We start from the raw sequence: 144,179 nt of genomic DNA, 5'->3' as shown, positions 1-144,179 counted from the left end.
TAATACTTTCAGTGAAACAGAAACTATGGAAGCCTGAATAAGCTACTAAGCATGGTTGAGAGAAAAAGGAAACCACTGCTAGAAATAACACAGCAGTCACAGGCCTACTTAAAGATACCATAGAATAGAAAATTGAATTTACCCCAGCATAGCTGAATAACAAGTGTTCAGTACATGGAAATGACATACATTGAGTCTCAAACACCATTTTTTCCTCCTTCTTATGTAAATCTCATTTGTTTAAAAGACCTCTGAAGAACAGGCGAATCTCAACATAACATTGCATCACAGTCGGGATCATTTCACGAGTTCACACTTACAAATAAGTCAGGTAAATAAATTGGTAAACGTATTTGGCGTGCTGTCCGGGGAGAGGGCTCCGAGCTCGGTAATCGGCCCGAACACAGAGTACCCCCCCCCCCACATCCGGTGTGCGACCCCCTTAAAATGCTGTTGCTCAGTAATGATGGAAATCCATTTTGTCCAGTAATGCAGCGAGATGGAAACAGGGGCTCACCGACTGATTCTAATGGTCCAGTCGTGGCAGCATTGAGATTCTTCCTCTGTTGGCAATGGTTGGCATTTGCCACATGTGCACCACCACGTCTCGTTAGATCTTGTCTGCCCAATGCTTGAGAGGTGTGTGTCGCCTTAGCAGTCTCTTCCATCTGCCTAATTTCTTCCTCTGTGTATTCCGGTTCAAAAATTTAGGGCAGGGTGAAAAACTCATCTTCTTGCAGTGGTTCAACCTTAATTTTATAAAGCGATGAGAATAAAAATAACAACTTTATTTAACAATATCTTCTTTTCTGTGTCATTCTCTTACGCTGTTTACGTCCAGTGGTTCCAGGTTCTATGTCAGAATGCTGACTCATTATTGGCCAGCTCCTGTGTCAGCATCACATGCATGTGTCGTGCTGCTCATGTGTACGGCATCTGCCAATACTTTCAAACAGACTCTCAATACTGAGAATCTGTTTAAAAGCAGCAGAAAGCCACCTTATGCAACGCACATAAGGTAAACCCAAGTGTTGTTTACTCAGCTGCACATAATAGCACCAAATTAATAAAAAAAACACAATATACCAGAGTTCTGTTTTCTATCATGTGCCGAGCATGTTTCTGATGACATAAGATGAACACAAATGCACCAGGGGTTCAATAGAATCAAGTTAAGTTTGAAACCAAACCAACACTGCAGGGGGCACCGGGAACAATCGCGGTCAGACTCAGATCACAGCAAACGTGCCATGTGTGAAAGCCTCTTGCCTGAGGTAAATGTCACAGCTACGTGAGATATTATTCTCAAGCTGTTTTATTGATGTCTTTCTGCAGTTGAAACACTGGTTGAGAGATTACACATAAACATTTCAATGCATAGATCATCTGTTCTTCTTCTTCTGTGCTTTTTCCTGTTGTGGTGGTTAGCAACAGTGTTGCATTACAGCATGCTCCCCCTTCTGGATTGTAGTGTGGATCGTACTGTATTTGTCATTTGACGTCATCTGTGTACACTGAACCATGACGTTCGTACTGTATACATATATATATATATATATATATATATATATATATATATATATATATATATATAAATTCTTAGTAAAAAGTAGGACTTTTCTTAGAGTAGGAGATTTGTATAAAGAAGCTAAAAGCAACTTTTAATAAAGTCTGACTGATTCTTAAATGCTGACTTAAGTGTTGTGAACTAAGAACTACAATGATGTCAACTCAAATGGCCACCCTCAACCTCTGAATCAGCCAGTAGTGAGTCTGCAAGGGTGAAGTCACAGCAGCACAACACCAATAATTTAATGTTATAATAAAACAATAAGAAATAAAAAAGACACTGAAACATTTTCATGTTTACATTTATTTTTAAAAATAGCTTTGCATTGTGCAAAAACAAATTAGTATTGACTGTGTGGAATCTTTTTCTATTGATATATGTCTCCTCATTTACAATTGGAGCAATGATGTGTCATGAGTTCCATCAACGTCTCCAACAACTGCAGGCCCACAGTCAACCTAAAAGTGGCTTGCTTTTGCCGCATGGTTTGATGGTCTGCTGGATAGTCAATCAACTGCCATATTGTAGTGGCCAAATGTGATGTCCAGCCATATGAAAATTGACATCTTCAATTGTGTGTGTTTCCTCTTCTTTGCTGCCATCTTGTTACTCCTAACTAGGTTAGGAGAACTCTCCAGCTCCTCTAAATAATTTAGGAGCTGAGACCTAGTCTTGACACTTAGGAACCTTTATGAATCATACTTATTGGAAAAAGAGTAAAATTACACCATTCTTAGAATTCTGACACACTTAAGAGTACAATTTTACTCTGAGTGGCTTTATACATATAGCCCCTGGTCAGTTAAGTACCAGAGGGGGTTGTTAAACAGTTTCAGCTGCTTTGGTGTTCATGAAATTAACAACAGGTGCACTAGATGGGCAACAATGAGATGACCCCCAAAACAGGAATGGTTTTACAGGTAGAGGCCACTGTCATTTTTTCCCTATTCATATTTTCTGACTGTTTTTCACTAGTTTTGCATTTGGCTAGGGTTAGTGCACAGGCAGTCCATCTCTTCCAGGATGGCACATCAATACGTGCCATTGCCAGAAGGTTTGCTGTGTCTCCCAGCACAGTCTCAGGAGCATGGAGAAGATTCTAGGAGACAGGAGCTGGACAGGGCCTTAGAAGGCCCTTAACCCATCAGCAGGACCGGTATCTGCTCCTTTGTGCAAGGAGGAACAGGATGGACATCTGTTCTGGACAACAGCACTGCCAGAGCCCTACAAAATGTCCTCCAGCAGGCCTGTGAATGTCTCTGACAAAACAATTGCCATTGAACACCAGAATTAGCAAGTCCGCCACTGGCACCGTGTGCTTTTCACAGATGAGAGCAGGTTCACCCTGAGAACATGACAGACATGAAAGGGTCTGAAGAAGCAGTGGAGAACGTCATGCTGCCGTTAACATCGTACAGCATGACGAGTTTGGTGGTGGGTCAGTGATGGTCTAAGGAGGCATATCCATGGAGAGACGCACAGACCTCTATAGGCTAGGCAATGGCACCCTGACTGCCATTAGGTATCGGGATGAAATCCTTGGACCCACTATCAGAACCTACGCTGGTGCAGTGGGTCCTAGGTTCCTGGTGCCGTTCAATGCCCAGCCTCATGTGGCGAGAGTATGCAGGCAGCTCCTGGAGAATAAAGGAACTGATACCACTGAATGGCCCCCACGCTCGCCTGACCTAAATCCAATAGAACACCTCTGGGACATTATGGTTCGGTCCATCCGACACCATCAGGTTGCACCTCAGACTGTCCGGGAGCTCAGTAATGCCCTCTTCCAGATCTGGGAGAAAATACCCCTGGACACCAACCATCGTCTCATTAGGAGCATGCCCCGACGTTGTCAAGCATGCATACAAGCATGTGGGGGCCGTACAAACTACTGAGAACCATTTCAGCAAAATGGACTAGCCTGCTGCATCATTTTTTCACTTTGATTTTTGTTACACTTTTTCCGTAAGTTGAATAGGGAAGACGTAGTGTTAGCTTTTTGAACTGCTTGAGTTTTACACTTTCTTCATAAGTAGAATGAAGGCGGTCTGACGGAAGGCTTCTGGCGGAAGCTAGATATTTTACTTCATAACTTGTTAAATATGGATTTTTTTTTACACAAAGCATCGTTTCACTTCCAAAGGCCTTTATTAACCCCCCAGAGCTATATGGAATATGTTTATGATGGATTGATATGGATGGAGACACTTTCTTCAGCTTATACTCGTTTGGTATTGCATACTGCTATTATAAAGCTCAGATGCTTTCATATATTTATTAATATATCTCCGATTGTGTTCATCAGAAAAAAGAAAGTCATATACACCTAGGATGGCTTGAGGGTGAAAAAAGCTTGGGGTTATTTTCATTTGAAAATGAACTAATCTTTTAATTGCTATTCACATATGCTCATATGATATTATAATGCAAATATGCACTGTGGCCTGGCCCTGTGTTAGGTGAGTACTGGCACATGGCCAGGTACATGTGAACCAACCATCTTGCTAGCTCAGGCGTAGAATCACCTGGCTTCAGTAATCACACCAGCTGGCTAACTGATTGCACTGACATATTGCTCTCTGTGTTTCAGGATGTGTCAAGTCTTTTCAAGGGAAAAAGAAATAGAGGTTAAGAAGTGAAAAGGAGTCACAAAAACAACACTAGAATCTGAATTAATTTGTCAAATAGAAATATATATGTCAAATGCCAACACCAGGCTAAAAAGAATACAAAATAAACAAGGAAACTTAATTTTTGAAATAAAATGGAAATAAAATATGGACTTCTACATGATGTTTGTGATATAACTGACCAATATTAGAGATGTTTTGAATGCGCTCGACAACTAACCGGAAACGTCCAAGGAACAAAGACGTCACTTCCTTAAACCGACAAATAGCTGTTGAAATACACTATAATGAATAATTGTGTGTCTGATTGATCTACATAAAAGTATATTCTACATTATAAGATGTGGCAAAAACTTCAAGTTCGTGAATTTTGTCCTTTCATACAATTTTAAGGACAGTGTTTTAATTTTCTGAATTGATATCACCTGCTGTGGCTGCTGTTCTCATTCTGTGAAGCACAGTGAATCAATATGTAGTTTACCAGAGTGACAGATTTCACAATCTTAATTTTTTATATTATTTATAGGGAGGGAGGGTTGTAAGAGTTAAATTACCAGTTCAGTGCCATCATGCAAAATGTCTAGTACTTTTTTTTGGTATATGAAGTAAATATTAAAGTTAAATATGCTTTACTCAGAAAAGGAATGAACATAATCATAAAATAATCACAGCATATGCATAAGAAATAAAAATATCATGCATAAAAAATAACAATTGCATTTTACTAAAGGCTAAAATATTGCCTGAATCACTAAGTTTTCACAATTATACATGCTTTGCGTCCTTTATCACAGTTATAAAATAATTAAAGCTGTAAGCAGCGATGAAAGGACTCTCGCTCCCGGGCTCTCCGCCACCCGTTGGTCTTAGGAAAATAGCAAGTAAATACAAGTGAAATATGGCAAAGTCAATTCAAAGTGCCACACTTCCTGCTGCCAACAGGTGGCGCTCTGACTGTAACTGAATATTGCCATGTAGATGTCTTCAGGCCAGGACTGTTATCAAACACGTGAAGTTTGGAGCAGATCAGACCTCGTATACCTGAGTTACAACAAGTTCCTCTTTTGTGGCATTAATCACATACATTAGCACTTAGCCAAGTGTTTCATGATTTAACATGTTTCTAGTATGTTTGGTACTTTGCGGCATATTGAAATGTGTTTTCTGGGAGTGAATTACAGTGTAAAGCATGCCATTTCCTGTTGCCAGCAGGTGGCGCTATGACTAATTGAATATTGGCATATAGATGTCTTCAGGCCAGGACTCTTATCACATGTGAAGTTTGGGGCAGATCGGACACTGTATGCCCGAGTTACAACTTCCTTTTTCATGGTGAAACATAGAACTTTTCCAGGCCTCCACGAACACGCCCTTCAATGAAAACTCTAGATCTTTGCAATTTAACATCTCAAAGGCCTTTAGATTTGACTGACTAAATATGATGTTGATCTGATTAAATCTCTAGGAGGAGGAGTTAAAGTAGAACATGTGGAAATGGCAAAAACTGCCAAAATTTTTTAAATATCTCAATTCCTGTTGGGTTTACAGATTTTGCACACACAGGCTTTTTTTTTAAGTATTGGGATGTTACATCTGTCTACCGAATTTCATACCTGTAGATGAAACGTAGCACAAAGGGTGCTTAATTAAAACTTTTTAGTTGGCGTTATCGAGCCATTTTGCCACACCTAATTCTAAAACCCATATCAGGCGTAAACGTTCACCACTTCTGACTCTTGTGCAATGTTTCATGAGTTTTTGAGCATGTTTGGGCCCTCAAAAATGCAATTAATTTCGGAGAAGAATAATAATTGGTCGAGCAATTACAATAGGGTCTTCACACCATCAGTGCTTGGGCCTTAATTAAAAAAAAAAAAAAGATGATACAAAGATTTAGTTTAGAATCAAGACAGTTTAGAATCAAAAGGAGGATGCAAAAATGAAATACAGTGCAATCAGTCAGACATAGCACAGTACTCATTCAGTAAATGCACAGCTAAACAGATGTTTAGTCTGGATTTGAATGTGACTACACTGTTGGAGCACATCTGATCTCTTCTGGAAGCTGGTTCCAGTTGTGGCTGGCATAATAGCTAAAAGTGGACTCACCGTGCTTTGAGTAGGTTTGCATAGGTATTTAAAAAAAAACATATTTGGAAATTGAATTAAATACAACTGATTGTTTGAATAATTATGGAGTCAAGATTATTTATGGTTCCTTAATGATTTCCAGATAGGGTTTCATAAAAAAAGCCTAATATTGTTATGCATTTAACAGCTATTTTATCATTCTGAAATATTTTAGAGCATTTCAATCTGCAATCTGTTATGTCACTGAAAATCTCCTGCGGAAATGTACAGAATAATTGAATAATGTTCTTTGCTGATCACAATCCATTGAAGTATGACAGCACTCGCTTCTGTCCTCAAGTCAAATGCTTATTATAGGGTCGATTGAAATGTGTCATTGTAAAACAACATTTAGGTACTGTTGTTTGTAACACAGGTCTGTTTCACTTACCTGATTCATTCTGGACTAAGGCTGCAAGCTGCAGGAGAGACTGACAAGCTCATTAAACTGGTCATCAGTGTCAGATCTCATGGTGAAACTATACGAGGTATAGACTGTGAGAGTCACACAGACCAATTTCAGTCCTGTGAGAGGTTTCATGCTTATCTTTGTCTCTGCGAATGTGTATGTGAATGAATATGTAAAATAAGAAGAGAAATAGAGAGAAAAGGGGAGCGAGGAAAAGAGCATGTGTGTGACAGGCCTCTGTGTCTCAGAGACAGAGTGCCAGACATTGACTCTCTCTGAGGCTTCAGGCTCTTCTCTCCCTCATTAGAGAGCGGAACGCCATCATGTCCTGCTCCTCAAATCAGATTGAGGTTTGTGATGACCCTGAGGCTTTTATCAAGGTTTTCTGAGAAGCGACCCCACCGTTGTTTTCCTTCTTGTGTTTTTTTTCTCACTCGCTCGTTTTTTCCAACACATGGTTTCTTTTCCAAAGTCCCATGAGCTGTCTTGTTGTTTATCTCTTTGGGCAGTAAAATGCAACTCATATAATTTTTTTTTAATTCATAGGAAGCAACTCTGTCAAAAAATAAAAATAAAAAATCTATTTGAAGAGACATCACAAAATTAATTTAAAGATTTAGGATGTTGCTAAGCAAACGAAATGATACTCTAATAAGAAAACAAATAAACACATATATTGGGCATTTATTTATTTATTAAAATATGTATTTATTTTCTATTTTATCTTAAATTTTTAATTAGATGTAACTATATAAATATAACTACCCCCCAGTTTCACAGACAAGGCTTAAGCCTAGTCCCAAACTAAAATGCAAGTTTGAGCCATTTTAACTGACAGCAACGTGCACTGACATATCTTAATATGTCAGTGCCATTGTTCCCTTTTGAATGGGAACTCGCACTGCGTCCCAGGACGCTAATGGGGAATGCCTCAGCGTGACCGGTGTCTGAAGCATGTATTTAAACGCAACAATTGTATTGGCTGGCGACAGCCTATGACGTCAGTACTAGTGAGACTGTGAGGTATAAGGGCACCTGGAGAACATGCCATCCTCTTTGTCATCTTTAGATACTGTTTTGTTTGAGTACATGGTAAGAAAGTGACTTATTATGGCTTGTGAACCTAAGCATTTCAAGAAGTGTGTGGATCCGTGTCCAAGATTTTTGAAACCTGATGACACACACGACTTGTGCGTGATTTGTTTGGGCGAGGAACATGCATGCTCAGTCCTCGAGGGGCTGTTTGCATGCATTGTGAGTGTTTTCCAGTAAAAAAAAGGTCTGCTCTTGTGTGTACCTCTTCTTGAGAGAGGGAGGGGACAGGCACCTGTACCCCACGGATCGGGTCCTGCTCTTGCTGAGGCGGGGAGGAGACTAGGGGTCTAAGGTGGAGCTCACTGAGGAGTTTGAGAGAGGTATAAATCTCTCACACTCTTCAGTGGCTGATGAGAGCAAGCTGCTGGAGGACGATGTGTTGTCCCTTATATCTTCTGATCCAACAGCCAATGCTCTACCAAGATGAGCAGAAAGTGGCTAGTGAAGGCGAAGACGTTGAAATGTCTGAGCCCTCTCAGCCTACCTCCCCCTGTTGAGCTGTTGGAGGTTATGGAATGCCAAGCTCGATCTGCCGTAGAGGCACAAGAAGGAGAAGACCACTCATGGGAGATTAGATGAGTGGTTTCTATCTGGACAAAACCACCCAGATGCAGTGAGCCTTCCATTATTTCCTGATCTCCATACTGAGATCGAGAAGGCATGGAAGAATCTGTATTCGGCCCGCATCTATCGACATCAGCACGCCAAATTTTGCAAATGTTAAGGGAATGTGTGAGCACGGATAAGTGTCGATGCCCCCTATCGATGGGATGTTCGCAAGCTATCTCTCGCTCAGAGAAACATCGATTTTGAATGGCTGGGGCTGCAATGCATACTATGGCAGTGCTTCAGGCTTACCAGACTGATTTGCTGAGAGACTTGGACCAGGGTCAGGTTCTTTCCTCTGAGGCGATTGTAGAGCTGTGCCGCACCACAGACCTGGCTCTCCGGGCTACCAAACAGACCTCTGCCGTGATTGGTAGATTGATGGCAGCAATGGTGGGTGAACCTTGATGCATCGATTTTGCCTTCCAAACTGTATGGTCTGAGTCTACACCCAAACAAACGGGCGTTCTGGCCTGTCTCGATTTGAGGAACGAAGGCAGGGCCAGAAGGCCAGTGTTGCTGTTCGTGCTCCTCCTCCACTGAGGAGCAGGTCACGTAGGAGGCGAGAATCAAGGAAAAAGAAACAAGACCTGAGGAAAGTGATCCAGTATAGATGCAAACAGCATCCTGGAATTGGCAGAGGCAGATAACATCTTCTCCTTCCCTCTGAGGGTTATTACTAGGGAAGGGCATTTTTCAGAAATATTGTATTTGAATATTTGGACTCATAAAAAAAAATGAATATTCTAATATTTGTTTATTTAAATGATGTTTAACGAGAAAGATTTTTTTTTTATTCATCAAGTTTTTGTCACCAATTTTGTACAAGTTTACAATTAGGCAATATACACAACAAGCATGCATTATATCTAAAGGTTCCCTTTTGTGGGAACTATCGACGCTGTGTGACAACGCATTGGGAACCTTCTGCGTGATGTCGTCACTGAAGCACTCATGTGTGACGTCACGGACCAGGAAACTATAAAGCACAGCTGCGGCTTCATTTGTGGGGTTCGCAAATGGAGCTGGCAGAGGGGGTTGAGACAGGCCCAGCCTTATCTCGCCCTTTACCTGCCAGCCCCAGTGCCTCTCCTCGGGCGGCGGAAGCACGCGTAGCGGTTTCTTCCCCCCAGAGAGAGGCACCAGCGCTTCGCCTCTCTTCCTCCGAGGAGGTTGATGTGGTGAGCGTTGGGGAAGAGGAACCGCCATCCACTTCCCCAGCATATGAGGAGCTCCTAGAGGTAGTGACCAGGGCTGTGGCCAAATTAAAAATCGACTGGCCAGCAGAGCGGGCAGACACAAGACCTAAGAGTAAACTTGATGAGCGCTTTCTGCCCGCTCAGTCACTACCCCAGCATCAGGGTTTGCCTTTCTTTCCCGACCTCCACACAGAGGTGTCGAGGTCGTGGAAAAGGCCTGCTTCATATCGTGTGTTCAGCCCCCAGACCTCAGTGTACAGTAATATCGTGGGGCTGAAACAACAAGGCTATGCGGTGATGCCTCGGGTGGAAGAGACGCTTGCGGGCTATCTCTCCCCTGAGTCTGCATCGTCGCTGAAAACCCTGACGTTGGCCACCAAACTACTAAAGACCAGATCAAGCTTGGTGGGCAAAGCCTACGTGGCAGCAGGTCAGGCGGCGGCATGTTTGCACACCATGTCGCTTTTACAAGCATATCAAGCTGACCTGCTGGGGGAAGTTGAAAACAGCGGGGAGGCCACGTATGAGTGCATCCAGGAAATCAGGATGGCAACTGACCTGGCTCTCCGTGCCACCAAAGAGACGGCAAAAGAAATCGGCCACTCTATGGCAGCATTGGTGGCTACGGAGAGGCACTTGTGGCTGAACCTCTCGGACATAAGGGAGCGTGACAAAGCCTCCCTTATGGACGCGCCGCTGTCTCCTGCGGGCCTCTTCGGCGACGCTGTTACAACAGTCGTCGAAAGGTTCCAGGAGGCTAAGAAACAGTCTGCGGCATTCCAGAGGTTCATCCCCCGCAGACCTAGAAACCCCACCGAGGCTTTTGAGCAGGAGCAGCCTTGGCCGTCGATGAGCTCCTCAGCGCACCACAGAGTGCAACAAAAAATCAGCGTGGCTTCCCTTGCTCAGCCGAAGCCTTCTAGGGGCAGAACGGACCTGTGTGCCGTTATCCTGGCCCTGAAGGCTTCGGAGCGGTCCTGATGTCTGTGGGTCAGGAACCGATGAGGGCGGCCCCCTCCGAAGGGAGCCGGCGAAAAATATATCTAACAGCCGCGCAGTCGAGAGACTGGTTCCCTTAGTAGATTATTTGGTAGAATGGAAACTTCTCCCGAATATATCGAAATGGGTGCTGCTCACTATAAAAGAGGGTTACAAAATTCAATTCGGGTCTCGCCCGTCCAGATTAAACAGGGTTCTTCCCACAGTGGTAACCCCTGAGCAGTCTCTGGTTATGGAACAAGAAGTTACGACACTTTTGCGAAAAGGAGCTATAGAAAGGGTTCCTCCTCCCAGCAATCAGTCAGGGTTTTACAGCCATTATTTCATTGTTCCAAAGAAGGATGGAGGTCTACGACCTATCATAGATTTACGTGTGCTAAATCGCTCAATACAAAAGCTCAAGTTCAAGATGCTGACACTCAAACAGATTATACCACAGATCAGATCGGAGGACTGGTTTGTGGCAATAGACCTGAAAGATGCGTACTTTCATGTGTCCATCCATCCTTCTCACAGGAAGTTCCTCAGGTTTGCTTTCGGGGGCGAAGCTTACCAGTACAGGGTTCTTCCGTTTGGCCTATCATTATCACCCCGCACATTCACGAAATGCGTGGATGCAGCTCTGGCCCCATTGAGGATCCAGGGCATTCGCGTACTGAATTATATCGGCGATTGGTTGATTGTAGCTCAGTCAGAGCAACTAGCAGTTCAACATCGAGATGTTGTTGTGTCCCATATGAAGAGGCTTGTGCTGAGGCTCAATGCCAAAAAGAGTGTGCTAGTTCCAGTTCATTCTACCAATTATCTGGGTGTAGAGTGGGACTCCACCACGATGCGGGCACATCTGTCTCCCGCTCGGGTGAGTGCCATTCTTATGGCTATGAAAGGGGTGAAGTTAGGCCAGTCACTCACTGTAAAACAGTTCCAGAAACTGCTGGGTCTGATGGCAGCTGCGTCCAACGTAATACCTTTTGGCCTTCTGCACATGAGACCCTTACAGTGGTGGCTCAGGACCAGGGGGTTCTCCCAAGGGGAAATCCCTTCCGCATGATCAAAGTTTCAAAACGATGTCTTCATTCTCTGACCATGTGGAAAGATGGCAGTGTTCCTAGCTTTAAAACACTTTCTCCCAGATCTGAGAGGTTACCATGTGTTGGTTCGTACGGACAACACTGCAGTGGTTGCATATATAAATCATCAGGGGGGTCTGCGGTCTCGCCGACTATATTACTTGGCCCGTCAGATCGTCCTGTGGTCTCAAGGGAAGCTGCTCTCACTGAGGGCAGCTTACATCCCGGGACATCAAAATATGGGAGCAGATGCCCTGTCGAGGCAGGGGCCAAGGCCCGGGGAGTGGAGACTCCACCCAGAAGTGGTGGATCTCCTATGGAAAAATTTTGGTCGAGCGGAAGTCTACCTGTTTGCTTCGGGAGATTCAACCCAGTGTCCGCTCTGGTACTCCCTAACACATCCAGCACCTCTGGGTCTGGATGCTATGGTACAGATGTGGCCGAGGCTGCGCCTGTACGCATTTCCCCCGATCCTTCTCCCGGGAGTTCTGGAAAAAGTACGCTGAGAAGAGGCCAACCTAATACTGGTAGCCCCATTCTGGCCAACCAGGATATGGTTTTTCAGACCTAGTGTCATTACTCAACGGCTCCCCAATGGAGCTTCCTCTCAGACAGGATCTCCTGTCTCAAGCAGGCGGCACGATTATACAGCCCCGCCCTGAACGACTGAAACTATGGGCTTGGCCTCTAAGGGGCCAGGCTCGTAGATGCTGGTCTCCCAACCGAGGTTGTGGAGACCATCCTTAATTCCAGACCTCCCACCATGAGGAAGTTGTATGCCTACAAATGGAATTTTTTTTCTACCTGGTGTAGACACAATAATACGGACCCTGTCCTTTCTTCCATTAGCTGTGTGCTAAAATTCCTCCAGGAAAAATTCTCGGAGGGCCTATCTCACTCAACCTTAAAGGTTTGCAGCAATTTCAGCATATCATGCTCCTCTTGAGGGGAATATCTCAGTAGGTCGAGACCCCCTCGTCACACGCTTCCTCCGTGGCACACTGAGGTTGAGGCCTCCAGTGCGCACAAGGGTTCCGGACTGAGAGGAGGTTCCTGAGAGGTTCCTCACTCTTAAAACGATTCTTTTATTGGCTATCACTTCTCTGAAACGGATAGGAGACTTACAAGCACTTTTTGTTGTTCCTTCTTTTCTTGAATTTGCTCCAGGAATGGTGAAAGCATTCCTGTATCCTAGACCGGGTTATGTCCCAAAGGTCCCTACCAATGTCCCAGGCCCCATTGTGCTTCAGTCCTTCTATCCTCCTCCATTTGAATCTTCGGATCAGGAAAAATTGAATCTGCTGTGCCCAGTAAGGGCTTTGGATGCTTATGTCCACAGAGCTGCCCTGTGGCGTAAGTCAAACCAATTATTTGTCTGTTATGGGTCCCCTAAAAAAGGGGGCCCAGCATCGAAGCAGAGAAGGCCATCTCACTTGCCTATGAAGCGGCTGGACAGCCTTCTCCTTTGAATGTTCGTGCCCATTCGACTAGGGGTATGGCGGAGTTTCCATGGGTGATATATGTGATGCAGCTGGATGGTCATGCCAGCACACATTTATTAAGTATTATAACCTTGATATCGGCTCCACTCCGGGGTCCTCTGTTTTGTCAAGATAACTTTGACAAGTGTTTGAGCTACGGCTCAGTTAGGGTTGCATTCCCAATGCATTGTCACGCAGCGTCGATAGTTCCCACGAAAGGGAACGTCTCAGGTTACAGATGTAACCCTGGTTCTCTGAGTAGGGAACGAGACACTGCGTCTCTTGCCGTACCCCTGCACACTTGCGAGTGCTTGCTTCAGACTTATTCAGAAGCTAGCGTGCTCTGCATCCAGGTGTGCTTTATAGTTTCCTGGTCCGTGATGTCACCCGTCTCTGACGTCTCGCTACGCGATTGGCTAGATACATGAGTGCTTCAGTGACGACATCACGCAGAAGGTTCACAATGCGTTGTCACGCAGCGTCTCGTTCCCTACTCAGGAAACCAGGGTTACATCTGTAACCTGAGACGTTTTCTTTTAGTTGAAAACATTAAAAAATATGTGTAAACAAAAATATAAAGAACAGAATTAGCGTGAACGGAAAAAAGCTATTAAAGCAGACTGCGCCAATTATCATACAGAACGTACATCTACACTCAAGTCGGCATATGGCATATTGGGTTTCACATGTTCATGTTGAGTAAAATAATAATATCAATGCTCGGGTGAGAAAACATGCTCCATTGACAGATGTTGCAGAGATAACATGCTAAGCAAAGTTTCTAACAGCACTTTATGTTTTCTGTTCTTAAAACTTTGTACAGGAGTTATGTCAAGCTCAGAGGCTTTGTGTTAGCCTCCTTTGTGGACATTTGCTGTTAGAGTTTTAGATTCACTATGGAGTTGTTGGTCCTCTGTGGGCCTCCTTGACAAGCAGATTTCAGGTTGAGTTTGTTGAAGTACTTCCCCTAATTGGTTATGTGTCTGCTCCCTAGAAATCTACAGATATCAGGTTGTAGGGCTCTTTAGGAACCTCCTTGATAACTGGTTTCCGAGCTTGGCCAGTACTCCCCTCAGTCGAGAGGATAGTTATATAGAGTACTCTGCTCCTCTAGCTACGTCAAAGCTGTCTTTGTGGTCGAGCTTGTATAGTACTCCCCTTGTTTGAGAGGGTCGGTATGCAAAGTACTTTGCTCCCTGGCACTGGATAATAGCTTTCCTTGGCCTCCTTATAAACAAAAGTAGTATCAGGTTGAAGGATTCTTTGTGAGCCTCATTGATAGACTTGCTTTAGTAAGAGCTTGGTTGGTATTCCCCTCATTGAGGGTCACTATGCAGAGTACTCAGTTTACCAAGATCTATTTTATGCTCTGTAGGTCATGGAGAACCCTTTCAGGTTAAGCAGTATCACTCCCCTTCGTTTGGAGGGTCATTATGTTGAGTCTTGCTTCCCAGGACATACATCTCCGTAATCCGATGTGTTGTGTGTTGGAGAGACCTCAGTTTCCTGTAGCTTCATTAGTTGCTTTTAAAATAGGATACATGCTATTTTTTTACAGGCACACAGAATGTAGCTTTGGAGTTGTAGGCTCCCTTTTTGATAATCCTCTATTTTCGCTATTAGGCTGCCTCTCTTTTCAGAGAATACTATATTTGTGGCCTCTGCTCCCTGGAGCTCCTCATAACTAGGAAGTTGTCAGGGTTTACGAAGACTCTGTGACTACTTAGTCTTGTGATAATTTAATTAGTAGCCTCCTCTCTTTTTGGATAGTCATTTTGCTGAGGCTCCTGCATTTTAGGACATCCATCTCTGTAATCTGATGTGTTGTGGTCTTCTCATTGGAGGGGATCATGCCTCTGGGCTGCCTGCATGGTCCCTTCAGATGAAGAAGTGGATGACGTGTTCTCTAAGTGCCCTTCTTATACCTCACGGTTGCACTAGTACTGATGTCATAGGCTGTGACTGGCCAATACAATTGACGCGTTTAAACACATGCTTCAAACACCTGTCACACAGTCTCTCGTTCCCCTTCTCAGGGAACCAAGGTTACATTTGCAGACGTTTTGTCTCAAGATGCACACCAGAAATGTTTTTTTGAAAGCACATTTATGAAAGCTACTTAAATGTCCTAATTGAACTAAGATCTAGCCTGTCTATGAAACCAGGCCTACAAGTATAATATATAATATTTTGGTAACACTTTACAATAAATTACATTCTAGTGACATACTGGAGCAACTAAATGTTACTGGTCATTATTTCACATTAGAGAACACATGGTCTGTTTAAATGATTCACTTGAAACTTTTTAAACATGTATTTTTGGACTCTGCCTATCTACACCCTTGTTTTCTTCCTCTTTTGACAACAGAGATGTATGACTCACTACTTTTCATTGTTCTATTTGATCTCATGAACCACAGTTTTAGCCATACAGAAAATTAGCTTTTTTCCCTCCCAGTTTTCCTCAGCATAATGATGGCAGCTGTACTTTTATAGTAACTTTTCATCACCTGGACATAATTTTGCCAGGAACAGGCCTACATCCTCACTAGCCATCTAAAAATGTGTCAAATATTCATTATATCCTCAAATAACTTCTGAACATAATTAACATTTTTTTTTCCTGTTGGCCTTAATATTTTAAGTCTTGCTCATACTTCACTGTAAAACCGTCTCATCTTAACATTTTACTTCTGGGGAAAGATAATTAATGTTACTCCACTGTGAGTGGGTCAGCTGGCCACTAGTCTAATTCACACTGCCAAATTAAATTTCAGCACCTGTGTTGGGAATAATAAACCTCCCTCCTTAGTCACAGGTTTCATACTCTTCTTCTCTTTATTTTATTTGTTGAGTTACTGCCATTAGGTTATCTGAAGTGTTGCAATGAATGACAATGGCCACCCAAAAGACTAGGTGGATGGAATTATAGGCCAATTAGTGCTGAGAGAACAGCATGGCTAAACTGGTCCACCTAATACACCAGCACTAACTAACATAAACCAATCTGCACCAGCATGGAAATTCAGCAGGATTTGGCAGAAATTCTTTAGTCCAGTTTTACACACAGACCAAAGAAGATGGACTCTCCTCTTAGCATTTTTAGCTAAAACTCTTCATAAAGTACACTAAAAATGAAGTAATAGCACTGCATGTGGTCTTTTGCTCAAAACTCCTCACTGTTAAAATTAAGATGATGCTTGGCTTGTGTCCTCAGACTACTATTACACAGAAACAGAATTAGACATTATGGTGGCTGGATTGTACAAGAGGGAGTCGGACAGATCTGCCGATGTAAACTGAAAAAACTGTTAAAGGTTCCTATGAATCCCCAGAGCAGTGATTCTTATTTTGATTATGTAATTACTTTCAACAAGCTGCAATGCCAACAATTTTCAGCGACAGGTGCAAGGTGATCAAATTTCTTAGTTATTTTGTTATTTACAACCTTTGTCATCTCTACTGCATTGTAAAATATATTATGAAAATTAACAATATATTATGTTAATTTAATAGTTTGGGCTCTGTTGTTAATTTTAACCTTTAATAATAAAGTAATGTGACCCTAGGAACAGATATGATGAATGAAGTCCAGGAGTCAGAGATGCCATCAACTGAAGAAAACTTTACTGAATAATAGTTTGCAGTTTCATCAGCAGAAGTCAGCTTCAACACTCAGCAAGGCGTTCGTACGCCACTCTGTGTACACAGCAGCAATTATACTTTAACACAGGTCATTAAAGTATGTCATTACTTCAGGTTGAACGATTTTGGTTGGCTAAGACATAGATAACTCGACACATTGACATATAGTTTGAAGCATATCTCAATTGATTATCTGGATGACAACAGGGGTCCTGGTTTAGGTACGAAGTAACCCACCAAGGTCACATATCAGTGTTTCTAGGTCATTTCATCTCCCCTGGGTGCCCATTGTTCACCTCACTGGAGCCAGGACCTGTAATAAAAGATAATGACTCAGCTTCTTCAAGGTCGAGCTCTAGATCTGATCAGTTAACTTTCCCAAAACATACTGGCAAGATGTACCTTCTCTCAGTAAGAAGTTCAGACAATATTTGTCATTATTCTCTAGTGATTGAAGATGAAGAGTGAAGTAAATGCTTTAACTGTGAATTGGTCACACAGAAGACAGACCTGAGTGACCCCAGTGACCTAGGCTGTCATGGTCAGCTTGAAGACAAGGAGAGAGCACGTTCCAGTGAGAAGACTTGCAAAAAAATAAGTATTTAAGTCTCATAAGTCATTTAAATCGTCTCGGTTACGTATGTAACCCTCGTTCCCTGAAGGAGGGAACGGAGACGTACGTCAGTAGTGACCGACGAATTGGGATATCGCTTAGAGAGCCCTATCATCTTCGTGTAAACTAAAACAAGCCAATGGAATTGGCGTGCGATATTTGCATAATGCGCACCGCCCCCGTCAGGTGTATATAAATAGGAAGCAGATGCAATCGCACTCTGTTTTTCGCTGAGGAGACAACTGGTGTCCGCGCTACAGCGAGGGTACAGAAACTGTGGCGACGGGACGTACGTCTCCGTTCCCTCCTTCAGGGAACGAGGGTTACATACGTAACCGAGACGTTCCCTTTCAGTTGGTCACGTTCAACGTACGTCAGTAGTGACCGACGAATTGGGATCCCAACTAAAGCGCCACAGTTACGAAACCCCTTCCAGTGCCCAGCGCAAGCTCAGCCGCCCATAGCACCGGCTGGCGGTGAAGGGGGCGAGCTTACACCGAGAGAGTCTACTGCTGTCTAACCACTACCCACTAAGTAAACTAGACACACTGGGGAAGCGAACCCATAAGGGACGCTGCGGAGACCACTACCTACCCAATGGGAGAGGATTTTACGTGGGAATACACACATGGACTGGCCCGGGGGGCAGTACGCATATGGAGTCCCTGGGATTGCTCCACCTGGTAGGGGGAGACTCATCTGACAGGTGACAGCAGAGCTGGCTCTGCTAAGGGAAAGACACGGACTCTGCCCGTAGGTAGTTTTAAACCGTGGAAAATACACATATGGGACCGCTCACGTAGAGGGGTCACGACATATGGGCCCCAGCCAACAGACAGCGTCAGCGACGGATGTAGGCCTGGCATCAGACACTCCGCAATGTCCGAGCCGAAGGGGGAGGCGGAGGAACTCGACAGGGTTCGCCAAGCGGGGAACACGACTGAAGTGAAAGTATGCACGTATCCGGCCAATGGCGGGAATTGCATTGCAAGCCGACACTTAGAGTGGGTACAACACGTCTACCGACTAGTGGATGCGAGTACACGTGAGGATACCGGCTCTATACGTAGGCTATAAAACCTAGCGAACGTGTTTGGTGTCGCCCAGCCCGCAGCTGTACAGATATCTGTCAGCGAGGCGCCATGAGCCAGCGCCCAGGAAGAGGCCACCCCTCTGGTGGAGTGGGCTCTCAACCCGAGCGGGCAAGGCACGCCCTGGGATTCGTACGCCAAGGCGATGGCATCCACTATCCAGTGGGCCATCCTCTGCTTGGAGACAGCCTTTCCCTTCTGCTGGCCTCCGTAACAGATGAAGAGCTGATCTGAGGTCCTGAAGCTTCGCGTTCTGTCCACGTAAACACGCAGAGCGCGGACGGGACAGAGCAAAGCTAGGGCTGGGTCTGCCTCCTCCGAGGGCAGCGCTTGCAGGTTCACTACCTGATCTCTGAAGGGAGTGGTAGGAACCTTGGGCACGTATCCAGGCCGGGGTCTCAGGATGACGTGAGAATCACCGGGCCCGAATTCTAGGCACGTTTCGTCGACCGAAAATGCATGCAGATCCCCTACCCTCTTCAGGGAAGCCAATGCAACCAGAAGAACCGTCTTAAGAGACATTAGTTTCAGGTCGACTGATTGCAAAGGTTCGAAGGGATGACCCCGGAGAGCTGTGAGAACCAGGGTCAAATCCCAAGAGGGTACGGAGGACGGGCGAGGAGGATTCAGTCTCCTGGCCCCCCTCAGGAATCTGACGATCAGATCGTGTTTCCCCAGGGACTTACCCTCAACTGCATGGTGATGTGCGGCAATAGCAGCAACATACACCTTGAGGGTGGAGGGAGACAGCCTTCGCTCCAACCCATCTTGCAGAAAGGAAAGCACGGATCCGACCGAACATGATCGGGGGTCCTCTCGGCGAGAGGCGCACCATTCGACGAACAGGTTCCACTTCAACGCATAGAGATTCCTAGTGGAAGGAGCTCTAGCGGAAGTGATGGTGTCTACGACCGCTTGCGGGAGATCACTCAGAACCTCCGCATCCCGTCCAGGGACCACACGTGGAGGTTCCACAGATCGGGACGCGGGTGCCACAGGGTGCCCCGTCTCTGAGTCAGGGGGTCCTTCCTCAGAGGAATCGACCAGGGAGGTGCTGTCGCGAGGAGAATGAGGTCTGAGAACCAGGTCCGAGTGGGCCAGTACGGAGCCACTAACAGAACCTGCTCCCCGTCCTCCCTGACCTTGCACATGAGTTGTGCGAGAAGGCTCACTGGGGGAAACGCATATTTGCGCAGACCCGGGGGCCAGCTGTGTGCCAGGGCATCCGTGCCGAGCGTGCCGCCGGTCAGGGAATAAAACCACTGGCAGAGGGCAGTTTCCGGGGAGGCAAACAGGACTACCTGGGCCTCGCCGAAACGCTGCCAAATCAGCTGGACCGCCTGGGGGTGGAGCCGTCACTCGCCCGCAAGTAGATGCTGCCGTGACAGCTCGTCGGCTGCACGGTTGAGCACACCTGAGACACGAGTGGCCCGAAGGGACCTCAGATCCTTCTGACTCCACAACAAGAGATGGCGGGCGAGTTGCGACATGCGACGGAAGCGTAGACCACCTTGTAGGTTGGTGTACGCAACGGCCGCAGTGCTTTGTGAGCGGACTAGAACGTGCTTGCCTGACAACAGCTTCTTGAAGCGGGCCAGCGCAAGACGGACCGCTAGCAACTCGAGGCAATTGGTATGCCAATGCAGCTGAGGCCCCGTCCAAAGACCTGTCACTGCATGCCCGTTGTACGTGGTCCCCCATCCCGTGGCAGAGACATCTGTGGAGACCACAGCGTGCCTGGACACTCGTTCGAGGGGTACTCCGGCCCACAGGAACGAAGGGTCCAACCACCGGACAAGGGTGCGACGGCAGCTCGGTGTCACGGGAACACGGAGCGTGCTGCACTGCCACGCCCATCTCGGGACCCGGCCGCGGAGCCAGTGTTGAAGCGGTCTCATATGAAGCAATCCGAGCGGCGTTACCGCGGCTGCAGATGCCATATGCCCCAGGAGCCTCTGAAAATCTTTCAGTGGAGCCGCTGTCCTGCGCTTGAGCGAGCTCAGGCAGTTCAACACCGACTGGACGCGCGCCTCGGTGAGACGCGCAGTCCGTGCAACCGAGTCTAGCTCGAGACCGAGACAAGAGATCCTCTACCCGGGGGCGAGTTTGCTCTTGTCCCAGTTGACCTGAAGACCCAACCAGCTGGGAGCTACAACCATGTCGGGTAGGACTTTGTACTGACATGCCCGACCCTCGAACGCAGACCCACCTAGGAAGGGTCTGTGTCGAGGCAGAATCGAGACATGAAAGTACGCGTCCTTCAGGTCTATTGCTGCAAACCAATCCTGGGGACGGTCCAGGATTGGCCGTAGCCCACCGCCCTTTTTCGGTACAATGCAGTAGGGGCTGTAGAACCCCGACTTCATATCGGCTGGAGGGACCGGCTTGATTGTATCCTTCGCCAGGAGGACAGCAATCTCCACCCGGAGAACAGGTGCACTGTCCAACGACACCTGAGTGAAGTGGACAGCCCTGAAGACCGGGGGACGCCGGGCGAACTGAATCGCATAGCCGAGTCTGATAGTACGAATGAGCCAACTGGACAGGCTGGGGAGCGCTATCCACGCTTCCAGACACTGAGCCAGCGGGACCAAAGGCACCACAGACGCACCGGGGGTGGGGCAGCAAGGCAGAGAGGGACCCGACTCGGACGGCTTGGGAGCGGCCCGGAGTGGGGTCGGACTCTGCGAGGCAGCAGTGTGCATGGGAGACGGCGCACGGGACGCGGTCTGCGCCATCACACTGCCGCCTGCTGGCGAATGGGGAGGGAGCTGTCAGCGGCGAGGCGGAGCCTGGCACACTGGCAGACACCCCTTGTTGTGACCTGGAGTTTGAGGAAACTGCTCTTTTTGTGGCAAAGTGGGTACCGCTGGACTCGGGAGAGCCAGCGGCGGTAGATGGACAGCCGCCACAAAATCCCCCCCGGCCCTCCTCCGGGGGTGGGAGAGCAGATGGAATACTCTCCCAAAGGGCAGGAACCTTCCGCTCCAGGTCGCCCGTCTCAGGGCCGAGTTTTCCCCGACCGCTTGCCACCTGGCTTGGCAGAGACGGGCTGGGCACCACGTCCGCGACCGGCACCCTGCTGTTTGGCTGGTGTAGGCTGCTGCTTTGCCGACTTAGCAGGGGCGGAGGAAGACGCAGGCGGGCGCCCTCGGCGACGAGCTGAGTGCAGCGGAGAACTGTTGGGCACAGCTCTCCACCGCGTCGCCGAAAAGGCCGACCGGAGACACGGGGGAATCCAGGAACCGATGTTTGTCGGTCTCCCCCATGTCTGCCAAGGTCAGCCAGAGGTGGCGTTGCTGGACTACCAGAGTAGACATCGCCTGGCCAACAGAACGCGCTGTCACCTTCGTTGCCCGGAGGGCACGGTCAGTGGCAGCGCGCAGCTCCCCAAGCAGCTGTTGGTCAGGACCTTCCTGGGGCATCTGCGACAGCGCTTTTGCCTGATAGACCTGCAAAAGGGCCATCGCGTGCAGGGCAGAGGCAGCCTGCCCACAGGCACTGTAAGCTTTCTCAGTCAGACCGGCTGAGAATTCACAGGCCTGGGACGGGAGACGCGTCGCATCGCAACAGACCGCTCGACTGGCGGGATCCTCGCGTACCCCCTGGCTACCTCTTCTGAGGCAATGTTTTAGAATAAAACAAACGAAGAAAGGAGTCTTCTAAAACAGGACACCAGTGAATGGCTCCGAAGCGAAAGACAGAGTGCGATTGCATCTGCTTCCTATTTATATACACCTGACGGGGGCGGTGCGCATTATGCAAATATCGCACGCCAATTCCATTGGCTTGTTTTAGTTTACACGAAGATGATAGGGCTCTCTAAGCGATATCCCAATTCGTCGGTCACTACTGACGTACGTCGAACGTGACCGACTGAAAGGGAACATTTGTTATTTAGAATAGATATTGATTATTAACTTGATTACAAACCATTCAAAAAGAATATATATTGAAGTGGAAATGTAACCTGTATAAGTGTATATAAAGCTGTCAAATGAATGGTCGAAACACAATCTCATGTAGTCTCTAAGCCATATAAAAAAACGTAATTTTATCGATGTTGCTGCGGTTGTTCTCAGGCAAGCAAGCAGGAGAGCTAAGGCATGGTTCGGGCGTGTTTTATGCAAATTACTCCCTGCGTGGACGTGCTCTGTCATTTAGAATATAACACAGATTCATCAACATTAGAACAAGGGTAAGAATAAATGAATATGAGAAGGCACCTGTGGTGAATCCCATTTCGTATTTGCGTGATTTGTTTTTTCTGTGCACATATTTGAATTATATGAAATTATTAGTGAATGAGGCCCATTGTTTAATGTTCTTGAGAGAACTATGTTCTAACAGTAGAATCTGCATCAAAGCAACATTGTCTGCTACAGGTTTAGTTCTTTGAAAGGCTTCCTATTTCCAGACTGCTTAGTTATGACAGCTTTAATGAAAACAAATGACAGTTTGTGTCATAAACAGTCTTGATCTAGATATAATAAGTAAGAAAGAGAGAGGGAGGGGACAAGAAAAGAACTGAAAGCAGAAAAGACACAACACAGCAGAATAGTCTTATTATCTTGGGACATGTTACAACAAAAACCATGTGAAGCGCAACACTATTGTATTCCACTCTAACAGAGATAAAAAAAAAATAAAAAAAAATGTTAGAATGAATAGCACCCGTGAAACTGTATATTGTTTCAGTGCAAGGGTGCACAGTAACGTGTTAACACTAAAACGTTTTAATATTAATATCTTATGATAAAATACTGTATTCAGAATTATACATCAGAACTGTATTTAATATAATACCAAGAAAGATTACTATATAAGTACAACAACTGTAGTTTCAAAATATACTGGAAATTCATACATTTAGAGTGCAGTAAACAGCTCACAGTGTTTATAGGGATTGAATGTAAACCGATCAGGGGTACGTTTCCCGCACAACGACGTAACTCGCTGCAACCAAAGTATGATGCATTGTAGAAGAAATCACCTAGCAAGCCATGATTGTTTCCCGAAACCATATTGTCGCAAATTTGTTCAACTACGTTGGTTAAAGGTGCCCTAGAACTTTTTTTAAAAGATGTAATATAAGTCTAAGGTGTCCCCTGAATGTGTCTGTGAAGTTTCAGCTCAAAATACCCCACAGATTTTTTAAATTCATTTTTTTAACTGCCTATTTTGGGGCATAATTAGAAATGAGCCGATTCAGGGTGTGTGGCCTTTAAATCTGGTGCTCCATGCCCCAAGAGCTCACGCTTGCCTTAAACAACATAAAAAAAATTCAAACAGCTAATATAACCCTCAAAATGGATCTTTACAAAGTGTTCGTCATGCAGCGTCTAATTGCGTAAGTACAGTGTTTATTTTTATGTTTACATTGATGTTTGAGGCTATGCTCCATGGCTAACGGCTAATGCTACACTGTTGGAGAGATTTATAAAGAATGAAGTTTCACTTCAAAGAATGAAGTGTTTATGAATTATACAGACTGCAAGTGTTTAAAAATGAAAATAGCGACGGCTCTTGTCTCCGTGAATACAGTAAGAAACGATGGTAACTTTAACCACATTTAACAGTACATTAGCAACATACTAATGAAACATTTAGAAAGACAATTTACAAATATCACTCAAAATATCATGTTATCATGAATCATGTCAGTTATTATTGCTCCATCTGCCATTTTTTGCTATTGTTCTTGCTTGCTTACCTAGTCTGATGATTCAGCTCTGCACACATCCAGACGTTAATACTGGCTGCCCTTGTGTAATGCCTTTCATAATGTTGGGAACATGGGCTGGCATATGCAAATATTGGGGGCGTACACCCCGACTGTTACATAACAGTCGGTGTTATGTTGAGATTCGCCTGTTCTTCGGAGGTCTTTTAAACAAATGAGATTTATATAAGAAGGAGGAAACAATGGAGTTTGTGACTCACTGAATGTCATTTCCATGTACTGAACTCTTGTTATTTAACTATGCCGAGGTAAATTAAATTTTTGAATCTAGGGAACCTTTAATGATGTCATGCAGGTGGTAGAGTAATACATTCTCTAATGAATCCATTTGAGATCGAATTAATGCTAGATTTTTTGGCTATACATTACAGACTTGGCATCAAAGGAGTAGTTCTCATTTTCTCCAGATTCAATCATCGGCTCGTTCTTATGTGCTAGAGCACATATGCACATGCACACTCTTCAAAAACGTTGCTGTTCATTGGATCTATGGTTTCAAGGAATTGCTTTTGGGAAATGCATCCCTGTCTGGTTATAAATAGGTAGTCCAATTCTGTGTAATCGACCTGAATTGGGTCTATCATTAGGACCACTGGTCATGACTGAAAAGAAGCAGAGAGACCTAGAGATATTAGGGTTTAGATTTAGACATTGTTATCTTAGCTGCCTATTTCTGTAAGACACAAAATATGCAAGTGTCAGGTTTCTTTCACTTCATTCTAGTTTATTCTTGGTTCTGTGTCAGAGCCCTGACACTTCTGTATTATCTTAGTAAGCATGCAGATCCGAGTTCGCTCTGGCTGTATGCTCTTCTGTCCATGTGAGTTGTCTTATGTGCGGGCCATGGTGTTTGGATCCCAGCACTTTGGTCTAGCTTGGTTTCGGTTTTGTTTCAGTATTCGAACATTCATACCTTGTGTGTTTGTCTTCTGTTGTGTGTGCACGGAATGAGCATTCACTCGTTCTTGTGCGCTCTGTGTTGTTGTGTGAGCACTCGGTTTCGAGTTCACTCAGCCGTGTGTTCTTTTGTCTCTGTGTTGTTGTGTTCTGTGTAGCACACCATTCGTGTTTACATCGGCCGCATGCTTTCATGTTATGTTTTGTCTTGTGCTTTCATGTCATCATGTTCCCCCTTCTCTTGAGTCCTTGCCTCATTCCTTACCCACAACCCTGACATCAAGAGAGAATGGACCAAGAGAGAATAGAAATGTTGTGTGGCAACTGGATCAAACAATTCATTGTAAATATCCAATTCAATAAGCTGATTTCATTATGATTCAGATATTGCTATACTTCTCTCATAAACTCTCAAATATAGTTTTGATAAATAATGACTTCAGTTTGGTCTATCACACAAAGCTCTAATATGCCTTCAGAAAACTTGGAGTAAAGTGCATGGGTTTAATGATGCTTTTATGTACTTAAGTTTTGAAGCAAATACAGTAATCATTCTTTTTTGTCATTTTGAAGCTTAAGAGCTACAGTTCCCAGACACTTCCATTATACTGTAAAGAACGGACAGCGCAATCTTCAAAAAATCACCTGTTGTGTTCCACAGAATGCACAGAAGAAAGAAATTCAGGTTTGAAAATGACATTTGAGTAAATGATGACAGAATTTTCCTTTTTTGGTGAATTGTCACTTTAAGAATTAGTTCAGTTCACAGCAAGTGGATGCACATCACATAGATAATTACAATTCACATTTCTTTCAAGTCAAGTCATCTTTATTTATACACTGATTAATTTATGATCTGATGCTTCCTGAAGCAGTGTTTTGAAATCGGACATCACTAAATAAGTCGTTATTTATTTTATTTTTTTTTGGCGCACCAAAAATATTCTCGTCACTTTATAATATTAATATTGAACCACTGTACTCACATGAACCGATTTAAATATGTTTTTAGTACCTTTATGGATCTTGACAGAGGAAGTGACATTGCTCCCTATGGAGGCCTCACGGAGCCATTGGATTTCAAATAAAATATCTTAATTTGTGTTCTGAAGATTAACGAAGGTCTTACGGGTGCAAATGAATTCTGTCATTTAATACATGTAAATGACAGAATTTTCATTTTTGGGTGAACTAACCCTTTAAGATATATTTTTAAGATGGAAGAATGCATTTTTACAGATGCTAAAAATGTGGCTTTCAAATTAGAGATTGGTATCATAGAGCACATCCAGGCTCCTAACTGACGACGATGACTTAACAGAGCAGCCATCAAGTGTTTCTAGGTTTCTAGGTTATTACGTATAGAGGTTTGTTAACCTCGTTCATTGGCAAACCATCATCTTGAAATTGCAGGTGGATTCAATGCGCATCTGAAGACAATACCTACATCATTTCAGAGGAGAGAATTGTCATCACGGCATCAAGGACGTGAGCAGGTTTGTTTACTACAGCCTTCATATTTACCACAGGGGGTATAATTGAACGTAAGATCTTTCATAATTAAAGCAATTTTTATTAAAACCCTTGAAACGCTCCAACTTTCATAAATCCAAAGGGAAGTGACCAGTGGGGATTTGTATCTAGTAATTATCTCTTACCTTAAGGATACTGTTTCAAATCATGTGACTTGATGAATGTTTAAATTCAAGGTCCAACTTGTTTTTCAGACTGCAGCACTTGATGATGCTGTTAATGAAACCAAATCAGTCCCGCAGGTGGTGATAAAACAGAAATCTTATCATCACATAACAGAGATGTAGCATAGAGGCAAATCAAGTTTGTACCGGAAGATAACCCTTTCTAACCCATTCCTCATGACGTATAGCTCCTAAAACAGCAAATGGAAGGGACCAGGAGGGATGGAAAATTGCAATCATCCTATTCAGGGGTCTCTCAGCGTCCACTTACCCACGGTCATTATTGCAAACCTGCACACCAACTACCAAGAAATAACAGTGAACACAAGCGCAGATGGAGCACTGTGCTTACTCAGGGTAATTCAGTTCATTTTGGGAGCAAGCAAATTGCTTGGTATATACTTACTCCTCACTGTGTTTTGGTTTGTTTGTGCTACATTCTGTTCTTTGGTCTTTTTTTTGACATTTACTTGCAGGGTTCCATTAGACTGCTTGTTTGCACATGACACATTACTTCATTCACATGGTGCATTAACACATTTAGTATGTTATAACAGCACTACAGTCAGAATTTCATATTTAGGATACAGAAAACTCAGAGACTGTTGAAAATATCCTGAGAATTAGAACGTTTTATATAAGAGATTAACAGCCAGGATCGGTGTTGTTTCTTTGGAACGATGAGTCAGAACATCCATTACTTCAGTAAACACTTTTGTCTTTTCTGCCTTTCTATATTTTCCATTTTCTCTTTGAAGGTTGAAGATGCAGTACCTCTTATAAAATATGATGTGTGGGTGTTTCAGTTTTTAGAGTTCATGATTTAGACAATTTTGCAGCCTGGGATTTTTGTTAATACCCATGTTAAGTGCAGGTTGTTCCCTTAATTGACTATGGCATGATTAAAAAATGAAAACAATATACAGCTGGCATGGCAACAGCTCAAGATGAAGGACACGTGAGCTTTAATGAAAAGAACTCATGTTGTTTACCCAATAATGAGTTAATCCTGGTTACTTTTTCCATTATTTGGCCATGAATTGGGATATTAATAGATGCTGCTACTTATTAAAAATGCTACATTTTAAAAATTAAATGGCAAAATCTTGGGCAAAATCAATTGAGTGCTGGCAAAACCTAATTCTGAATTAAATCAGGTTTAATATGAGACTATTTTCATTGGCTTACTTGTCTGCTATGGGAAAAAGTGTGTTGCTGAGTGACAAACCATCATTAGACAAAGATGATAAAGATGTACAGTTTGGATAGTGACTCTAATGTCACAATTTTCAAAAGCCATCTCCAATTCTAGGTAGCAATAACTCAACAAATAGAGACAAGAAATCAAATGCTGCTAAGTTTGACAGGCTGTTTTGATAATGCTACTCAATTCAACCCCAAAGCCATTTTACATTTTAATGTGTTTAGATTGAAATGAGAGAGACATAGCCAACACAGATAAACACAGATGTGGGGAATGAATCTCTAATTTAAGGAGCAGATTTAAGGAGGCAGCATTTATTAATACATTAAAAAACAATGCAAAAGCACAGCTGATCGCAAATAATACCACCTATAGCTTCTTCGTCATCACCACTACAAGAGTCCTTATCACTATTGTAAGCTTGCTGTTGGTCAGAAAGTGAAGTATTTAGGCAATGTTTAGGGTTTGTGAGGTTCTTGTGTGGGCGACAACGCTGATTGAGGCTGAATGCTCTCCACTGCTGTTTGTAACAGCGCGGTGGGAGGCGAATGTCTCAAAATGTCAAATTCAAAATTCCCAGGGAATCTGACACCCACTGCAGTCTGTAATCCAGGTTATTACCAGCCTTCACTCCCCCATATGTGAATCATTTTCTCTTCTGGCATCAATACAAATCAGTGGATTTGAAAACAAAGCTAAATAAAATATTGCCGTGCAGAAGGGCAGAAAGGACGGTCAGATTGTAAAAGATGATATATCACTACTGCGTGCACTGTAAATTCTGCTGCAATATGCCACTTCACTTTTAGCCTTTCAGATCAATTTTGCAGGGAAGTTTTCAGTGTAAACAGATATAGCTGTATATATAGTGTTAATCTCCTGACAATTTCAAATTCACGTCTGCCTGCTTAGCACTTGATGCAGTTTGTTTGCATACACACTTAAGATTAGATAAACAATGGATTTTCTTTCTTGTCATATCGCGGTACAAAAGGCAACAAGTCAAAAGCTTTACTTTAAATGAAATAACTTTTTTTTCTGGAACTATACAGACACCCACAGATGCCCACTGTCCATTTACTGACTGTCTGATGAAAACAAATCTGGCAAGCCATTTCTAAAAATCAGCAGTTTCAATTGAATTGGCCGGAAAATGGAGCGTATGTTTGTGTTTACAAGTCATTGGGTTGATAAAATAAGCGCTTTTGAAGTAGAATTAATCACTGAATTTGACAAAACATGCCACATCTATTACTGTGGTTTCAAATAATTCAGCCCCTACTGGTAGATGCAAGAATTACATTAAAGGAAGCTGTCTGAAAGGGATGTCCTGGTACTAACCCAAACTGTATCCAAAAGAAAAAATAAACAGCTGCCAAACTTACTGAAGAATTAAATTAAATTAAACTTCAATTCTCCTGTTTCCACCAAAACTGTTAGTTGGGAGCTCCACAAAGTCAATATTCATGGTCGGGTTGCTATAGCCAAAATTTGTCACTCGTGCCAATGCTAAATGTGGGTTTCATTGGTGCCAACAGAGCAAAGCTTAGAAAGCTGTGGACAAAGTGAAACATGTACTGTTCTCTGATGAGTCCACTTTCAGTGTCTTTCCCACATCCATGGGAGTTACATTGTGAAGAAGTCAGAGGATCAGTTATGGTTTGGGCTGCAATATCATAGCATTCCCAACTGTGCTTGATGGGTGCATCACTGCCAAGGACTACCAAACCATTCTGGACGACCATGTTCACCTAATGGTTCAAACATTGTATACCCTGAAGGGAGTGCCATGTATTAGCAGGATAATGCACCAATACACACAGCAAGACTAGTGACAAAATAGTTGATATGATGAATATGAAAATGAAGTCGAACATGCACAGTCATCAGATCTAAATATATTAAGTCACTTTGGGGTATTTTGGAGGAGCAAGTCAGAAAACATTTTCCTCCACCAGCATCACATAGTAACCTGGCCACTGTTATGGAAGAGGAATGGCTTTAAAATCCCTCTGCGGCCACTGTAATGCACTTCTTGATGGAAAGAAATGTTGTGATGTTATTTCCATCAAGCCTTGCATGCATTTTTGGTCAAGATCTTGTACTGACAATGCAAGAGTCAAGCACTCTGTAAAGTCTACTCCAACACATCCCAAAGACTTTCAATGAATTTAAGGTCTGGATTCAGAGGTGCCAATTCATGTGTGAAAATAATTCTTCATTTTCCGTCCCAACCATTCTTTCACAAATTGAGCCTGATATGAATCTTGACAATATTAACATTGAATATGGCCATGAAGTGTCTTCCTACAAGAAATGAAAAGCTACACACTCCATCAATTAGAAATAGAAGAAATTGGAATTAGGAATAACATGCTAGAAACAATAATCATTGCAATAATGATCCAACCATAGACTCTTAAGGATTTGCCTATTTAAATTGACTTATACGACTATATATATATATATATATATATATATATATATATATATATATATATATATATATATATATATATATATATATATATATATATATATATATTCAGGTATTATAGACCTGAATAAGCTAAATGAACTAAGTGGGAATATCTTGCAAATGACACAGGCAGTAGCAGCACCTTCCCCCTGCTTTAATGCATCCAGTCCAGATGGTTTCACTAAATATTCTGTAATTGCACTCAACACAACCTGCTAATTGAAACCAGAAGCACATACACTTCACCAGCACTCATAACGCTCAGGGTGTAAACATATCAGCCACACTTTCTTAAATCATGCTTGGTCAGGGAAACGCATAGAGAATCGCATCAAACAGCTTCAAGGACGAATCGAGGTGAGGCCGAGCAACCGGCGGCTTAATCGTTTAATCAAACCGTAACACTAAAAGCACTGCACCACAACCTCTATATATACACGTAACCCATGCATGTCCCATTTGTATGAGACCTTTGCATCTTAAGGCAAGGTGCTTAATCAGCTCATCCCAGCTGGAATAGCGTTGGGATTGCACAAGAAAATAACGGGAACATACAGCAGGACACCTATACCCACGACAACCACAGTCGTTAAAAATTGATCGTTCAGAACATGGGACGCTTCAGATGGGAGCTCTCCATGTGATTCAGTGAGTGCCTTTATCAGCGGCAGCTGCAGTTCCCCTCATAGACAGTCACACTGCCTCTCTGAGCAAGAGAAACAAGGACGTCCTTCTTTTGCCTAGAAACCAGAGATGTTAGGAACGAGCAGTTAAAGACTCGCTGTATCATTACTGCTCAACTTTCATTTCTGAGGAGTTAATCAGCTTCTTGAGAATTTGAAATCGCCCGTGCAGGTAATTATGACCTTTATGTGTGTGTGTGTGAATGTGGAACGCGAGCGTTTGGCTGTGGGATGGAGCGGGAGCTGTTCGCCAGAAATGGTGCTGAAATCAGCTTCAATGAACGAGGAAGTGATTTTGTTTTCGGCACGTATCGGGAACTGGAGTAAATACTAAAGCGGCTTATTTTAACGCATTTATAAGCGTAAGAAGATACCTGGAACACAGTAACGTACGAGATTCATCCGGACTCATTCATCAGCCAACGTTTCGGTGCATTCGGACTATAAGCGTGCGTGTTTGATTCGGATGGATGAGGGAAAGTTTACACACAGATTAAGGGAATGGGCCATGCGTTGGATTATGATATTCCTTAAATTTACATTCTAGGATTTACAGTCTTAAACTCTAAAAATGAGAAATGACCATTACAAGACGGCTTTTCCTCAAATGTTATTTGATATTCAGGTTGCAATGTAGGCTAATGTTGCCATTCCCCACGAGAAGAACAAACGCTCCCTGCAGATTTACTTCAAATGTACACGATGTATGCTTGTCTCAGAGCTTGTCATTAACGCTATTTTTCCTAGCGAAGGTTAAGTTACATGCAGGCACCGATAAGCCACTAATGGTAGCCCGTGGTAATTTTACAACTCTGCACTTTGTGTGAACTGTATGCGAGGTATATTGACCTTTACTGTCCTTCATTTGTCGCATCTTGTGAATTGATCGACTGGATAGTATTGTGTATGCCATGTAGTCATTATTATTACAGTCTTTAGTAACGTTTTGCCATATAACCTAAAAACGCATTTGTGTATAACACCAAAATAACATGTTTTAATCAATTCAATAACATTATTTAATATGAAAAACGCGGTATTATATGTCGAGTTACACTATTCTACAATTTTTAAGGGTATTTTTTTTTCTTAGGGAAAGAATTGCTCATATCCACTTCTTTTTACAGTGAATAGCTCTTTATTTAAACAGGTTTTTTTTTTTTTTTTTTTTTGCTATTAAGTAATTGTCTGTTTCACATTGTAGATCTGGCAACAAGGAACTACTTGAAAAGCTTAACCTGAATGTAATATTTGGTTGAAGAAGGCAGGAATAAAAAGCCATCATCATGAATTTTGTTATGAAGCAAGCATTGGGAGGTAAGTTTCAGATTGTCCCGTTTCTCCAAACATGACTCTCTCTCTCTCACACACACACACACACACACACACACACACACACACACACACACACACACACACACACACACACACACACACACACACACACACACAGAATAGACAGAATAGCAGTTTATTTTTAACAAAACTGTACACTCGTGCAGTATGCTTACATAGCTGTACCAGTTATGTTTAATCTTTCTTATATATTTCCTTTCTCTTGCTTTGTATGTCATGCACTGCTCTTTATTTGCATGCACATAGAAAGTGAACAAAGTGTTGCTTTTTCCTTTGTAGCAGGCTACCTATCTCAGTCTAGCATAGCTTAGCTTCAAAAAATGAAGTTTAGAATAATATCGTGATAGTTAGAAAGCATTTGATTTGTTGGGCAGATCAGTATCATCACAGATAGAGGTTGTGTGTCTTTGCGCATTTCAGAATCTGCCGCAGCACCCTCACACTGCCTGTTGTTTTCTTGATAAAGGGGTTTGTTTTCTAGCTGGAGGCCAATTTAGATGTTTTTCTCTTTTTACTATACTTTTTTTGATTAATCTTTTTGCTCATTATTATTATTATTATTTCCATTTTAATTATTCTTGCAAGACATTTTATATCCAGACACACTAGAATCATAACTATTGACAATGTGCTCTGCATAGCCTAATCAAAAAGATAATAATTCCATAAATATTGGCATTAAATGTCCAAACAGAACTACATCTTAATGTGGTTTCATTAATCTCCTTTGCATTCATAATGAGGATTTTATCCGTCTCACTCTGTGCCGACTTCCGCTCGTCAAAGCACTTAGTCCCATCAAGACTGAGATTGACAGTCCAGTCCCGAGGGATGTCAGGAGAGCAGGACTGCAGCGGTTGATTAGCATGGATGTGCTATAAAAAGGTGGCGTACGACCTGTTTCATTAACCAGCTGCCGGGTAAAGCAGCCCTTGAGGGTCCTGCCCTAGTCCACTTGCTTCGTCGATACCGAAAATGAGTGAAATCCACTGAGCTGTACGGAAAGGGATTTCACCCCTGAGAAGAAAAAGTGGTCCCCGGCTACTTGTTTACTCTCAACTTTCCTCTCTCATCCTCTCATGTCCTTTTCTAAGAGTAGCAGTGCGTGTCTAAGATAAATTGATCCTGGCTTCAGATGTTTTTGGATTGTTATGTTTTAAAGATCTGAAGTCGCCTATAACTAGATTTGCATGTCCTTCAGGAATTACCAGTACTTGCAAGGTAGCAAGAGAATACGTTTTAGATGAGCTTAGTTTCAGGCTTCGGTTCTGTGCAAATGATGATGACACTCATGGTGCTTCTTGTTTTCACTTGGCTGCACACAAGAATCAGCGATAAACTGCCGGTTCCTATATTATGCTAATTTACAAGTACATAATTTTATTTTTGGGGGCCTAGAATATATTTACATTATTTAATGCTTGAAAAACACATTATTTTTCTTTTACTGTACATTGCTGCAGCACCTCTTTTCACCCTCTGCCAGAAATGCTGTGTTTTACTCCTGTCTCTTTAAAGCCCACCTTTCTGAAACGACCAGTCTGCTCTGATTGGTCAATTGGCCCAGTCTGTAGCAATAAGTCAGCTGCTTAGAGAGTGTGTCAGAAATGTAACATAATATGGTTTCTGGTCCCAAGGCTTTATGAGCAGCTGTAAATGTTACAATATTTTGATCACTGACAGTATCCTCACCAGATCCATCAAGTAACAGTGACACTAATATTGATTGCGTACTTGCTCTGCAGTAATACTTGCAGTAATACTTGCTCTCCAGTAAATCGCTGAGGCATTGCAAGTTTTGCTGATGATACTTGTGTATTCTTTTGTTTTATGCTTGCAGTAATTAAGAGAGAAATGAGTACACTTTTCTTATTATATTGTTTATTATATTGTTTGTAACGAATAGATTGAGGAATACTAAAAAGGTTAATGTTTAACATTAAAAAATGAATGAGGGGGAGGGTAGTGAATGACATTCTGGGTCGATAAAGACCTGAGTTATGTGTTCAAGGGTTAAGGGCGTGCCAAGGCGGCCAGTAGGTGGCCATTATGCAAATGTTCAACATAGTAAAATTGCTACATTATGTCACAGAAATGTACACACTGTAAAAATAATTTTTCAAAGTTGTAAATAAAATGCACGTTGTACTCCAAAGGATTACTGGAGTAAGTTTTACAAGAAAATACTGTTTCAGGTTTTTTTTTTTTTTTTTTGCAATATATATATATATATATATATAAACAGCTATGCTACAAAGAAAAATAGATAAAGCATTTAAATATATACAAGGAGAACCAGGCCAATCACAATTTACTGTACAAATGGTTGCAGGAAATCACTTGCAGCATCTTGGAATATCAAATAAATTGAAGTGGTTGTATGTATTTGCTCTAAAGCTTTTATTGCATCCATACGTGCATTACTATATTGGCCCATGTGCTTGCAGTCTCCACTGTTGATTGATCCTGTAAATCAAGGAACAGGCAATCTCCATTTGCCAGCAGACGTTTTGACGGGCCCCCCACACACGGTTCTGACCGGCATTAGATAATAAAGCTCAGGCTGAAGTGAAATAATGGGCCTGTCTGGCTCAGTAAGAGATTTAGAGGCAGCAGGTCAGCATGTGGCGAGAGAGTTCGGCACTAAAGCTCACGGATGTAAGACTAATCACGGTTATGTGAGAGAAATCTCCTGGGCATCCCTGCAGCATCAGCCAGAATGCAACCAGAATGGGAGTCTACCCTTATCCACACACATGCTCTCACACTTACTCATCTCACTTTCCTGCTGAATTTCACACACATTTGGTCTGTCTTCTTTTCTTCCAAATCTTTTGCTCAGTACCACTCACTTGCACATACACTTGTGCAGTATTTCCTCACTTACAACCCTGATATTCTTGACCACTTCCTCCCTTCCTCCCTCTCTTTGCATCTCTCTGGCTAAAGCAGATTGCTGAAGTGGAAAGAGAGTCCTGAAAAGGTTGGTCAGCATTGTTAATAAGCTTGACATGCCTGTCTGTGCTTTCATTTTTAAAAGTTTATTTCCAGGTTTAAATAAAGACAGTCACAGATTTCAATATGCTCTTAGGCCTCACCGTATATATAATTTTCATGATTAATTGGGATGCTCACATTTGTGGTAAATTAACACCTGTTGTCATTAATATGCAAGAGCTGCTCGGCTGAATCCAATTTTAACAACTGCATGCACTGAAGCGTTCGGACCTGAATCAGATCACCTTCACACTAGAGCCAGCACTCTCGCACCTCCTGCGGGGGTCTGGCAGGCAGCTCTGACAAAGGGTCACACATTAACGTAGGTCGTGCAAATGCTTAATCTAATCAAAGGTCCCTAATCAGAAGCACAAAGCAACTTCAAGTCAACTGAAATTAACTAAATTGAGTTCTATTGAATTGATGGCTGTGCAAAACTGTGCTGTAATTCCACATCACGGCTGTCACAAGGGTTAATTAGATTTACATTAATGATGGAACAAATTAATCACGTGAAAACAAGCTATTACTTATGTCATGTTTTCTCATTTAAAAAAAAAAAAGCTTCTGTTCTGTGTTGGCAGGGCATATCAAAACGCTCGCCCCTTATCTTTAAATAAATTTGCATGTCGGTTGCAAGTGGCTCAATTTACTCATTCATTCTATTCAGAGCATTTTATTGGACAAAAATAAGTCAAAACCTTGCCTGAGCCCTTGCACTAGCATACAGATGACCTAAAAGCTAACAGTCATGAACTAAAATCCAAACCTTTAAATGACCACAGTAACCATGCTCATCAATGATAATGAAGTTTGTCTCTCTATATTCCTGTGTATCTTTCTAGGCTAAAGGAAAAACAAAGCCAGTGACGTCAGGAAGCTCAGCTCAGTGCAGCACCATTGATTTATGTGATGACCTATAAACGACTGATCACTTACGCTCAGCCGGCATGATTTTTAACCATGTAATGAGCAGGACGGTAAATGCAATGTGCTGAAATCAATACATCAGCTGAGATTGGTCCAAGGGCCGATCCCTCCGCTGGGAGGAAGGAGGTTAGATGCTAGATCCGGCATTTCGGCCAGAATCAGACAAACATTAAATTGATTATAAGGCTTTTAGGAGCTCTTAGAGCCAGACTCTTGGACTAATCTGACAGTCATCAAGTTTTTAATTGTAATGTGAGCCTCTAAGGTGATCGAAGGGAGGGAAATCAGGCAGAGGAGGAGCGATAATGTCTAGAAGGACCAATGAAACATCCTGCTTGGCCAAATTTTGTTATCTGGTAATTTTGCTTAAGAGCAGTGTTTCTCAAACATTTTCTTCCCACTTTGGAGGTAGGGAAGGGTTCCGATTCCCACCTGTCCCCAATCGCCCCAACAAAATGTTAATAAACTAGGCTTTAAGTTTAAAGGTCATTGCACACTGAGTCCGAAATTCGCATGCGAAACTTTCGCACGTTAAAAAATAAATTCGACTTCACGTTATGTCAATCGCGTTTGCACACTGCCTCCGAAACTTTCGTCCGTCAAAAAAATATTCGGATCAGGTTCGATTTTCTGTGTTTTTCGCATCCGTGGCACGCATTTTGAGAGACGTTTTGACAATTCAGAGCCACCGTACGCGAACGCAAAAATCCAGAATGCCATCTGACAAGTTGATCCTCGTCGTCTACAGCACAAAACAGCAGCACTGAATAACAAATAACGTGAGGAATACAAAGAAACCGAATATAAAGACATATTGTGCCAGTAGTAAAGCATCAAACAGAGCCACTGACATCCTGAAGTAATCTTTGAAACGCTCGGCTAATCCCGCAGCTCCTTCTTGATGAGGTGAATTCTCCTTTCTCTCTATGCAATATTGGGATTGAATGGACCCAATATTTCCTCTTTCTTTTTCTCTTTTGAGGAGACAATTAATCATGCTCACTGCTGCTTGAAGACTTCATTTTGTATTGTTTTGCGATTTGTTTTGTGATTTTTTCGGAACGCATTCATTAATACGCATCGGACTCAGTGTGCAAGGTTTCTGTGCATGACGAATTTTTAGGATTGCGAATACGAAAAAACGCATGCGAAAATTTCAGACTCAGTGTGCAAAGGCCTTAACCGTTAATTTATTAACATCACATTTTAAAACATTACATCAAATAACAGCATTAAAAACTTTCAAACAGAGAAAAAAAAGTGCAATTATATTATCACTTTGAATTTTTTTATATAAAAATTATAAATTAAAAATTATTTGAGTTTTTTTTTTATGCGACCATTAGGCCGTGTGTCCACCTAAGCGTTTTTTTCCAGCTGCTAGCGTATTTCTTCAATTGTTTTCAATGGGAACGCCGCATTTTTAAAACGCCAGGAGCGTAATAGGGGCCGTTCACAAAGAACGCGTCTTTGCGTCTAAAAACGCGAGACGCGGTGCTCAGGAGTGGTTTTAAAAAAAGCGCAGCATAGAACTGCGTAGAACGCGAGTGTCTCGAGACGCACTTTTGAGATGTGAGGCAATAACGACAACAACATGGAAAAAAGAAAATAAGATAATAATGAGCGCCTCCAGTTGTCATGCCAACTTGCTACTGTAAACAGAAGCTTGCAACGTTCGCCCCGCCTCCGAGTTCTTCTGATTGGTCCACTGTTTTGGAACTGACATTGATGAGCGGCGCTGCATGTAAAAGTTGAAATTATTTTAACTTGACACGGCGTCTTAAAAACGCGGCGCTCATGTGAGAGGCGCTGCAAAAGACGCGAGACGCGAGCGTAACGGTCATGCACGTCCGTCAAGCGCATGTTTACATAGAAAAACAATGGGAAAGTAGCGCATTGGAATAGAAAAACGCGTTCTGTGTGAATGGCCCCTAACGAGGCGCTGAGCATCTTTTTCACGCTCAAGCGCTGAGAGCTGGGCGTTTTTACTGGTCGCCTCGAGTTGAAGAATGTTCAACTTTGAGTAAAACGCTGCGCTCATCACTGTCACTTTTTAGCCAGCCATCCAATCAGAGTGGAGGAGGGGCGGGACAAATACAACTCCGACCAACTGTCTCATTCTTGCTGTACAACATTAACAAACAGAAACAAAATGTATGAGAAATTAATATTTCTGGTCTCAGAACAATTAATAGCAAGTAATTCCACATTGTGTGAACATTTTTAGCCTGAAACAAATTACCTGCAAAATCAGTTATAAGTAACAGTGACGCGGATATTCCGTATCATAGCAACAAAGCGTCTCAACGGAAAAAATGCTACCGCTCTTAAGCGCTCAAAGACGGGCGTTTTAAGCAGAGCGCCTAGCGTTTTCAGCTGGCTAAAAACGCTCTGGTGGACACATGGCCTTAATGTTTCCATGGCGACGCATCATGCTTGTCACGCCGCAGCCACAATAATACTGTATGACAGATGTAACGCTTTTATTTCTTTTTTTTATTCAAAATATTCACAGACTTGCTTACCATGTCATTAACTATCTGATATTCCGATTCTCAAATATATATATTGTTTTGTCGTTTAAATACGTTGATACATGATCTTGATCTATAACGCGAGATGGGCGCCGCCATGTTTGTTTGCGCAGCTGTTCAGCGAGCCCTGTCAGTTGGATTTACAGCACGTCGTGAATTCATTAATTTCTCCTGAAATCCATGCAAGTAAGTGGCCAGTGACCTGGGAGAAAAATACAAATAGAGTAAACTTTATTGTTACTATGCGTGTCTGATATGAAAAAAAAACACGACGGCAAATTATATTTGAATTGATTGTTACTGCTGCTTCCATAGACATCAGTATGTACTTTACAAACTCTAAATGCATTGTTTTACTAGTACTTATGTATATTTAAATATCTGACACCTAAAACAAACATTATGTTGTTGAAAACACTGCTTAGTTGTGATAAATGACAAGCGCTGCTGAACGCGTCCGTCTCTGGCTCAGCGCCAGCCAAAGCGCGAAAGCACAGTTTGAATCTGGCAGTTAAGTGACATCACTGAACGTTATAAATCCATATTTGGGACCGTACTCTTAGGGGCACATGAATAAAAATCCCATATATGTGGGACTTAAAAGGTTAATAGAGATGGTCACAAAAATGACCAAATTTCCTCTCGTTTGTCGCGCCCCACCTGTCATGTCTCTATTCCCCACCAGTGGGGCGCGCCCCACACTTTGAGAAACGCTACCTTGGAGCATGTGTTTTCCAAATAAGGTCAGCAGAACACTTGAGATGAGAAATATTAACATTTATTGAATTTTAAATTAGTACTTCATACATACAAAATGGCCCTTAATACATAACATTTATATTTCATTCTGATTTTTAAAAATGTGAAATCTTGAGAGTTGTAATCATCTTATTCTATTGACAGTCATTGTTTTTATAAGTAAGAGATTAAAAAAAAAAATGAAAAAGAAACATTTATAATGTATGAGCAAACATTATATATATGAATATTATATTTTAAATTGGCAAGTATGAAATAGTATACAAAATAGTATACCAACATATTTAAATATCTTATTTTGATATCATATATATAACATTTGCTCATACAGAATAAATACATAGAGCTGCCTTTATATTTTGGGGGGTCTCTCACAAGGATATTATCATATTTGGGGGTCCTTGGCATCAGTAAGTTTGAAAAACACTGGTCTACAGTAAACCTACATACCCATGCACAGACTGTAATTCCTCATACATTTTCACACCTGTTTTAATGGCTCTCCAGGACAGGATGCAATATGTTCTCCTGTCCCTCCTGTAGACAGTGTAAGAAACAGTATTGCTGTGAATCGTGCCTGACCTTACACCTTTGAGCGGAACACAGTGCTCTCTCTGTTTCTTTCTCTCTTTCACTATCTCATTCCATCTCTCTTTTGGGTCAGCAGATGACCACATGGTAGGACACATGGGCAGGTTCTCCGGCTGTAGGTTTATGGCTCTGAGCTGCAGGGACTACATGTGTGCAATGGCCCTTTCAGTTCCACACAGAGAAAACACCTGCCATCATGACACACTCACACACACTTACACACACACACACAGGTTTGTTTTACTATCTTAGTGAGGACATTCCATAGACGTAATGGTTTTTATACTGTACAAACTGTACATTCTATCCCCCTACACTACCCCTACTCCTAAACCTACCCATCACAGAAATCATTCTGCAATTTTATATTATTTTATATCATTTACATTTTTAATAAAACATTGTTTAGTATGTAAAGCTATTTTAAATATGAGGACTCATTAAAGGTCCTCATATTTCATGTTTACGTCATAATACCAGTGTAATATACACATTATACAAATTTGTGTCCTCATAAATCATGAAAACACACACACACACACACCTACACACACACACACACACACACACACATCCACAATGCATGCATCAAATTGACATTGTGATCTGCTCATGTGCAAATGATGCCATGTGGACACCTTGTCAACACATCAATTCACAATCAATGTCCTTTAATTGCCAAGTCACATGCAGTGTCACATTTGCACATACATTCATATAAGCACACATACACACACAGACACAGCACAGATGGGCTCTGTCCCCAGAATGACTGTGGGTTATATATCTGGTCAAGCTGAAGCCATTCATGTGTGTTATAAATGGATGAGTCATGACTTTGGACTGGCCTATGGTCCTACACGGTGCCATGTGGCTCCAAAAGGTCTTTGCCAGTTAGACACAGCAAAGTGCAAAAACTGAAAAAAACTGGAAGTGAAATGATCTTCATTAATAAGGTATTTTTTTTCAACTGCTTGCACACAAAATCCATACTTGTCACACAATTTCTGAAACCTGACACTCAAACACCAGAACCACTCACCAAATCTGCAATACCACACACTAATCCTCGGCCTTCGACTCAGTTTTCAATTTCATAAAACAGTTTTTGCAAAACACACACAATTCTCCATGTAACACAAAAATCTATCAGGAAGTATATTGATTTCCTTTTTCAAACACAACCATTGTTTCTACACATGGATGATGTATTTAATTTCTTTTGTGTAACACTGTATTCACAACCACAAATGCTTACAGTAAAAAAAAAAAATAGTTTGGTTTCAGTCTTGCTTTCATGTTTACTGTGAATTTTTCAATATCTCTCTGCCAATTACTTTGAGTCTTGTATAGAAATGTACATAGGAGCTCATGAAAGAAGAGCTTTAGATTTTGAATAACTGTGTATACAGTGGGTATGGAAGGATTTCAGACCCCCTTAAATTTTTCACTCTTTGTTATTATTGCAGCCATTTGCTAAAATCATTTAAGTTCATTTTTTTCCTCATAAATGTACACACAGCACCCCATATTGACAGAAAAACACAGAATTGTTGACATTTTTGCAGATTTATTAAAAAAGAAAAACTGAAATATCACATGGTCCTAAGTATTCAGACCCTTTGCTCAGTATTTAGTAGAAGCACCCTTTTGATCTAATACAGCCATGAGTCTTTTTGGGAAAGATGCAACAAGTTTTTTTACACCTGGATTTGGGGATCCTCTGCCATTCCTCCTTGCAGATCCTCTCCAGTTCTGTCAGGTTGGATGGTAAACGTTGATGGACAGCCATTTTAAGGTCTCTCCAGACTGGTGGAGGGCTGCAGTGATGGTTGACTTTCTAACTTTCTCCCATCTCCCTACTGCATCTCTGGAGCTCAGCCACAATGATCTTTGGGTTTTTCTTTACCTCTTTCACCAAGGCTCTTCTCCCCCGATAACTCAGTTTGGCCAGACGGCCAGCTCTACACTCAAAAAAATGATCCTAAAAATGATGATAATTTAATTATGGACAGTGGTTCCACACAAGCAAATAGTTTTTTATTAACATTAATAGAATTTTTTGAATCTATGTAATTTTTTTGTGTTGTGACAACACAACTGAATGAGGACGAATCTATTTAAAATAGTAATGTCAAATCAAATCAATGCAATTGCTTCCCTGTAACTTAAACTTGTTAAGTTTAGTGGACATGCTTTAGTTTATTTAAAACCAGCCAAATATGTTTCATTCAACCAACAAAAGGAGATTTGTTTCAAATAACTCAATTAAATTATGGACAGTGGTTCCATCCAATTAGGTTTTGTTACTTTAACTCAGTGATTTCTATTTAAAGTAACTCCCTTCAAAGCAGCATTTATTTGTGTGTGATTACCTTGTAGAGACAAAAAAAGACAAGATTTGTAACAAGTTATCAAACTGTATTTGTCAGTTGCAATAAACTGTGTTTTAAACAGCCTGTTCAGTCATTACATTCAAGAATCTTTAAACTTGTGCAGAATCTTTAAACTTTACAAATTTACAAAAAAAAAAAAAGTGTCCAGATGGTAGTTTGCTCTTCAGTGCACTTTATTGGATAACTTGTTGCCATCAACTTTTGCAGTGCTTTGAAAGTATACCTGAATCCAGGAGGGTAGCTCAAATTCAGTTCATATATTAGTCCCATCAACATGGCTGTATATGGCATAAGGGACACTGCTAAGGTCTGAAGAACCTTTTACCCCTCTAACACCACTCCAACATCTGCTAGGCTCTCTTCTATATCTGCACCTTCCAGTCTTATGAAATAAATCCCCATCAAAGTCTTCTGAATCGCCTCCTGTCCTGTCCTAGTGTGGATATTAAAAAAACAAACAAAAAAAACAAATCAAAAACAGTACTCTTAAATTCGGGTTCTGGTCATCCCAAACGTCTTCCATTTAAGGATTGTGGAGGCCACTGTGTAGGAACCTTAAGTGCAGCAGAATTTTTTTTGTAACCTTGGCCAGATCTGTGCCTTGCCACAATTCTGTCTCTGAGCTCTTTAGGCAGTTCCTTTGACCTCATGATTCTCATTTTCTCTGACATGCACTGTGAGCTGTAAGGTCTTATATAGACAGGTGTGTGGCTTTCCTAATCAAGTCCAATCAGTATAATCAAACACAGCTGGACTCAAATGAAGGTGTAGAACCATCTCAAGGATGATCAGAAGAAACTGACAGCACCTGAGTTAAATATATGAGTGTCACAGCAAAGGGTCTGAATACTTAGGACCATGTGATATTTCAGTTTTTCTTTTTTAATAAATCTGCAAAAATGTCAACAACTCTGTGTTTTTCTGTCAATATGGGGTGCTGTGTGTACATTAATGAGAAAAAAATTAACTTAAATGATTTTAGTAAATGGCTGCAATATTACAAAGAGTGAAAAATTTAAGGGGGTCTGAATACTTTCCGTACCCATTATATTTGATATATCCAAAAATAGAATATTATGGCAAAGGTGTTTACAACGTAAGACGAATGTTTGCTTTTGAGATGTGTTTGTGATATTTTGAATGCAGTGCTTCATTTTGCAAGAGATGTGAGGCATTTTGCATTTTGTGTGTGCAATCCTTGGAACATCCCATGTTGCACTGCTAGAGATGTCTTCTTAATGAGTTTTATTATTTTTTTTCTTTTTCTTGTTTTGCTTTAAAAAAAAAAATCCTTAAAACAAGATAAATTAACTTTTTGAATTGTTTATTTTAAACTAGTTAAAAAATCTGTCAGTGTAGCAAGACAAAATTCACTAGTATTAAATATAGCCTACATACTCTAAAAACAAATCATAGATGAAAAGCAAGACTTCAAAATAGCTGTAGTCAATAATTTTATCTCTTAAAACTCATCTTTGATCACCAAAATAACATATTTAAACGTGTTTTTTTTTTTTTTTCCTGTGAAAAAAATCTTAATGCCTTAAAATAGCTTGAATGTAACTCTACACCCTTGCTTCATTTAATATAGATGAATCTATGAATATGATAAGTAGTCCCAAGTAAGCTCAGACGAGATCCACTTGGTCAATTTGAGGTAAACGCTGCACAATGGTGACTTTTTTAAAACGTCGGACACATAACGGTAATTAATATGATTAGTGTTTTGCTTGATTACGTTATCATAAAGCTAATAATGTGTTGCCAATTTTACACAAACCATGTTTACATTCACAAGTCAGACAGCTGACTTCTTACAATCAGTATCCTTAGAAACGCTTTGAACAACTCAGAAAGTTAGTGGAGAAAGGCATATAGTTCATCATAACATCATAATATGCATCATACACCCTCCATATTGCTAAATCTACCCGATTTTTCATGAAATATACAGGGGTAACCTTCTTTTGAGACTCCCTTGTGTGGTCAGTTAATGATATGCTGAAGTCTACCGGCACGCTGACATGATTGATTATGATGTCAGAAACACCAGTGATTTCAAACCGCGGGTTTTAGACTGTCTTTGGTTTACTGCAGTTTTAAAGAGAAAATACTCAGCAAAGGTGTTGACTTATGAATTTGCACATGGTTTGTCTTAAAACATGTTAAAAACACCAGAGAGATAGATAGACATAAACAACATTAAAAACTTGATGTTCACCACATCTATCTATCTATCATCTATCTATCTATCTATCTATCTATCTATCTATCTATCTATCTATCTATCTATCTATCTATCTATCTATCTATCTATCTATCTATCTATCTATCTATCTATCTATCTATCTATCTATCTATCTATCTATCTATCTATCTATCGTGTTCTAGTCAGATGATCAGTGATCTTGTCCCACGCAGTTATTGATTTATTGATTTTAGTAGACCATTAGAAAGATCTCTCTCATTAGTAATCATCATTATCGTCATAAACTACTGACGTCATGCTTCTCCTCATCCTCACCTTCAGCATGGCAACTTTACAGCATTGTTAAACATTTCCCTATATCTACTTATAAACTGAAATTTGATTATCAGAACTAAATAAATATTTTATAAGAACCTTTGTAAAAAAAAAAAGAAAAATTTGAATTCTCTTTTCCTGATGCATACACAGTCATTATTGCCTCGTCTGAAAAAAAAAAAAAGTTAGGAAAATAAGGGGAAAAAATGATTTACTACCTACTGATCTGGGTCAACATTGTCCAAATGGCCCCATTAAAACCTGTTTGACATTTCATTTCCTTGATTCATTACAGGCAGCTCTCAAAGCGTTCTCCTCAAATGTTACTTTCCTCCTGCAGTCGGCCTAATATTAATCCAGTGTCATGATACCATTGTGAGGTTAATCTCAGCCATAAAACAACCCCGGCCAAGGGAAAAATTATCATACGCCATATCCCAGAGCTCCTCAGTGAAGATTATTATATGTCTGCCGGCATGACAAACACTTTAAAATGTCCTTGTTTTAAGAATTTTTTTTTAGCTCCAAGAATAAAGACGTCTGACCTAATTTAGGAATATTCATGTATAGAAATAGATCCAGACACAATAAACTCAGGATGTCTCTGGAGAATTGAACAGGCTCTAAATAAAATCTCAAACTAATAAGTGAAAATTAACTCCTTACACCCTTAAAGGGAAAGTTCACCCAAAAATGAAAATTATACCTTGATTTATCAGCCTCAAGCTATCCAAGGTATATGACTATCTTCTTTTAAATGAACACAATTGGAGTTATAATGGTAGTGAATGGTGCTCGAGATTTTAAAGCCCAAAAAAGTGTGTGAATCCATCTACCAGTTATCCATACGTTTCCAGGGGGTTAAAAAAAAGCGAAGCGAAGCAATGGGTTTTTGTAAGAAAAATATCCATGTTTAAAACATATAATCACTGGCTTTCAGTAATGTCAGTATGCAAGTCGAGTTCCGGTGAGCTTAGGTTAGGTTAGAGCAGACGCCTCTCGTGGTTCAAACAAATAGGGCTGGACAACAAACTCAAGCTCCTCTTATACTGAAATCCTCCGACATTTCTCTTTAAAAATTCTCATGTTATACTTCTAATTCATGAGCGGTGTTTTGTTTTGCTCTACCCCTGCACTTCCATGTTCGTCAATAAGTCATGCGTCGGGTAAGTCACTCTTCTGCCGGAACTCAACTTGCATACGGCCGTTGCCGGAAGTCAATTATTACAGTTTATAAAGTTTTAAATATGGATTTTTTCTTACAAAACCCATTGCTTCACTTCATAAGGCCTTTATTAACCACCTGGAGCCGTATGGATTACTTTTATGATGGATGGATGTGCTTTTTTAGGCTTCAAAATCTTGAGCGCCATTCACTTCCATTATAAAGCTTGGAAAAGCCAGGATTTTTAAATATAATTCCAATTGTGTTCATCTGAAAGAAGATAGTCATATACACCTAGGATGGCTTGAGGGTGAGTAAATCATGGGATAAATTTCATATTTGAGTGAACTATCCCTTTAATGTTCTCATTGCGATGCACATTACATAAAGGAACCTCGGCAAGCAAAAAATAGGTTGCCGACGTCAGCTGTTAGATAACCTTGACGTGCCACGCTCTAGCGGTTGGGTCTCCGAGCTGCTATCCGGTATCCCTGCGAGAGAACTCCATCGCTCGCTGGCACAGGGCAGAGGTCTTTTGGCCGATACGCCGCTTGCCCTTGACCGCTGTCCAAAATGGTGGTCACGGCCCAGCAAGGAACTCTGGCAACCTTTCTATCACTAGCAGAGTTAATCCTACAGCAGTCCTGGAAAGGTTGTGTGCCGTTCCCTTTCTGTGACCGCAGTCACAGACGCTACTTTCTGTCGACTTCTTCTGTAGCGCTTATCAGCTATGACCCACAAGGCTGGTATAGATGTCTATTAAGCAGTCTGGTGCTTTTTTGATGAACTACTAGAACATTTGGCAGCATGTGTGTGTTCAATACAGAGTGTACGTGTGAACGTCAATGGACGTTAGGACTGCCGGCAATAACACCACGTTATGTGATCACACTCTTTAATGGGATGTCTATTTCAGCCTCATTACCATAGAGATGGAGTCAGTCCTTTTATCAACAATACAGAAACATGCTATAAGAGTGAAAGCCCACTGATGTGGATTCTTCAGTTGAGTCTTCTGTATTTGATCTATTTTGTATTTGAAATCTATATTAATATTTATCCAATCTGGTCTTGTAGCTTTGGGTTCTTTTTTGGGTGCTACGTTCAAACTAATACAGCAGCAATACAGCGGTAACATGAGCTGTCATGTGAGTTTTTTTACCTATAGTATTTATATCTGTCAGGTCAGATGTTAAACAGGTTAGCATGGTTCAACCCCTGCTGGTGAATGTTGTAACTACACCATTCCTTAGGCCAAAAGCATCTCGCAAAATATAAATCATATAAACATAAAAGTATTACTTCAAAATATTTCATTATATCAGTATTTCATTATATCCAATCATTATTAGATTTTGAGAATAAATATTGTTAATAAAAACATAAGAGTATATATAGAAATTAAGAAATTCATTCTTTCAAAAGCAAGGACAGGTTATTCTGGTCAAAAGTGAAAGGAAAAACATTTATAATGTTACAAAAGATTTATATTTCAAATAAATGCTTTTCTTTTGAACTTTCTATTCATTGAAGAATCCTGAAAAAAATATTATGGTTTACACAAAACCATAAATCATAAGCAGCACAAAAAGCAGCACACATTTTTAGAACGATAATAAGCATATTAGAGCAGATTTGTGAAGGATCATGTGACACTGAAGACTGGAGTAAAAATGCTGAAAATTCAGCTTTGCCATCACAAAAATAAATTACATTTTAAAATAAATTCAAATAGAAAAAATATTTTAAATTGTACTAATATTACACAATATAATGGTTTTTACTGTGTTTTTGATCAAATAAATGCAGCCTTGTGAGCACAAGACTTCAAGAAATCAAGCTATGAATGGTTTACTTATAGTTGTCATTGCACATCAATCTAATGCACTTTAACATCAGAATAATTACACACCTTTACAGTCAACTAAAGTATATGTCACCAGCACATATCACTCCATATGTTAAAGGAAGAAAACCATAATACTGTCAGTAGTTTCAGACAGAACTGGATCCCAGCATTACCCCAGCTTCCACTGATGCAGACAGCAGGCTACGTCATTCACCATCTGTCACAGGGAAATTCCTTCCCCTTCTTGTGAAAGTTGTAATAAATTTTCTGTGCCTTAAGTGATTAAAAGAAGAAGGGCTGAACAGAACTAAGGCGAGGATCTACAGTACATTTTGATCATTGCTAGCTATTTTTGGCTTCACATTTGCTGGCAGATGGAGTTCAGACAACTTCAAAAAATATTCCCTGAAATACTAAAGCAGTAGTGATATGTTTCTATTTGTTTACATGGCAAAAATAAATAAATAAATAAAATAAAGAAATAATAATAAGAATACAAAATAAAGAATCCTCAAAAAGTCTTTAAATTAGTAAAAAATAAAAACTTTTCACTAATTTAGTAAATTTACTAAGACTTAAAAAATGTTCAGAGAATATACATTAAAATAAGTGTATGGGCCCATTTTTTGCTAGAGACTCGTTTAAAAGTTGAACTTCTTTTAACTTGAGCATCACTTTTTTTGAACGCTGTGTCGTGCAAAACGCTGCAAAAAAATATGGACCTGAGCACAACGGTCAAACATACGTGTTTACTTCGAAAAACAATCGAAAAGTAGTGCAATTGAATATGAAAATGTGTTCTGTGTGAATGATAATTTTTTCTTGCAGTGTATGTAAAACGAACTTAATTTCATACACATAAATAATTCTCAAAAGCTGATGTAATTTTCAGCTGTAAAGTTAATTTATCTTGTTTAATAATGATGTTTAGATATTTTATTGGAAAAGGCAAACACCTTGAAAAAATCCAAGGCCTTGAATCCTAAAGCACGTAAAGAAATAATAAAAATAATAATAAAAACCTTTTATTCAGCATCTCTCACCACTTCCTCATCTGGACCCACACACCCACTAAAATCTATTCCTGGAGAGAGAGCGGCCTTGCTTTTATCAAATGGTGAATATGAAATTGTGCAGCATATGCAGTCACTGTGGTCCTCGTGACACTGGTGGAGAGTTATGGCCTACAGTGACACCATTTCAAAATCATTCATCAAAGTGAGCTTTGCGCTGTGAGCAACCTTAGGAATAAAAAAGGGGAGTCTATGGTCTCTAAACAGGTTGTGTGTGCAATAATAAAATGGCTGCAAAAGGTTACATGCTTTTCAAAGCATGTGCTTTTAAAATACCTTAAACTCTTTCCCAAAAAAAACTGAGTTCACCAAACTTCTCCATTTGATGCTGGGTTAGAAAAAAATAAATAAATACAGAATTATGTGATCTTTAAAATTACTTTTGAATGGTTTGTTTTCTTTTCTTTTTTTTCATTTGAGTTGAAGGTCTCAGAACTAATCTTGTGTTTCGGTATGCCTTTGGAGAGATACCCACATGGTGAAGGTAGGCGTCAGAAAAGGGTAGTGGGCGTCTGGAGAGGTCTCTGCTGACCCACCAACACTTTATAGAGTCCCTGCAGAGCCCTGCCAGAAAGCACCACCTCCATTGAAACAAACACATTTAGCCAGCACTCATTGCCAGGGAGAGCAATAGCTGCCAAACACACTTCTTCACTTACAGTTGACTTTTGCTTAATGCCTGTCTTCTGAAATCCACAGTGATTTATAGCCTCTATATCGTAGAGTCCAACCACAGTTTTAATATAACACTATTTACTCTGTGCATATGTATGCAAATAAATATGTATTTAGATGTTTAGATGATGTTCTGCTAACAAAAAATCACATATACATATAATTATGTATATATATATATATATATATATATATATACAGTGGGTACGAAAAGTATTCAGACCCCCTTAAATTTTTCACTCTTTGTTATATTGCAGCCATTTGCTAAAATCATTTAAGTTCATATTTTTCCTCATTAATGTACACACAGCACCCCATATTGACAGAAAAACACAGAATTGTTGACATTTTTGCAGATTTATTAAAAAAGAAAAACTGAAATATCACATGGTCTTAAGTATTCAGACCCTTTGCTGTGACACTCATATATTTAACTCAGGTGCTGTCCATTTCTTCTGATCATCCTTGAGATGGTTCTACACCTTCATTTGAGTCCAGCTGTGTTTGATTATACTGATTGGACTTGATTAGGAAAGCCACACACCTGTCTGTATAAGACCTTACAGCTCACAGTGCATGTCAGAGCAAATGAGAATCATGAGGTCAAAATAACTGCCTGAAGATCTCAGAGACAGAATTGTGGCAAGGCACAGATCTGGCCAAGGTTACAAAAAAATAAAAAATAAAAAATTCTGCTGCACTTAAGGTTCCTAAGATCACAGTGGCCTCCATAATCCTTAAATGGAAGACATTTGGGACGACCAGAACTCATGGCTGTATTAGATCAAAAGGGTGCTTCTACTAAATACTGAGCAAAGGGTCTGAATACTTAGGACCATGTGATATTTCAGTTTTTCTTTTTTAATAAATCTGCAAAAATGTCAACAATTCTGTGTTTTTTCTGTCAATACTGGGTGCTGTGTGTACATTAATGAGGAAAAAAATGAACTTAAATGATTTTAGCAAATGGCTGCAGTATAACAAAGAGTGAAAAATTTAAGGGGGTCTGAATACTTTCCGTACCCACTGTATATAATGTATGATTTTCTCTTTGTCTTTTGTTGTTAGATTAACATTGAGAACAAATACAGCAGTAGTTTTTATTGGATATTTTATCAGATTTTATTTTATCGGATATTGCCATCTTTGTGAGGGCATTTTGTCCCTGTAACGACGGTTATACCTGCAACACACATACACAAACACAGTGTGAAGTAAAATACTTAAGTGTAATTAAAATTTTACATAGCATTGATTATTCATTCTTTTATTGCGTATTGCGTTATTAGGTTTTGCATTATTAAGTTAGCAACTGGATAATGTCTGTAATATTATATTTTGCACTCTTCTACTTTCAGATCAAAAACCACACTGAAAAGAAAAAACAGACAATGCAAGGAATACTCCTACTGGTATTCATTCAGTTTGCATATGACATTTAGTTATGTTCAAATAAACTAGGAAATTAAAAGCAGAGAGCTATAGCTTTGGAAGTCTAATCTAATGGGTTAAAATCTGATCTGTAATGGTAACTACAAGGATATAGGTTCAAATTCACAAGGTTTGAGCTGTGAACTATGCCTTGTTCCCTTTAAACAAGGAGCTTGTGCATCTAATAAGTGTATTGCATGTTGCTCTGGATAAAAGCTTCAGCAAAATGACAAATTAGTAACCAAGATAGGAAAACACACACAAATCCCCAGTTGTGGCTGCAGCTGGTGTTATAATGATGAGGCTGCAGATTCGCTAAAATTCATGGGCTTGCCAATTCCGTGTGTTTTTCAAATAAGAATGATAAATCTGAACACACCGGCCTTATTAGATCTGCAAGTTTACCTCATACCACAGCAAAGGCAGCACTTTATAGGTGCAGAGTGTTACAGGCATAGTTTGCCAAGAAATCAAACCTTTCTTTCTTCTGTGGAAGACAAAAAAAAAGTATTTTATCCATACAGTGAAAGTCAATGGGGTCAAATGTTGTTTGGATCTCAAAGATATCTTATCTCTTAAAATATATTTTGGAACAGGTGAGGGTGAGTAAATGATGACAGAATTTTCGTTTTGCGTGAACTGTCACAGTACTGGGAAATGAAACGATTCACTAAAATGAAGTGGACTTCTGCTTTATATGGATGAGAGAATGAACATTTTAGCCTACTGTTTTGTCACACTATATTAGTATTTGTATCGTGTTACTGGAAAACCTACTGAAATGCCACTAAAATGTAGTTAAGATAACATTGCTAATTTTAGTTATTTACATACAATCATTGATAAAAGTAATAATTCATTGGTCCCACTTTATATTAAGTGGCCTTAACTACTATGTACGTATATCAAAAAAAAAAAGAACAGTGTACTTATTGGGTTCATATTGAATTGCAAAACACTTTTGCTGCTATTGAGGTGTGATACGGGCAAGTTAGGGAAAGCATTGGTGGTATGGGTAGGTTTAAGGGTAGGGGTAAGGTGTAAGGGATGGGTCAACAGTGCAATTATAAATGTAATTACAGAAATTAATTACAGATGTAATTACAAGCAGGTGTTTTTAAAATATAAGTACAATGTAAAAAACATGTATGTACACAATAAGTGCATTGTATCAAATGATTAATTTAAATGTAAGTACATAGTAGTTAAGGCCACTTAATATAAAGTGGGACCAATTCATCTAAAAATGACAATTCTGAATAATGTAAGAGTGAGTAAAAGATGACAGAGTTTTCATTTTGGGGTGAACTTTCCATTTAAATTGATCCATCTGACAAAGAGATTGAAAACTAACAAATTCAAAGATGCAAAAGCGTGGCAAATCACTTTGAAGTGATTGTTTTCTTTGACAAGCTGAATTAAAAACAGAACATTTTCCCATTGATTAGAGATGCCTCTAAAATGTCATAGCATTCTGCATGATAAACAGACAGGCCTGCTTCTAGGGGAAAAAAGAAAAAGAATAGCAGGGTTCATAGGGCAAATGAAACAGAGAATCAATCTTGTGTCTACAGTTCCTTCCATGTTCCTTCCCTGAAAATTTTTAACACCGTAAAAATATCACCTCAAGGGGGTCAAACCAGTACAGGCAGCTCAGATCAACTTGATTTCAAAACTAGTCTGCGTTTTGGAGAAGGCTAGGTTGTATCTTTAGAAATGCTAAGCTCATCTGGATGGCTGGCAGACAGATGGACTTCTGAGACTGGTGGACTTCTGGGACTGACATCAAAGAGTGGCATTGTCCTTGAAACAACAGCTATAGTGATATCTGTCTCTTCCATGCACTCCAATGCACAAATACATCTGACTACAAGCCAAATGCACTGGATCAAACCGACCTGTCCTGGGAAAGAAAGATAACACAGGATCCAAAAGGCAGAGTCCACATTCAACATCCAATTTAAATAAAACTCTTAAGTGTATTTGAAGCACTCAGTTTATCTTGAATTAGATTATCATATGAGTATGATAGAAGGGGGACAGGTGGATGGAGACAAACAAAGACATAGACAGATTGTGTGACTCCCATAAAATAATAATGGGCGCAAGATCAATTGCAATCAACCAATTCTGCAGGTGAACTATTCCAGAGTCACGCATGGCTACACATGGAAAGGTCAGGGACGTGAATGGAATTGCACACCAATATTCTAGCACACTTCAACAATGAAATGTCATTTACGTTGAAGGCACATCTCAGAAAGTGCACAACAGAGTACTCTGTGAAAGACAACCGAACACCAGTGTCATTTGTTGTTATTGCAAGTCACCTCAGACAGTGGACGAGCAAAGCTAAAGTAGGAATGTAATTAGAAACCCATTTGTGGCTAATGCACAGACATAGCTGTGTAATAGCTGAAAATGGGGGCTGACATAGAGACCATCAGCTGCATAATAACATACAATTCAAAGGGGAGGTTAGAAGTTCCTCTGTTGCTTTACATTAACAGGTCAAAAGAAACTGGATTTGCTTTTTCTCTTGTGGTCTAGCTAGAAAATAACGCAACTCTTGACACACTTGCTAATATCTATCCATCCATCCATCCATCCATCCATTAATCAATCCATCCATCCATCCATCCATCAATCCATCAATCAATCAATCATGTTTCCTGAGCACAAAGGTATATTAGATCAGCATATTAGAACGATTTCTAAAGGATCATGTAACACTATAGTGGAAATATCCTAAAATATTCTATTTAAACTATTTCACATAACCTAGATATTCATTTAATTTGAAGACTAAATGTGATAGCACTATAATATTTCTGAAGAATGACATTTTTCTTGTTTTCCTCTGTAAGCTGTCAACATGTTTACATAGAATTCGTAGTGATTTATGTCACTATTACACCTCTGCCAGGGATGATTAATTATTTAAACAATGTTTTGGCTTATTTTGAGCATGAAGAAAAATCACCAAGTTGAATTTTAATGTCAGAATCCACAATCATCAAGAAGAGGAGGTGGTTCTGGAAGTGCATTCATAAAAGCAAACATTGTCTACACAGTGTTCATGGTACAAAGGCTGTCCCATCACAGGACATGATGTCACCATGGGCCATGTTCCAAGTTGAGTTGGCATCATGCTGAGCTTTGTTAATGAGGGGGAAACCAAAATGATATGCTAGGCTTCAGGGGTGAGACAGGAACAATGGTGGTACATGCTTGAAGCGGTTAATTACTAATGATTTCGATTAGGGAAGAGGGATGTTGGAATGCAATCAGGGTGAAGCTGATTAATTAGAATCTGCTCATTACATGATAAGACCTTAAAATAGATTATTTAACCAGGAATAGGGGTGTAAATCCAAAATCAAAGCTACATGTTTGTAGTTCCCACAGTGCTAGTCTCACAAAACTTCCCACAAATTTCTCACATTTTAACTTCTTCACACTGCAAAAAATATACTTAATTAATTAGCATTTTTGACTGGTTTCCTAGGAAAAATATCTAAAAAACCTTCAAACAAAACATTACTTGAGAAGCAGCACTGTATAAGATATTAACACTTGATAGATTAAGTGTACTGGCAGATTTTTACACTTGTACACATTTAAAACTAGTGAAAGAAATCAGCCAGTACAGTAAGACAAAATGCACTTCTATTAAAAAATATTGTAGTGCCACCACTTACCCATCATGCATTGCAGGGTGAGCATGAGCACTGACCATGTTTGGGTCCAAATGCTCACAAAGACTGGAATTTTGCGAAAATTTGAGAGTCTTAGTCTTCAAAGGTTCAGAATGGTTATCATTGTTGGACTGTATAGCACCAGGTGCAGCACTGGGTTGCCAGATATATACATTATTGCATCTTCTGTTTTTGCAACATAGGTTAATTGGAAAAACAAGCCTCTACCTGCATTTCTGCAAAACTTTATTTCATAACAGTTATGCTGTATATATCAAGCATATTTTGTTGAAAAATATCAAAATTTTAGATACCGGCAAAATTCTTATTACATTTTTAGGTTACACTTTATTTTACAGTGCCGTAGTTACATTGTAAATACTCAAATAAGTACTGAGTACTATTAATTATCTACATGTACTTACTATAGAGTTACAGTTAGGGTTAGGGTTTGGTTTAGGGTTAGTTACTTGTAATTATGCATAATTTACTGTTATTACTATAGTAAGTACATGTAGTAACATGTAACTACGGCACTGTAAAATAAAGTGTTACCCATTTTTAAATAAAATCTAGTGTTATTTCTCTCTAGTGCCAGTTTTCTTAAAGGAAAATAATACAACTGTACTCATTAAGAAAAGGATCCTTTCTTTGCTTATTTACTATATAAAAACACTGATTTTAAGTGTCGAAAATCTTCTGAAACGTGAACAAAAAAAAAAAAACACAAAGGAGAATTTGCCATCACTATTGGACATTTCAGCTCAGCCACTGAAAGTAAACACAACACATGAAAGTTTCTCTGGCCACAAAGTGCATGAATATTTAATGAGCAAGCATTGAGGCATTTCATGATTGGTTGTCTTGCTAAACAACTGGCTTTAGCATTCACTGCATTGTTTCTGCTTTGGCACAGCAATTTGGGGTTAGCACTGTCACATAAAAACAGCTTAAAGCTTAAACAGCTTAAAGCTTAGTCTGAAAAGACCTTAAGATTTCCAGAACTTTCTTGACAGATCTATTTGGACAAATAACAGATGTATTCTAGTTTTATCGCCAGTTGTCCTGGTGGTTCTGTGGCAGTTGTGGTCTTTTGTTTGAGTTGCTTTGAGCCTATCATTGTATTGTTCGGCCCCAGGATTTTACCACAAGTGTGCAACAATCCAAGTGGTTCTGGCACCAGATGAATCAAAGTTCATGTTCATTCTTGCTTTCTTTAGCATTTTGCACAGAAGGCTACCAGGCCCTTGCCGTTCGCCAATCTCCCCTCAAGGATAAAAAGGTTAATCTTCCAAGTGAGCAGGTCCTGTCAGATGCATTACAGTAATGACAAATGTAATAGATCCAGACAATGGCAGTGTGTACACTGACTGCATCCCTACAATGACTGTGTGTGAGTCTTTGAGCAACGGCCAGAGGGTCAGTACACTCACCGTATGGCTCATTGAGTGTTGAGTCAGATAACTCGAGGAGAGACTGAGCTTTCCGGGCCTATCATGATGTACAGTAAATGTAAAGCTTTCAACACTTAATGTGCCTGCAAGGCTGAATGAAAAGTGAGTATATCTCTAGTTAAACAAGTTACTTGAGGTTCATCTATACCACAGTAGGTGTCATCGTTTATCTAGGTATCATTCAGTACATACTATCGTAAGTACATTCCTTGAAAGACAGTGACAGTCGGATAATTCCCCAGCACTTGCTTCAGAAAGACATGGCAAAAAAATGATTTTCTTCCTATAATTTTTTTTTTTTTGTCTTGTTATCCAGTACAAATATCTAAATATTCTTAAAGCTGCAGTCCATAAGTTTTGCCTCTTTGTCGCCATCTCTGTTTGAAACCTGCAACTGCAGTTGTTTCTGGAATTATCATCTTTTCACGGGTTGTGCCTCGGCACGGCTCCTCAGTGCAGATGAATCTAATGTTTGCTGTCAATCACCACATCGGTGTGGATACTGTTCTTCGGAATCACAGATTGTAGTCTTGGAAGTATGACCAAAAAAATTATTTTCACCGGAAAATGTCATCTTTACAAATAAGTAACATGTGGAAAAAAGCATTACAGTAAATCGTGCTGACAATGGTGATTAAATCTAACGATCGCTTAGCTCAGATCACATCAAACCATGCAAATTATTATTACTGTTATACTTCACTCAAAAAAATAACTTGTTGGTCTAACTTAATTCAATTATGACACCCATTTCCACACAGTTGAACTGATTTATTTGAACTTAAGCTAGGTTAATTGTACTAATGAGTGAAATTCATCCTAATTGAATGAGATCACACCAGTTTCATTTGACGTATTCTGTGTATGTTTCCTGAACATAATTCATTCTTGTTGATCCAACCAGTGCTTTTTTTTTTTGTTTTTTTTTTTTGTTACCATCATGGTGAAGATGTGCGCTTGTGCTTAGGTTTTGAGAAGCTGTTGTACACCGACATACATGTTTCATGACCATTGAGAGGGGAAAAGCTGATGACCATATGTAGACTGTGTAAATTTTGTGCTGACCCTCAAACTAACTTATTTATATTTCTATAAAAACTAAACTAAAATAACACTTATTTATATGCTAAGTAACATTTATAGCATGCAACTAATGATCAGATAAAGAACTTCTCATTATTGGCTTGAGCACAGTTAATGCTCGTTGAGAACAATATAAATTTGTTTTACGTAGCCACCTAGAGCCTAACCACAAGGTCTACACTTCAGCATAATGGTAACCTCAAAAAATCGACATAACATAAACTCTTTTAAATGTCAAATATAACTGAACTTCAAACTTTAAAAGGTATTTCCCTTTACTAAAAAACACATTAAACAGCACTTAAGTTCAACATTTACTGTCCCAATCTTTCCCTACGCAAAGCATGCTGGGAACTAGAAATCCACTGCCCAGGTTCAATCAATGCAACATAAATGATTCATGTAGTCCCAACACAAATGGTTTAGGTTGACCTAACATTTTGCAAATTTAATTTCATTTAACATAATACAATTGAGTGCGAATGCCAATTAAGACAAAAACTAAAGATTTGTGTTGGTTCAGCTTATTTTATTTAAATAAACTGAACAAGCAGCTAGAATCATTTTTTTGAGTGTTTGTTCTCCAATTGCACAGCATCAGCTATGACTATGTGTATTTAGTGTTTATTCGCATTACCTGTAGATTTCAATTTCTGTACAGTCTAATCTCTAGCGTTAATTTGTCATACCATACTATCCGCCATTAAAATGATAAGTTATTGCAGTGTGAGAAAAGGCTATAAATGATCTGCCTCACATGTGATATAGCCTACTAGCTGGACTCATTCTTTATGTAAACAGACGTGATACAATGACGCAAAGACAAACGGCGACATGCTCAAATTTCCTGTGAAAACCCACCATTACCACCAGAATTATAAAATATTATTACAAGGTTACCGTTGTGAATCGGGCTAAGGTAAGGATATAGTTTTGAACATGGCTGGTTATGTACATGCTCAAAAATTTATTTTGGATAATTTTTAACAAAAAAAAAAGTTATGGACAGCAGCTTTAAATCATGATATATTTACTTGAGAAGCAAAATGACATAATATATTAAGTTTTGTTTTCTGAAAAATGTATCAAAATGAAGTGAGTTTATGCTTAAAACAAGAAAAAAATCTGCCAATGGGTCAGAAAAATAATCTTGTTTTCCCTTTAAATTAAGTTTATTTCTCTGACCCCATTGAAAGATATTTATGGAAACTTGTTTCCGCCATGGAATAAAAAATAAAAAAGGTCATCACGTTTATCTCACAATATCTCACTTTTTTTCTCAGAATTGCGAGATATAAGTCACAATTTCATGTTATAAAGTCAGAATTGCAAGATAGTCGCAATTGCGTGTTTTAAAGTCAGAATTGTATGATATAAAGAGGCAACTGCAAGTTACAAAGACATAATTGTGATATAAACTTGAGAAAAAAAGACATAATTGTGAGATAAAAAGTCGCAATTATCTTTTCAATTTATTTTTTACTCTTATTCCATAGATATTTGTTCTTGATTTAAGCATAAAGTCATTTTACTTCTCATGTAAATGCATCTTGATTTAAGGATGTTTAGTTATTTGTACTGGAAAACAAGACAACAGCAAGAATTGTTTTGCGATGTAATGCCTTCACTATAAGCCCCGCCTTAAAAACATTCCTGACTAATCATACATCAGCAATCTGCCAGAGAACCACTTGCTCTTTTCTAATGCAAGTCTATGGAAGTTCTGTCTTTGTATCATTTTAAATTATATTTTACAGTAATTATACAACAATATGATAAAATGTTGGTGCTGGGACTTTTATAAAAAATATATGATATGAGAATGTAAAATATTTTTCTCAAATCATTAAATGAATTCCAATTTGTAATAATTTTACTGCATAATTTAACAATTTGTTTAAAGAAAAATGCTTTTCATTGCCACAATTAATTTCAGCTCAAGAATTTTTTTTTTTTTTTTACATTTTATGAATACATTTTATTGAAAAAAATCACACTGTTGATGGAAAGGATTCCAAAGCAACAGTCTATAACAACGGTAACCAAGGGGGATGGAGCTTAGCGAAATATCAGTTGCCAGATGTTAAAATGTTTTGAAATTCTAGTCAAAACATCTTTTCAAGGACACCACCAATAACATGGGCTAACTAAGGCATGAAGTCTGCAGTAAAGTTTTTGACATCTTAAAACACTGCTCTTTAAAACCTGACAGCCTTGAGAACCAAGTTGAAGTCTGAATACAAAAGGGAAGAGCTGTTAAAATAAAACCTCCCTCTTGTGCCTTTTGGGTATTTCTGTACCATTGCTGTTGTCCTTGTCTAAAACATTCTGTTTGAAAGATGAGCCAAAGGAGGCAATAGCAAAAGGAAGCTTGGAACGGTGGGAGAAATAAACAGCCTGGCTCTGCAAGATACAGCTATTGATATTTCTGGGCACTCCAGGAGAAGGTCGTCATGGTGAATGAGTCAGCATATATCAAAAACTTCAACATATTGCTTGGCTCTCTTTTGTTTCAATGTCCTTGTCCACTCACTCACATTGGGGAATTCTTGATATTTAGAACACCAACGCCTTAGAGGATTGGCAAATAGTTACAGAACTTGCTTAAGGAATTAGACATTTGAAATAACTCTGAATAATTGTCAGGTCGCCAGCTGTCCTTGAAACATTTGAACATGTTGTACAATGTAGAACTTGCAGCACTGCTTGATGCATAACTGAGATATCACAAGTACATGATGCAGATAGATTGGCTTATATCACCTATTATAGGCCTATATTCCATTTTGTTGTTCTATAATCTTTAATTGTCTACTTTTTTTTTTTAAACAACTTGTATGTCTGATATCCATTAGGTTTTAAAGACAAGGTTGTACACAATGCTGAATTAAATTAAAAGAAAAAAATTCTTAGTTTGAAGTGAGGTAACAATTCAAAAGTGACTAAGCAGTAGTTTTTAAAATGAACTGAAATTCAAAGAAATTCAGCTTTGAAGTTTATATAATTCACAGGCCTTATGTATGATAAAAAAAAGATGTGAAAATAATTATATGCATTTATGAAATGTGGTGGTATTAAAAATTAAGTGATGAATAAATAGATTTTCCCAGTAAATTCCACTTCCTGTCATTCCAATTCATCTTCCTGTGGGGTTATATAAATTCAATTAAAATTCCAACTCATGTATTTGAAAAGGAGTCAATTCCCCAATGACTTTTTATTACAAATGCAAAAGTTTCAAAAAAGTTTCAATTCAAGCAACAGTGTTTTAGTAACCATAAAAGTTAAAAGATAAAAAATTATTTTCACTTGACCCCAAATAGATGCTTGCTACCAAAAGTTGTATTTGCCAGATGGGGGTAACCATAGCAACAGTAGGCTATTGAGCACATATTGTAGCTTTATTTATCACACACACACACACACACACAAAACTTTACTGCTCTAAACTTTAGTTTAGACAAGTTTATCAAGATTGGGCTAACTGTACATTTTAATAGATTGCACATCATTAATAAACCCAATAAATGCCCTTTGGCCCTACACCAGTTTCCCACACTGGGGTACGCGTACCCCTGGTGGTACGTGAGGTGACAGAGGGGGAAAGTGAACAAAATGCAACCCACCTCAAAATAACATTAAAACTGAGCATGTATTTTTAACAGGCAAAATACTGCATCTAGTGTAAAAGCAGGAAAATGGTTGTGCCATAAAGGTCAAATACATGATATCGAATCAAATGCCTGAAATACAATCATTCCAGTACATGATATCCTCATCTTTTGCGGTCAAAACTGACTGCATCCACATAAGCAGCGTGCATATGATAGGTTGCGTGCAGATTATACTGCCTTAGCAAATCACACTACATTACTGCCTTTCTCGACAACTCTCTTCGATACAGAAACATACCCTATGTGAATTCTTGTTTTTACAACGTTGATAAGATATTATATGAGCAAAAGCATTTTTTTCCCTGAATATCCACACGATTGCAAATGTGACATTGATTTAATCTTTCTTATGGGCTGTTGGTTCAACAAACAAAGAGGTAATATTAAATGATGTGCATTGTAAACACTGTATCGTCAATATTGTTTGGTCTTCTTTGCAACAAAATAATTGTTCCAAATGAATGCCACAGAACTGTTGTTACTCTCTAACACACAGCATTTATTTTATTAGTGAATGAATCTGTGGCTTTGAAAAAAATCAGGAGACTCAAAGACCCATTCATAAATACAACCACTGAATTACTGAATCAATGAGTGACTTGTCGCCACCTACTGGCAGTTTTAGTTTAATATTTAAAAGTATCACTTCATTTTTCATTTCATATTTTTTAATGTTTTAAATAATAATAAAAACAAAGTTCAATTATCTCATAACATTATTTATGCTATTGTAATTGCATTCCTGCCACCTCTGAACAGAATTAAACAGTGTGTAAACACCCCTAGGTGCAGTTTGTGCCCCTGCAGTGCAGAGATGGCTTTTGTTCATACTGTCACGGTGGTTGCAGCGAGACAGACACAGATAAATCCAAAATGACAGGTTTAAATGGTATTTCTAGCAAACAGACGATCAGGCAGCAACACACTAAGGCGGTGAACGGACAAGGAGTGACTGAAAAGGAATATATAGGAACGCAAACAAAATAAGCAACACAGCTGAACAGAATGAACTAATAAGGAAGTGATTATGGTAATCAAGGAATGGCGGGAATTACAAACAAAGACAGGCATGTGACATGAGAAAACAAACAATGTCCATGAGAACTGAAACAGAACATGGAAGGCGTGGCCTCACGCTATAGAGTGAAGATGGAGACGGCTTGGGAGGAGGACGTGGACGTGGCAAAAGGCAGGTACAAGGGGCAGGCAGACAAACAGAGGACAATGACCAGGGCGGGACAGGAGGTAGCATCCGTTGTGGAAACGAGGGTAGGATTGGCCAGGTGGAAGTGACGCAGAGCTCAGCCATGCCGAATGCCCAAGGCGGAGTCGTTGGCGGTGGGAGCCATGATGGTGATGGATTTGGGGAGAGGACCGACAGCGACAGAGCCTTGGAAGGTGGAGCCCATCGCACAGACGGAAGACCGAGGCAGTGATAGAATGCAGATGACTTGAATGGCCGCGACGGAGGTGGAGATCCAGAGAGCAGAGGATGAGCTGGTGCGATCAAAGGCAGAGGTGGAGCCTGAGGGAGGGCGGAGCTTGCTGAAGCCAAAGGGGAAGAGGGCAGGGCGAGAAGTGGACGGCCTGCAAGTCTGCAGCCGAGGCTTGGCGATGTCTGACCCTGGTGGAGAAGAAGGTCTGAGGAAGCCCAACGAGGCCGAATGCTTGATGGTTGATGCTGGAGTCGAGGGAGGAAGGAGCATAGGCGCAGGACCCAGGTCGACGGGTCGAGGCGGGACAGAGCGCGACGAGGCTGGAAGCGGAGAATTCCAGGGACACAGGGAATTGATCTCACCACACTCTATTAAACTGTCTAGCACAGGGGTAGATAAGTTCAGTCCTAGAGAGCCACTGTCCTGCTGAGTTTAGCTCAAACCTTAATCAAACACACCTGAAAAAGCTAATCAAGCTCTTCAGAATTACTAAGGCTATAGGCAGCTGAAGGTTTTTTTCAGGGTTGGAGCTAAACTCTGCAGGACAGCAGCTCTCTAGGACCGAACTTGCCTACCCCTGGTCTAGCAAGTCCAGCCGGTGCTCGCTCTTAGTGGCAGGAGGGTGAGCGGGGCTCACTTCCATCCCCTCAAGCTCTAGGAGGACTCCCACAGCGATGGACATTGACATGAGCTCACACCCCTGGTCGGACTCTCCATGGTGCTTCGGCTCCAGGGCGATGTTGTGTTCCGTCATCCCATCCTCGGGCACGGGCTCACTTGTCATGGCAGGCGGAAGCTTCCAGTCTGCAGGGGGCTCGAGTGTCGTCGATCACAGTGGTATAGGGCTGGGCTCTGGCTGGGTTCTGGATCGGGACCGCGCGCTTTCCAGACACTTTACGACGGCATCCCTCCAACTCAGTCCGGTGGCGTCTGGGAGGTAGATGGTGTTGTGGAAGTTTGTCCCGATCCAGAACAGGGTGTTAAGGGCTTCGTCCTCCAGAATGCTGTTGTTGGCCAAAACAGAAAAGTTCTTAACAAAAAAAAAAAAAATCATGGCTCTCCTGGGCCACGGTGATGAACTTAGCCCGTTCATCAAAATTAGGCAGTCCGTTCATCTGTTACAGTGGTTGTGGGAGGCAAATGAAGATAATAAATCAAAAATGACAGGTTTAATGGTATTTCTAGACAGTGAACGGACAAGGAGTGAAAAGGAAGAACTTATATAGGAACTCAAAAAAGGTAACAAGCAACACAGCTGAACAGAATGAACTAATAATGAAGTTATCATGGTAATCAAGGAGTGGCGGGAAAACAACGTGACGAGAAAACAAACTGAATATCCATGAGAACTGAAACAGAACAGACTATGACACATACTGATTTTGTTTGAAATTACTGATTTAGTTTAATTTATTGCTTTATTATATTAATAATTAAATTAATGGAATTTTCAGAATTTGACAAATCATGACACATACATTTAATAGGGTTAGAAAAACTTTACCTTTATAAAGGTTAAAAATGCACCTGAAATTCAGTATGCTGAAGGATGTTAAATGCCTCAGGGGTACACCACTCTGCCCTACAACTAACTGCGTCTCACCATTGTGTAATTTGCACTCAGAGTTTCAGAGTTTCAGTTCAATGCAAAGTGTAAAAAACATCAGGGTAAACATTTGTTCTCATCAATGGCTTCCGCATTGTGACAGTGTCACAAGATGCTAAAAACAACTCATTATCACTGATCAAAAATTAGACATACTCTTTCAAATAGTAAATGCTCTACCCTGCTTATACCATTAGAAGAGAGATCCTTTTGATCAACATGCTTCATTCATTGCTGTGGTTTCAGGGGCCAGAATGGCTGACAAGAAAGACCCCAAACACTATAACTGTCATATTAACACTAGATTAATGGACTCAGAGAAGAATGACTGCAGAATCACACCCTCATTAAAGAGCTCTGAATCAGACTGTAAGTAAATAATCAGGTCAAGGTCCCGTCCCGCTACAATTATTGGACACCTCAGATTGATGAATACCTGAACACCTTGAAAACAATAGATAAGCGCTTTTCTAAATAATGTATTGGACCAACACACAAAAGTGCCTTTATTTAGACTTTTTAGAGAATTCTGGGCTGACCATTTTCACCAGACTATTTACACCTGCACAATAAATTACAAAAAACAAAAACACCTTTTGAATAAGAATGTCTGCCCCCTTATACCTCAAGGACTGACTGGAAGTAAGTCATGATTTGTCACTGTGTTGTAATTAAAAACATCATGAAAACAATAATCAATACATTAAAGAAACAAGCTCATCAAATGTTAATAATAATCACGACACATTCAGAAGTTTTCTGCTTGTTACCTTCCAACAAAAAGACCAGCTTTCATGAATTTTCATGTTGGTCTTCCATATAAAATATAGACTTGGAATGTAAATATAAATATAGATATAACATTTATGCATTTGGCACAGACACTTTTATCCAAAGGGTCTTACATTGCAGTCAAGGTACACATTTACATTTAATCAGGGGAATCGAACTCATGACCTTGTCATTGCTAGCGCCATGCTCTATTGTTTGAGCTTCATACAAATTTTTAAATTAAAATATAAATATAATATTGGTATAAATATAATCATTTTTGGTGCTAGACTAGCTGTTTGACCAACAAAACCATGCAATTCACCTGTCAAACTGGTGATACTGCATGTTTCTTTCTGGTTAGTGACCAGCTATCCTGTTCTATTCAGCAGGGCAAACAGCAGAGCTTAACCTTAATGGAGTCAGAAAGATAAAGTGAGTCTAATCCTGTGAATCGACAAATGACGTGACCTGCATGGAGTGCAATTGTCCTTGACCTTGGCTTATTGGCTCAATGCATGCTTCAATGTGTCTTGCCAAATGGCTTTTTTTTAAGGCTGCTGGGAGAAAAAGATGAAAGAGGAGGGCAAATACCAAGCTGCTTATCCAACATTGTGCATTTGAATAATGTATTCTGATGAGACTCACTCGAGAGCTTTTTGAGTGTCGCTCTGACCCGTCCATAGCGTTCTCATGAGCGTCATGCTGGGAATGGGATTGTCCTCGAATGAGTTTTCACAGATCTTACGATTAACTGAATGCAAACAATTTCTGTCGCACACTGGCAGAGGCTGTGAGGGACGTAGGCAAGCAGAAATTTGAATAATGATGTTAGTTATCTTGGGAATCAGAACGGCTGTGAGATCGATGGCTCACTTCTGGGAGTCACAGTGAGGAAGCTGATATGTTTACACAGAATAAGAAAAGGCATATTTAGATGGCAAATACTTTACCATGCCAAGTCAAGTGCCAGTGAACAAAAGAAGAGAATTTGAGTGCTTAATTTTTACCCATTTATAGTTAATGAACATACCTGCAGTTCCCTTTCGTGGGAACATCGACGTTACGTCCAATGACGCAATGGGAACCCATTGCGTCATTGGACGTAGAGTCTCGTTCCCTTACTCAGGGAACAAGGGTTACACTCGTAACCCGAGACATTCTCAATCCTGTTTCATTTAAGTACCAACTGTTTCAGATGCTTCTCCTAAAACTTCTTAGGGGAAATAAAAACAGAAACAAATGAGATTGCTGACAATTATTGACATGCAATACAGGAAAATAAATATAAGAAAATAAATAACTGTAAAAATGACTCTGAAAAGCATATCTTTTTTTTTTTTTTTTTTTTTTAAAGTTTATATTTAGGAAAACTGAGCACATTGAGACATTATTGAGATCTTTTACCAACCTTCCAGCAAATCAGGACTAGTGGGTGAACGTTCTCACCTAATTAATATGCATGAGCCAGGCTGATAAGGTTTAAAAATGTGCCCCTCTCACATGTGTGAGGACATTATGAGTCATTATTGATCTCTTAAAAGTACACCTTTTAGCAAATCAGGACTACTTGGTGAAAATTATGCCGGCTAATTAATATTCATGAGCCAGGCTGATTAGGTTTATAATGCATCCCCTCCCACACATATGAGATTTTTAGTGTCTGATAGGCAGGAAGAAAATGAAACCAACTGGGGGAGAGGGGTGGGGAGGGGGATCCTTAACCTTTCATCCCATTGCTTTCTCAATTCCATTTAATCCCAATCTCATTTGTGTTTTTTCTTTACTACGGTATTGGAAGGAAGTTGTGGCATCTGAGTTTATATAGAAAAGTGGTTTAAAATATGTGTGTGTAGTATGTGTGATGTGTTTGTATGTGTACGTGTTATGCCTGGAATCACATATCAGAGAACAGAAACAGAGAGCTAGTCTTTAATATCAGCATTTTGGTGTTGGTTTCTTTAGGGCTCCAGTGATTCTGTCCTAATGACAAATCATTGAGTCTGACCTTTCTCTGTGACCTTTATCTGTTTCAGTCAGTGGACCTTAAGACTGACCTTATTCAACCTATTTTGACATTTACCAGGCCCAGTAATGAGCTATCAGTCACTCTCACCTAATACTGACATGTGAAAAGCAATGCTGGTTTAATATTGCAGATAACTTAAGAAAAAAAATAGTAACACTTTACTGAAAGCCTTTATGTATAATGCATTATAAAGGTATCCATAATGTACATTATAATGCATTATATCTTTTCATAAATAACTGGAACCAAAGTTAAAAAGCATTATAATATTCAAAGATTTCTTGTTTCATCTGAAATTGGTTGTTTGTTGTGTTTTAATGCATTATACTTTCTAAATGTGTATTATATCTATGGTTACAACTATTCACGAGACCACACAGTGTATTATAAGGTGCATTATAAGTCATTATTAATGCATTTTAAATATTTTTTAATGCATTATACATAAAGTCTTTCAGTAAAGTGTTACTTTACCAAAAATTTCTGCTGAAAAATTAAATTAAAAGTGGGTAACAGCAATAAAAAACATGGGCCAGTGGCCAGAGCTAGAATTGTTTAAAACAAAATTGATTTAGTGTGATTCTGTGTGAATACATTTATGCAGCCTATGTGCATTAAAAAGCCTGTATAAATGCAGTGATATATATGGTGCTCCTCACCTATATTCCTCAAAACACAAAAGTGAAACTCCCTCTATAACAAAAAAAAACAATTTCCGCTGTACAAATTTTCATAATTTAGAAACCACATGTTAATTATACATACTAATATAATCCAGGGTAGAAATAAGAGCTCCAAAAAACAGAAAGGATAAAGGACAGAACTCAGCAGAGAAAACAGCAGCACAGCCTCCAGTCATGAGGAAAATATGATTTTAGTAGATGCCAATCAGATGCAGGGAATAATACTGGCACTACTGCTGCTACAGCACACAAACCTACTTTAAATCTTCTGAATACATATCAATGTGCTTTATAATGCAAACTGTATAAAGTTACACTTAAAAAAATAAACATTTAAACTCAGTGACACTGCCCATGAAAATTCAAAAGCAGGGCATTAATGTGTGCTTTATAAATACTAATAAACAGCCAATATCATAGTAATATACATGCTAATAAGCAACTAGTTAAAGGGGTCATGAACTGCGCTGTTTTATAATGTTTCTTGGGGTGCACATATAATGTTAGTATGCTTTTTACATCCAAAATTGTCATAGTTTAGAAATAAAAGGCATTTTGCTACCCTGATTTTAGCCCTCTTTGATTGACAGCTCCAACGATTGCAAAGGGAGCTTTCTTTGGTCGCTTTCTTTATATAATTTAATCATCGTTTAAAAAACAGATTATTTTCATCCTACTAAGAGAAACAACTGAAGTTGACCAGTGACCGTTAGTCACTGGTTTGATTTACTGACACATAGACAAAGAACATGCATCATATCAGATCAGGCATTTGAACAGTAATTCACATGTTACTTACATGTTACACTATTGTTGCATTACTGTCGAGCCGTAAAAGTCTGTTTGCAAAGCCTGCGCCAAAATGCAGTTGATTTACCAAAGAATCCACAGTGAAATACCAAATAGAAATAAAGCTCAACTGAGACATTCACATTGTTTTAAATAAATAACCATATAGGATCCTTTGAAAGGTAATGTTATTTTTGTTCTGTTGTATCACTCGTCTCCTCCGCATCTCATTATGCCAGTGGGAGGGGCTAACGTTGCTATGATGAAATAGGTATTGATTTCTTCTGCCAAGGTGGCGTGTCACCATAGTCACATTCCAGGATCAGTCGTTCAATGGGCCTGGTGTCAATAAAAGCTTTTATATGACTAACAAGGAAATTTTCAGTTCTGAAACTTACAGGAGATTCTTATAGTACGATGACCTATATATCAAAAGCTAAAGGAAAAGTTGATATCTCAATTCATGACCCCTTTAATAGTGAGAATTGGATTGTAAACTAGAGTATTACCAAAATTTTATATAGCAAAAGTTGAATTACTTAATACTTGCAACTATACTTACTTGCAACACTTGTCCCGTTTGTTTCCTGTTTTTATTTCTTCTTCTTCTTCTTAAAAAAAAAAAAAAAAAAAAAAAAAAAAAGATATAATAAGCATCTGCACTCTTAAGAAAATTTTCAAATCTATTCTGTTAGGTGCTTCATTTAAAGAACCTTTTATGGGATCACATCATTTAGTTTTGCTTTTTAATGTTAATTAAGTAATTAATTTGATTACATTTTATGAATTAAACAGTTTGTAAACACACTTTATCACAAGGAAAAAAATGAAATAACCCATTAAACATGAAAGTATTGTAATCATTTAAGACATTGCGGTAACACTTTATTTCAATGGTCCACGTTCGACATTCTCCTAACTATAACTAACTTTGGAATTGTAATGGTAAGTGTATCAAAGGGCACATCCCAGTCATAAAATTGTCTTTTTGATAGCACTATGAAGCATGTAGTTTTGCTTTTAATATTTAAATGTGTTAAATGAATGAAAAATGAACACATCCCTTTTTATTCGAGTAGAGTTGAACAATAGCATGTTATTAGATGACATAAAACCTGTCACTGGGCTTTTAGCACCACCCTGTTGGTCGCCTATGTTGCACTTCTAGTACAAAATAACCCAATTAAAAGCTACTTCAAAATATCAGCAGTTGTATTTTACAGTGTATATGTGCAAATATAAAAGGTATCAGGTGAAGGGCAAGCAGATGCGTTAATTTACACATCTGAATCTATTCTCACAGTGAGGCACATGAACGCTCACTCTACAGCACAACACTAAAACATAGCTGTTTTGGTATTTCCAACCTTGTCTTTGCACTTTTTAAAAAGACATCCTATTAACACTTTACCAGCAGTGGGAATAAAAAGTTTGAAAAGAAAGTTGAAAAACCAACTTAAACACTTCAGACTTGAAAAAAACGTAATACCAATTAGATGGCCCAAAGAAAAGTCCTAATTGCGTAAGACAAGGACAATTAAGAGACCACACAATGCAAACATGCAGCATGTAATTTGTAAGTGAGTCTAAACCAGTTCCTGGTTAGCTGAATGCTAATGTGTAAATTTGTTAGAGTAGGTGTTAATAACCGGCTCCATCTCTGTGACCCTGCCAGAGAAGCATTTTTAATTGGCTGCCGAATCCACAATTAGGGGCATGTGTAGCTGCACCTGAAATGCAAATGAAATGAGCCTTATCTCATTATAGTTCATTCGCATGGTATTCTTTAGATTATAGAGTAAATAGGTGAGTTAGATACCTTAATTACACTAAGTAGGCTTTCTTTCTTCAAATTCCTGTTTGGTTCACAGATGTGAAATGTGTTGCTAACTATAAAATTATCAAAGCTTTTTATACTCACTTTAATTTCATATAAAATGCACCCAACATGCAGTGCTGACTCTCATTTATGAGATGTATCGTCTGTTCAGTGGTGTTTATAGCTACAAATAGCTATGTTAGCTAATTAATATAGACAAGTGTTACATTTACATTATATTTTTGCATTATCAGACAAGTAAAATCACAAAGTATGTGCACCCTCTTATCAAAATATTAAAACAAAAACTACACTATCACATCACATCTAAAAATAAGTGCATGACCTATAAATCTACAGTACCAGAAACTTTTATGAGCAATACTGCAATACTGAATTTTAAAAGTAAACCGGAGTAATACATAAGCCAAAGCAGAAGTATATATTACTTGTTTTTTATTTTTTTTAATAGAAAGCACAATTTATGGTTTTGGATTAGGTACTTTTTTCCGTTTCTTCAGTTAAACCCTTAAAGTAGAGCTCTGTTTGACTGCATTATACATGTTAATACAAGAGCACAGCTTGCCTATGTGTGTCATGAAAATGCTCAAGGTCACAAATAACAGAAACATGAAAGGAAAAGCCATAATTAAACAGCTCCACATGCATCTGGCATATCCAAGGCAACATAAATAAGAATGTGGGTGTCGTAAATTTCTCTCACTTCTTTTGAAAAAGAAAATGTGAATCTTTCTTTTGCAAAATCGCCCGAGATGCTGTTAGGTGACGAATTACTCTAGTTCCTAAACAAAAATGTGAAGGATCTATTCTTACAACCTCCTTGGGAGAGAAGGAAGTATTTTATATTGTATTTCAAGACCCTGAGGCTCTAGAATGTAGTTTTTTCATTGTTCTTGTTCTGCACACTTTTCAGGGCTTCTATGTTCCATCATTTATCTGAGCAGACTAACAAAAAAGAAAACTATTTTTAACCCTTTGGATCTAAAAATAATCAGCTTTAAAATATTCCCTGATGCCTTTAGACACCAGAGCAGAGGACACTACACAGGAGGTGTCATTGAGCTCTCCGCTAATTGGTATGCAAGATTACCACAGCTCATCATAGACCCTCCAAAGAATCTCAAAGTTACAAGAACATAAGCTCCTCTGATCAGACTTCCATTACTGAGACAAAGTAGTGTTCCTGAATCCTTCAGCTGATGATTAAATATCCCATGGATGCCAGTCCCCAAAAGCAGTCCTCACTCTCCACTTCCTGCCCTTTCATTTCCCTTCACCGAGCCTTTACGCATGACACAAGTGTCAGCGGTGAAGGGCAATCATTGGGCAACAATGGCAGCACTTTGAATTTCGTTCGAATAATCCTTTTGCCCCAGGTTAAGATGTTGTGCAGTGGGTTCTCTCTGTTTCTCTGTACTGGGGGATAACTGCTATAACTCTGTACCCAGCAAGATGAAAGCAATAGAGTGTGAGAAAGGCTGCTTCAGTCGTACATGATTTCTGGCAGCCCACCGAAATCAGCATGCTGAGCTGCCCAGGACTGCAGTACTTCCAGCACGCATGACTAGAGAGGTGGAGGATCTACACGAGAGAACAGATGCTACAAATATGGTTTAGAATACAAGAAAACGAGTAATTCTCCAAGCAAATTCAATTGACAGACAGAGATATCATAGATAGATAGATAGATAGATAGATAGATAGATAGATAGATAGATAGATAGATAGATAGATAGATAGATAGATAGATAGATAGATAGATAGATAGATAGATAGATAGATAGATAGATTGATTGATTGATTGATTGATTGATTGATTGATTGATTGATTGATTGATTGGTTGATTGGTTGATTGGTTGATTGATTGAACAATGTTTCTTACCACAGGAAAAAAACATACACTGCAGCTATTAAATAAGATCAACTGACATAGAGTCAAGGTAGAAATAGCTGATTTTACTTTTGTTATAAGTCAAATTGTTTCCCAAAAAAACTAAACTAAACAAAACAAAACACTCGTACAGATAGATGGTGGCCTGTAAAATGTCCCAGATGGTGATGGATCTGTCCAGCCCTGCACAATCAGTCCCATTTCCTGGCTCTCCGCACACTGGTTAGGGAAGATAATGGCAGAGAATGGGTGATAAAAGGCTTTCGTGATAGCACTCCTGCCACCTTCTCCTATCTATTCTTGGGAGATTTAGGAGATACACCTCACTTCCTGTAACCCAGTCCCTAAGGAAAAAAAAATCCACATCTCATTAGAGCATGGAATACTGGCTATATCCTTCAATTTTGGCTCCAGGCTTTTGCACAGTTCTTAGTTTCCGTGACCTCTCCTGAAAGACACATATATCATACTGCTCTTCTTTTTGTGGTGTACTCAATACTGAGAATTGTGTGTGTGTGTGTGTGTGTGTGTGTGTAAAAAAAAAAAAAAAAAAAAAAAAAAAAAGCTGTCCAACACAATCTGCTAGAATTCAGGAGCACATAAACTTTTATGATCAAAGACCAAAGATTGATGACATTTGCCTGATATCATAAACAGCATTTGTTATTGATGTAATCATATAAAACACAAAACACCTACTGTACCTTGCATAATCACCAAACCCTTAAGTCCCTTCTCTGCTGTCTAAATATGAAATTGCTAAATAATTATAAATAAACAGAAAAAAATAGGATGACAAAATAAAACATTAAAAAAGTTATTATCTGGCTGTAACACGGTTAGTAGATATGGGAAGAAGGAGGCGGGAACCGGCGAACGTTCAACAAAACTTTAATGTAAAATAAACAAAGAACAAAACGAAAGTAATGCCGGCAGACCCTCGCGGACGTCTGCCGGCCACACAAACATAATAAAACATAAAATAAAGTCCAGGCCTGGTCCTCTCTCGTCCTCCACGGTAGTCGCTCCTCCTTTTATGCTCCCGGAGCTCCTCCGTGAGGGACTCAAGGCCGGTGCGCCTCCCAGGTGAAGCTCATTAACACTCGCGCCACCGGCCTCGCGCCGTTCCCTCACGGCCCTCGCCCGCCCTGGTCGCCACATACCCCCATCGCCCCTCGCAGGCCGGGGGGTACTCCCGAGACTGCGCTCTACTCCCCCCCGGGGCCTGTCTCGGCGGCCGCAGCACCTGGGGGTAAGGACAGACGAGACGAGAGAAAGGAGACGGAAGCAAGGGGAGCGACAGGACGAGAGAGGGGAGAGAGGAAAAAGAAAAAAAAAATTCTTGGTCCGGTTCCCCGACACACTGCCGCTTGGTCCTCAGCCTGCCGAGAGGCTCTTCTTCGCGGTGCCATGCGGTGGCACTGGACGCTCGGTGGACGGCCCGATCCTCGACCGCCTCCTGGCGGCCGGCGATGGCTCCTCCGAACGAGGGCAGCGAGTCCCCCGTTCCCTGCTCCTCCCCTTTATGGCGGACGGCAGCAGGCTCCGGCCCACGGCGAACGGCGGCGACTCCTCCGCTCCCTCTTGGACGGCAGCCACCCCACCTCGTCCCAGGGGCACGGCCTCGAGCTCTCCGTCCCACCTTTCACTAGGCTCCAGTACCACCGCTTCGGGCAGCCTCTCGCGGTCTTCACTCCCGCGCTGCCCGAACTCCGCAGCACCGCGATCCCCCTCAGCAGCGAGGGCTCTCCGACAGCATGTCCCTCCTTCCTCCCGGGTTTCGGCACCAATGTAACGAGGTTAGTAGATATGGGAAGAAGGAGGCGGGAACCGGCGAACATTGAACGTAACTTTTAATGTAAAATAAACAAAGAACAAAACGAAAGTAATGCCGGCAGACCCTCGCGGACGTCTGCCGGCCACACAAACATAATAAAACATAAAATAAAGTCCAGGCCTGGTCCTCTCTCGTCCTCCACGGTAGTCGCTCCTCCTTTTATGCTCCCGGAGCTCCTCCGTGAGGGACTCAAGGCCGGTGCGCCTCCCAGGTGAAGCTCATTAACACTCGCGCCACCGGCCTCGCGCCGTTCCCTCACGGCTCTCGCCCGCCCTGGTCGCCACACTGGCATTGATCTAATGCAATTTTTTGTTCAACTTTTTAAAGGGGTGGTTCACTGGCTTTTTTTCTAGGCTTGATTGTGTTTATGGGCACAGTTTAACAATTCTTAAAGGGTTAGTTCACCCAAAAATGAAAATTCTGTCATTTATTACTCACCCTCATGCTGTTCCACACCAGTAAGACCTTCGTTAATCTTCGGAACACAAATTAAGATATTTTAGTTGAAATCCGATGGCTCCGTGAGGCCTCCATAGGGAGCAATGACACCACAGTACAGTGGTTCAATATTAATTTTATAACACGATGAGAATATTTTTGGAGCGACAAAAAAACAAAACAAAATAACAACTTATTTAGTGATGGCTGATTTCAAAACGCTGCTTCAGGAAGTTTCGGAGCACAAGTGAATCTGCTGTTCGGAGCGCCAAAGTCACGTCATTTCAGCCGTTTGCAGTTTGACACGCGATCTGAATCATGATTCAATACACTGATTCATTTGTGCTCCGAATCTTCCTGAAGTAGTGTTTTAAATCGGCCATCACTAAATAAGTCGTTATTTTGTTTTTTGGCGCACCAAAAATATTCTCGTCGCTTTATTATATTAATATTGGACCACTGTGCTTACATGAACTGATTTAAATATGTTCTTAGTACCTTTATGGATCTTGAGAGACGAAGTGTCATTAGCCGCGTTTCCACTGCCGGGCCAAAGGCAGGCGTGCTAGTGCGCGTTTCCACTGTCACTTCTGGGGCTTGATCGTGCCTCTTCGGTGCTTCCTCGGTGCCAAAAACACGGGTTTTTCTAGGTCCAAAGCGGGCCAGCTGGGGCTTGAGGTGCGGTCGAGGTGAAAGGCGGAGCTAATCTTAGTCAGGTGATGGTCTACACGCTGAAATGGGTTGGGTTGTGTGACGTTTGATCAAGGGAGGTGTGTTTAAGGGCGGTTTTTAGATCAGCGCTGTGGAGCTAGCGGACCGACAGTGGAAACGCAACTTGATTTTGGCCTCGGTGCCTAAGGTCTGTGGCCATAGGCCCAGCCCGGCACGCTGTTAGCCCTGGCTCGCACTGGCCCGACAGTGGAAAAGCGGCTATTGCTCCCTATGGAGGCCTCACGGAGCCATCGGATTTCAACTAAAATATCTTAATTTGTGTTCCGAAGATTAACAAAGTTTTGTGAAATCACAATGAACCCCCCCTTTAAATAAACTTTGTAGACTGAATAAATTCAAAGGAAAAATCACATAAAAAATCAGAGGCACTGGTTTGAAGTTATTGTAATATTAAGACATCATTATTTTGGAGTTATGGAGATAATCATGGACAGGATGCCAAGTCTTAAAAAATCTGTTTGCAAAGCCTCATAAAGATAATTGTTTTTGTTTTTTTCAAGGTTGATGCACCTTCACCATAAATCATCATTTAATTGGGATGGATTAAGTACGTCACACGAGACACGTGATTACCGCTAACATATGGAGAGTAGTGCAGAGGTCGTGCCCTCTCTGCTGTCTGGCACTGTAGAAGAGACTGTGTTTGTGGGTGTTCTGTGTGGTATCTGATCTGTCGGTGGACATTAATGTCCTCGCAGGGAGGAAGGTGTGCCACTGGGCTCTCGCTGTTTAGCAGGTGCGAGATTAAGACAGATGGAGCAAGAAGGGAACACAGAGTCCTTGAGTTTGCACTCTCTCCATGCGCCCGGACTCCACGGGGGACTTGGTCACCCCTCACAGTTCTTCAGTGTGTAGATGACCTTCACACACCCAGGCACATGCACAGACACACACTCACACACAAAAATAACCTTGAAAAGAATAGTTGAGATGCATCATTTATGCACAATAAGAGTATAAATTGCAATATATTGTTATTATAAGGGAGTCATTCAGTGAATTAAATGCTTTACACATAAAATTTAATTTATTTTTTTTAAATTAACTTTTTTATTTTCTCTGTTAAGGACGCAAACCAAAAGCTCACAAATAAGCTCACATTTTGACAATTAATGTAACATTTAACAATATTCTAAAGCTAAATGAGCTAAATCTTACAATACATCCCTTTGGAGACATCCAGGGACATAATTTTAAATATATTTCATTTAATGAAATTTTATATGAAGCAAAATAAACAGATACCAACCATCAAAGAACAAATACACTTTTTGGTGCAGTCATGACATCTAATAGGAATCTAAGTGCTGAAGCTAACCAGCCAACTTCTGCCCAGTAATACATATATTGTGGCATAAATGGTTTAGCAAAATCTCCACCAGCTGGCACATTTCAACTATCACATGATACATATCGTACAGCCCTACGGGCATGTTTTCCTTTTCTACACAGGCACTCGGCTAAAGAGTGGCACATTTTGTTCTCATCTACCCACACTTCCTCTCACAGTAAGGACACATAGACACACACTGACAGCCACACAAAGGAATGAGGATACGCCACCTGTCAAGTACTCCATCTCCATATCTTTTTCCGCTACAACAGATACATACTTAAGCAAACACACACTTTTTATATAACACGGCCCATGTGACTGTACCATTTTCAAAATTCAAGCATCACTTTGCAGTCTTTCAAATCGCTCAGTGCTTCCTGGCCGACAGGCGTACGATGACACACAGAGGAAACCCTTGAACAGCGTTAGCTTTAGCGTGGTTAGCTGCTTGTTATGAAGAGATCTACTTTAGGGACTCTGGTATGGTCTGAACAAGTGGCTGAGCAGTAGATAGCGCTACGCAGCACAGAGACGTCGTAAAGAGTTTGTGTGTCACGCGGCGACTTTGTCACGATCAGATGAGCTAATTAGCCTCAGGAGCGCAGATTAACAGCGCGTGCTGCAGAGGAGCTGAGACAAGAGCCAGTGCCAAGCAGCTGAAAACAGCTCTAATTAAAAACAGACAATGAAAAACACTAGAGTTCAAACGGGAGAACAGCGGCTTTCGCCTATGATCTTCAAAAACCTTTAAAAAAAAAAAGAAGGTTAATATTAATTGGACTGGAAGTTGAGTTGATGTGGTTATATATGTTTGAAACAAGTTTTTCTTTCAAATGTATTTGGTTAGGGAATATGGTCTAACCAAGGTTATTATCAGTTTTGAGATCATTAATTAGGATTTTGTTGTTGTTAAATAAATAAATTCCCAAAGTATATTATTGTTGATGTTGATATTATGTTGATATTCTGTTCTGTTTCTTTACTTTATATTGTCCTGCTCTGTTTAGTTCTGGTTTCCTTGGTTATTGATTATCTTGATTGTTTCTATGGTTAAGTATAATTATCACCTGACAGTCACTGTGTTTGTCTTGTATTTAAACTCCCTGTTATGTTCAGCCCTTGTTGGTTCTTGCATATGATTTATATGGTTTGTGTTGGATTGTTTTGGTCCAGAAATGTGCTGCATGTTGGTTTTGTTTATTAATAAAGATCAACACAGCCACTATTACAATAATCACGTCTTCAGGCACATTCCCACCAAGAACAATAACTATTACCATAATTATATTAGCATATGTTTATTATAAGTACATGCTGCAAATTCAATTAAATAATATAGGGACCCACTTTATATTAAGTGGCCCTAACTACTAAGTACTTACATTTAAATTAATCATTTAATACAATGTACTTATTGTGTACTTATATTTTAAAAACACCTGCATGTAATTACATCTGTAATTAATTTCTGTAATTACATTTATAATTACACTGTTGACCCATCCCTTACACCTTAACCCTACCCTTAAACCTAGCCATACCAGCAAAGCTTTCCCTAACCTTACCCATATCCCACCCCAAAAGCTGCAAAAGTGTTTTGCAATTCAATATGAACCCAATAAGTACATTGTACTTATTTTTTGATGTTAGTACATAGTAGTTAAGGCCACTTAATATAAAGTGGGACCTTTTAAAGCAAAATATTCTTTGCAGTGAAGCTCTATTTGTACCTTCAAGATGTTCACCTATGGCAACCAAAGATATTCTCCAAGAATACACACCAGCTATTCTTATTTCAAACCTTGAGTTTGCTAGAGCTGTTTAGTACGGGGATATATACTCTGCGCTCGAATGGTAATTCAGGATGACAGCTCTCTACAGAATCTCTCCGTTTCAGCAAGTTTTCGGTTATGTCAGCTAATCCTTTCCATGGATGCCCTAGTGGGTAGTTTCACTTCAGTCATCTCTGAGTCAGTTTTCATAGGTTAATCCTACCCAAAAATTAAACCCCCGAATCAACTGTTCTAAAATCACAGTTTTTTTTTTGTTTTTTTTGAAGATGAAGACCAACATTTCCTTTCATTTTCCCATTTTCTTCCCAGAAGTCATTTTGAGAATATAAGTAAGCCTGCAGTTCCTGAGGGCATGCTTTGTTCAAACTCATAAAGTTGTACAGTTCTGACTCTTGCTAAGCTATTGATTGTGTTAAAGCTGAATGGCTGGATCCAGTGTAATATGAGTGTGGATAATTGTTTCATTTAGTTGGAATTACAGCAAGACTGAAGTGAGTCACATACACTGAAAAGTCAATTGGTATTTGATATAAATTCATGTTTTGACCCCACATCATGCAACAAAATTTTTAGACCAACACATTTTTAAACCAACAAACATCATTCACAGGGCCAAAACTTTCCTAAAATCTGACTATTTGCGAGAAAACAAAAAGAAGGGCTAAACTTGGATTCATAAAAAAAGAAAAGAAAAAAAAAATAGATTGAAATTGATCGGGGTTCTATAACAGAGTCAGACTGAATGTGTTTGCAGTTGACTTTTTGACCTAAAAACCTTTCTGACAATGTTTAGCGTTTGCTAGTAGCCTATGTGGTCTAGACCTTAGATAACAAAAAGGAAAATAGCTTTTTATTTCTCCTCAAACTTATGTAGCATGAATTATGCACAATAAGACCAGGAATTTTGATTTTATGTTAAATTTAAATTAGTACAGTAAAAGTCTTGTTTTTGTTGCTATAACTTCTTATCTAGTCATTAGCAGCTTTTTCAACATGTATAGACTCTTACAGGCACTAACTGTAAAACTGGGTCTCTCATAAATGCCCAATATAAAGAAGATGGCTATATGCTCACCAACCCTCTCCAGAGTAAAGACAAGCCTTGTCCTCTCAACCCTCATGCAGATATGAAATGTATGAGCAGCCCAGGCTGATGAAAGAGAAATGAATCGTCAGATCTAACTGCTGAAGTCTTTCCACGTCTCTGCTGTCAGAGAGACCCAGCCCTCATTAAAATCAATTTCTAGAGAGCAGTAAATGCGAGACCATGTGTCACGCAGGTTGAACGCAGACCTCATGGACTGGTGGGAAATGGCAGTGTGCCGCCCTCAACTGCTGATCCAGGGAGAACAAAACTCCTGGACTGAAAACAGAACCCTTCATGCATTTACATGGCGTTCTGTCTCCCAGCATAAACTGACGTGACATGAATACATATTGCATGAACTTGGATAACTTCTGTTCTGCAATGTCAGCCTAATGCTGACACAAAAGTTTGGTTTTTAATGTGGCTAGATGTGTGCTATTATTTGAGCTCAGCATTATACAAGATATTAGTGATTTATGTAAAATATATAGAGTGAATTAAGATTGATTGGGGCACTTTCTCCAATTCATCTCAATGGCAAAAAAGTGTCTCAATGACCCTGAATTCACCCTATCATTAGAAACAAAAGAGTTACAAATATATATATATATATATATATATATATATATATATATATATATATATATATATATATATATATATATATATATATATATATATATATATAGCTGCAAGCAGCAATTAAGGGGCCAAGCAGAAAGAAGGTATAATAAGTCATGCCAGCATGGCTGGGAGCATCAAACTGACTAAAACAATGAGCAATTAAAGACATTTTAAAATGATTTTAATAAAAAGGTATTTTAATAAAAAGTAATACAAGTTTTGGCATCATGCCATCAACATTGTTGATACGGTATAATAATAATAATAATAATAATAATAATAATTCCTTACATTTTATAGTGCTTTTCTGGGCACTCAAAGCGCTTTACATATTGAAGAAGGAATCTCCTCAACCACCACCAATGTGCAGCATCCACCTGGATGATGCGACGGCAGACATATTGCGCCAGAACGCCCACCACACACCAGCTTATTGGTGGAGAGGAGACAGAGTGATGAAGCCAATCAGTGTATGGGGATGATTAGGAGGCCATGATGGACAGAGACCAATGGGCAAGTTTGGCCAGGATGTCGGGGTTACACCCTACTCTTTTCGAAGGACATCCTGGGATTTTTAATGACCACAGAGAGTCAGGACCTCAATTTAACGTCTCATCTGAAGGACGGTGCTTTTTGACAGTATAGTGTCCCCATCACTATACTGGGGCATTAGGACCCACACGGACCACAGGGTGAGCATCCCCTGCTGGCCTAACTAACACCTCTTCCAGCAGCAACCTAGATTTCCCAGGAGGTCTCCCATCCAGGTACTAACCAGGCTCAGCCCTGCTTAGCTTCAGTGGGCAACCAGTCTTGGGCTACAGGGTGATATGGCTGCTGGCTTATCACCCTGTATAGGAAAACATCTATAGACATGAAATCTTTAACTTTTTGCCAACATGGTCTGAAGATTATCTGAGTCGAATATTGTGAAAATCGGAGAAATGGTCTATGAGGAGGTCAAAAAAGTAGTTCATGACAAAAAATAACCTCAGGGTGCAAAGAATCAGAGGAAAAATAATAAATTTGTTTCTAGCCCTTACAGTTCAAAAGTTATTTCCATAAATAAGAGTGAAACTTTCATAACTTTGACGCAAGCAGTTCTGTGGGCTGCCATAGACTTCAAGAGAGGAAGAAGAAGATGGAAGAAAAATAATAAGAACACCACTAACATACAATAGATGCCTATATGCACCTTCAGTGCTTGGCCTCCTAATTAATCACTTTTTATAATGTTCAGTGCAATTCTGTAACATTTTACATGTAAAAGTAATGTTCCCAAATACTAAAGGGTTATTGGTAACACTTTAGTATAGGGAACACATACTGTATAAACAATTAACTACGACCTTTCCAACAATAAACTCCTAATTTACTGATTATTAATAGTTAGTATTCTAGTAATATGCATGCTAATAAGCAACTAGTTAAAAGACCCTGAAATAAAGTGTTACCTGGTTATTCTGACCATGTGTGATTTTAAGTACTTGTCTTTTGCTAAATGCTAATTACTCTCTCATTAACAGACACAACCTTACAACGTGTTGCATTAATACGGTTTGACCAACAGCGGAGAGATACGCAATCTCAGATAGTCACACTGCGGAGCACTAACAAGCGACTTGATGACACATGAATGTGAGCTGCAGATGCAATCAGAACTTATTATCTGCTTTGTCAAAATCCTGTATTCTCATGGCCCTAATGGAGTCTTTTTGTTATAATGATCTGACCCATTGTGCTTTTCTTGGTGACTGACCTACTTGCATCTCATGTCGACAAAGATAGCAGTTGCCATTGAGAGTATTTATAAAAGAATCTGGATGACAGTGAGAACTAATTTATCAGCTTTTCAATTCACCTTGTGTTAGAGGTTATCCTCCAAATGTCTTTGGAATTTCCTCTTTGTGATTTGGGATGTATTTTGTGGACTTTTGAGTGATTTCCTGTTCCCGATTCTCTCCTTCTTTCTCTCAAAGGGGCGACCAAAGACATGGGGAAAATGCTGGGGGGCGAGGAGGAGAAGGACCCTGATGCAGAGAGAAAGGAGGAAGAAAGACAGGAAGCCCTCAGGCAACAGGAGGAGGAGAGGAAGGCAAAGTATGCAAAAATGGAAGCGGAGAGGGAATCGATTCGACAGGGCATCAGGGACAAGGTAAATGTACCGTGAGATAATTCACTGTTATGAGGTGTCAAAATATTTGTATGATCACTCACGATAGTCTAGGCCAGGGTTACTATTGTTAGCTAAATATAAACCAATAATAATATTTAAAAAAATGTTAGAAAAAAAGATTTTTAGCTAGTTGCCAAGGCAACATTCATTAATAAAGGCTATATAGACATATTAAAATAAAACTAATAACAAAAACTATAATACTATATCAATGATACTAAAATAACACAGTAATTCTCAAACTGTGGTACATGCAAATTTAAATGCTAAAAAATATTTAAATATGTACATTTTATTTCACTCTTATATGAAAAGAGTTCATAATGAACCTTTTAGGGGTTTCCAGTTTTAATCATTTTTGTTTTAATTCACTATATGTTTTAGAAAAAATTAAATAACCTGTTAAACCAGAAAATGTTATGCAATCATTTAAGACATTTCTCTATATTTAAGTCAACAGACCACATAAATACATAAAGTAAAAGGTATTTATGTTTTTTTCCTTTGTTTTACTCATGGGGAGACTGAATGCAGTTGAGTGCTACATTGTGTATAGGAATGGACGGGCCCTGAGGGTGCATGCTGTGAACCAGAGGGACTGGAAAAATAACAGTCTAGCTTTGGCAAGCATTCCATTACTGTATGTAGAGATTGACTATGCTTGAGTCTCTGCGCTCATTCTACCATATAGCTGCGTTGCTGTGCGATAAAATGGAAAAAAAAAAAGAAAGAAAAAGGTGTCATGGAAGGAAAGACCCAGGGATTATTATAATGAAAATGCTGTTCTAAAAAAAGACAGTGATATTTAACAGCTTCATTACATTATTATGGGGGATGCAGCTTAACAGTTCAAAGGAGGTGCTAAGAAAAAAAAGCAAGTTAGATAAATAACAACTTCAGTAACCTTTTATTGAATTTTACTTTTTAAATTTTCCATTTTACCTTAAGCTATACGTTTACAAGGTCTCATTGTAAAGTGTACACAGTAACTAAGCACAGTAGCCTATCAATTTTGCTTAAAGGATTAGTTCACTTAAAAAAAAAAATGTCCTGATAATTTACCACCTCCATGTCATCCAAGATGTTCATGTCTTTCTTTCTTCAGTCGAAAAGAAATTAAGGTTTTTGATGAAAACATTCCAGGTTTATTCTCATTATAGTGGACTTCAATGGCCTCCAAACGGTTGAGGTCAAAATTACAGTTTCACTGCAGCTTCAAAGGGCTTTAAATGTACCAGACGAGGAATAAGGGTCTTATCTAGTGAAACGATCTGTCATTTTCTGAAAAAAAATGTAAATGTATGTGCTTTATATAAACAAATGATTGCCTTGCACGTGCTTCCGCCATAACCGCATTTTCGTATTCTTCAAAAAGCTTACGCTGTATGTCCTTTGCTTTCCCTATTCTACTTACGGAACGAACTCAGCACCAGTTCTGTTTTTTTTCCGTAAGTAGAATAGGGAAGGTGTAGGACAAACAGCGTAAGCTTTTTGAAGAATGCGAAAGTACGCCACGTTCGTTCCGTAAGTTGAACAAACACAAACATATATATATATATATAAGGCCTGCCCAATCGACCAAACGATGGTTTCCCATAAGGCAGGGAAGATTTCTTGTGCGTTCAGTCTTTTCAATGTGGCAAAGTAGTTTAATTCCAATTAAACTTTTATCTGACATTTTATATGACCTCGAAAATAATTTAGAATGCCAACTGATTATTGGTCATTTTGTATAATAGTTTAGCTACACATTTGATTATTCTATTTAACTCTTTACTCTTATTGTACTTGTTCATTCAGATTCCTATAATGCTTTGAGTCTCGCACCGGCCGGGTATATGATCTCATACTTACAAACTCGTCAGTCTTGGTCATTAGACAGAGGCTATGACTAATATTCTAGAGGCCGTACCCACTTTGCTCATTCTAGAGTACATTATTTAGTTCTGATAGATCTAAACACACTGAATTAAAGTAGGACTATATCTAACCAGAGGTCATGACCATTACCATAGAACCAAGCTGACCAATTTAACTTCCTCTAATTTTAACTTTATATAATCATGCGGTGGTTTCCCCGTACACTTAATTAGAATAATATTACAATAATCAGTGGTAGAGGCTACCCCTATTCAGATTGGTTTAACAACACTCTGTTGTTCTGAATGGAAAACCCATTATTAGCCTAAACAGTCTAAGTATACATAACTACTGCCAATGTGTTAGTTGGAGCTCTAAAATATCAGTTGGTGTGCCCCACTGCTCCACCTAAGCTGTACTTTAGTCCATTACTAACCTATAGCGTAGATTTGAGGGGTTATGGACTTAACGTAATCTACTAGAGTCAATAATTTCAGAGCAGAATAAAATCAAATGTAACAATTTATTAGTCAGGTAAATGTATCATGCCAATTACATAATAAATTCAAAGATAATTAATACAAAACATCAAATGCTCAGGAATACCTGACATCAGAAAGATACACAATGCTGAGTTTCTGAAGGACACAAAGCATTACGGGCCAACCTGGCTATGAATCGTGCCTTGAGCCTCCTGCAACATCTCTTTAAATACTCAGAGCAAGCTCTCTCTCAAATGGAAACATGTGCTGATAATGGGAATTTGCATTACTCAAGTCCAGACCTGGATAGTTTACACCTTTTGAGGACAGAAGGTAATCTGTTGGTAATCTATCAGTTGGTAGATGATCTGCCCTCCACAGAAAGCAAAACATCTCTAAACTCTTCAAACCTTTAGGTTTACTTCTGTGGAAATGAATCCCTTGTACCAGTCACACTGAGACATTTCAAATGATACCAAACATGTATAGCATTGTGTGATAATTGTTCACATTAAACCATATACAGTAGATTTTCTGTGAGAGATGGGTGAAGGGAATGAGATGTAATTTGGGACAATACTGAGATGATCAACTCAATGCGATTTCGTCTCAGATGGGGATGCTAATTTGCAAGAGAAAGTTCAAATGTTAATTTCCTTTGTTTTCTCAGAGAGTAGCACTCTCTTGGTCCAGTCTGGCATCAGTCTTTTATATATACAGTTGCAAGAAAAAGTATGTGAGTATGTGAAACACTTGCAGAATCTGTGAAAATGTGAATAATTTTAACAAAACATTTAACAAACATGATGCATTAATAGACGGGGGTGAAAACATTTGGAATTTGAAGATCAAGGTAAATTGTATTTAATTTGTCTTCCGGGAAACATGAAAGTATCTTCTGTTGCTTCCGAAGGGTAGTACTAAATGGAAAAAAAAAGTATATTTAAAGAAAATAAGAAAAATTTGGACATCTTCATCCTGTTCAAAAGTTTTCACCCCCCGACTCTCAATGCATCATGTTTTCGTCTGGAGCATCAGTGAATGTTTGAACCTTTTTTAATAGTTGAGTTTGAGTCCCTCAATTGTCCTCAGTGTGAAAAGACGGATCTCAAAATCATTCAATCACTGCTGGAAAGGGTTCAAATATGCAAAAGATGGCGGAAAACTGAAGAATCTGCAGGACCTGGAAGATTTTTCTGAAGAACAGAGCTCAGTTTAACTGTTCAGAACAAACAAGAGACTCATGAAGAACCATCACAAAACAAACAAACAGTCGTGGATCATCAGGTAACCACACACAGTATTAAGAATCAGTGGTTCACATACTTATGAATGGGGTTATTTTAATAAATTTAGCTATTTTTTTTTTTGTCGTGTGGATTATATGTAAACATCTTTTATGTAAAATATCTTACTCAGGAGAGTACTAAATAAAAAAATAACATGCATTTTGTATTATCTCTTTTATTTTGTTAAAATTATTCACATTTTCACAGATTCTGCAAGTGGTTCATATACTTTTTCTTGCAACTGTATATATACTTTTTAGACAGATTATATCTTACCAGAGTAAGTACATAGACCAATTTACTTCACCGTACACTCTGGAAATCACAACAGATCAATTGGAAGATAAATTACAAATTTTCTTCTTCAGTACAAATTTACAGGCCAAACACTGATTGTTTAAATGACATTAAGAACATATTCTTCATCATATGTACTAAAGTCAGAGATAAAAATGATTATTCTGCTTAACAGACTTGGCATTTACAAATTTGTTACGATAATTTACTTTGGGCTGCTGAGACTGAGACTCAGAGACTGAACGCATGGCTGTACAAAATGGAGGATGATCTCCTCTTATGAGCAAACTGAGTTTTTTATGCAAAGCCATGTTAAGAAAGGATAGGAGACCAAAGAGAGCCTGTCTTTTTTTTTTACTAAGCCATCACCCCATGGGTCTTATTTATCACGAGGATTAAGGCAGCATCTTCACATTCTGTACAAAACGTGACTGCAATGAAGGAAGTCCTTATGTCTTATCCACGATGAACTGCAGGGTTTGCCAAGCACTCCCTTCAAGTAACCCGTTTGAGTATTTCTCAGATTAAGCTGCATTAATAAGATTTCATGTCTACATAAGGCATGGAATCCACATTATTCCTCATACATAGATGGTTTAAGAAAAATAGAAAATCGTTCTTTATAAGGTCAGCCGCTGATTGCATGAGCTAGTTTGTGACCTCAGTAGTCAGAGGGAGAAATCATTCATTGTTAAATCCATTTATTGGCAAGACGTCACAATTAAATATATCTCAGAGCAGCTAAGAGTCCTAAGGGAGGTATATGCCTTGCCATAAACATCATTCCTTCATAAATCTCCCTTCTTCCCATTACTATACATCGTCATTCCTCGGGATGTGACTATGATTCCCGAAGCAATACAATGAAACAGAACCCATCATGTGCTGACTGTAAGAGTTTAAAAAAAAAAAAAAGCAACACAGAAATAGTATATACATGTACACTACCAAGGGTCATTAATATTTTTAGCAAGGACAGATTAAATTGATCAAAAGTGACAGTAAAAATATTTATAATTTTACAAAAGCAAATGCTGTGCTTTTAAACTTTCTATTAATCAAAGAATCTTGAAAAAAAAGTATCACAGTTTCCACAAAATATTAAGCAGCAAAATATTTATTCAACATTGATAAAAAAAAATCAGAAATGCTTATTGAGCAGCAAATAAGCAGGTTTCTGATGATTTCTGAAGGATCATGTGACACTGAAGACTGGAATAATGATGCTGAAAATTTAGCTTTGCATCACAGGAATAAATTGCATTTTACAATATTATTGTTTTTACTGTATTTTTGATTATATCAATGCAACCTTAGTGAAAAAAAGAGACTTAAAAACAAACGCAACCTTACATATATCATGAGAACATAACAACATGAGCACAATTTAAGTGGAAGGTTCCTTCATGTCTTTGTGCTTTTTATAATGTAGCCAAAAGGGCAAAACAGTTGAATGGGCAAGAATTAACGAGCTTCAGACCCTTTGGGTGTGAAACAAAGACGAAATGGATCATTTGTCATCTAAGTACTTCTCTAATGAAGTGGATTTCCTTGCCAATATTCAGCACACCATTTAAAAATCAGGGCATTTATTTGTAAATGAGAAAGTGTCTCTGATCTAAATGAAGCTTCTGTGAATCACTAAGCTAACTGTCAGGTCTATAATTACACTGGCTTGCCAAATGGCAGTCTGCCAATGATTTATGTACATACACCATCCCAATTTAAATGTTTCTAACAGTCATGTTATAAGACAATGTAGAATTGGTGGTAGCCAGAATTCTCCATGCTCAAACATTTGTATTTGTAATATAACGTATTCGTATTACCCTCAATTACCGGTTTTACTTCCGTAGAAACCATGGAAACACCAAAGACGCTTTAATATACACCGATTAGGCATAACATTATGACCACCTTCCTAATATTGTGTTGGTCCCCCTTTTGCTGCCAAAACAGCCCTGACCCGTCGAGGCATGGACTCCACTAGACACCTGAAGGTGTGCTGTGGTATCTGGCACCAATATGTTAGCAGAAGATCCTTTAAGTCAATTAAGCTGCAAGGTGGGGCCTCCGTGGATTGGACCTGTTTGTTCAGCACATCAAACAGATGTTCGATTGGATTGAGATCTGGGGAATTTGGAGGCCAAGTCAACACCTTAAACTCGTTGTTGTGCTCCTCAACCCATTCCTGAACCATTTTGTTTTGTGGCAGTGCGCATTATCCTGCTGAAAGAGGCCACAGCCACTGGAGAATACCGTTTCCGTGAAAGAGTATACATGGTCTGCAACAATGCTTAGGTAGGTTGTACGTGTCAAAGTAACATCCACATGGATGACAGCACCCAAGGTTTCCCAGGATCACACTGCCTCTGCCGGCTTGCCTTCTTCCCATAGTGCATCCTGGTGCCATGTATTCCCCAGGTAAGCGATGCACAGGCACCCGCTCATCCACGTGATGTAAAAGAAAACGTGATTCATCAGACCAGGCCACCTTCCTCCATTGCTCCGTGGTCCAGTTCTGATGCTCACATGCCCACTGTTGTCACTTTCGACAGTGGACAGGGGTCAGCATGGGAACCCTGACTGGTCTGCAGCTATGCAGCCCTATATGCAACAAACTGCGATGCACTGTGTATTCTGACACCTTTCTATCAGAACAAGCATTAACTGCTTGATCAATCTGAGCTACAGTAGCTTGTCTGTTCAGTCGGACCACACGGGCCAGCCTTCGCTCCCCACGTGCATCAATAAGCCTCGGCCGCCCATGACCTTGTTGCCAGTTCACCGCTGTTCCTTCCTTGGGCCACTTTTCATAGATACTGTCGTCTAGCCATCACAATTAGTCACTTGTCAAACTCACTCAAATCCTTACGCTTGCCCATTTTTCCTGCTTCTAACACATCAACTTTGAGGACAAAATGTTCACTTGCTGCCTAATATAACCCACCCACTAACAGGTGCCTTGATGAAGAGATAATCACTGTTATTCACTTCACATGTCAGTGGTCATAATGTTATGCCTGATCGGTGTATTTTGTGTTATATTAGACAGGTGACAACTGTTTAGATACCTTTATCGACAGAAAACTAACAATTGTTACCATTGTTATATAGATCAACATGGTTAGTCTTATTGTTTGAATTGATTTACCATGTTTTTTATCATGGCGCAAGAGACAATAATAATCTAGTGGCTAATAAAGCACAATCAGAAAGAGCTTTATTTGTAGTAACAATAATACAGCATTTTCTCCACCATACAATATACTGTATTTTAAAATTAATTGTATGCCATTTAGCAACACAAGTCATCCAGCTTTTATTAATATGATATTCTAATATCGATCTAATTTGCTGCAGTCTGCAACAAGTGTCTCAAACCAGCCACCGAGCAAACGTACAGAGAAACTATCACAAACATTCAGTTATTTGTATAATTTTGAATTTGTTATTTTCAGTCACATATGTTCCTTTGTTCAGTTTCATGCCACTCTTTAGTTGTTTTGGTTACAGATATGATTAGCTACTTAGTTCAGCTGTGTATCATGAATTACCCTGTCCGCTTGAATATTTAAGTTCTTGTGTTGTCAGTTCTGTTTGTCAGCTGGCGTTAATATTTGAGTTAGCATCTGTGTAAGTTGTGTTATTTCTAAGCCTTCTCTGAATTACCTTTTGGATTTTTATTAAACTCTGCTTTGAATTATCTTCTGCTTCTTCATCATCTGCCTGCACCTTGCTGACAGTAACATTATAACATAACTTTAAATGCACAAATGTATTTTTAGTATGATTGTTTTGGCCAAGTAAAACAGCGATGCGTTACCCCACAATTTTTCTTCATCAAATAAACCTGTATGAGTAGTAATTCAGCACTTGTGGCTATTTCATTAGAATTAAATAAAATAATGTGAATTTAATTGATTAAACATAACTGTAACAAAGTTCAAATTCAGGGAAAAAGGAGGTGGACGTTAAAAACTTTAATAAACATAAACAACAAAATGAAACTGCTGTGGCCAACAGCTGCATATAAGCATACCAAAAAAAAGCAAAATGTCCCAGGCAATTGTTACATATCTGATATACCATTGTATTAGCAACTTCCCCACCACCACGCACACTCCTGTCTCACACACTTTTTAAAACAAAGTTCTGTCAGGATCACTATTGCCAAATTTAATTGACAATTAGCATACAGTTTGGATTGGCAGTATGGTTCTGTTCTAGGCAAAAACCTAGATAAGAGCAGGGAGAGCAGCGATAACTCCCCTTAGGGTAAACAGAACAGAAATACAGATGTCATTAGTTATTAATGACATTTTAGTGTAAAACATAATTCAAAATAAATTAGTCTTATGAAGGAATATCAGAGGTCGAGTCCTGATTGTAAATGAGAGGTGGAATTGGGGATGGAGGAGGGTAATTTGCTCCTGAGCAATGCAGTAAGCTGCTGATAGCTAAATGAACCTTGTATACGGAAGCTGTGAGAGCATCATATTCTTATAGGTAGATGTGGATCAGCTGAGAGTCAGCTGATGTGAGCCTGACTCTCATGCCCTGCCAGAACTAACACTACGTTTGATTTCTGTCAGAGTCACTATTGTCAAAGATGATTGACAATTAGCATACAGTTTGGATTGGAGGTATGGTTCTGTTCTGGGCAGCCTAGTATGAATAAGAGCAGGGAAAGCCAGGGTTGCCAGGTTTTCATAACAAAACCTGCCCAATTACTACTCGAAACCAGCCCAAAACCAGCCAGGTAAAACCAGGTAAAATTCACATTCCAGGGGCTAAATATCATGTTATTTGGGGCCACTTCAACCCGTGACATGAAAAACAACCCTCGGTAACAGTATTAGAGTAGACCAGTTCCGCGGGAAAACTGCGGACTTGGCAACACTTGGGAGAGCAGTGATAACCCCCCAATAGCAACTCTCTTCCCATTCTGTTTGTCATGCATGCAGCATATATGCGTCGGATTATGTGAGTATTGTATACTGTTATATTGTTTGATTCTGAATTAATCTGAGGCTGTGCTCCGTGGCTAACGGCTAATGCTACACTGTTGGAGAGATTTATAAAGAATGATGTTGTGTTTATGAATTATACAGACTGCAAGTGTTTAATAATGGAAATAGCGACGGCTCTCGTCTCCGTGAATACAGTAATAAACGATGGTAACTCTAACCACATTTAACAGTACATTAGCAACATGCTAACGAAACATTTAGAAAGACAATTTACAAATATCACTAAAAATATCATGATATCATGGATCATGTCAGTTATTATTGCTCCATCTGCCATTTTTCGCTGTTGTTCTTGCTTGCTTACCTAGTCTGTTGATTCGTCTGTGCAGATCCAGACGTTACCGGCTGCCCTTGTCTAATGCCTTTCATAATGTTGGGAACATGGGCTGGCATATGCAAATATTGGGGTGTACACCCCGACTGTTACGTAACAGTCGGTGTTATGTTGAGATTCGCCTGTTCTTCGTAGGTCTTGAGATTTATATAAGAAGGAGGAAACAATGGAGTTTGAGACTCACTGTATGTCATTTCCATGTACTGAACTCTTGTTATTTGACTATGCCAAGATAAATTAAATTTTTCATTCGAGGGCACCTTTAAGCGTGTTTCGAAAATGTAATAAAAAATTATACAGCAGAAAAACTGCCATAACAAAAACTAGTTACAAAAGTTTACAAAAAAAGGTGACATACTAACTAGTGGAAAGGCCTAACATGCTGCTGTGTATTTTTCAGTATGGTATAAAGAAGAAGGAAGAGAAGGAGGCAGAAGCCCAAGCAGCCATGGAGCAGGCATCGGAGGGTAGTCTGACCCGTCCCAAGAAAGCAATCCCTGCCGGCTGTGGCAATGAAGAAGAGGAGGAGGAAAGCATCGTTGACACCGTCATGAAGTTCCTCCCAGGCCCGCTTCAAGATATGTTCAATAAAAAGTAACAACATTCCACGACAAGTCGTGATAAAACAGGAATCATTAATGTCATGAAAGCCACTTCCTCTTTCCCCTTCCCCTCTCTCTCATTTGTTCTAAGATCTCTGGATTCAAAACGTGTGCCATAACATCTGTCTTTAACTGCGATACATGTGACATTTTTTGATGAAAAGAATGGGGAAAAAATACAATCTGTGCACTAGAAATGTTACATTGCATACGCTCTGCTTGAAGACAAATTTAATGCCTCCTGAGTCCAGACCTTAGAACAAGAATATTACTCATGCTTCATTAATTTTGTTTGTAAATAGCAAATGAAAAAATAGCTGTATATGACTTTAGGATATATATATATATATATATATATATATATATATATATATATATATATATATATATATATATATATATATACAATGACTATGAGTAAAAGCCATAAATTTATCTTGGAGGGATTTCTCCAATCATATCATATTTTTGATTGTTGCTCTGTTATAGATATTATTGATGAATCCATGTGGTATACCTGTAGATATATACTGTATACAGATTAATTTAACATCCATACTTCTAACTAGTTGCTGCCATCATGAATTGTCACATTGTATCCGACTGAAAACTGGAATATGGAAGAGAACGTACACTATCACATGATTTGGCTGTTTTGCTGTTTGCTCTAAGCATAATAACAATTTTTTTCTTTATCAGTACACTGTATCCAATTTCCATTGGCGTTTTTAGCTGAAATACACTCAAATTTAAGGCAATAACTCTGGTTTTGGATTTTGTTGTCCAACATAAACCAGTGTTAAATGGCATATTGCTCACATATATATATATAGATCTTCCTTTGGAGAAAAGTAAACTATACGTCCCTCATTACGTCGTCACGCACATTCACATCACACTCTAGTAAACTGGATTTGACTGATTAAAAACGAATCACATATGTTAGCCAGCCACAGCAAGAGAAACAATAGCGCTAGGTGTTTTCTTGAATTGACTTGTTTGTGCTTTTACAGTACTTTAGGTTGTGAGGGGTGACATTGATCACATACAACTACAATTGGATCAATAGGGCTATATATATATATAAATATATAATCTCTTCATATTCACTGCTGTACAGTAGAATCTAGTTCTTTAGTGTCTACATTTATTTACGTTAGCTCTCACAATATGGTTGTGAGCACACATTACGTAAACAGACAGTGACAATGGTGCAATATTTGTTTCTGAATGAAGATGTCCTGTGTCCGTTGGTTGTATATGGGACTCTGATCCCAGATCAGCAATAACAGACAATCTTCATGGTTATGTATTCAGCTTATTTGCTATAGAATGTTTGTGTGCAAATGCCATGTCGTCTTCCTAGTATCAGTCAAGCAAGCTTAGTAAAAAGGAAACTGGAGAAGGAGGTTGCGCGATTCCTACTTTTTAGAGTCTCTAAACAAAGCCTGGCTCTTATTTTATGAGCTACGAATGGATCTGACTTGTGTTTTTATGCTTGCTTGTTGCTAGTTTATGTATGAAGTTATTTCTTGTTGCTGTAACTGCATTGACGAGGGAAAACAGCGGGACTGAATTCCTCAATAATGAGAAAATCAGATTTGAAAGATGCAAAGTCAGATTGTATTATCCATCCTCTCTTTTTTTACTAAGAAAATAAAAAGATAAGCTACTTGGCCATGGTTTGATAGCGTGTGCTTGTATTCTCATTAGATTATGTCTGCAATTACTGTAAGTAACAATGCATTCAGGAAAACCTGTTAGTCGCAAATGTGTATGTTTAAATTTTAAAAACATTCAATATTCAGAAAAATACAACTAGGAATCAAGCTGCCATTCTGTTGTTTTTAAACATTCCAAATATTTAAGACATTCCATCCAATCCATACTGGCCTGTGAATGAAACACAAAAATCATACGATAAACCGTGGCTTTGAGAGTAAAATAGTGTCATATAGCACATGGGCACGTTGATGTAAGAGCTTTCCTGCCATGTACCACAAGAACCAAGGAGTTAATTAAATCTATATTAATGTTTATGATATGAATGTGCTTGCAGATTAGAATGGTGTCCTTCAACAGCTGAACAAACTAGCCAGTTGCTAAGATGCTAAATTTAATATTAGTGGTCAATCATCCTGAATGTTGTCAGATTTTACTGCCACTTGTGTTTAAGGCCTTTACTCACAAGAAATGACAATGTCAGCTATACCACTTTCTGAGAGGAGATTCAGCTAAAAACATTTGCATAGCATTAGCATAGTTTGCTAAATACATGCAACTGACTTAATATCTCCCATTTTCGCCACCCAGAGTGTACTTTACAATCGACAGAGGTCTTTTTTGGAGCACAAACATGTTTTTTCTACATGTCTATCAACTGCCCTTGATTCTGCCGCTCTTATAGTCTGTGTGACATGGTGAATTTTCATCAGCTGCACTGATAAATACTGCCCGAGACCCATCACTCATCTTATATCATCACCTGTTTTATTAAACCAAAGAGTGTTCCTGATTGTGAGATTGTCTGCTGTTATTATTTTTATTATCAACTTTTATTATTATTTTTATTATCAACATTTTTATTTTCTTAATTTTAATGTTGTTCTTTTACATTATTGTCTAAAGTGGTGTAATATGCGACTACCATGTGAGTTCTTTGGGCTTTGTGATTGTCTTAAACAGATTCCTAAAACAAAGAACAAAGAAATGAACACACAATTAAATTTAAAAGTTTAAAAATCAACAACAAAACATTCACCCATTCTCTGAACATATTTTGTATGTTTACTTCAGTACTGTATGAGTATAGAAAAAATATTGCATAATCATCATGATGTTCTCTAAATGTAAATCAGCATTTGACATGCATTAACTCAAAGTCATTCCGTGTCTCTCAGATGCTAATGAAGATACTGCCTAAAACAGTAGCGTTATGAAATATTCCATTGTTGTTATCTGAATGTATGTGTCTACTGTTCTACTGCATTGTCCTATGTGGTTTCCTCTGTGTTAAAAACGATAAATTATCTTGGTGTGATTTTCCGTCTGTAATCTGTTCCTGTCTCTAGGTGGTTGTATTTTGGAAAAATTCTGTTTCTTATTTGGTGCATTTTTTTTTTAAGTCACTGTAGATTCTCCTCCCTCTTCTTTGTTGACGAATTGTATGCATGCATATGATGTGCACTGTAGGTGAGGTTATAAATGATATTTCTGTGTGTCTTCTGTGTTTTCCGAGCGCTCCACCTGTAGGCCTCACTGCATGCCCGTTATAGACAGATTTTAGACTGTAACATTCCTGCCAAATGGAATCACCACACACGGATAATAAAGTGATTTCATATAATTGTTTTATAGTTGTGTGTTCCTGCTTTCGGGTGGGCTGCAAAATCTCCTTTGTTGAGGTTGAAGGAAAACAAAAAGAGGCATTTTAGCATGTGAAGAACAAACAAGACATCTTACAAATAAGATTCTTATAGCTTATAAAGTGTGCTCTTCCAAAAGTGTGCTCTTTTATCTTTTCCACTCAAAATAAGTAAAATCTTTGAAACAAGGTTTAGTTCAGAAGCAACAATTGTACAAAAGAATTTTTTTTTTTTTTTTTTTTTTTTACAGTATGTATCTTTAATACAACTAATTTTGACTTACTGTATTAAACAAGTGAAAAACATCAACCAGTGCAGTAGGACAAAATACACTTAGTCAAAAGATACATTCTTTGAGAAAGAGTCTTAAAGGTGCCCTAGAACGTTTTTTCAGGCTGCTGCTCCTTTAAATCCTTGCGCTCCCCGCCCCTGAGCTCGCAACTGCCTTAAACAGCATAAACAAAGTTCACACAGCTAATATAACCCTCAAAATGGATCTTTACAAAATGTTCGTCATGCATGCTGCATGCATACATCGGATCATGTGAGTATAGTATTTATTTGGATGTTTATATTTGATTCTGAATGAGTTTGAGGCTGTGCTCTGTGGCTAAAGCTAACATTACACACTGTTGGAGAGATTTATAAAGAATTAAGTTGTGTTTATGAATTATACAGACTGCAAGTGTTTAAAAATGAAAATAATGACGGCTCTTGTCTTCATGAATACAGTAAGAAACAATGGTAACTTTAACCACATTTAACAGTACATTAGCAACATGTTAACGAAACATTTAGAAAGACAAAATCACTAAAAATATCATGTAATCATGGATCATGTCAGTTATTATTGCCCCATCTGCCATTTTTCGCTGTTGTTCTTGCTTGCTTACCTAGTCTAATGATTCAGCTGTGCACATCCAGATGTTAATAAATGCCTGCCCTTGTCTAATGCATTGAACTTGGGCTGGCATATGCAAATATTGGGGTCATACATATTAATGATCCCGACTGTTACGTAACAGTCGGTGTTATGTTGAGATCTGCCTGTTCTTCAGAGGTCTTTGAAATAAATGAGATTTACATAAGAACGAGGAAACAATGGAGTTTGAGACTCACTGTATGTCATGTCCATGTACTGAACTCTTGTTATTCAACTACGCCAAGGTAAATTAAATGTTCCATTCTATGGCACCTTTAATATCTTTAATACCTTTAATATCCCAGTGATTCAAGGGATATTATAAAAAGTTTTTCTGCAAAACAATTCAAAAGCATCTAGTTTTTTTTATTACAGCGTGACCCATGTCGATCCAAAAAATTATCATTTTTGCATTAATTTCTTGTTTTATATTCTTTTGATGCTGTACTATATTTACACATTTTTGGAAAAAAAAATATCTGAAATCAGTTCAATAAACATTAAAGGGCTTTGAACAGAATTCAAATGATGATTAGATCCTCTTTTTCAAAAGATGAAATTGATAAATCTCACTGCTAAATAAATAATAATAAAATAACAAAAGTGTGATGCCAAAGGATTTAAAAAAAAAAAAAAGTAGTTTGCCCAAACGACAGTGGCCACTAGTATTCTGGAACATCAGAGCTGTCATGCAAAAAAATGACAGTGACACGACTTCAATATGACTTCTGGATTATGCAAAAAGATACTTGTACTTTTGGATTAATCAGATAATATTAATGAATAATGATCTTCATCAATAAAAGTTCAATAGTACAAAAAACATTACTGTATGTGCTCATGAAAACAAAGTAAAGAGCCAATAAGAGCTGGCTGGCTCGAAATGTTGCCAATGTGGAAATGTCTTAATAAATTAAGAGGAAACATTATTTACAGTTGTAGTGTGCCAACTTTCTTGGTTTATTTTGCCCTCACCAATAGATTGCTATGGCGCAGGTAACCATAGTGACTGACAAAATTAAACATTCAAGATGACAACTTCTGAGAACAGGATGTCACAACTGACACAATGATTTTTAATGAATGAGTCCAATAGAGGTGTGGGCTCATCTGTCAAATGTTAATTAACTGACCTTTTGAACACCAGAGTGCATTGGATTTGTGACCAGATCACAAAAATTATGGGAGCAACTCCAGTGGAAAGACAGCAACTGGATCTAAAACATTACCATAATTTTAACAAAGTTAGCAGAAAAGCACTAACAGTGTACTGCTGCTCAGGTATTTCGAAATTCTTTTTACCCCTAAGTGAAGAACGAAAAAGAGCTTTGCCACAAGCACCACATGTTTTTTAAAGGAGGCCAGAAATGCTTATTTTAACAACCTCAGTTTAAAGGGTAAAACTGAAATATTATTAATGAGTTAGAACTCTACGCTTATTAAACTTAACCATTGGTCTTCCATAGTATCATATATTTTGATAATGATAACCACAGGCAAATATTTAAATACTACACTAGTAATTTCTCTATAGAAATTACATCAAAAGTGGAAAACATTGGTGTAGACTAGGTAAACCCAGCCTGATCTGCCAGCGATTTGATTTCACCCGGCAACTCAGTCTCATACATTCATTTCTACTGCTTCTTTTACACTTTTGCAGGAACCAATCACAGACTGGCTTATCCATCTTGCTCACTATTGGCGGGTATAACACGATGACGATAGAGAAGCGGCGGCAAGCACGACCGTCAATCCAATTCCTTTTAACCTCTCGACGATGCTGAATGACTGTAAATACTACTCACTTTCATGTTTTTTTCTTGCACAACCTGCAAAAATCGCTCGATGCCATTGCTGCTTCTGCAAACTGCAGATCAATGCTACAAACCAATACAAACCTGTCTGGAGTTTTCGCGTCGCTCTGCAAATCGCTTGGATCATTGATCTGATTGGTTGAAGGACTATCCAATTGCGTGAATAATGCTCATTGATCACGCCTCTTGTGCAGTAGAAAATACATACAGACTCCCCAGAGTTTTAAATTGAGCTTGGTCTGGTGATAGCCAGACAAACAAAAATGTACATTTACACACAAACTGACCACCAACTGCAACTTTCAGACACCATCTTTATTTTTTAGCTCAACTGTCACAGAATAGAATGCACAGGATTGTGGAATATCAAAGGCAGCTAAGGACACATCTATGCTGCCTTCAAAAATCGATCAGATGAAGGTATCACAGGAGACAGGAAGTGAGGCTAACATTGTATTCGGACCTGCCTTGATGCCTTCCTACCTTGGAATGCAGCCTCTGTAAGTGGCGTTTTGCAGTTTTCGGATGCAGCCTAAATCTTCGAGAGATTTTGTGTTTTTTTCGGAGACCGTGAACACTTTTCACTGGGTGAGGGGATTACATTTTATGTGGATAAAACAAGGCTGTCAGAGATAAACCTACAGGGCCCTATTTTAACGATCTAAACGCAACGTGTAAAGCGCACGGCGCAGGTGCACTCAGGGCGTGTCCAAATCCACTTTTGCTATTTTAACGAACGGTCCGTGCGCCCCGGATTTTTTTTGCATTTACTAATTTAAGGACGTGGTTGGTAAACTACAGTTCCATCCACTGAACACATTGTATTTCTATCCATAATTTTTGGTCATTTTTGAAATGGGTTGTCCCTATTCTCTTAATGAGTAATGGGCGTAACGTTCAATAAACCAATCAGAGTGTCATCTTCCATTCCCTTTAAGAGCGAGATGTGCTCGCTCCATGGCAGATTGTGCTCGCTCCATGGCAGATGGCGGAATTTGTTGGCGGAAAAGCTGAACGCTTTTCAAGCAAAGAAACCGATCTGCTCGTGCGCGAAGTTAAAGCGGGCTTGCAAATGCAGGCTTTCAAATAGCTCCGCACGATGAGTCAGTTAATATATATGTGTGTGTATTGGCACGATTGTTCAATTAATTAGCCAATTTCGTTCATCATTATAAGTAGTAATAGGCTGAATTGAAAATAGGTAGCCTAATTCTAATACACGCAATGACTATTCATCATTACATTTTTATATTTATGTAGCCTACACAATAATATTCTTTTACACTGTAATCCTTTTGTTTTTAATATTTGGCATGTTTGTGTGATGCACATCCCTGTGTGTAATAAGCAAACACGCACTGTGGATGCAGTTTCTACCAACGCGCTCTAACAAAAAAATATTGCGGCACTGACTTTAGACTTTAGACCAGGTTTGAGTTGGTCTATGGCGCAGTCTATTTTCAGCTCCTTAAAATAGCAATGCGCCAGCAATGCGCCTGAACACACCTCTTTTTTAGACCAGCACGCCCATGGGCGCACTAACTGGCGCAAATGCATTTACTAATTTAAGGATGTGGTGCTGAACGGGAAAACACGACGCAAACTAGCAAACACACTTGCGCTGCGCCTTGCATCACATTGCGCCGGGTGTATTATAGGGCCCACAGTCTTTACAATATAAAGGTCTTAGATCACGGAAATTACACAACCCCCAACTTGTTTTGGAGACCTTTTCTACTGAAAGATTTTTGGATAGATTTCATCAATCGAACAATTGGTTTGTTGGTAAACTACAGTTCCATCCACTGAACACATTGTATTTCTATCCATCACAGCCTTGTTTTCATTCCTGTCAAAAATGAAATATACCCTAAGATCTATGAGACCTTTTTAAAAAGTGCAAACAAAACGTCCTGTCCACAATAAAAAGTCACATAATTTATAGTCTTTTACCATTGATTGCTAGTTCAGAAAACATATTAGAAATGAATATAAGGTTTGGCACCCCCTCAGCCATTCAAGGGCTAAGTGATTCATCTTAATAAAAGAGTTAAGAATGACAGTTCTGAAAGAGCCAGAAGGCCAAGATGACAGAGAAGATACAGTATACAGCTGCTTGCTACACTCCTTCGACATCTGGCATCTCTCACGACACAACTCTTGTGGTTCTAGTAGCTTGTAGTTTCATAATTAGGTCCAAGCTCAAATGTAGTATTGAATCAGTCTCAAAACCTCTCCACTTGCAAGCCAAATTGTATTACTTGCGAAATTTTGAGATTTAATATAACATGATAAAACCTGAATGCTAGATATTAGCATGGGAAAGAATCTAGTTGTTTTGGTTCCTCAAATTTCCATTTGTCTAAATCCTGTAATGAAAGTAAACTGACAGCTTGTGGCTCCTTTAAACTGCACAAGGGGGAAATCAAGATCAACTGGAGCTCTAATTGCATAGTATAGAGTATTCATGCATATCCATTTACTACCATGCCTGTGCTTTTGTACCGATGCATGCACTCCACTTCCTGCTCTACAAAAACATGAGGCTGCTGGAGAAAAAAAAATCAATTCCATTATCATTTACGCTCAAGGGTGGCCTTTTCATACTCAGCTGCTTTCTTCGTCTCAGAACAGCACTCTGCTGGTAGGAGATCCAGGCTTCAATTGGCATCCTGTGGCCATGAAAAGTTTATGTCAATTAAACGGTCTCCGTTGGGTCCAACAAAAGGCTAGTGAGGAGACCCTTGTCACATCTTACGTAAGAAATGTTTCTGAGGCAGTGGCGGAGCCAGGATTTTTTCATAGGGGTGGCCAGGCAGGGGCCAGCAACCAGTCCGGGGTGGCACTGAAATATTCATAATTTCAACATAAAAATGAGTCTGACTATAATGTAGGCTACTGGACTGTGATTACAACACAACTGAATACAGTTAATTTGTACTTAATTGTAATTAGATCATGGAATGCTGAGTGAATTTGACCTTTTTTTGTTGTTTTGTTGTAATCATTCCTCACTTGCAGGCATATTAATATGCCTTGTTCAGTCAGTTCTGGTTCTCAAAACCCCCAATAGCTTGTTCTCCATTGTTGCATCTCCATGGATGAGACATGCAGATAACTACATACTGTAGTTCAAAGATTATTCAAACTTCATTGAATTTATGTATAATCAATGAACCTCAACAATTCTGAGTTTGTTTCAAAAGTAGGCTAACCAAAAAAGTAAACACTAAATGTTTAACTTTCTATATTGTCAAAATAAATAATTGCAACAGTTCTATCATAAATTAAACTCAGTACAAAGAAAAAAAAAAGTGTTCTCTTTTGAATTCCCATTTGCTGACAAGGAAGCAGAAATCAACAGCACATAAATGCCAGAATGTAAAATTAATTATGCATTTAAATGTGATATTTTTGTTTGTACTTTATAAATTAACAAAATTAGCATCTTCTATTACAAATGCACAGTTCTCACATTTATGTATGCATTAAAAAATTCCATATCAGCTTGTGCCTTATATTGTGATCTCACATAGGCAGAATATTTTAGTCCAGAGACATGTGACGCATATATATATATATATATATATATATATATATATATATATATATATATATATATATATATATATATATATATATAATAGGCCTACATACATGCATGCACAGTTTTAACACAGATTTAATCGCCTTTTTGGTTATTTCGTGACTTAATAGATGACAGAACTACGACGTTGCATGCTCGTAGTTTCTTTTGCGCTTTATTTATAGTGAGTAATATACAGCGCGCCATATTTGTGCGTGATTGAAAAGTGCACCGTCTTGCAACCCCACGAGTTGAGAAACATTTACGTTTACAATAACATTTATTATGATGTTATTGTTCGCTGTTCACTGCTGTTCTGCTGATGCTCATTCCGCACCTGTATCATTTCCGCGCGTTTGACTTGCGCCTGGCGCTGAGGCGAAGTTGGAGTGCGTGTCTGAAAAGTCTCCCGTTTTTTGTGGTCTTAAAGAGACGGTTCTGCGTTTAAATAAACGCAATTCTTGTCATCAAAAAAGTAGACAGAAACAGCAGTTGTGAGCGGGGTGGCCAAGCTTAGGCCAAGGGTGGCCACCCCTGGCTCCGCCCCTGTTCTGAGGTAATCTCTTGAGGTGGCTCTCTCCACAACCTGAATTCAGCTTATCTTAAACAATAGCAGCAGTATGGGAAAGACTTCATGTTAGTAGGTAAAATAGTTTATTTAATTTTTTTTTTTTTATTAATTAATTTTATTGAGCAAACTCACATTAAATTGATCAAAAGTGTCAGAAAAGAGTTACAGTTAATACAAATGTAAACTTTCTATTCAACCAATAATCCTGAGCAAAAATCATTCATGGTTTCCACAAATATAATAAGCAGCACAATGGTTTTCAACATGTTTTCAACAACATTTTCAATAATAAGAAGAAATGTTTTAAGCACCAAATCAGCATATTAGAATGATTTCTGAAGGATCATGTGACAAGACTGGAATAATGATGCTGAAAATTCAGCTTTGCCATCACAGGTATAAAAATACTTTTTAAAATATATTCAAATTCATAATCATTTAAATTGTAATAATACTTTACAATATTACTGTTACTAAAATTAAAGGTGCAATATGTAATATTTTTGCAGTAAAATGTCCAAAAAACACTAGGCCAGTGTTATATATTTTGTTCACTTGAGTACTTACAATATCCCAAATGTTTCCAACTATTTGTAAATCGTGATAAAATCGCAATTTTAACCAAGGCTCCGGGACGTGTGAGGAGTCGCCTATCAATTGCGTCATACCCTTGTTACCCTTGGTTACTATCCCGATTCTTTTGCACTGTCTATTAAGGTGAAGACTACATGTTCCACGTCCCAAGATTCCACGCTCAAACATGGCGTCATCAAGCTACGCCTTTGTTTTGAATAGGCCTCTAGCAGACAGAATTATTACATACTGCACCTTTAATGCAGCCTTGGTGAGCATAAGGGACTTTTTAAAAAAAAAAAAAAAGGTGAAAATGAAATTTCTGTCATCATTTAGGCTCATCCTCATGTTGTTTCAAGTCTGTATGATTTTTTTTCCCCACTGTAAAACACAAATTGTGAATATTTATGCTTTATATTTATGCCATTATGCTATATTTAAAGCTGCTGTCTGCGATTTTTGGCCCTCTAGTGGTTAATAAACAGAACTGCACGCATCTTGCGGAGGATCATTCTAGCCGGAGCTACTGTTCTCCATGTATGTCTATGGCGAGTCACGCAGTTACTGTGATACTCTGCGGCGAGTCCTACCAGTCCGGTCTGAAATAGTCAGAATATAAACACTTATTATAAGTGTACCATAATGATTCAGGATAAGACAAAAACACAGTTTGGAAAATGGATTCATGTTGTATATTCTCATTATATAGTTTATGTAAATTTTTAACACAAAAAAGTTGCGGACTGCAGCTTTAATGAATGTGATGCAGGACCAAGGCTTTTCAAGTGTCAAAATGGCAAAATGTGTGATTAATAAATGAAAACCTTACCTGAAAATCTTGAAAGAACACAAAACCGGTCTAAATGTTTTGTTTATGAATCTGAATGATCTGGTTCTGAAAAACCTTTAGCAAACAGCTGACTGGACCTTGGAGCTTTAGATATCTTAAGTCATGGACTGATATTTTCAAGAAGTTTGTACACTCAAATTACACCACCAAAATTATCAAATTGCATAGAAAATAGCAATATATATATATATATATATATATATATATATATATATATATATATATATATATATATATATATATATATATATATATATATATATATATATATATATATATATATATATATATATATATATATATATATATATATATATATATATATATAATATATATATATATATAATATTGCATATATATATCTTTTTGTGTTCCACAGAAGAAAGTCATAAAGGTTTGGAACAACATGAGGGTTAATATCATGACAGAATTGTTTTGTGAGACCAAATTGATTGTGTCAAAATGCATTTAAAGGGATAGTTCACCTAAATATTCTGTCATCATTTACTCATGTTGTTCCAAACCTGTATGACTTTCTTCAGAATATCTTATCTGGTGTTCCACAGAAGAAAGAGTTTTGGGAACCAAACATTATGTATAATGTATTAAACACAAGCTAACAGTGTAGTGCAAGCTGACCACTAGGGCCGGCTGTCAGACCAGACATTTTCAGCTTTTATAATTTGTGTTGAGAATTTATTGTTCCTGTCATACTGGACAAAGTAAAAGTCTAAAGGCCCCTTTCCATAATTTCTGAAGCCCTAAATCACGTTACCTACTTTCAAAAGTCATCCAGTTCAATTATTCAAATATAAGTCACAAAGCATGTGAGAAATTTAGCATTGGCAATAAATTATCTTGACTAAATGAACTATATTCTTATTCATGCAAATCATGATGAATGACTACCACGAATTTTCTAAATTCTGCTTATGAACAGATCACTCCAAGAATATAAGCATTCAAACACCTATCCAGACTCTTCCCCCATAAATCTGCATGTCTGTTAGTCAGGACATATCTATTTGCATTCAATAGATTCTGAGATTAGATGTGTAAATGAGGCTGAAGAGGGAAGATTGGGGGGAGTGTTGTATCATCAAATCTCCATCAGAGCAGCATCACATTGAGAGATGGAGTTTTTGGCCCTGGAATTGAGATTCATCCTCTGAAATATGATGGGGGGACACCATGATTGACAGCTCCATTGACACGCAAATGGTAAAAAGGAGCATGTGATATGGGATGGAAGAGCAATGGATGAAGTTAATGAAGGCAGCTCTTCTGGGACCTGCAGCTTTTAGGGACAGGTGAGAAAATGGCCACACATTCACAGAGACACCCATACATATACATGCCCCGCCTCCTAATGACAGGCACTGACACATATCAGTAGAATTATGGGCCATTTCATTTCAAAGGTTACCCCTGGAGGACTTCTCCATTTCAGCATGTTATAAAGAGCGAGATTGAAGGCTATGGAGATTAGAAAAGCACCACTGGAGAGACCCTGTGACCTCAATTAGTGAGTCTGTGTCCTTAGCCATTTTATAGATACTGAGGAGCAGGGACAAAGCACTCTCAGTCGGAGAAGAAATGCCCAATGCCAGAAGATTCCAAGTTGATGCAACAAAACAGCACAAAATGTATCAAGACACATATAAGCAGTAAACAGCATGAGATAAAGTCGGTTACCATCAGCTAATATGACACTTCACTGCATGGTTTATGGGCAACAGAGAAATAATAGCTCTGTTCCAATGCCTAGTGAGCTGCCTACCAAGACAGTATTTTAAGGCATTGTAGGCATGGTACTGACTCACAGTTTGTTGTCACTGCAATCCCAAAATGCACTGTGACTAGGTTATGTCAGGGGTTCCCAATATTTATTTATTTATTTTTATTTATTTTTTTTATTTATTTTTTTTTTTAATGGGCAACCCCTTAGACATAAAATATTTACTTAAAGTATCCCCTGGGGCCTGTTTAAATAAGGAGGTTCAATCAACTCTGAGTTTAAACTTGAACTCTGAGTTGACTTACTCTGAGATGGGAAACTCTGGGTTTTCTGTTTCAGAACAGCTGAATTGAGTTAGTTCAATCGACTCCGAGTAGGTTGACTCTGAGTTAAGCGCGTGCACCACGACTATGAAAAGCCATCATCAGTGGAGCTCTGATATTACGATTCACCATGGCAACAGCACGTGACAAAAGGACGTCCGCATACTTCTGAGTCAATGCAAGTTTAGTTCTTATCACTGTTATAATAGCAAAGGTGAAAACTGGAAGAACTGTAAGTTATTGAAATAATATTAATGTTCATGGTATTCCACATGCAAAAAAAGAAGAAGAAAAAAATAATGCAGGATGCAATAATAAGAGTGTAAATGATTGTATCAATATTAAACACTCGTTAGGCAATTTACTTCCACTTTTAGAAAATTTTCTTCATTTTTATTAAAAATAAATGCCTTTCTGATGTGATATGTGGTGGGAAAAGGAAGAATAGCGAGCTCGGCAAAAGGCGAATTTGAACCCAGTCAATCACATCACAAGTTAATTTTCTGCACCCAATACACTATTGTCTACACCACTGCAGCCACTAGAACATGTGGCAATTTTAACCTGGTGTAACACTGGTGGGTGGAGCTACTGTAAATTTGCACTTAGTAATACCTTTTTAAATAAAAGTATACTTGAGTGCATTAAAAAAAACATGTAAATACAAGCAAGTACATTTGTAGTACATTATTTATTTTGGTGCTAAATAAAAGTGTCAAAGTTATACACTAAATACACAAATTCAATGTATATTTGTACTTCAGTAGTACTTCACTGCACTTGGAAAAGTATACTAAATACTTCACTGCAGTTTTTGTGTTTTATTGTATTTGTTAAAAATATGCTTTCATTGCTTTAAAATTAGTTCAATCTTAGTAGACTTTTATATAGTAATCCTAAATTTAAATGACATTGATTTTCTTACAAATATATTACTAATATACTAGTGAAAGGTGAAAAAGGTGCAGGAGAATACACTTTATTTTAGTACACAGTACACTTCTATATTTAAAGTGCTCTATTTCCATGCACTTAGTTTTTAATATACTAAAAGCTCATCTTTAGTACTTCTTAATATAATCTTAAGAACATCTAAGTGTACTCAACTGTGCTATTCTGAGACACCATGAATTTGAACTAAAATGTGCTTTTAACATACTAATATCTCTGTATTTTAAAAAAAAGTATTTAGTTACCACTTGTAGTACACTTGAACCCACCTTTCATACACCTTTACATGTACTCATCAGACATAGGAAATACACTTATGAAGTACTTAAAATATAAGAATAATATATGATAAATATATACAAAACGTATTCATAATGTTGTAGGCAATAAATTATAAATACATTTTGTATATATTCATTATATATTAGTCTTATATTTGAAATACATCATAAGTCTTTTTTTAAAAGATGGGTTCAAGTGTACTACAAGTGGTAACTAAATACATTTTTTTAAAAATACAGAGATATTAGTATATTAAAAGCACACTTTAGATCAAATTCATGGTGTCTCGGAATAGCACAGTTGAGTACACTTAGATGTTCTTAAGATGATCTTAAGAAGTACTAAAGAGGAGTTCCCTTTCAGTCGGTCACGTTCGACGTACGTCAGTAGTGACCGACGAATTGGGATATCGCTTAGAGAGCCCTATCATCTTCGTGTAAACTAAAACAAGCCAATGGAATTGGCGTGCGATATTTGCATAATGCGCACCGCCCCCGACAGGTGTATATAAATAGGAAGCAGATGCAATCGCACTCTGTCTTTCGCTTCGGAGCCATTCACTGGTGTCCTGTTTTAGAAGACTCCTTTCTTCGTTTGTTTTATTCTAAAACATTGCCTCAGAAGAGGATTTACAGCGAGCTTTCAGTGCTGGTGAAAGGGCACGTTCAGCGAGGTCGCGAGTCTCCGAGGAGCTGAGCTATAAGCTCGAAAACTGCTGTTTTCACAGCAACACAAAGAGTGTGTGCGTGTGTAGCGATTTGGGCCGGTTCCTCGGTGTGTCAGGGAGTGGTGTACCTGACACATCGCGTCGCTCCCTGGGTGCTTCAGCACGAGTGAGTTGACTTCCCCTTCTAAAAGAGCTTTACAGACGAACCCTGACAGTATGTCATTTCGTCTGTGCGTTAATGGGTGCGGTCGTTCCCTGGTCCCTGCTGATGGGCACAATCGTTGCATCTCGTGTTTGGGCATTCTGCACGCTGAAGCAGCTTTTGTGGATGGTTCATGTTCCCATTGCGGGAACATGACTATCGCGATGCTGAGGTCGAGACTCTCCTTCCTGAAGTCTCAGGAAGCGGGGGTCCCCTCTCCTATGCCGCGTACGACCGTTTTTTCCGGCCCCGGGAACCGGAATGACGGTACGGCGCTGTATAGGAAGGGTGACCGGAGGATTACGGTCAGGGCTTCCCCGCCGAGCGGAAACGCTCCTCGGGCCCCTGCCGCCTCATCAGCACCGCAACCCATCGTGCCACCGTTGGTTTCCGCTGGGCCCTCTACGGACTGTCCAGCCGTTACCTTTGGTGTGCTGGCGGCGGATCGGATGTCGATCGCTGCATCGGAAGGTGAGCCTGAGTCCTCGGGGGAGGACTCGGACGCGCTGCCGCCCGGGACGTTAGCGTTGCCCGAGTCGGATCCCGAGCTCACGGCTGTGCTCTCCCGGGCCGCCTTGTGCGTCGGGCTTGAGTGGAACCCTCCACCCTGTCCCGGCCCATCTCGGTTGGACGATTGGTACTTGGCGGGGGGTCGCGCTGGTCAAATCCAGCGTCCCGTCCCAATGCCTTTCTTCCCGGAAGTACACGATGAGGTGACCAGGTCTTGGCAAGCTCCGCATGGGGCTCGTACAGGGCCTGGTCCCTCGTCCGCCTTCACCTCCCTGGACGGCGGGCTAGCCAGGGGGTACGCGAAGATCCCGCCAGTCGAGCGGTCTGTTGCGACGCAGTGGTGTCCAACGGCCGCTGGCTGGCGCGGTGAGCCGCGTCTCCCGTCCCAGGCCTGTGAATTCTCAGCCGGTCTGACTGAGAAAGCTTACAGTGCCTGTGGGCAGGCTGCCTCTGCCCTGCACGCGATGGCCCTTTTGCAGGTCTATCAGGCAAAAGCGCTGTCGCAGATGCCCCAGGAAGGTCCTGACCAACAGCTGCTTGGGGAGCTGCGCGCTGCCACTGACCTTGCCCTCCGGGCAACGAAGGTGACAGCGCGTTCTGTTGGCCAGGCGATGTCTACTCTGGTAGCCCAGCAACGCCACCTCTGGCTGACCTTGGCAGACATGAGGGACACCGACAAACATCGGTTCCTGGATTCCCCCGTGTCTCCGGTCGGCCTTTTCGGCGACGCGGTGGAGAGCTGTGCCCAACAGTCCTCCGCTGCACAGAAGCCGGCTGAGGCTATCAGACATGTCATGCCACGGCGGTCCGCTGCTGCCTCCACCCAGCCGCCCGTGGCTCAGCCTCAGCCCGCTTGTCGCCGAGGGCGCCCGCCTGCGTCTTCCTCCGCCCCTGCTAAGTTGGCAAAGCAGCAGCCTACACCAGCCAAACAGCAGGGTGCCGGGCGCGGACGTGGTGCCCAGCCCGTCTCTGCCAGCCAGGTGGCAAGCGGTCGGGAAAACTCGGCCCTGAGACGGACGACCTGGAGCGGAAGGTTCCTGCCCTTTGGGAGAGTATTCCATCTGCTCTCCCACCCCCGGAGGAAGGCCGGGGGGGATTTTGTGGCGGCTGTCCATCTACCGCCGCTGGCTCTCCGGAGTCCAGCGGTACCCACTTTGCCACAAAAAGAGCAGTTTCCTCAAACTCCAGGTCACAACAGGGGGTGTCTGCCAGTGTGCCAGACTCCGCCTCGCCGCTGACAGCTCCCTCCCCATTCGCCAGCAGGTGGCAGTGTGATGGTGCAGGCTGCGTCCGGTGCGCCGTCTCCCATGCACACTGCTGCCTCGCAGAGTCCGACCCCACTCCGGGCCGCCCTCAAGCCGTCCGAGTCGGGTCCCTCTCTGCCTTGCTGCCCCACCCCCGGTGCGTCTGTGGTGCCTTTGGTCCCGCTGGCTCAGTGTCTGGAAGCGTGGATAGCGCTCCCCAGCCTGTCCAGTGGGCTCACTCGTACTATCAGACTCGGCTATGCGATTCAGTTCGCCCGGCGTCCCCCGGTCTTCAGGGCTGTCCACTTCACTCAGGTGTCGTTGGACAGTGCACCTGTTCTCCGGGTGGAGGTTGCTGTCCTCCTGGCGAAGGATACAATCAAGCCGGTCCCTCCAGCCGATATGATGTCAGGGTTCTACAGCCCCTACTTCATTGTACCGAAAAAGGGCGGTGGGCTACGGCCAATCCTGGACCGTCCCCAGGATTGGTTTGCAGCAATAGACCTGAAGGACGCGTACTTTCATGTCTCGATTCTGCCTCGACACAGACCCTTCCTAGGTCGGTCTGTGTTCGAGGGTCGGGCATGTCAGTACAAAGTCCTACCCGACATGGTTGTAGCTCCCAGCCGGTTGGGTCTTCAGGTCAACTGGGACAGGAGCAAACTCGCCCCCGGGTAGAGGATCTCTTGTTTCGGTCTCGAGCTAGACTCGGTCGCACGGACTGCGCGTCTCACCGAGGTGCGCGTCCAGTCGGTGTTGAACTGCCTGAGCTCGCTCAAGTGCAGGACAGCGGCTCCACTGAAAGATTTTCAGAGGCTCCTGGGGCATATGGCATCTGCAGCCGCGGTAACGCCGCTCGGATTGCTTCATATGAGACCGCTTCAACACTGGCTCCGCGGCCGGGTCCCGAGATGGGCGTGGCAGTGCGGCACGCTCCGTGTCCCCGTGACACCGAGCTGCCGTCGCACCCTTGTCCGGTGGTTGGACCCTTCGTTCCTGTGGGCCGGAGTACCCCTCGAACGAGTGTCCAGGCACGCTGTGGTCTCCACAGATGTCTCTGCCACGGGATGGGGGGCCACGTACAACGGGCATGCAGTGACAGGTCTTTGGACGGGGCCTCAGCTGCATTGGCATACCAATTGCCTCGAGTTGCGAGCGGTTCGTCTTGCGCTGGCCCGCTTCAAGGAGCTGTTGTCAGGCAAGCACATTCTAGTCCGCTCACTAAGCACTGCGGCCGTTGCGTACACCTACCGTCAAGGTGGTCTACGCTTCCGTCGCATGTTGCAACTCGCCCGCCATCTCTTGTTGTGGAGTCAGAAGGATCTGAGGTCCCTTCGGGCCACTCGTGTCTCAGGTGTGCTCAACCGTGCAGCCGACGAGCTGTCACGGCAGCATCTACTTGCGGGCGAGTGGCGGCTCCACCCCCAGGCGGTCCAGCTGATTTGGCAGCGTTTTGGCGAGGCCCAGGTAGTCCTGTTTGCCTCCCCGGAAACTGCCCTCCACCAGTGGTTTTATTCCCTGACCGGCGGCACGCTCGGCACGGATGCCCTGGCACACAGCTGGCCCCCGGGTCTGCGCAAACATGCGTTTCCCCCAGTGAGCCTTCTTGCACAACTCATGTACAAGGTCAGGGAGGACGGGGAGCAGGTTCTGTTAGTGGCTCCGTACTGGCCCACTCGGACCTGATTCTCAGACCTCATTCTCCTCGCGACAGCACCTCCCTGGCCGATTCCTCTGAGGAAGGACCCCCTGACTCAGAGACGGGGCACCCTGTGGCACCCGCGTCCCGATCTGTGGAACCTCCACGTGTGGTCCCTGGACGGGATGCGGAGGTTCTGAGTGATCTCCCGCAAGCGGTCGTAGACACCATCACTTCCGCTAGAGCTCCTTCCACTAGGAATCTCTACGCGTTGAAGTGGAACCTGTTCGTCGAATGGTGCGCCTCTCGCCGAGAGGACCCCCGATCATGTTCGGTCGGATCCGTGCTTTCCTTTCTGCAAGATGGGTTGGAGCGAAGGCTGTCTCCCTCCACCCTCAAGGTGTATGTTGCCGCTATTGCCGCACATCACCATGCAGTTGAGGGTAAGTCCCTGGGGAAACACGATCTGATCGTCAGATTCCTGAGGGGGGCCAGGAGACTGAATCCTCCTCGCCCTTCCTCCGTACCCTCTTGGGATTTGACCCTGGTTCTCACAGCTCTCCGGGGTCATCCCTTCGAACCTTTGCAATCAGTCGACCTGAAACTAATGTCTCTTAAGACGGTTCTTCTGGTTGCATTGGCTTCCCTGAATAGGGTAGGGGATCTGCATGCATTTTCGGTCGACGAAACGTGCCTAGAATTCGGGCCCGGTGCTTCTCACGTCATCCTGAGACCCCGGCCTGGATACGTGCCCAAGGTTCCTACCACTCCCTTCGGAGATCAGGTAGTGAACCTGCAAGCGCTGCCCTCGGAGGAGGCAGACCCAGCCCTAGCTTTGCTCTGTCCCGTCCGCGCTCTGCGCGTTTACGTGGATAGAACGCGAAGCTTCAGGACCTCAGATCAGCTCTTCATCTGTTACGGAGGCCAGCAGAAGGGAAAGGCTGTCTCCAAGCAGAGGATGGCCCACTGGATAGTGGATGCCATCGCCTTGGCGTACGAATCCCAGGGCGTGCCTTGCCCGCTCGGGTTGAGAGCCCACTCCACCAGAGGGGTGGCCTCTTCCTGGGCGCTGGCTCATGGCGCCTCGCTGACAGATATCTGTAGAGCTGCGGGCTGGGCGACACCTAACACGTTCGCTAGGTTTTATAGCCTACGTGTAGAGCCGGTATCCTCGCGTGTACTCGCATCCACTAGTCGGTAGACGTGTTGTACCCGCTCTAAGTGTCGGCTTGCAATGCCATTCCCGCCACTGGCCGGATACGTGCATACTTTCACTCCAGTCGTGTTCCCCGCTGGCGAACCCTGTCGAGTTCCTCCGCCTCCCCTTCGGCTCGGACATTGCGGAGTGTCTGATGCCAGGCCTACATCCGTCGCTGACGCTGTCTGTTGGCTGGGGCCCATATGTCGTGACCCCTCTACGTGAACGGTCCCATATGTGTATTTTCCACGGTTTAAAACTCCCTACGGGCCGAGTCCGTGTCTTTCCCTTAGCAGAGCCAGCTCTGCTGTCACCTGTCAGATGAGTCTCCCCTAACCAGGTGGAGCCATCCCAGGGACTCCATATGCGTACTGCCCCCCGGGCCAGTCCATGTGTGTATTTCCCACATAAACTCCTCCCCCATTGGGTAGGTAGTGGTCTCCGCAGCGTCCCTTACGGGTTCGCTTCCCCAGTGTGTCTAGTTTACTTAGTGGGTAGTGGTTAGACAGCAGTAGACTCTCTCGGTGTAAGCTCGCCCCTTCACCGCCAGCCGGTGCTATGGGCGGCTGAGCTTGTGCTGGGCACTGGAAGGGGTTTCGTAACTGTGGCGCTTTAGTTGGGATCCCAATTCGTCGGTCACTACTGACGTACGTCGAATGTGACCGACTGAAAGGGAACGTCTCGGTTACGTATGTAACCCTCGTTCCCTGAAGGAGGGAACGGAGACGTACGTCCCGTCGCCACAGTTTCTGTACCCTCGCTGTAGTGCGGACACCAGTTGTCTCCTCAGCGAAAAACAGAGTGCGATTGCATCTGCTTCCTATTTATATACACCTGTCGGGGGCGGTGCACATTATGCAAATATCGCACGCCAATTCCATTGGCTTGTTTTAGTTTACACGAAGATGATAGGGCTCTCTAAGCGATATCCCAATTCGTCGGTCACTACTGACGTACGTCTCCGTTCCCTCCTTCAGGGAACGAGGGTTACATACGTAACCGAGACGCTTTTAGTATATTAAAAAATAAGTGCATGGAAAAGAACACTTTAAGTACATTATGGAAGAGTACTAAAATAAAGTGTATTTTACTGCACTTTTTTCACCTGGGTAGAGACTCCGACACTTGCCATTTGCATTAAGTTTATTTTTATTACCACACTGGCAGATATTGATCATTTTACTTAAGTAAAATGCACTTAATTTAGATTCCCCCAGAAAACAAGACTAAATATCTTAAATTATTTTCTTATATAAAAAATCCATCTTGATTTAAGAATTTTTAGATATTTGTACTTGAAATAGGATGAAAAATACTCAGTATGAAAAGCATTTTTGCAGTGTGAATGAATGAGTGAACTATTTAAATATCACTTGCACTTTAAAAAGGGGGAGGAGATCGAGGGAAACTCTGGGTTTACCGAAGAAAACCTGCTCCCGAACAGGTTAGGTTCACAGAGTAAGTTACCATGGTAACTGACTGTGAGTAGACGTTACTTCTCTTTCAGAAATGGGCTTGACTTACCCTGCCTTCTCGGGTTTGACATACCTCCCATTCTGAAACAGAAAACCCAGAGTTTCCCTCATTTCAGGGTTAACATACTCAGAGTTTTTACTTAACCTCCTTTCTGAAACGGGCCCCTGGGATTTAGTATTTCAATAATTTAAGACATAAGACAAAGAACAAAGACTCTACTGCTAATGGAAATAATAGTTACTTTTAAGGGTGTTTCTCACTTGGGATCATATTTACAGTACAAGAATCGTCTAGGCCTGCAAGTGAAAATAAAAAATTTATTTATTATGTTTATTTCTTAAAGGGGTCATATAATGGCACTTTTACAATATGTAAAATAAGACTCTGATGTCCCCAGAGTGTGTGCAGCTCAAAATACCCCACAGATAATTTTTTATAGCATGTTAAATTTGTCACTTTTTGAGGATGAGCAAAAATGCTCAGTTTTTGTGTGTCCCTTTAAATGCAAATGAGCTGCTGCTCTCAAGAAGAGGGTGGAGTTTCAATAGCTCATGTTAGCAGTGCCAATTAGCTCACACAGACTCACTTAAAGGCAGGAACACACCAAGCTGACAGTCAGCCGTCGGGCAGTTTTTGTTTGTCGGCCGACTAAGTTTTCTCAGTGTGTTCCGCACCGTCAGCTGAAGTTAGTCCTCGTCTGCTTTTTTCGGCCGATTCGACATGTTGAATCGGTGTCGGAACTTGTCGGCCCATCTGATCATCCTGATTGGCTGTTCAGCTACTGTCACCTGCTGGTACGGAAATGCATTTCATCTTGCGCAGGCGCAGAACGAATGCGCTGCTTGGCCATCGGCTGTGGAGCGACGGTTTGGTGTGTCAGGGCAACTTTGGACCCAGATGCTGGCTGCCGACGTGAGCCAACCCTGTAGTCTACTTTCATCACCAATAGTTTGTCGGTGTCGGCTTGGTGTGTTCCTGCCTTTAAATGTCAGAAACTGTTCAGCCTTTTATGCACAAAACGGAGTCAGAGAAATGATGGAGAGACTCAAGAAGAAGTGACAATAGGTAGACTGCAACAGGACATTTCTGAATGGTTAGTTGATAAATTTATGTAGCTGATGTGGAGTTAACTATCTTAAAGTCATTGATTAGCATCACGTCATGTAATTTTAGGGTTGGGGATGTCACCAACCCGGGAAGAAGCCGTTTGTTGTAGTCCTTAAACAGAGAATGTTTTAAAAGAAAATATCTCGCTTTGCATTCGGATTTGAGCGTGTAACTTTGCAGATGTTGTTTATGCTCTAACAGCAACTTTACACACTAACTACAGTTAAAAAAGTGAAATCATAATCAACAAACCCTTTAAATTTTTCACTTTCAAGCATTCAAACCCTCAAGCTTTTAACCTGCCAAATCCTTGATCATTTATTTTGGCAAAATATTGGTGAAATGCTGAAATATAACACACATTGCATTCCGAAATGCACATTAAACTCACCGTGCTTCCAGAGATTGGAGTTTAAATTAAATTAAATGGCAGCCTTTGATTTAATAATAGTGATTTGATAAGATGTACTGCTATTTCAGTTTTATATCCCCATTTGTTTGTTTTAATTATACATTTGATTTAATTAATTAATTAATTAATTAATTAATTAATAGCTTTTGTGAGTTGATTAGTATAAACTCACAAACCCCTTTTTGGGAAACCCTGGGTTAAAATGATCCAACATGGTAAACGATTTGAGAAAAAAAAAAAAAAAAAAAAAAAAAAAGTGTATTATATATACATGTTCTGAAAAAGTTTCACTAAAATTTTTAAACCGATTCAAATGAACAACTTTACTCATTATCTGTGTGTTGTTATGCTCATTAGATGCTCATTAGTGTTGTCGGCTTAGCGACATGCTAACATCAAACTTTGCAGAATCTCCTTTGTAGAGCGGTTGCTGCATATGTAGAATACTCAAATCATGTTTCATTTCAGTTAGAATGCTACTTATCAATATGCAGTAATACACTGACTGTATGCAGTCATGAAATCTGTTACCCTCTTCTTGAAATCCAATCACAAGTGGTCATAGGAGATTAATTAAAAGATTGCATGTTACTACCAATGCAAAAAGCAATCTCTCTCGCCTTACTGCTTGTGACCAGATCACCTGAGATGCATGTTAATGCCAGGTGTAAACAGGAAACATAGAACCACATTTTTGTCACACAGCAGATCTTGGTGTACATGAACAGGGCTTACATCTGTGCACTTGAGTGCCTTGGTTTACGTAATGCCTTGTTTTCTGGTGTGTTTGCAGCCCCGAAATAACATTAAGATACAGAAGGAGCTTAGCTGTGCTTCATGCAGTTTAAAGTATCCAGACAGCAGATAGTACAGCCCCAGTGTGCACTGAAAAAATATTTACACAAGCTCTGCTACCATTGAATATGGCGGTACTAAATATCACAGCCCAATTTTCCCAAGCAAATCCGCTTTCTTACTTCACGCACTGCATTTTTTGGATTAAGCTCTGCTGGGCTGCAAAATTGAACTGCCAACCACCTATAGAAATTTGATTACTGAGCCTATGCACTGAACACAAATTTCTCTCTTTTTCCATAGCCCCTGAGGAGAGTGGCGTTAAGTAAATCAACTTTTCATGCTTATTAAAGCAAGCCATATATGAAGAAACAGAAGACAAATTCAAGAGTTGGTGGAGCATCACCACTATCCCAGAGGGGGCCTTTGATATCCTATTATCTTACTGATTCATGAAACATCTGGGCCACTTAAGTTCAACTCTCTGTGGCCAACAAAGTCACGTGTAGTCCACCAGGCTAGTCCATCAGAATACCAATTACTTATTGTGGAAGACCTAATTGGTTCAGATTGAAGTTAAGATGCACTCAATATGAGGAGTCTAGACAAGATTTATGCAAAGGAGAGAAGGTAAATTAATGAAAGCCTTTGAAATGGTAATTCCCCAGTGTTTCAGAAGTTGTTGGCTAGGCTGATGACTCCACAATGGCAAAGACTAATCTTGCATTCTTATTATGAACTGTGAACCAAACCTTTATCACTGAGCTCTGTTTACCACAGAACTACATTATCAGTGCTACTTTAGCTTGTACCTTGGAAAGATACAAGCTAATCTTAATTTAAAGATGCTAAACAAAACCTGAGAAAAGCAGTTATGCTACAAGCTACTAACAAAATGTAACTATACATTGAAACTGCAAATATATAAAATAAAAGTATAATTTAAATATAACAATATAACCAGATTATATAATGTATCATTTTCCCTGTGTCAAAATAAATGAGGATAACAACCCAGGCTCATTGAAAAATGTGCCTGTGGCAACATTTCTGCAAAATGAAATAGTTTCTTGCACTTTTTCATGACACAATAAAAGTGAAATGTCCGGTGAACGACACTTTTATCTGAAATGGATAAACGTGTATTTTGCTGGTTGTTGTACATATCGCAGCAGTTAGGAGCTAAAAGGTTAATGCTCTATCGCATTTGAAAATAACATACCACCCACCCCCTGGCAATAAACCAACCTGATAGCGTTAACAAAAGCAAACGTTAGTCAAGTCACCTTTATTTATATAGCACTTTTTACAATGCAGATTGTGTCAAAGCAGCTTTACAGTGATAACTGGTAAATAATTTTGGCTACACAGCAGCTCATAGAAAATTGTGTCATTGACTTGATTTTTCATTCCATTGTAAAAATCAGTAGTTATTAATTTAGTTAATTTATCTATATATCAGCACTGGAGAAAACAGTGAAGTCATTGTCCAGCTCAGTTTCTGTTCGCTTACAATGGTGTCAGTGTAGACAGATCAAAAACATTGTTGAATCAATCTCTTTTATCATGACTCGTGTTTCTCTTACCAAAGTGCATCACAAGTGCAATGTTGTATCATTTGAGCTACAGAGCAAGTTTACTATGTCAGAAAAGCCATATGGAGCTGGTTATGTGATGCAGGCTTCAAAATGTATTTAATGTACTTTACAAATCATGCATTATGGTAAAAAGTGTTTTGAGGTCATACTCATAATAAAGTATTGTGCAAGGAAATCAAAAATTAATCAATCAAAATGTATCAAAAATTTGCCCCTGTAATCTTAATTTGTGAAAGGGAATAAAATGTTTTGGGGTTTTACTGCCACTAGTGTAAATCTGGAATTTTCAGTCAATTGTATGCATATTTTTGTGTTTTTTTGTTTGTTTGTTTCTTTTTTTTTTTTTTTTTTTTTTTTTTCAAAAATGTAGACACAGTAGATGCATGTTTTCCCCAGTGATATGTTGAATGAGGTTTTTTAATGAATCTTGATTAGGGTGACAACATTAATCTTGAAGAGATACATTAAAGGGGTCATACAATGCCACTTTTACAAGATGTAAAATAAGTCTCTGATGTCCCCAGAGTGTGTATGTGAAGTTATAGCTCAAAATATCCCACAGATAATTTTTTATAGCAAGTTAAATTTGTCACTTTTTGAGGGTGAGCAAAAACACTCAGTTTTGTTTGTGTGTCTCTTTAAATGCAAATGAGCTGCTGCTCTCAGGAGGAGGGAAGAGTTTCAAGAGTTTGTGTTAGCATTAGCAGATACAATTACTTCACACAGACTCACTTAAAATGTCAGAAACTTTTCACCCTTTTATGTTCAAACCAGAGTCGGACAATGATGGAGACACTCAAGAAGAAGTGACAACATGTAGAATGCGACAGGACGTTTCTGAATGGTTAGTTAATTTACGTAGCCAATTTAAAGTCTATCTATCTGGTGTAGCTATCTTAAAGTCATTGAGTACCATATTCTGTCATGATAATCTATAAATCGCTTGTGTGGGAAGTGTTGTAAGATGCCTATAGAACCAGAGAATATATGCTGCATGAAGATAGAACAGGTAGTTTAGTTTAATTATGGTTATAACTTATGTTGTCATGCTTTTATGACATGCTATTGCATTTGTGTTGCTTACTGTATTGCAATAACATGGCCTCACCCCTTTGTTGTGTATTCTCGGGGGCAGGGTTTATGTAAATTTTAGGGTTGGTGATCTCATTAGTCCCTACCAGCCATTTGTTGTAGTCCTTAAACAGAGAATTCTTTAAAAGAAAATATCTCCCTTTGCTTTGAACTTTGAGCGTTGTAACTTTGCAGATGTTGTTTATGCTCTACCAGCAACATTACACACTAACTAAAGTTAAAAAAGTAAAATCATAATCACCACCCCTTTAACACTAAATTTGAAAAAATATAATGTATAAGTAATGAACATTAGCATTTAACTAAATATTTTATTTATTTATTTATTTATTTATTTATTTTAAAAACTGTTACATAACAGTCGGGATCATTAATATGTACACCCCCAATATTTGCATATGCCATCCCATGTTCAAGGCATTACACAAGGGCAGCCAGTATTAACGATCTGTGCACAGCTGAATCATCAGACTAAGCAAGCAAGAACAATAGCAAAAAATGGCAGATGGAGCAATAATAACTGACATGATCCATGATTACATGATATTTTTAGTGATATTTGTGAATTGTCTTTCTAAATGTTTCGTTAGCATGTTGCTAATGTACTGTTAAATGTGGTTAAAGTTACCATTGTTTCTTACTGTATTCAGGGAGACAAGAGAGCCGTCGCTATTTTCATTTTTAAACACTTGCAGTCTGTATAATGCATAAACATCTTCATTCTTTATAAATCTCTCCAACAGTGTGTAATGTTAGCTTTAGCCACGGAGCACTATCAAACTCATTCAGAATCAAATGTAAACATCCAAATAAATACTATACTCACATGATCTGACACATGCATAAAGTATGCATGATGAACATCTTGTAAAGATCCATTTGAGGGTTATATTAGCTGTGTGAACTTTGTAAATGCACTGTATTATCATCGAGAGCTCGGGGTGAGCGCACAATTTAAAGGGGCCGCAGGCTGAATCAGTGCATAGTTAATGATGCCCCAGAATAGGCAGTAAAAAAAATTAATTAAAATAAAATCTATGGGGTATTTTGAGCTGAAACTTCACAGACACATTCAGGGGACACCTTAGACGTATATTACATCTTGTAAAAACTGGTTCTAGGGCACCTTTAAAATATTCATGTAGGCTAAATCCAAATGAACAAATTCACTAAAACAAATAAAACTCTCCAATGCTATAGAGAGGATATTCAATGCAATCTTTATTACAGACTCAAGGTCCAAATTTAAAAAGGGGGGAAAAAAAGAAAAGAAAAAAAAAACAGTAAAAAGACAAGATTTTAGATCACTGATATTTTAGAGCAGTTTTTGATTATATCTTCATTAAAGCTGTGTGCACATTGTCACATAAAATGTGACAAAATGACAATGTCACAAAAACGAGCTAGCTATGTCACTAGAGCTGCTGCTTTTAATAATTATTTTGATTAGATTAAAAGTGTTGGAAGACCCACTACAGATCACAGAATGCAGGGCCCACCAGAAGACAAGGACAAGAGAGGACATAAATTATTTGCATGAGTGAAAACACGCACTCTGTAGTCAAATTCACCATTTCATAAAACCCAAAGAAACATCAAAGGACACTATTAATCCCGGGAGTGATTTTACTCAAATTAATTTGCACAGCTTGAAAGGACCTATTTTCATATAGAAGGCCAACAGGAAGATAGTGCAGTGAAATAATGAACTCTTTATTATAATCTATTATGTCCATTATAACCTAGAACACGTTCACAAGGATGTGAAGGGTGTAATTTCTGTTCCACCAACCATAATTGCAAAAATATTGACTGCTGTCAAAATGGTTTCCTAGACATGCCTCCCATCTGCCACTGGCCAATCAAACATATTCCTGCTGTAAACTCATGCCAGGCAGGTTTTGAATGTGCTTATTTATTTATTTTTTTTTTGATGGAATCAGCCTTCAGCATTCTTGTCTCTGCACATTAAACTGGAAAAACATGTTTTAAGAACATCCACAACATTAAAATATTTCCATTTAGACCCACCATTGCAAAATATAATGGCCGTCTGGCTCTTGCCATGGCTCTTGACCAGTAAGGGAGGTGAGTGGAGCCACACTGGCAGCTCATGGTCACAGCTTTTGGCATCAGTTAGACATCGTAAATCACTCTGCACCCTCGCTGTTCGAGCAGACCCTTTACAAGGACAGATTCCCAGAGGCACCAGCAGGACACAATGTTGCAGTTGTAAGGAATTTTTTTCCTAAAAATTACATCTATCTATATCTCTCTATCTCTCTATCTCTCTATCTATCTATCTATCTATCTATCTATCTATCTATCTATCTATCTATCTATCTATCTATCTATCTATCTATCTATCTATCTATCTATGCACATTATTCTTAATAAAGGAAAGCAGCAAAATTATTCACAATGTTTTTTTATATACAGTGTCGGCTCTCATGTAGCCTGCGAATACGGAATTGAGTTCTCTTTCGAATCTTCTTGTGCTTAAACAGACAAATACACACAGAACTATGTCAAAATATCCTCGTAAACACAGACGGTTTTGTCTTTAGTGAACGTAAACAGTTGAGAAATAAAACGCATGTGTAACAGTATATTGGATCTGTGTGTTCACTCTCACCATTCGAATTTCACATTAAAAAAAATTTCTTTTAACCTCAAAAAGCAATTTAATGCTCCTTTGAACACGCCACGTCTTTGAACACTTTTTTTGCTGTAGCCACTCTGCAATATGAAATTGCTTTTTACTACTGGTGATTCACCAGTTGTCAGTGATGATTGTCGTATTGAACTTTCTGTCATTTTGGACTTTCTGATTGTCATTCTGAACTTTCTTTTTCTTACAAGACGCCATCAAAATGACAAGTTTAATTATTCCAGCTGCTGTAAGGAGAGAGTATGATCCGCCACCTCCAACATCCACACGGGACTAGCCGAGACTCTTTCTTTATGTAAACAGAGGTGATGTAACGACGCAAAGACGAACAGCGGCAAACTGTTCCTAAGGTAAGGAACAATGATTGGTTATTTGCTCAATAATTGATTTTGGATGATTTTTAAACAAAAAAAAGTTATAGACAACAACTTTAATTTATCCTCTGCACAGTCCAGCCACCCATCTAGTCTTTTTCTTTAAATTTTTCTAATCTCAAACGAATTCTCTGTTGAACAGATGCGCTTAATTCTATGCTGCTGACTCACTGGTAGACCTTTCTTAAGTGAGGGTGCATGCTTTTTAATAAATAAAGTTGGATTTCTTCAAGATTGAGTGTTGCACCTTTTTCCAATTTACATGATTTTTTTTTTTTTTTTTTTTTTTTTTTTTTTTTGCACTTCCTCTTCTATTGATGAAGCAAAATATGTTTAATATTCTTTGATATCTAAATGTTTGACTTTTTTACCTTATTGGAATTGAAACTGGGAAATGATAAAATCAGAATCGATAAGCAGAATTGGAATCTGAATCACTAACATTCAAATGATACCCAACCTTATATAAATTGAAAACCCCCATTATAAAAAGCCACAGGAAAATCTCAAGGGAACCACTGAATTATTAGTCTTCCAGGTTTTGTTGTCACGCCTGCAGCACTCTATTCTACTGTGTCACATGTTTCTGTTGAATGTTGAGTGATTTTAGACTATAGACTCTGATTAAATCACAGCTAACTAGTTAAAATTATTCCCTTTATTCAACACATACCATTTAGTTCTACACTTCCATCCATCCATCATTAAAAAAATGACCCTAAAATATCAGAACAAGAAAAACACCAAGACATAAATTAATATGAATTTAATGCAAATAAACAATAAAAATAACTCTGGTCTGAAATCCCTAACAAATGCTCTTTAGTTTTGCATTACGCAATTTGAGATGGATGAGAGATGTGCGAATAATGGATTTCCTTGCCTTGCTTTATTTTAGTCTCCAGCGTGCACGTCTCATGTCACATGCAAAGAAAAGGTATATTGTGACTCATTGAAAACAAGCAGATGTGATAAGCACCTTGGCACTCATTTTGCTTTGCCGAGCACCAAGGTTTGAGTTCACTTTGAGCCTGTGCACAAAAAGAAAAAAAAAGAAAAAATACATGTCATACCTCAATAGCAGCAGACCGGGCTTGTTTTTCATTTATTTATTTATTTATTTATTTTCCTAACGTCTCCTGGCAATGCAGTGAACAAATAACATTTTGTAAGAAAAGAGCTGCAGACAAAGGGAACCCTGCTGGTGTTTGCCTCTTTATCTCCCTCGTTTAATTGGATTTCTTTGAAAGTTCAGATGAACCTCATGGGGCTCTCCTCTCGTTTTGCACCTTCACACTCGTTTTCTACCTGCCTCTCACTGAAGCTGATTATATCGCAGAGCCTTGCTTTAGGGGAAAATTCATGTGTCTCATGTCAGAGATTGCTTTGATTGATTGTTATTTCCACAAACCTTTAACCGAGATTCTGTAGTGTACTTGCATTTAATTCATTACAATAAATTGCCATCTTGTTCAAAACATAAGTAAATATTATTTGAGAAAGAACCATTTTTCTCTTTCTCATGATGTTGAAAGTTGAAAGTCTCAGCTGAATATATGTAATATAAATATTTGCACATGGCTCAAGGCAAAAAGATATATATATATATATATATATATATTAGGGGTGTGACGAGATCTCGTGTCATAAGATCTCGCGAGACTAATATATGACGAGATTTCTCGTCAAGGCGAAAAGTAGTCTCGTGATGTTGCCATGGTCTTGGTCTTATTTGCATTTTGAATATTGAGAGAGTGTGATTATGGTTGCACTTATTGTAAAGTGTTACCATAAAAATGAATAACATTTTCTCTTAATCTTATTAAACACAAACAGTAAGGTTTCATTTGTTAACATTAGTTAATGCACTGTGAACTATCATGAACTAACAATGAATGGCTATTTTTATTAACTAACATAAACAAAGATGAATAAATACTGTAGCATGTATATTGCTCATTGTTAGTTGATGTTGGTTAATACATTAATGTTAATAAATGAGACCTTATTGTAAAGTGTTACCATTTTTATTTATACTGTTTTATTTCTATGATCAGTTTGTGGAAAGGAGTTCAGTTAGGAGGTCTAAAGTTGTAGAAGCTCATAAATCATGTACAGTGAGGTCTGAAGAGACTGAAATCATACAGAAGAGAAGTCAGTCAGTTGAGTTAGTAGCAAAACCTTTTATGGTGCTTGAGTATTTTTGTCTTTTACTGCATATAATAATTCATACTCAAAAAGTAGAACTGAAATGACATTCATTAAGATGATTAGTTAAAACATTTCAAATATACCTGCAGAATATTTTTTCTAGTCATGTATTTCGCCATTGAGGATTTCTTAAAAATAGTGTGTAAAAATCTTGTCTCGTCTCGTGAGATACCCGTCTCGTCACACCCCTTATATACCCTTATATAATGAATATATAATATTCAGTACTGGAAACTTAATATAAATTTAAACTAATTCAAACAGGCTAAATTATAGCTAAAGTATATTATGTTGTCTTCATACGCACCTCTAAACGCCTAAAAGTGACAGTACAATACGTCTGACAAAGACAAAGTTCTCATGGATTTCAAATATTCAACATCTGTAATTATCTTGATCATAATTAAGTGTTACACACTCATTTTTAATTTAATTCTGTTGGGAATGCGATTCATCATCTTTTTATCTTTTTTTTTCTCAGTCTCTGTCTGTCTTTCTTTTCTTTTTTTTTCCTTTTTTTTTTTTTGTAACAACTGCATAACTCTCCGAAGCTATTAATCTTGGCTGATTAGACACAAGTGTCTCTCAGAGCCATCTGTACAAAACAAGCAAGCTCCTGAGAAAAGTTATTCTCTACTTCTTTCACAATGATCAAAGTCAGTGGTATAATAGAGATATGGGAGGTATTGAATAAACGGCATCCAATGCTAAAAATAATTATCTTAAAACTGGTCACACATATCAACAGTATTGTTGATGTTGTATGTTAATGATATTTTTTCACAATGTGTGTCTACACAGTACTTTGTGATTATATTAAAAGTGCAAAGCAAATAAAAAAAAATAAAAAAATACACTTTTCACATTAATTAGAGTCTTCAACAGGGGGTCCACATCAGTACTTCAGGGGGTCTGCCAATTATGGTAAACTTGAAACTAATTCTTGTGAAAAAAAAAAGTAAAGTACAAGTGTCTCTGTATATAAATAACAATTACTATAATGGCTTTCATATACAGTATATATAGAGTACTGTGCAAAAGTAAAAAAAAAAAAAAGTTTTTAAGTTGTTTATATCTTTTGCTGTATAGTGTGTCAGTAGGAAATATCTTACATTTCCAAACATTAATTTTGTCATTAAATTGTAATAATCCAGGGAGATTTTTGTATGCACAAGGAGTCTGACGACAAACATTTTTTGGGGTGAAAATACTAATGTGCCCAAGACATTTGCACAGTACTGTATTGAAAGAAAGTAATACTTGAATCCACCAATGATGCATTAAATTGATCAGAAGTGACTGTAAAGATTATTTTACATTATTACAAAAATGTCTAACTTTCTATTCATGAAAGAATCCTGAAAAAAAATGTATCATAAAAAAAATATGAAAACACATGATCAGTTTACTAAATGCATGATATTTCGGAGCTAGTCTTAAAATACAACACGATCAGGCACTGACAGAAGTGAATAACACTGATCATCTCTTCATCACAGCACCTGTTAGTGGGTGAGATATATTAGGCAATAAGTGAACATTTTGTCCTCTAAGTTGATCTGTTAGAAGCTGAAAAAAGGGGCAAGCGTAAGGAATTGAGCAAGTTTGACAAGGGTCAAATTGTGAAGGCTAGACAACTGGGTCAGAGCATCTCCAAAACTGCAGCTCTTGTGGGGTGTTCCCGGTCTGCAGTGGACAGTATCTATCAAAAGCGGTCCAAGAAAGGAACAGTGGTGAACCGGCGACAGGGTCATGGGTGGTCAAGTTTCATCGATGCACATGGGGAGCGAAGGCTGTCGTGTGGTCCGATCCAACAGACGAGCTACTGTAGCTAAAATTGCTCAAGAAGTTAATGCTTGTTCTGATAGAAAGGTGTCAGAATACACAGTGCATCGCTGTTTGTTGCGTATGGGGCTGTGTAGCCGCAGACCAGTCAGGGTTCCCATGCTGACCCCCGTCCACCACTGAAAGTGCCAACAGTGGGGATGTGAGCATCACAACTGGACCACAGAGCAATGGAAGAAGGTGGCCTGGTCTGTAGATGCGTGTGCGGCGCTTACCGGATGAACACATGGCACCAGGATGCACTATGGGAAGAAGGCAAGCCGGCAGAGGCAGTATGATGCTTTGGGCAATGTTCATCTGGGAAACCTTGGGTCCCGCCATCAATGTGGATGTTACTTTGACACGTACCACCTACCTAATCATTGTTGCAGACCATGAACACCCTTTCACGGAAACAGTATTCCCTGGTGGCTGTGGCCTCTTTCAGCAGGATAATATGCCCTGCCACAAAGCAAAAATGGCTCAGGAATGTATTGATGAGCACAACAAGAAGTTTAAGGTGTTGACTTGGCCTCCAAATTCCCCAGATCTCAATCCTATCGAGCATCTGTTTGATGTGCTGAACAAACAAGTCCGATCCAGGGAGGCTCCAGCTCGCAACTTAAAGGACTTAAAGGATCTTCTGCTAACATCTTGGTGCCAGATACCACAGCACACCTTCAGGGGTCTAGTGGAGTCCATGCCTCAGGGTCAGAGCTGTGGGAACCAACACAATATTAGGAAGGTGGTCAAAATGTTATGCCTGATCGGTGTATATATACAGTGGGTACGGAAAGTATTCAGACCCCGTTAAATTTTTCACTCTTTGTTATATTGCAGCCATTTACTAAAATCATTTGTTCATTTTTTTTTCCTCATTAATGTACACACAGCACCCCATATTGACAGAAAAACACAGAATTGTTGACATTTTTGCAGATTTATTAAAAAGAAAAGCAGAAAATTCACATGGTCCTAAGTATTCAGACCCTTTGCTGTGACGCTCATATATTTAACTCAGGTGCTGTCCATTTCTTCTGATCATCCTTGAGATGGTTCTACACCTTCATTTGAGTCCAGCTGTGTTTGATTATACTGATTGGACTTGATTAGGAAAGCCACACACCTGTCTATATAAGACCTTAGATGACCAGAGATGCAGTTGGGAGATGGGAGGAAGTTGTAGAAAGTCAACCATCACTGCAGCCCTCCACCAGTCAGGGCTTTATGGCAGAGTGGCCCGATGGAAGCCTCTCCTCAGTGCAAGACTCATGAAAGCCCGGATGGAGTTTGCTAAAAAAAAACACCTGAAGGACTCCAAGATGGTGAGAAATAAGATTCTCTGGTCTGATGAGACCAAGATAGAACTTCTTGGTCTTAATTCTAAGCGGTATGTGTGGAGAAAACCAGGCACTGTTCATCACCTGTCCAATACAGTCCCAACAGTGAAGCATGGTGGTGGCAGCATCATGCTGTTGGGGTGTTTTTCAGCTGCAGGGACAGGACGACTGGTTGCAATCGAGGGAAAGATGAATGCGGCCAAGTACAGGAATATCCTGGACGAAAACCTTCTCCAGAGTGCTCAGGACCTCAGACTGGGCCGAAGGTTTACCTTCCAACAAGACAATGACCCTAAGCACACAGCTAAAATAACGAAGGAGTGGCTTCACAACAACTCCGTGACTGTTCTTGAATGGCCCAGCCAGAGCCCTGACTTAAACCCAATTGAGCATCTCTGGAGAGACCTAAAAATGGCTGTCCACCAACGTTTACCATCCAACCTGACAGAACTGGAGAGGATCTGCAAGGAGGAATGGCAGAGGATCCCCAAATCCAGGTGTGAAAAACTTGTTGCATCTTTCCCAAAAAGACTCATGGCTGTATTAGATCAAAAGGGTGCTTCTACTAAATACTGAGCAAAGGGTCTGAATACTTAGGACCATGTGATATTTCAGTTTTTCTTTTTTAATAAATCTGCAAAAATGTCAACAATTGTGTTTTTCTGTCAATATTGGGTGCTGTGTGTACATTAATGAGGAAAAAAATGAACTTAAATGATTTTAGCAAATGGCTGCAATATAACAAAGAGTGAAAAATTTAATTGGGTCTGAATACTTTCCGTACCCACTATATATATATATAACATCAGGTCCTTGCTCCATCTTTCTAGGCACTAAAAAGTCTTGAAAATGGCTGAAGAGCCCTGGCATAAATGTAAAAATCCAAAAGAACATATATCTTCAAACATGCTGATAAATGGTAGTCTGTCACTTTAAGAATCTAGCTCATCAACCTCGATTTTGTACACAGCTGATATCAGTTGCTTGCCAACAACACTCTAATTTTCCCACATCCCATCTGTCACTGACATTTCAACCTGGTTGTCACCTCAAGCCCACCATCGACAAAACTAAGCTTCCTCCCCCACCACTGCCACCAATCACTTCACCTCTGCTGAAGGACGCAATGTCATTGTCTCCTGCTATATAAAAAAACCTGGGAGATGTCCAGATGACCTGTTGGCCTTCACAGAGAGCACTGTCTCATGCAGTCAGGTATATTTTTACTATTGATAGTCTGGTTCACACCACAGATTATTCTGGTCAATAATCTGCTAGAAACTGTTGATTTTAGCAATCTGCTACAAACTGTTGATTTTACTTTTATGCGCCTTGTGTAAAAATAAAACCAATCCTAAGAAAAGACCAAAAAAAGCTGTTCTCCATGAAAACTTGCAAGTCCCCACGATTGGTTGTACAGAACTTTGATAGAAGAATATCATTTCATAAAAGTATTAAACTGCAATACAGTTTAATCAGGTGTTGTCTAGACTGGAATAGAAAATAGCACCTGTATATAACATATTCTCATCATACTGTCAGTAAACCGATTCAACAACTGGCTAAAACTGAGCCCTGAAAATGTCAAAGTGGTGACATTTCATCCAACAAGGATTCTGGGAATGCTGATTGCTTTTTTTTAACATGCTTACTTGGATCATACAAGGGAGTGCAGGGTTTACAGCAGACACGAAGGTCACTCAAGAGGCAAAGCTTTATTTTAAAAGCATTTCCTCGCATAGCTTTCACAGGAAGGTGATTTCACCATTGCAATTGGGACAGCTCTCCTGTTACTCTGCCTTTAGAAGACTCTATGGTGGTCCATCAGAGTCAGAACATGGCAAGATTGGCTCTCTGGGGAGGAAGCTGAGAGACACGGGAAATCCTCAAACATTAAATGTGAAACGAGCTCACGGTGGCCTTGTGGTAACCAGCTCTCTGAGAATCACTTTAAGAGGCAGCTAAGGGAAGTGAGAAAACCATGGTCTATCTCTTTAGCCCAGAAAGCATGCCTCTCTCGCACCTTTTGTCTTCTTCACAATTCATTTATTTCCTGGCATTCTTGCAAAAGCAACTAACAAGAACAATTGGATGACAAGCAACTATTTTAAGCATGATAAAACATATTCTCTATAGAAACTAAAACATCAAACCTTGTGCATGAGGAGGTGAAAATCAATAGTAATTTGCAATGCATGCAATCGGCACTGTATAATATTAGCAAAGCCTTAAAAGCATCTATTTTCAAGCAAAAACTTTCTAAAGAGAACAAATTCTCACATCATCACACAATTTAATGTTGTTCAACAGGGGATTTTCTAAGTTCTGCCGCTGTGGAATGCAGACCTACTATGTTAATGTGTTGCTGTATCTCATTAATGTTGGAGCTTCATGCTCCGATGGGCTCCCATAATTCATTCTGTTCTCCATACTGGAATACGACAGCTGCCAAGCTCTTGCAAATCACAGGGTGGAGGAAATCCCTGCGCTCTGCACTTTCAGTCAAAAAAAGATCAAGGAAGAGAGAAAAAGTGGTGAAAAATAGCGAGAGTGTGTAGATGGGGGTAGGGGACACATAACCCAGCCCTTTTCTCGTGAGCTCTAAAGCAAGGTGATGGAACTCAGGCGGAGAGTAGGAACAAACACTGCAAAGGTTATGAGAATAAATATATCTTTCTCTGACTCGTGCCCATGGTGACATACTAATGGTGTTTGAAACAAACTGTGGGAAGATGAGAAAATATTAGTCTACACTTTTGACAAAAGCCAGAATACAGTACATTTTAGTGTCCCGTTATTTTTTAAAGGAAAAATCCCATGTTTTATTTTGTAGTAAGCACTATTAAATATGTTAGATAAACTATGATCCTTCATAAAATTATTCTAGAATGAAATGTGCTGTAGGTGGTTTTATACACATGAAATATCCACTTAAAATCCACTTATGTTATTTACCAAAACATTTAGCTGGTCCCACAATTTGTGCCACATTACCACATGATTTTGTCCTCCATTATAAAAAAAAATTGTGACAATCAGGAAGTGATTTATACAATCTATACATAAATCTCTTTCTTTCCTTTTTTCAATTTTGGTGTTGACTGCACTCTGTAAACTACCTTGTTACTGAGAAACAGTGATCAAACAAACATTTTTTTTCCAGTCTGGAAAATATTCAGTCAAATTAATGGTTAAAAATATTGGTGCATTATGTTAAACAGTTAGTTCACCCAAAAATGAACCACTGTAGTCACGATGACTATTTTAAAGCTTTTTGGTTAAAAATGATCCAAAATCAATTTTTGAGCAAGTACATAACCAGCCAGTGTTCAAAACTATCTCCTTAGCTCGATTCACAACGGGAAGCTTGTAATAATGTTTTATAATAAGAGCGGTACTGGTGGGTTTCCGCAGGAAATTCGAGCATGCAGCCCTTCGTCTTTGCATCATTATGTCACGTCTGTAAACAGAAAGGAAGGAGTCCCAGCTAGTAGCTATATCATGTGAAGATGCTGCTTAATTAAATGTATCTTTTTGATGGCGGACTCTAATCCAGAAAGGTCCAAATGACAATCATCAGTGACAACTGGAGATTCACCTGTAGTCAAAAGCAAAAGATATCAGACTGTGGAGGGCTACAGAAATTTAAATCTACAGGTAATGCTAATACACACATAGTCACGCAATGCTGATGTTGTTAACATTAACAATTTGAGAACAAAGTATAACAATAATAATAATTTGCCTTGTTTGGCATGATCCGAGCTAAGTGATTTAATCACCATTGGCAGCACGATTTATTGTAGGCCTATAATGCTTTTATCCTCAGTTGTTCAGAACAAAAGTGACATGTTACTTTTTTGTTCAGATGACATTTTCCGGTGAAAATTCTTACTTTGTTCATACTTCCAAGACGTAGAATCTGTGATTCTGAAGTACAGTATCCACACCAATGTGGTGACTGACACCAAACATTAGATTCATCCTCACTGAGGAATCGTGCCGATGCACAACGCACGTAATAATAATAATTCCATATATAATTGCAATTGCAGGTTTCAAACAGAGATGGCAAGAAAGAGGCGAAACTTACGGACTTTAACAGCTTTAGCAGCTTTAACAATGTCTTTACTATTTTTCTGGAACTTCAATGACAGTAATTATGTTGCTTTCTGGGGGATAAAAATATCTTAATTTGTGTTCCAAAGATGAATGAAGGTCTTAAGGGTTTGGAACGACATGTTTTTTGTTTGTTTGTTTTGGGGGGTTTTGACTGTACTATTGGTGCATTCTGGTCCTCCTGGGAAGTACTATATCAGGTGTGCTCAAGGCACTTTTGTCGAAGCAGGATGTATACCTTCACTTATTTAACTACACAAATATACAGCAAGGTTTTTAATTAAACTCTACTTCCAGAAAATGAAGAACAAAGAATGTGCATCAGGTGTGTTTTGCATTTCAATGTTTTTAATTAATTTATGAAGCCACTGTAAAATATATCGTTACATATTATATTGTTGTATTACAATGCCCTTATATTTTGTGCAGGGAATTAGCTTATTTTGTTGTAAATAAAAAAGCCTGACAATGTCACTGCTAAATACCTATAAATATTGTGGTATTCTGCCACGTTTCTCACTTAGGGCTTAAAGAAAATCCCAAGCTTGCCACTCGTATTTTACGACTTTGTGGTGGCGTTCATGTGCGTTCAGCTCATAAATACGATCTTTTCAATGTGACTTGAACCATAAAGCACAAATATATCATTATATGTTTGCAGAGATTTAAGAAACATAAGTTCACATACTCAATGCTACAGCCAGTTATTCTACTTTGAAATGTGCATTCAGTATCGGAATGTCTGTTTGTGTTTTGATTTGTCTGATCCCGCCCTCTGCCAGTTTACCCAATAATATTTTGTCACCCCGGGTTGCCAGTTGTTGGAAAACAGTGCGTATTGTAGCCATGGAAGCCAGCAAACAAACTAGGGCAGTGATCACAGATTCTTCCTGACCTAAAAAAAGCCTTGGCATCCATCTAAAAATCTCTATGTCCTGAGGCATATTAAAACTAACTGTCAATATAACATACTGCACCTTTAAATTAATCTGCCAAAGCTCTTATTTGAACACTTTTAATTAAAGGACTGAATGTAGATATTAAATCATTTACACTGTAGGAACTGCAAACACACACCAGTGTTTTATGAGGCTCTAATGAGATTAGGTGGCTTATTATTTTTGACATTTATTCTTGAACAGCACTAGAACTACAAACAAACAGAGCAATGTTCTCAAAAAGCCAAGATGGATGATTGTATGAAATTCCAGTTTCAATAGTAGAAAAAAAAATTCATGATTAACTAAAGGAACTGTTCACTTGCCATGAATTAATCTCCTGAAAATCAATCAAATGTTCTGTATAAGATAGCATGAAACAGTCCTTCACATTCACTGCTAGTGAGTCCACATGAGATGCATGCATTAACAAATAGTCAATGAAATATGTATACCATCTATATATGAGGCTAAGAAAAGATCTACACCAAAGGTTCAATAATTTCTATGTAGCTATTTAAAAATAGATGGGATACTCCAAGGCTCTTGTTTTTTTTTTTTCAAATCCTATCTTTATGACAGAATGTGTGCAATGTCATTGTGCAAGTAATCAAATCAGATCCATTTGTTCATACACTGTCCCCAAGGTTAAGAACCTCTGAACTAAACGGATTGTGGACGGACACGGAAATATCGGATTTTTGCTGCCTGTCTGAACAAAGCCTAAGTGACAGATCGAAGGGGTCTAACTTAGTTTATTCTCAGCTCACTGATTCCTGCCTCTCACTCTCTTTCCTTCCTCTGCTGTGAGAAAATGAATTACATTCTTTGCCACCAAAGTCAAAGCAAAGACCTTGAACAGAAACGTCCATCTTAAAAGGGGTTTTGCAGTTCCTCTTTCAACTCAGCCTGACTCTGTTGATGTTTCAGCATAATGTCATACAGAACACTACTAAGAGGTTCAAAAAGAGAGAGCTTCTTTAAAACAGCTATGACTGCTTCAGATTTCTTTTTATCAGAATCTTCATCGGTTTGACAAAAATGTTCCTACTCAGAACAGCTCAGAAAACTAGCACAGAACATAAGAGAGACTCAAATCAAAAAGTTTGTTTTTAAGATTGAATTGGAAGAATACCCTGAAGGACGAGGAACAAATTCACCATATGATAAAATATTTGGTTGATTTTTCTTCAAGGCTCATTTGAATTTAATCTAGAACATTGTGATGTGACTTAATGAGGCTCTGAAAACCAGTCTGAAAACTATGGAGCCCCTAAAGGGACATGGTGGTGGAAAAAATATGGGATGGGAGAAAAAAAAAATTATATTCTTTTGAATTCTCTTGCAAAAGTTTTGTCTTGTCTCTGTGAATACAGTAATAAACAATGGTAACTTTAACCACATTTAACAGTACATTAGCAACATGCTAACGAAACATTTATAAAGATAATTTACAAATATCACTAAAAATATCATGTAATCATGGATCATGTCAGTTATTATCGCTCCATCTTTGCCATTTTTCGCTATTGTTCTTGCTTGCTTAGTCTGATGATTCAGCTGTGCACATCCAGACGTTAATACTGGCTGCCCTTGTCTAATGCCTTGATCATGGGCTGGTATATGCAAATATTGGGGTCATACATATTAATGATCCCGACTTTTACGTAACAGTCGGTGTTATGTTGAGATTTGCCTGTTCTTCTGAGGTCTTTTAAACAAATGAGATTTATATAAGAAGGAGGAAGCAATGGAGTTTGAAACTCAATGTATGTCTTTTCCATGTACTGAACTCTTGTTATTTAACTATGCCAAGGTAAATTCAATTTTTGATTCTAGGGCACCTTTAAGAGACTCAACCACCAGAAAGACACAGGCACACTTATATATCTGACCCCCCAAAGAGCCTTTACAGACTCATCATTTGAAATAATTATTGGGAAGTTAATTATTCATTTAGATCACAATAGATTAATTAAAACAGTCAAAATTAAAAACAGGACTTGCCTTTGGGTGGTGTATTATTTACTTCATTTGCATAATTCAAATGTCTCCTGATGGAAACCACTCAAACCTGCTGGTGGGAGGTGAGAAACACGTCTGAAAGTAACTCAATAACGATGGTGTCAGATCTGCGAAAGTGCAGTTGGTGTCTCTCTTGGTAAACTGAGCTGACATTTAGTGATGCAAGTAACCTGAAAATATCATGTGGATTTTTAAAAGTCACAAGAAAATTAACTGCTCAAGAATGAGCTGCATTTGTTTTAATCAAGCACTCTTACTTTAATGTGGGTAAGTTTTATTAAAAAACATTTTGAACAAAAAGCTGAGAAAATCACATTTTTGTCAAAGAATACATCAGGATTGGATTCAGAATGACTATCAAAACACAGATGGTGTAGATCGCTTCCATCAGCACCCCCAAAGCTTCACAGTCCTATACTTCAACCTGGGTCTACATTTCATTCGGTAGATTCGGTTTTGATTTAAATGCTGTTTAATGTTTGATGATCATGTTATTTTTTTATGTTCATAAGCAATGCTATTATCGCTTGCTTATGCTTTTTTTTCCGCATTTGTTTTGATCGGTTGATTTTGTACTCTTTCAGAAGATGCGTAATAGCGCCCCCTACCATACATCAGTGAAAACATGTATTGCCTGAAAATTCCGTCAATGGCTGGGGAAAGAGTTAACAGCCTGACAATGTGCAAGGTCATGTAAATTGTTCTTTTATCTATTTGACTTTTGTCCCACTAATTTAAAGAGATAGTTCACCCAAAAATGAAAATTCTGCCATCATTTACTCAACCTCAAGTTGTTCCAAATCTGTATGAGTTTCTTTCTTCTGTTGAACACAAAATAAGATATTTTGAAGAATGTTTGTAACCAGACAGTTGACGTTAACTACTATATGGAAGACAATAGCTACCATCAACTGTCTTTAGATATCTTCTGAGCTACTGTCACACTACTGTAAAATGCAATTTTGCTGTTATTTACTCCTTAACACTGGAATGCAGTACATTTCATGCTGTATTCAGTAAGCAAGGCTATATGCTGGTTTTATGAGCACATAGCCAATGTCTGAAAGCAAAAGTAACCAGGAAGGTGGAGCACAGCAAAACATAAATTGGATGAATGGAAACACCGCTTTTGATATTAAACTGACAGAGTTGTGAGAACAGAGTGCTGTAAGATAAAGCAAGGTCAGTAGTACACTCGCCTGCAGCCTGTTAAATCAACACTGAAAGATGCCACTATGAATATAGTGAACATCTCATCCATCATGCAGACCGGCTTCAGTGGGGTGTTTCCATTAGATGGCGAGGGCAGACTGTGCTGTTAGAGATTTTTTTTTGTTTCAGCAGTCAATCTCTCAGGAGAGTCTCTCTTCTCCTGCTGCCACTCAGGTGTGAGTCTGATGAGCGGGATTACCAGCGAGGCGTGGAGGGCAGTGAATCATGAAGGACAGGAAGGCATTACTTTCACTTCTTTCTTTCCATCGTGAACACTTCTCTTCCTCACTTCCTCCATTCCTGCAGGTGTACCTGAAAAATGAATGCTTGAGGGAGGAAGTGGGAAATTCCTACTTGATATCATCTAACCATGCTATGATATAAACTGTGAATTTTCTTACAACGCTGGAGTCTGCTCTAAAATTCACAGCCTGGTGCTGGAGTTAAAAACCATGAAGTTGCATGTCATCATATGACCTTCAGCAGTTCCTTCTGTTCTCAAAAGAATGCCTACAGACAGCACCAGCATTCCCAGTGGATGCTTTTGATTTAAAAAGCTTTAACTAATACATTAGAAAGGTCATACTTGAATGAGAAGTTCAACTTGGCAATTTGTTAAACTAATAAAGGTTAATGACAATGTCATGGACGCACTAGCCCAAGAATAATTCCAGCTTTGTTGTGTAATTGTTTGTGACACAATGGTGACCTTTTCACCCATTATATATTTACAATCATGTGCATTAATGGGAAATAGACAATTAGCTAAAAATGACAGCCTCAATGTTTTATCAGCCAGTTATAATTAGCTTAATACTGTGTTTGAAACAAAAACAAGAAAACAAGGTTACCTAAAATGTGAGTAAAGATAGCAAAACTTAAAATAACCTATATCCCACCTCTGACACAATTTGTAAGGAATTAGAATATTCCAAAATTAGGGATTATGGTTTTATTGTATGAAGTTTTTTTTTTTTTTCTTCTAACACATTACACTTCTTTCTCCTTATAAATGATGTCATATGTATATGTATGATGTATATGTATGTAGGTAGGTAAATAAATACAAATAAATAAAAGTAATGTCAGAGAAGTAACCAACTAAAGGACCCAAAGGGTTAGTTCACCCAAAAATGAAAATTTTGTCATTAATTACTCACCCTTGTGCCGTTTTACACCCGTAAGACCTTCGTTGATCTTCGGAACACAAATTAAGATATTTTTGTTGAAATCCAATGACTCAGTGAGGCCTCCATAGCCAGCAATGACATTTCCTCTCTCAAGATCCATTAATGTAATAAAAACATATTTAAATCAGTTCATGTGAGTACAGTGGTTCAATATTAATATTATAAAGCGATGAGAATATTTTTGGTGCGCCAAAAAAACAATAAATAAATAACAACTTATTTAGTGATGGCCGATTTCAAAACACTGCTTCAGGAAGATTCGGAGCATAATGATTCAGTGTATCGAATCATGATTCGGATCACGTGTCAAACCTGTGCTGAAATCACGTGACTTTGGCGCTCCGAACAGCTGATTCGACACAAAAGATTCACAACGCTCCGAATATTCCTGAAGCAGTGTTTTGAAATCAACCATCACTAAATAATTCTTTTTTTTTCTTTTTTTTTGGCGCACCAAAAATATTCTCCTCGCTTTATAATATTAACATTGAACCACTGTACTCACATGAACTGATTTAAATATGTTTTTAGTACTTTTATGGATCTTGAGAGAGGAAATGTCATTGCTCCCTATGCAGGCCTCACTGAGATGGGATTTCAACAAAAATATCTAAATTTGCGTTCCGAAGATTAACAAAGGTCTTATGGGTCTGGAACGGCATGAGCGTGAGTTATAAATGACAGAATTTTCATTTTTGGGTGAACTAACCCTTTAAGTTACAAACCTTTCTTAATAAGAATAAATATTAATTAATATTCACTAAAAAATCTAAATGTTTCTTGTGGGGGTTAGGTTTATCGGACAGAAATTATAATTATCTCAATATGAAAGTCATAGGAAAATCCCCACAATGAAAAACAAAATATGTGTGTACTTAGCAATATTTTAAAGACCAAATTGTTCTAATAAGTGAGCTAAATCTGAAAAAACAACCTGTAGGAGACATCCAGGGACATTCATATCTTGATAAACAATTCATACAAAATAATAATTCATAAAATGTATAATGTATATGGCCATTGTCATGTGTATGTTCTGTTTTGGTTTAGTTCTAGGCTGTGTTTAACTCCACTTTTAGACATACGCTCGTGAACTTACCTAAGCACTTCCTCTCGAGGGAATCCCGACCGCCATTTTGAAGTGTATTCAACTTAGCAAAGTGGACAAGGGAAGTTTATTTGAACAAACCCTCGACCCCTCGATTTTGACTGAGGGAGCGAGTCTACTCAACATGTACACTTCAGGCAGATCCATATACCACAGTGCACCATGACTGTTTCCTTTGTTCTAATTTTCCCTCCACTTGTTTGTTTCTTTGGTGATTTGAGTTAAACCTTAGTTCCTTAGTTTTCCTTAGTTTCCTGTCTGGTATTGTCAATGTTTGCATTTTGTGTGGTGGAGTTATTCTGTTTTCCTAGTGGTTTCTTTTTCTTTTTGTACTCCATTCGTAGTGCGCTTCATTTCAGCCACAATTGCTGACAGACATACTTGGGCCAAATATTTTAATACATCCTCATAAATGTTAACATGTCAAATCGCCTTGTGAGGATATTTTAACTAGTTCACCTTATTTGAAATGCTCCAAATCAGCCAAACCCTGTATATTAAATGTCAACAGGTTCATGTGTGCAGTAATCTTTATCTTAGTATGAAAATCATTGCATCTATAAGATATCCTCTCTAATATATCTTTCAAAAGCGTGTTTGGGTGGGTGGATGGGTCTGATATGATAGATGGTTCAGATCAACCCTGTTCTTCATTCTTTAATTTTATGCACCAGCACCTCCTTGAAATTGGATATGCAGACAGAATATGATGTCATTCCTTGTGACTGATGCCAGTGGGAGTTTGCTGCCAGTTAAAGCTCAGTGGTGATGGTAGAATGTGACTGTATGCTAAAATATCCATGTCGAAACCTGATGTGATTCAGCAACTGATGGGCACATCATGGTATTACAGGTTTCACTCTGACTCAAGCTGTGTTAATCACTTGACTGTCATTTATTCTACAACTTTTTCCAGAGCATAGAATAAACCAACCAAAAATAAAATAAAATCTACCATCACTTACGCATCCTCATGTTGTTCAAACCTGTATCACAACACAATTTTAGTATACAATGACAGTGAATGGGGGAGGATGCAGTCAAGCTCCAAAAAATGACATTAAAAAAAGCATCATAAAAGTTCCCATATGACTTGTGTATTTCAAGCCTGAAACAAAATGAGTTCTTTGTGACAAACTGACTGAAATTTAAGTTAATAATGAGCAGTATTTTCATATAAAGGAGATGTGTTTGTGCTCATTTAACATCCAGTTGAACTGGATTGCAGGTGATTAAGGAATATGACAAAGGTTGTTAACCTGAAATATGCATAAACTCTTCAGTGAATACATCTCTCAATTCTAATAATTACCAGTTCTGTTAAATCAATATTAATTTTGATTGGTTGATTGGATTGATTGGATTGATTGAAATAAATACTTTTATTTAACAAGGATCCATTAAATAAATCAAAAGTGACAGTGAAGACATTTATAATGTTAAAATAATTTCTATTTCAAAAAATGCTGTTCTTTTGAGCTTTCTATGCATCAAGGAATACTAAAAAATAAATAAATAATAAAAAATAAGCAGCACAATATTAATATTAAGCAGCACAACAGTTTTCAACATTGATAAGAAATGTGTCTTGAGCAGCAAATCAGCATATTAGAATGATTTCTGAAGGATCATGTGACACAAGACTGGCGTAATAGTGCTGAAAATTCAGCTTTGCTATCACTAAATTACATTTTAAAATATATTCAAATAGAAAGCAGTTATTATAGTTGTAATAATATTTTACAATATTATAATTTTCTAATGTATTTCTGATCAAATAAATGCAGCAAGGTACAAAATCCTCTTTCATTTAAAAAAAAAAAAAAAAAAAATCTTAATGACCGCAGACTTTTGAACAGTAGTTGTAGATTAGAAGTAATTGGAACATTGAATTATGTCACATACTTATTTTCTCCAGCTCAAGACTACAATGAAAAAGGAAAAAAAAGCTTTACTGTATGACCATCAAGATCAATAGACCTGCACCAACCAGAAGAGGCTAAACAGGAAGGCTTAAAGCAGCAAAAACTAAATAAATAAATAAATATATACAGTATATTTTTTTTTAAATCACTCTGAGTCACAGCCTGTGTCAAAGTGAAAATTCAGGGCACCGCTCCATGTTTCTGCCACTCATCTGGCCTTCCAGCATCACATTTTGACTTGCAAGAGACCTGTCATTAAAAAAAAAAAAAAAAAAGAAAGAAAGAACTACAGGAATGACCCTGTTTTACCCCTCTCCTGCTTCCTCTGCCCCTTCTGTTCCTGTCAGCAAAGACTCAGAGATCCAGGTTCACAGGAAGTAAGGTGACAGCCTCTTCAGCATGTTTGTGCCACAGCTCCTGACTGAATATGTGTGTGTGCCATCATGCTCGCCGGGTTTGTGGGTGCTGTCAGAGCCCAGCATATTGTGCAACAAGCCGCTATTTTGCCAAAGACAGAAGAGGAGATGACACAAGGTGGGGGGTCTTTTCTCAGCACAGGGGTCTGTTCTCAGGCCTGGGGCTTTGCGAGTGTACAAACAGGGAGCTGACAGTGAAATGACTCAGACTCTGCCTGTGTTAACAAGCAATCTGGAGGTCCCCCTTAGCAGCAATACAAACAGAGAAAACTTTCATTTAACTCCTGATTAGACCCCCTGATTCCCAACAACGTCATGCTGGGAGTCTGCAGATAATTGTGGGTCAATCACAGCACAGGACATCTAAAAATACAGCTTCACCACCAGCCTCTGATGCTGACATTCAGGGTGAGCGTGTCGTGAAGAAGCTTGAGCTCTGGTGCCAGGTGGCACAATAAGGATCCAGGAAAAGTTGAGAGAGCCACGGAGACACCGGGGGTTGGTTTCTTCCCACTGACAGACAGGGAACGTTGTCCATCTGTCTCTCAGAGAGACAGAAGCAGCATGGCACAACACTACAGAAAGGCTATGGGATAATGAGCGCAGATGTATAGGAACTTTTATAAGGAAGGACAGGGTCTGAGATATAGGGACTAGTTGTCACTTTTTTCTGTATAAGTACATATCATAAAGTCTACAAAAAAAGAAAAGCTATTTCCACCATTAATGCTGCCCAAGAAAAAAACACACACTTGACCTTTTGTGACAACATGCCAGTAGCTGTCACACTATACGCTCAAAGTTTTCACAAAAGGAACATGCCATAAAACAGCAAATATTTAATATCTAAATATTAAAAAAATTACATGGCAATTTTTTTTAAATAATTAATGAACATTTCCTTGTTTCATAAATACACACTAATATTTAAAAGTTTTAGATCAGTAAGATTATTTTTCTTTCTTTCTTTCTTTCTTTCTTATTTATTTATTTTAATGCATTAAATTGATCAAAAGTGACAGTAAAAACTTCCAAATAATTCTGAAAAAACATTTTAAAGTCATTTTAAATTGTAAAAGTATTTCACAATATTACTGTTTTTAATAAATAAATGGCGCCTTGGTGAGCATAAAAGAAATATAGAAAATAAAATATTAATATATTCTATTGTCTGATATATAATAGCATATTATATTACATATTATAAAACATGAGTTTTGAGTTTGTGTTTGAAACCAGCAAACAAAACCACCAAAAATCCAAATTGTGATTTCTGACTCAAAACTTTATATTAAAGTGTTAGTTCACCCAAAAATTTCTGTCATTAATTACTCACCCTCATGTTGTCCCAAAACCCTAAGACCTTTGTTTGTCTGAGAGTATCTGATTCACACATAGGCAGCAACAACATTACACCTTTTGAGGTCTAGAAAGGTACTAAAGACATTGTTAAAACCGTCGACGTCACTGCAGTGGTTCAACCTTAATATTATGAAGCAACAAGAATACTTTTGTCCCCAAAAACAAATCAAAAATAACGACTTTATTCAACAAATTGTCATACTGCCATACTATTTTCGTTGCAGAGCTTCAGTGTTTACATCCAAATGGCAGCTCCGTATTGGCTGGCTTTGGTCACGTGAGCAGCACGATGCATGCGTGTGATGCTGATGCAGGAGCCGGCCAATACTGAGCCTGCTTGCAGACATAAACACTGAAGCTCTGCAACGAAAGAGTAATAGCGTAGCAGTATGACAAACAAATTTGCTGAGCAAAGCTTTTGCTTTGTTTTTGCACACAAAATGTATTCTTATCGCTTCATAAAATTAAAGTTGAACCACTATAGTCACGTCGACGGTTTTAACAATGTCTTTAGTACCCTTCTGGACCTCAGAAGGTGAAATGTCGTTGCTGCCTATGTGTGGATCAGATACCCTTGGATTTTTTATAAAAACATTGTCTTCTTAAGACAAACAAAGGTCTTACAGGTTTGGGACGACATGAGGGTGAGTACTTAATGACAAATTAATTTTTGGGTGAACTAACCCTTTAAAACTACCATTGTGATTTTAATTAAACATCACACCAGCAACAACCATGATTGCAATTACGAATTATAGTACTGGAATAACATATCTAGAGAGATGTAAATTTGATTTACACACCATTTTGACTGTCACCTCTTCTATACACCTTTTTGAAACAGTGCCACTTCTTCATTTGTATAGGTTCTCAAACCTATTTTTCCTTTTCTGCCTATTTGTAATCATGTGTGTGCAGCACTACATAAAAACCTGTCAAAAGCATATTTCTTAAGAGATTTCCCTACAGTGAAAAGGCCTTTGTGGCATCTCTAATTATATATCTGTTGTCCTCACATGTCTTGAATCCCTGTTGCTACACTGAAAGACACTTTTCATACTTTGTCATTCTATTCCATGGTTGAATGAACATTTTTCAGACTCTAATTTCTGCAGCAATTTTAGACACCTTGCCCTAGGAATATTTTCTCAGCACGTGGCATCGAAATAGAGACAAACTTCCTACCGGATTTGCATCAGGCTGTCAGATAAATGACAGAGGGAGTGAAAGGCCAGACGGATCTTTTACACTTGCTCCTCATCAGCTCTCAGACTTCTAAGCTTTCAAAATCTCTCGAAGGTGCACATCAACTAAGTACACAAGAGCCCAGAACGAAGATGTTAAATTGTGCAGAATGTTGTGGCCTACTTGAGTACTACTGTGAACAAAATGACAAATTTAGACCATAAAAATGATTTATTTGTCACTGAGAAAAAAAGTATATTACATAACATTCAGTATTTGGCACATTTAAGTGAAGTTGCCGCAGAAAAAAGAAATCATTTTAGGATGTGTGTAGCCACAGTAAAATAATTAAAAATGCTCTAATACATACTTTTAAATAATAAAATTATTCTATGCACAAAATAGAAGTCTCACCACTAAGTGATGAAGTAATGATACTGGCTCCCAAATTCGATTTGCCATATTTAGCATGAGCAATAAAGGCCATCAGGGAACCAAAATGCAGTGCATTCATTCTCGAGCATCTAGCATAATGTGATTGTGATCATTTGACTTCCTTTCATCCAAGGACTCAACATTACATCTTTATAATGGCCGTAAAGCCCCTGACCGCATTCTAACCCCTCAAACCTCCAGTCGCAGCTCACCGTTAGCAGCATGTCACAGCTGCGTGCTGCCCAGAGCTGGAACAGTTTACGCTGCTGCTAACTGCCATCGCAACAAAACCATAAATCCCTGTGAGTATATCCTTCACCACCTCTGCACTGAGAGACTTTCTTTTCATCTCAAAGACTTAAACCTTTTGTTCTTTGATCTGTACCTTCACTCCTCACAGGAAGACTTGTGAGAAGCCTGCCACGCCTTTACACGTTTCCCGTGAGAGTGAAAATGACTTGAATACCAAATGAATGATTGATTATATGTGAGGAGATTCAGGTAAGACTGCATTTTTAGCATCAAGG

The 144,179-nt window shown here is 39.4% G+C and overlaps 1 protein-coding gene and 1 pseudogene across 1 annotated transcript; one reads left to right on the top strand and one right to left on the bottom strand.

Annotated features, from left to right (window-relative positions):
• The first annotated feature begins 32,482 nt into the window (after positions 1–32,482).
• LOC137017645 (complexin-1) lies at positions 32,483–92,395 on the top strand. Its single transcript, XM_067382096.1, has 3 exons — positions 32,483–32,561; positions 82,306–82,481; positions 92,198–92,395. The coding sequence occupies exons 1-3, from the start codon at positions 32,531–32,533 to the stop codon at positions 92,393–92,395; spliced, it is 405 nt and encodes a 134-aa protein (XP_067238197.1). The 5' UTR covers positions 32,483–32,530.
• LOC137024026 (5S ribosomal RNA) lies at positions 81,052–81,168 on the bottom strand (annotated as a pseudogene).
• Positions 92,396–144,179: the final 51,784 nt, after the last annotated feature.

The sequence above is a fragment of the Chanodichthys erythropterus genome, chromosome 1, assembly GCF_024489055.1.
Source record: "Chanodichthys erythropterus isolate Z2021 chromosome 1, ASM2448905v1, whole genome shotgun sequence".
Classification (NCBI taxonomy): Eukaryota; Metazoa; Chordata; class Actinopteri; order Cypriniformes; family Xenocyprididae; genus Chanodichthys; species Chanodichthys erythropterus.
This window is presented reverse-complemented; position numbering and strand designations above follow the sequence as displayed.

Bases quoted from the DNA above. Each gene is read 5' to 3' on its own strand.
- LOC137017645 (XM_067382096.1), top strand. From the start codon at position 32,531: ATGAATTTTGTTATGAAGCAAGCATTGGGAG. The intron at 32,562-82,305 runs GTAAGTTTCAGA...TTTCTCTCAAAG, and splicing joins TATGAAGCAAGCATTGGGAG to GGGCGACCAAAGACATGGGG. The intron at 82,482-92,197 runs GTAAATGTACCG...TGTATTTTTCAG, and splicing joins GACAGGGCATCAGGGACAAG to TATGGTATAAAGAAGAAGGA.